This window comes from Semicossyphus pulcher, unplaced genomic scaffold (genome assembly GCF_022749685.1).
Source record: "Semicossyphus pulcher isolate SPU_LCO1_2020_fin unplaced genomic scaffold, fSemPul1.0.p SCAF_13, whole genome shotgun sequence".
NCBI lineage: Eukaryota > Metazoa > Chordata > Actinopteri > Labriformes > Labridae > Semicossyphus > Semicossyphus pulcher.
Window position 1 is genome coordinate 14,581,750 of NW_027211637.1, and position 136,722 is coordinate 14,718,471.

General features: G+C 43.8%; 3 protein-coding genes across 6 annotated transcripts; 1 reads left to right on the forward strand and 2 right to left on the reverse strand.

Moving 5' to 3' along the window:
• Window positions 1-6,704: 6,704 nt before the first annotated feature.
• On the reverse strand, window positions 6,705-22,212 carry klhl17 (kelch-like family member 17). 2 transcript variants are annotated; one of them, XM_069660028.1, is made up of 12 exons: window positions 22,049-22,212; window positions 18,814-19,078; window positions 17,930-18,051; window positions 17,596-17,817; window positions 14,643-14,759; window positions 14,303-14,516; window positions 13,731-13,875; window positions 13,213-13,380; window positions 12,995-13,083; window positions 12,758-12,831; window positions 12,450-12,631; window positions 6,705-9,086 (listed from the first exon to the last, which is right to left on the reverse strand). In XM_069660028.1, the coding sequence occupies exons 2-12, from the start codon at window positions 19,025-19,027 to the stop codon at window positions 8,858-8,860; spliced, it is 1,776 nt and encodes a 591-aa protein (XP_069516129.1). In that variant the 5' UTR covers window positions 19,028-19,078; window positions 22,049-22,212; the 3' UTR covers window positions 6,705-8,857. The 2 variants fall into 2 exon arrangements, with proteins under 2 accessions (XP_069516129.1, XP_069516128.1); XM_069660027.1 differs by lacking the exon at window positions 22,049-22,212 and adding an exon at window positions 20,798-20,920.
• Window positions 22,213-22,548: 336 nt separating this feature from the next.
• noc2l (NOC2-like nucleolar associated transcriptional repressor) lies at window positions 22,549-38,556 on the forward strand. Its single transcript, XM_069660205.1, has 18 exons — window positions 22,549-22,574; window positions 22,951-23,085; window positions 23,201-23,384; window positions 23,465-23,699; window positions 23,909-23,999; window positions 24,105-24,183; window positions 24,444-24,554; window positions 24,659-24,772; window positions 24,940-25,128; window positions 25,965-26,104; window positions 27,074-27,185; window positions 29,722-29,835; window positions 31,547-31,648; window positions 31,924-32,067; window positions 34,601-34,714; window positions 34,964-35,099; window positions 36,838-36,939; window positions 38,216-38,556. Exons 1-18 carry the CDS (start codon window positions 22,555-22,557, stop codon window positions 38,341-38,343), a joined length of 2,250 nt encoding a protein of 749 aa, XP_069516306.1. The 5' UTR covers window positions 22,549-22,554; the 3' UTR covers window positions 38,344-38,556.
• Window positions 38,557-39,649: 1,093 nt separating this feature from the next.
• Window positions 39,650-99,049, reverse strand: samd11 (sterile alpha motif domain containing 11). 3 transcript variants are annotated; one of them, XM_069660499.1, is made up of 13 exons: window positions 99,022-99,049; window positions 84,862-84,953; window positions 74,603-74,778; window positions 66,936-67,045; window positions 59,232-59,324; window positions 55,257-55,421; window positions 50,172-50,325; window positions 45,239-45,354; window positions 44,969-45,047; window positions 43,421-44,196; window positions 42,667-42,800; window positions 41,563-41,673; window positions 39,650-41,321 (listed from the first exon to the last, which is right to left on the reverse strand). In XM_069660499.1, the coding sequence occupies exons 2-13, from the start codon at window positions 84,931-84,933 to the stop codon at window positions 41,043-41,045; spliced, it is 2,265 nt and encodes a 754-aa protein (XP_069516600.1). In that variant the 5' UTR covers window positions 84,934-84,953; window positions 99,022-99,049; the 3' UTR covers window positions 39,650-41,042. The 3 variants fall into 3 exon arrangements, with proteins under 3 accessions (XP_069516600.1, XP_069516598.1, XP_069516599.1); XM_069660497.1 differs by lacking the exon at window positions 99,022-99,049 and adding an exon at window positions 86,008-86,725; XM_069660498.1 differs by lacking the exons at window positions 41,563-41,673; window positions 99,022-99,049 and adding an exon at window positions 86,008-86,725.
• Window positions 99,050-136,722: the final 37,673 nt, after the last annotated feature.

The following is a 136,722-nucleotide window of genomic DNA, read 5'->3' on the forward strand; positions in this document are numbered from 1 at the left end:
GATCATCTCGTGTTTGCTCGGAAATTAGGTCATTGTCTGTGGCGAGCTGCTGCACTGTAGTCTTACACAGAAACGTGCACAGCTCGCTGTCAGGTAATGGCAACCTGTTGAGCCGGATTATTCAGGATGCACCTGAGGCTGCAACAGTCATCAGCTTGTTCAAACCAACTGTGGAGTCGTTGTCACCTTGAAGCTGCTCTGATGCTCTATTGTTGTCCTGTTTGACGGGCCGGGGCTCATTACAAGTAATTTAATCAATGAAGAAAACTGATTGAACTGCATGTGATGTAAGTGAATATAAAACATCGTGGCTGACAAGATCTACACGTGACCAAGTCTTTTATCTCATCAAAATTAGGAAGGATAAAGTAGATCCACTGAGTTATTGTCTGCCACTCACATGATTGGCACTGATTGGGGTTTGGTCTTTAAAACACGTTAGATCAAAGGCATGGCCTCCAAAACACATGCTGACATTTAAAATCCATCCTATTTTAACGCAGCTTGTCTTATAAGGGCAAAATGTCTCTATTTTCATGATCCTCCCTTGATTGGCTGTGGCCTGAGGTCCTTTAAAGCCATACTAACTAATGTCAAAAACAGTCCAAAGTGGTTACCAAAACACGTGGTTTAAACAGTTCGCTTATCAGCTAATAACGTATAATATCACTGATATTCACCTTTTCTATTCGACTTTGGATGGCAGCTAAGTCATTTAACCTCAACAACAGCAACGATATAACTTTCAACCTTAGAATATATCCAGCATGATAGAATAGTAATAGAGAGTTAGTATTTGGGGATAACTTTTATTTTGGTTGAATGTTTCTTCTTCTCTCAGAGTATAGGTACAAAAATTCTGTTGTAGCATTTAAAAATGAGCACATTTCAATGTTTTTAATCGTTAATATGTTAGATAGAAAGTTAACCATCCCCATCTATATTGTTTTGCTGCAGAGGCTCATGGGTATTGTAGTATTCAGACCTGCATGCCGCTCCAAAAATGAAGGCCAATTTCGTCAGAAACAAAGTAGGAAAAAAAGCACCTTTCTTACCTGTTGAGGATGATCGTGGGAAATCAGGGAGATGAACTTGATGAAACACGCAGCCAGCATGGTGACTCACCTCTCTGATGCATTTTGCCTTTAATTTAAGGAAGACAGCCAAGTGGAAAATAAAATCAGGGATTTTTCACTCTGATGTCAGTCCAGTTTCAGTTTCAGGTACAGTCGTCATTCAGTCTTTACCAAGATTGCTATTGTGCCAGGTAGGTCGCAACTCTTTCCCAATAATTTATCCATTCATTACACAATCAAGTTTCAGTACATCAGGTACAAAACCTAAACAAGGTTTATACACCCTCCCCCTTAAATGATATAGTATTCGGGAACGTACTACCATAAACTCTAAGACCTTTTTATATATTTTTTTTACCTATGCTAGGGAAATATTTCACCAACCCATAAATGTACAATGACACTTCAGCTGTGTCTCAATTCAGGGGCTGCAGCCCTCCAAGGACACGGTGCGGTGGACGCCTGCATAGACCGCTAAGGCCGAACTGAAATGAGACAATCTGGTCTACGGATGATTTCCTGTTTGCGGCACCAGCTGCTCCCGCCCTTACCCTTGTGTCACCAAACGCCGCTCCTGACGCTTAGCCACAGGTAGCTAGCGGGCTAACTATCTAGCATAACTAATGTCAAGTAACCTAACATATTATTTTATAGATAATTTGTTTCAGGGGCCCTTTCATTTTTTAAACGTGTAACGCTAGCTATTCGCCTGAGTTGAAACCAAAAACTTTTACATTTAAAAGTTTTTTCGGCCTTCATATACAGCCTTCAGAGATGCCGCCTGTGAATTGGGACACAGCTTACAGTTATCATAATAACATAATGAACTTCATACCTGTTTGCTTTTAAATTTACTTAATGTTTACTCTTTGCTTGTTAACATAATTACTCTATCAGGTTGATTTTATAACTATTTGCTTGACCTGCTTAATGTTAGCATATTACCACAACTGTTTACTTGTTGTTCACATAATTATTTGCATATTTAAAATAACAGCTTGTTAAACAGAGCATGTTAACATCCTGACAGTGTTGGAGCTTGACAAACTGATAGTGCGTCTCAGGTTATGTTCATGTGAACTGTGTTTACTTTGGAAGTGACATTTTTTCCAAGAGCTCCATGGTGACAGGTAGTGACTTACACTGATAATAGTTTAATCATCTGCTACATATTTTAGATGGTAATAATTAAAATGAATTATATTATTTATCATGTAGAATTAAACCTAAACAACTTAATAATTAAGTACTAGTTTCTGAATATGACAGGTACAGCTATACAGTATGTGAATGCACTTTTACTTGTGTATCAACATCGTTCTTGCAATGTAAACAATTTGAACAGCAGACTGTATATTTGAATTCCCTTGGTGAAAATACATCATCATTCAGTTTGAAGACAGCTAATGTCTACTTTGTCACCATTCTTACTATTACCACTGTTGTTGCACTATAGAAAAGCACATTTTTCTTTTCATTTTTCAACCATCCACCATTTTGGTTCTGGTATGTAATGAGTGTTAAAGTCTCATTGGGTCAGTTGCTTCTCAATATTCTTGTTATTTTCTAAACCAACTATCCGACAAGCAAACCTTCAATATACTGCGTTTGGCTAAGTATGCGAGAGAGAAAGAAGACACTACTTTTCCATCACTTTTTGTGTGTTAACCAAGTGTCACATCATCAATGGTTTTGAGTTATTATCACGTATTGCCCTTCTCTATGATAAGGGTCTGTTCAGAAGAGCTTCAAACACTTCACTTGGGTGTGGTTGGGCCATGTAAAAGGAACTGTAGAAATGAACTTGTTCCAAGTTTCCTTTACAGGACTCTTTTGTCACCATAGACTTTTTTTCTAAATAGCCACAAATGTGCCTGTTGAAGGATAGCTAATTTTGTGGCCAAGTTAACAACACTGTATTGGGTCCAACATTTCTCAATGGCAAGGGAAATACCAGGTGCTTTGCCAAAAGCAACAGAATGATCTCTAAAGACAAACAGACCATTCATATTTCCCACTCCATGTCAGAGTGCTGCTTCCCAGCAACAGCTCACATACTGTAGTTTCCTATTGAAAATATTGGCTTTATTTCTTGGTTTATGACAGTTTTACAGTCTGTTCCCCCTAAATGTCTCTCAAAGCCCCTGTCTAAATCAGACCTTATGCAGTTGTTAGACGAATAAGGTAAATAACACTAAAATGGAGTTTTCCTCAAAGTTTAAACCAGCTGACTCGGTTCACTAGACGTGTTGCATGTGTTCAGAAAAAGAAAACTAAAGTACAACTTCATGTCATTCCCTCAGTGTGTGGTGGGCTGAACTTTGGCTCTCCCCGAGAAGTCACTCGCTTGTGTTTATCCAGACTCAGCGGGTGAGAGCAGCGGTGCTAAAGTCACACCTCAGGCCACAAAAACGGAGTCTGGATATGAGGCCCCCAACATACGGTGTCCGACAGAGAACCCGACGTGCCAAAGTTCTCACACAGGACGACCATAAAGGAATCTTAATTGGACCCCGGCCCTCCTTTGAAGGCAAGATCAGTCAAAGTCAGATTGACTCTATTTCTAAATTCAGTAGATCCTTGTTTTTGGCATTTACTTCAAGTGTTAGAGTAAACTTCTGAAATGACCAAACTCTTTTTATTTCAGTATGAGAAATACTGAAATAAAACCAAAACCAAACACAGTATGGAAGTTTTCGGTTGCACATCTATGGAAAACCATAGTGAAGAAAGTTGGAAATACTCCTAATAATAGGGTGTGTTGTGACGGCATGTTGGACTAGGTGCATGATTTCCTTGGAACTCATTTGACGTCTTAACTAATAAAAACCACAGAGAGAAACTGCTGAGGTATCGTTCTATAACGCCTTGGGCACAATCAAATCCACATCAAAATCAAACATCTACTTCAGGAATTGAACTAACCTTTTCCTTTATATAAAGGACTATATGAGATCTAACACTATTCAAACGCCACATAATTTGACTGAACAAATAGGAATACATAAAACCAGAATGATACAATAAATAAAACAAAAATGTCCAAATCACACTAACTTTTTATTGTATGCTGGGAACTGTTTGGGGAATGTCAAAGGTGTTGATTCAAATCAGGTCTCATTTTTGTACCAACTTTCTAGTTTTGCTATGTGTGGCTCTAAACCCAGAATCCTCAAACCTCAATAAAACTGACACACACTGCTAATTGTGTAGCTGCCTTTTGAATTGTGATCTGCAGTGGCTCATCCCACTTGTGCTGTAGAGTGTTTCTCTTATTTTGTAACAGTCATGTCATGTCATGTTCACCTCTCGTTCTTGTGTTTGCCTGATCATTAAAGCCTTTTACATTTCCTCTTCTCGGAACACACTGATGATCAACAAAGTTATAAATAGTTTTGATGGGTTTGACAGATTTTCCATGTCTGGTCTTATCTTAAGTGGCTGGTCAAAAATTATATAACCTCTCACAGTAGGTGTAGTGGTACAGTTGACACTTCCGAGAGGGTGACTGCATCTCTTCATGGCCTGATAAGGGCTGTGCAGAGGCTGACACCATGGGAAACAGGAGAGGCTCCAGGGGTAGGAATGCTGGAAAGACAGGGAGAAGGAAGTGACCGCACACTGGATCAGCTGTAGCCGCTCTCCAGAGTGAGCACATTGATCCAGACAGGTTGTAAACTCATTAACATCTTTATAGCTGCGGCGGTGATTCAACACTACAGTGAACAGACCCATGCGATCAAAGCAGTTTACACACACCTTGAAATGATTACAGACATACTTATATACACCTTAAAGTGATACTCCAAATACGCCGTTTTCCAGTTTCAATAACTCACCCCTTGTAAGGTTGACAGGTAAATATAGTCTACCCAAGATTCTTCCAACAAACCTCCTCCAGAGCTCCTAAACTCTGCCGGAGGCTTTAGATAAAAAGAAAAAAAAGCACTTTAAAAAAGCAAATTACCTTAAAGAAGCTTTAAGGAACCTTCATTTAGTTTATTGTGGCAGCCATCCACTTTATCTCTTTGCTGATCTAGTCCTGTTTATGCATGTTTGTTTCTGTCTAACATAAACAGATCCCTCTGCCTCCTAACTGGCTGACGCACTACGTACTGTGAAACTTTCCCTTGAAAAACGTAACAAAAGGCTCTCTGTCATCGTTTTGTAAGAAATCGACTCAGTCACAGCCATGACGGGCATTAAGAATAACCATATAGGAATAGTCTTCTTGCTTTTTAGTTCATATTGAGGCATCAGTATCAACCTGAGACTGCCTTAAAACTAGTTACAAATTCATCACAGTAGGTTTAACTTGCTAGTATACGTATATTCATACTATATTACTCTGTGATGTTGTTACAACTGACAGAAAAGGCAAGATGTTAAAGTGTAGTTTGACATTTTAGTAAATTGTTATTGGTTATATTGCTGAGTTGGATGAGAAGATAACCCTCTTCTCTTATCTTACCATTGAGTAAAGGTTACAGCCAAATACAAGTTAGCTCAAAGTAACTGTGAGTAATCTTCTTTGCGGATCCTGTCCTGTACATGCTTAAGGAGTACACTCAGACGAATAACGTCCCATCCTGCATCCTTTTAACTGTCTAACGTACTACTCACTGTAGATGTTTGCCATTGAAAATGTGAACAAAGGCTCTTTCAGGCCGCATACTGTAAATCAATATGTAAGGCAGTGTCCTGGTGGCAGCTGTGGCAGGCATTAAAACAACGTGGTAGAAATAGTCAATCTTCTTAAATATGGTCTGGTTTGGTTTTGCAGGTCTTATAGACACTTAAGTATGAAATGGATACTGATCCTTAGTGATTAAATATTCATCAATGTACATTTAACTAAGTATTACCTTGCAAGCTTTGGAGGTGGCTGGTTGTTACCCTCAGAAACTCTGGCTAGCCGACTGTTCATTTCTAGTGTTTTTGCTAATGCTACTGCTAAACTAAATGGCTGGTTGTTGTAGCTTCACATCATACAGAAATGAGAGTGAAGTCAATCTGTACATCTAACCCTCTGCAACCATGATACATGCTTTTTAATGCAGTCTAATGCCACAGTTCTAGCAGAGGCCCAAACACTCTTGCATCAATGTTGTTTCCCATTTTTCCTCAAAATACGCTGTTAAATCATTCCTATGGGCAAGAATTGTAAACTTTTCCGCCCATTGAGAGCTGTAGTTGTTTTGCTTTGTGTATATTTGGCCTGTATGTGTTTTGGTAGAGCGGGAGTTCATAGGTTTGAGTGTGAGCAGCGGCAGCCACAGGTGTGAATGCCATGAGACTGAGGTCAAGGAGGGTAAAGTGAGAGTGTTCAGCTGTCTGCTCGGATCACTATGAAAGAAGAGCATGTTAGGAAGGTACCAAGCAACAGTGTATAGTAAGCCTAGCAACATAACACTGTTAGCAACACAACTTGAAGTCTGTGTGTTTGTCTTTTTTTGCTAGGAATTTAGCTGCTTCTGTTAACCACATTGACATATAGTGAACACAGTGCGATGCCTCTGCAGATGAAGGGAAAGTAACTGCTAATTTTAAGTTACTGGTTATGTTTTAGATTTTTGTTCCACCCTGTTTGTGCATGTGTTCAAACTTGCCAGGACAGTTATCACATCTGAAAACATCTTTATTTTTTATTTTTTTTACAGTGTATTGCTCCATTTCGCAACAGTGCAAAATCCAATATTTTAAAGTTTCTCATAAATAAACATAGGACAAAAATAATCACGACATCGAAGACAAACAAAAAAGAAAGCTACAGTCACTTTGAAATTGCACAAATGGATTTAAGATAGCAATCTTTCTATTTACAGTTCAATCAGCAGAATGGAGGCCAAAGCTTCATGTGGTTGTGTTCCTCTCTCTTGAAGTCTTAAAAGATAAACAGCATCTCCATAAGACCATTACAGCCCCTATTCTACTGGGTCCACTCTAAGAAATGATAAATAAGGTACTTTTAGACAAACAGAATTGGATCAACAAAATCCTTTTAAAAAAAGGAAAAAAAAGGTAACTTCTCAGAAGTTTGGAATGATGTCACTGCGCTACACATGAACTGAACTGAACCCTGATATTAACAGAGTCAGAAAGACCCAAAGTGATCTCTTCTTTTAGATAATGCAAGTTCAGTGGTGACATTCCTAAATCACCCGCCACATTTTCTATAGCTCGTATATTTGAGGTGAATTATACAGTAGTTTAACTTTGTTGCAATAGAGTTGGATCCGTTTCAACAATGAGGTAATATAACAGACACCACACTTGATAGCGTGTGGAGGGGAATATGACAGCACCAAGTGTCGACAGCATTACTCATTAGTGTCAAGTGTTGGAATACAGTACGTAAACTAGTACTCGCTGCCTTACGGTCAGTATAAAGTGTCATTTACAGAGTTATTTCATATACTGGTCAATAGGTTTGCAAGAGACCTGCGTCTTTTGCAAATATGTAGCAGACTTTAGGTTCAGTCTCACGTGAGATCATGACTGTGGCAGTGAAGAAATGTTAAGAAATGCAAATTAAATGCTGCATATCAAAATGCAACAATCAGTCCTCTTAACTAGGAGAAACTCCCAGCGCGCACACAAACTGAACAACCATGTCTCTCACACTTCGACATTCTCTTTGTCATTTCCATTGACAATATACACATCACACACTTAAATAAATATATTAAAAAAACACTCTTAAATAGGCATAGGTCTGTTCTCTTTCCTTCTCTAAGCATCTTTAAAACAGAATATATTAGAATTAATACATTTTCATAAATACATATAGTATAACATATTAATTCTGTTTTTATATAAAAAAAGAAAGATTCAAACTCATTTACATTTCTGAGGGCCTAACTTCTCTATGTCGGTGTCCATGCTCTCCTGCACTGTGGGAAGGGTTTATAACATTGCCTGTAACTGCCACCTAGTGTGGCATAGCAGCACTACAACATTTTATCCTCCTGTTGGGAGTCAATGCCAAGATGTAAACATGCATGATATAACCAGTCAAAAGCGACATTCCAAAACAAAATCATTCAGTTTCTTTTTTTGTACATTATTGCAAAAAAACCCAAAAACATGACATCAAAAGAAAAACTCTTGCAGAGGACGACAACATTTACAATACACATGACAGGATTAAGTGTCCACCACGTTTCACGATGAGTGTGTCAAACACTGCAGTGGTTAAAAAAACTGTGGGGCTCGAGGAGGATCAGTCAGTGTTAAAACATCTTTATCTGGGAGTGGGAGCTGGTATCTGCATGGGGGAGCTGTACAGTGACGTTTCAGGCATCCTGGCCATACGCAGTACTGTCCAGAATTAATGGAAAACTTAATGAAGAGCAGCCATTTGGGTGTGAAAATGTATAAAAATATTGGTAGATCATTGATAAATTATTTGGCGTCTACTTAATATTCATAAAAACTAATGGTTTTGTGTGTAACATCTTCGTCTTCGTCTTTTGAGATTAAAGGGAACTGCACATTCAGATATTCTTTTCGTAGATTTTTTAATTAAAGTTCGTAACATAAATCATGGTCGGCCAGTCTTCGCCAAGATTGCCACAAATTCTCCAGAATACCGTATGATAACCAAGCCAGGAGCCTTCTACACACCTTCCCTCTTTCTTTTCTCCTCCCTCCATCCATTTACCTGTCCACTCCCGTCATCCTCCTCCTTCCCCGTCTCAAACCGAGCAGTTACGTCTCTTCCCAGAGCCAGTCTGGGCTGTAGCAGCAGAGGCTGAGGTCAGCCAAGCCGTGACCCCGTGTCAAAGGCTGGTTGAGGAAACCGAGAGGGTGGGCGAGGAGGGCGGTGGGAAGTTGAGCAGCTCCAGCACAGCCACGCCCACGCTGCTGCGCCGTGTGAACATGCAGGAGGCAGCGACCCATTTGTTGCTGCGCGGATTGTACTTCTCGATGGAGTTGAGACTGGAGCTGCCATCGTTACCTCCCACGGCGTATAACCAGCCATCCATAGCTACAAGGTCATGGGTGCTCCTGGAAGGAGAAAAAACAAGTTCAGTATCTAATTTCTATTTGTTTTGTTCAGCCATATTTTATAACGGCACAATAGGATAAATGTTTGTAGCATTTATTTTAAAGCCCCTGTGAGGAGTTTTTCACTGGTTATGAAACAGACTGAAATAAATTCTGATTACTCTATATGACCTACAAAAGCAAATCAGACCATAAGCTAGAAGATTGATTATTTCTATATGGTTATATTTAATGCCTGAAATCGCTGGCAAGGGACAGGTGTCAGGCGAAGCGATTAACTGCACGCTGCCTTTGTTTACATTTACCAGGGCAAACATTTAAAGTGAGTGTGTATGACTGTTTAAGAAAGCAGGATGAGATTTGTTGTCAAAAACCACCACTTAAGCATGTACAGCATAAAATCAGCAAAGAGATAAGAGGTACGACTTTGTCCACAGGGGGCGCCAAAATCAACAGAAACCCAAAGTTCCTCACAGGGGCTTAAAAGCAAGTTCGATCCAAAATTTTCTTTTTAATCTAACTCTAGATTAGTAGAATTAGTAGCCGTGGTAGTTTATTTCAGTCTGTGCTAACAAATTTCCCTCCAAACATTCACATAGAAATAACAATCAAATTACAAATTTAATTATAAGGAAAGCAAAAGAATACCGACCACAAAGTGTATTGTAGTTGTAGCTCATTATAGCTACCCTTTTTTACATGACATACACTTCTGGGCAATCCTTTCACTAATGGGTTTAAGCTACACAAGAACAAAATAGTTCAAAGTATATATTACAAAATATCCTAATGAAATGCAAGGACATATGGACAAGGACATATGTTGTTGTTGTAACAAGAACATATGTTGTTGTTGCTGCTCTCTTTGCCTGTCTCTATCCTGCATCTCCTTCTATCCCATTTTCGGCCCATCCATTTCTGCCTGTTAAAAGGTAAGTTTTTCCTTGCCAATGTGCCCAATATTGCTTAGTGATACTCATGGTGATTCATGTTGGGCCTCTCTTTAAATAACATAAAGAGTCGGTCTAGACTTGCTCTTTTTGTAAAGTGTCTCGAGATAACTCTGGTTATGATTTGGCGCTATACAAATAAAATTTGATTTGATTTGATTTGAATGCAATAATGGCTTTACCAGCTTATTTTAGAACATATTAATGTATAAAGTGGAAAACGCATAACTAATGCCGTGTCGCTATCCCAAAAGCCCATTTGACAGATATACATCTAAGATCATACTCTCTAATTTTAAACATTTCTAAATACAGGAAATAATTGTGTGCTTTGTACATTATTGGTGCAGTTTTAAGATCAACTAGATCACAGAATTTTAGAGCATGTAAATTAATAAATAGAGCCTTGGTTGGTTTTTAACAATCAGATCTAATCCAATACTAGCTCTCTTCTGTAGCATGGAACTCTGATCAGTATTTGTTCTGTGTCTGTTTCATGTCATACAATTTCATTTCCATACTGTATACCACTTTGTAATGTACAGAACAAAACAGCCAATATAGTTGCAATGGTTTTGTTTTTACATTATCTACGTGTGGTTTCTAACATTATTTCGTCCAATCATAATTTTTTCGTACACTTAATTTCAACATGATTCATCGTAAATTTAAATAGAAAATGAAAAATGTTTTTTAATCTAAATTCAATGATGTGTTAATATCCAACCATTTCTTTTATACTTTCCATTCACTTTCCTCTGTGTTCAGTGGGAAATAAAATACATCACATTTAATACAGTATAAACAGCTAAGGACCTAGCAGTGACCCTTGTGGAACCCCACTGGTAACCTTCAAACTTTACTACAAAACGCCACTAGAAGCCATCAACAGTGGATGCAGAGTGTGCTCTGCATTACATTTATAAATGTAAGCCCACTGCATGAACACTAAGATGCATATAGCAGATTGTGGGATGTAAGTGGCTGACTGAGGAGAAAATAATGATGGGAAAAAATACTGAAATATCACTTTTAATCACAGCAACTTATAATGAACACAACCTTTAGTTCCTCCTGTGTCGCACAGGGCGAGGGAACCTGGAAGTGCCAATAATACTTAAGTTAATTATTAATCATAGCAGAGGACCAGTGGAAAAGTAAATGGTCTCTTGGCAGAGACGCTCAAACAGAGACAACTGATCTTTCCCTGACATCAAACAGGATTGAGTCCAATAAATGTTTGAATAATTAATGCGCCCGAGACAAGTAATCTACAACATTATCACATCTTTATATGTGTTGGATTGTTTAGAAGAGTGATAGAGGAGATTAGATCAATACTCAACATGTGATGTTTTAGTTCTGTGTAAATGGACACTCTCAGCGACTGGATAAGAAAAGCACTCAAAGACAAACAGCTGAGTAGCACATGGGTTATTAATGGGGCTGCACAGTCAACTGTTGTCAGGTTCCCCTGCTCCTACACTATACTGACTCACACAAAACAAACTGTGTGTGTCTGCGTGCGTGTGTGCGTTTGTCTAGGGGCCTGGGGAACAAGTGAATCTACTGGTTTGTCCTCAAACCAAGACTGCTACATCAATATGTCTCCCTCCCTGATGCCGACCTTGTATCAATACAATGCTGTTAGTGTTTTATCTTGTAAGACATAAGAAAGAGCCGACTGTTTTGTAAAATAGGTCACTTCATGTTTATGCCGTAAGAAGGTTTAGGCCGTAAGAAGGCATCCAAATGCCCCAAATCTCTTGCCTAAAAGAGTAAAGATTTTCCACTGAGCAAAATAATCGTTGCAGGGGTGCCAGTTTGACAAGCTCCTTACACACAGCACTACAGTTGTGTTCTTTAGCTTTTATATTCTACATAAGTTAAGGAAAAACTGGAATTCGTTCTGTGGATGCCGCAGTGTTTCTCAAATACACACCAGTTGAGCTGCAGGAGGTCTCACATGTAAAGCTTGAACAAACTTAAAAGGGGTAAAGGTTGACAGACTTTACCAAAGGCTGAGACTGCAAATGAGGCTAATGCATTTTAGCATTTTGTAACAGTAACTTGAATCTGTGTGCTTTGGACAGTAGAATAGGTGTGTCTCATTTAATTAGATTCCCTGCAGCCATCCCAGGTCCTTTGTCATATGTCATCTTATCTTCCTTCTCCTCTTCCTCTTCCTTCTCCACTCTCTCTGTCACCCTCTCAACTGTGCTGTATTGGATCTACCATGTCAACATTTATCTCTGCAGAGCTATGCAGTATTGTTCTCACATTTAACATTAATTGACACTAACAAATTTTAAATTCAGTTGATAGAGCTGACTTCACTTCTTTGTCAAACTTTTGACAGTTTCAGAAGACACACTTTTTTTTCATTGAACTTGACCACTCTGTTTGTACTAACCTGCGTATGTTCATGGGGGCCACTCCCTCCCAGGTGTTGGTCTTGGGGTTGAAACGCTCCACAGAGTTCAGGCAGCTGGTGCCGTCATTGCCTCCAGCGACGTACAGCATGCCGTCCAGCACGGCCACCCCAGCACTGCTGCGCCGACTCAGCATGTTGGCGATGGCTGTCCACGTGTTGCTCTGTTTAATAAACCGAGAAACAGAGAATATATCACATGTTCATAGATTTGTCCGCAGTGTGTGATTTAGTTTATCCTGGCAGCAGACACGTTTCTTTGATGATGAATTTATCAGCACACAGTTTACCTGCGGGTCATATTTCTCAACCGTTGCGAGATGTGAGGAGCTGTCATAGCCTCCTACTGCATACAAGCTGCCATCTGGGTGGGAAAAGGGAGTAAACACTCAGAATGTAAATATTAGCTGTCCAATACCCAGCTGACAACTCCCTCTTGGTTTCAGACACTGAAATGTGGACTGTGAAAATGAAAACATACTGCAGAACAGCATGTTCATATTAATATGTTTATGGCAAGTTCCTACCTAGAGTTGCTACTCGCACATATCTCCTTCGGGTGCTCATAGCAGCGATCGAGGTCCATGTACTGGTCAGAGGGTCGTAACGCTCTGCACTGAAAGGGAAGAAATATGCTTACTTTTATGTAATATAATGATACTTAAGCCTGCCCTATTTAGATTAACTTTTACTAAGGCCCAGTCTACAAAACAATAACAAATAGCTGCAATGTGCAATTGTGTACCTATTGAGGCAGGAAGCTCCATCATAACCTCCAGCAGCGTACAGCAGGCCATGCAGGACTGCTACACCCAAACAGCTCCGCCGTGTTCCCATGGAAACCTCAGGTTGCCACGAGTTAGTGATGGGGTCGTAGGACTCAACTGTTGCGAGGTCAGAGGTGCCATCGTACCTGAGGGCATGAATTGGAAACTGATTTAGGATGATTGAGGTGGCTGTATGGTACCTTGAATTATCTCTGAATAGAAATGCAACCAATAGCAACTGAAAAAGGTTAAGTATAAAAGGCGTAAGGTGTTTTGCTTTAAGGATGAGGATAGAAAGCCCTCCAAGAATGTCCCAAATGCACATGGCTGAAGCCAGGAGCTTTTGCGTAAGTATTACTAAGGCTTATTTTACATTTAAATCATGAACCTGCCAAAGCTTCCACACTAAGTCAGGTTTGGTTCACATCATGCTGAAATGTTTCAGAAAGAGATTAAATGGTGGCTTAAGTTCAAAGGTCAACACTGTATCACTCACCCTCCAACGGCATAAAGTCTGTTCCCAATGGCCGCCACGCCCACTCGTGCCCGCCGAGTGGACATGGACGCCACCATGTGCCAGCGATCTGTCCTGGTGTCGTACGCCTCGCAGTCTCCATGGATGGCAAACAGACTGCCGCCACCTTCAAACAAACACAAACGCAATATGGTGAAAAGATGCTTTGAGGGCAAGCAGTAATTTCATTTAGAAATGTAACATTTTGATTAGTGATAAACAAGTACAATAGAATATTTTATGATCTCTAAATAAAGCTAATTATTAGTGGCATTCATTGTTCATTTCATTTAGCTTTAACGGTCAAACGAGTTCACACAAATATTTTTCTTCACAGCAATAAACCCATTTTAATCATTAAACCTATTATGTGACAGTACTATAAAAGTCCCAGACAATGTCTGGTCTCATATAATTAAATCAGTTATTTTTATCCACCAGCTGTAAAAATGCTAACGCTTGCACAATAATTACATCAGAAGCTACAGTTAATTAATGTGTGGCCTAAATATAGCTCAGTGTACCCTACTGGGTACCTTCAGGGGCACACTGACCGACGGCGAAGAGCACAGGGCTGGCGCCTTCACAGCGTCGCGGGCGTGTCCGGCTGTTGCTGAGAACTCCCCTCTGCTCGGGCATCAGGTGGTACTTGAGAGCCTCGATAAGCAGGTCCTTGCACTCAGAGTGGTGACGCACCAGCAGCTCTGTGTCCACGTTACTCATCAGGAAGTCTCGTCTCAGCAGCGGCAGCCGCACGCACTTCATCAGCTAACAAGGGCAGAGGGATGGTGGGTGTTAAGTTAGGGTAAGGAGGGGAATGAACGATGAAAGATGTTTTCCCTGAGGATAGTCGGAGTATATATTTTGCACTGAAAATCCTGAGACTTGTCTTACCCAAGGTACATGCTGCCTGCGTCCATCTATATCATGTTTCACCCAGCTCAACACTGCCCGGTACACTTCCTCTTCAGATGGCACGTTGAGATTATCACTGGAGATCAAATCCAGGACCTGGATTCAAAAGACAAGCAGAGAGATTTTATGTCATTATTAACAAGATCAACTTAATCAAATGCACAGTACCTATAATTCAACTTCAGAAAAACATTTGCAGAATCATTTGCTTTTGGGGGGAAAAAAATGTGACAGAAAAAGGTCACTGAGATCAAATGACAACACACAGGAAGTAGGTTGCATTGGCCACAGACAGTGTTATTTCCAGCACGTTGTGCCTGACGTTGTCTGCTAAACTGCTGCTTCTCTTCCTTCCTCCTCTATTCTCTTGCATTTGATCTGCTGTAATCTGTCCAGACTCATTTTTTTAAAGGGATGGCAGCGCTCTGTTTTGTCTTGGTTGTTTCAACATGACATCCTTCATAAATAGAACCAATCAGTTCAAGATGAGGTGAAACAGAATCCTGTCATGCAGCATATGAACTTATTCACAGAAATGCTTGTGTGTTATATTTTGATCTGCATGTGTGTAGTCGTGCTGGGATATACTTAAGTTACCAATACGTGTGCCTGTGTGTGTGTGTCTGTGGCACAATGAGTGCTGCAGTCTGAGTGGCTGGCTGGCACTGTTCCCAGATCAACCCAAAGCTGGCAGGGCTGGGTGGGGCCGGAGCAGCCAGCTGCTGCTGCTGCTGCTGCTGCTGCTGTCTTGCCTGGCCAGATCAGGGCAACAGTTAGCAGCCTCCCAGGAACAGCCTTCACTAATCCCGTCACACAGAGAAATACTGCTGCTGCTGCTGCTGCAGTCTCCCTCGCCTCTGTGTGTACACACTGCATCACATTAACTTAAGCACACATTTGTGTGTGTGTGGAGATGTAAAAGAAAATTGTTTATCACGAGTGTATTAACTGTCCTTGTACTGTGGCGGCAGGAGTGGGGGATGTATGAATAAGAGGGGGTTTGTACATCAGGATGCATAATATGTCTTTTTACGCAACACTAATTAGGGTGCATTCATCCTTTGTTGTCTTTATAATTTCATGCATGTGATGCTAAGTCAGTGAAGCAACACCAAAGCCGACTAGTCACAACCCTGCCATGCCTTGCCACTTCCTTCACAGAACATGCAGAGAAATATGGGGCATATTTCACAGCTCTCTGAGCTCAGAGTCCTTTAGAGCAGCCAGTACATAAATCCAGATCTGGTGCAGGTTTATGACAGACATAGGACAGCTGTAGACAGAACTGGGTGTTGAGCCAAAGGAACAAGAGAGACACGAGAATAGAAACCAAGAAAAGGAAATGGTCTGTTTTCTTATCTGCCTTTATGCAGCTTAACTTTCTCTGTTTTAATGGACTGTGCCCACACACTCCTATTGCAGATTCAGTCTCAGGGCTTTGAAGGCTACACAGAGCGAGAGAATGAAGCTTGGCATTTAACTCTCATGAAACACAATCTCTTTAGTGCTGTGGGGATTGTTCCTTAGAGAGAAGATAATGGGAAAGCGATGCTGGCAGCAGTTTGTTACTTCTTTTCACAGACTCTTTAATTCATTGTCACCGTGTAAGGCTCAACATGCCTTTGTGTGAAACAGGCGCCATTTTTATAGAAGACATGATGCAGTTTTCACTATTGAGATACAAACATGACATTTTTCTTCACCTGAGTGAAGGAATGCAGCATCAAGAGGGCTTTTACTTCTTGTTCAGTTTGTGAACCATGCACTTTTGCATTTTGTGTTTATAGGCAATTTTTCAGGACCATTTAGGAACAACGTCTGTTTTACTAATTTAACACGACTCCCTCAACATCAGGCTTGTAAATCCGTTTTGGAGTGACAGCGGGTCCTGATCCCACTTGTTGATCTTTGGAACTGGGATGTCCCTTTTGTTAAAGTTTGAATAATGTACCTACATTGTGTCTTTAACTTTTATTTACAAAGTTTGTCTCTTTGAGAACAACAGCCACTTTGCTCAACGCACATTCACACTTAAAAGCCGCCAGCACAACCACAGCCTGATTTGTGACAAACCAGCAGCCCCACTTGAGCAGTTGCTGCCAGGCACCTTGCTCAACTTCAGTGCAGCAGGTTATCCAGCTGGGCTGGGAATCTAACTAGCAATCTTCTTGCCACAGCAGCTTAGCTAGATGGCTTATACTGAATTAGCAAGCCTGAATTTAACCCCCAAACTTAAAAAAACCCTTATTATTAGCTCAGAGCAGTACAAAAAGCAGTTCTATAAACAGTGCAGCAGCTGTGAAAATGTCACTCGCTTTGCCTAATTACTGCTTCCAAGTCAGAAACTACACTGTTGCCACTGCCGTGCCCGGCTAAAGAATAAGTGATAGTTGGCGTGCCAGAGAAAGCAGTCCATGGCAGCACATTGGGATGATAAAACCACAAGAGACAGTGATTGACGTAGCCAGCTGAGGAAGAAGTGAGTCCTGATGAATGTCAAAACAAAACAGCACAGTTCTGCTCAAAGGAGACTCAGATAGAATAAAACACGAAGTTGTGCTTTTATTAGTGAGGGAAAGGTCATGGCTAATATACAGGTTTTAATTTAAGTGCTTCTTCTTAGTTTCACTGTGCGATCATCTTTGTGGGGTTTTGGCATGTTTCTAAACCCCCCGATGAATAACTAAAGGAGAGCCACTGAAGTATAGTAAGCAGCAACTTGTTTACTCTGAAGCCAATAATCTGTCATGAATTCATAATGAATAATACTATTGTAATAACAATATAATATGATTCCCACCAGTTGTCACAAAGTTCCCAATAGTGACAGACTATAACAACACTCCTAAATCACCACCATTTAATCTGCTTTCTTTAAAAGCACCAGCTGGCAGCATAAACAGCAGGAGAGAGAAAAAGCATCAGCCCCTACCTGTTTCAGTGGCAGCAGCATGAACTCCTCTGTCTTTGACACCTCCACAAAGTGCTGTAGGACATACTTGTGCGCTGACTTGAGCAGGTCGCTGCAGGAGTGCGTGTCAGCGAATCCTCGGATGCCCAGGCAGTTGGAGGGGTCCAGCTGGCTGAGGAGGAACTTACAGCAGGCGTCCCGCACCCCGTTTAGCTGCAGCAGGCTCGCTGCTGGGAGCAACGTCTAAGCAGAGGAGAGATTTCAGGTTGAAATGTGCTGGGAGTCAGTTATCTAATTAAATTTTAAAAATCTAATTTGACCATCTTGTCTGTTGATCTAAAATCTTCTACTCTACCTGCACGTTGCCCTCCCCGACCACAATCTCTGCCGTGTAGGCGTACTGGACCAGCTGCTCCAAAGCCTGAGGGTCGATGTCATGTAGGGTCACATGGGTCTGCCGACTCTCTGACATCTCATCTGCATGACCGCACAGAATGAGAGTGGTTTTATTTTCCAACAATTTATAACCAGTCAAACTCTGGCTGACACATTGCCTCCCTGTTCAGTCAGGCTGACACATGGAATATCCTAATATATACAGCACTCCTGCCAAACCTCAGCATAGGTCATTTGTTGCATCCATTTAATCAGGTGGTCTGTGTGGATATATTTGAAATTCCTGAATCCATGCACTCTTGCCCAACGTGGGTGTGCCTGCTATAATCTGTGTCAGGAGGTTCTACATGAACACTCAAATGTTTTATCTTCTTTTTATAGAAGGAATTACAAACGGTATCTGAAGGGGAGCTGGGATTTAGTTGTTTTGATGATCGTGAAGGATCAGCAGATACTGTAACATGGGCTAATTAGAGACTAGACAAAGGGAAGCCTCACAGCTGAGTCTCAAGGCCAGACATCTGACTGTCTGGAGCACATTGTACCCTAACAAAGGTCCAATGTCAGGAAGAAATCTGGGACTGATAGACTTCATCTGACCACCTGTGCCTCAGACAGGAAGACAGGGAAGGAAGCGATTATGCTGCAAGGACGAAGTTGTGTTTGCTGCACACATGAGTTGTTGTCTCATGAGCAACAGAGCAAAATGATGCGCAGCTTGTAATCAGAGCTTCAAATGTCTGAGGCATCAAACATGCCGGGTTTCATGGGTATCAGGGATAAAAGCACAAAGTGAAGTGAAAACAGGTGGCTAATAGGGAAGAAATTGTGGACTGGACTTACTGGTAAACATAGCGTGGAAGTAGGGACTGCAGGACGCCAGCACCACTTTGTGCGCCTTGATTTCTTTGTTGGATACATGGAGCACAATGTCACACAGCAAACCGCGCTGTCTCATCCTGTTCATGGACACGAACGAGTCGTGGTAGTGGCGCTTTGAGTTGTGCGAGATGCTGTGGCCATCACGGTTGAGCAGCTGCATGCCCCCCTCCATCATGGTGCCGGATGTGGCGGTCGCGGGCTCGTGCCTGGGCCGCACTCTGGGCAACTGAAACATGCAGAAAAACATTTTCATGTCAGTTAATACTAATGTCATTAAGGTATAAGAAGGTCTTATTAGTTCATCTACAAGGAAACAGGTGTTATGACAGGTGTCATGAGCAATCATTGTCATTGTATCTGTTGTTACTATAATAGGATCCATCCCGACAGCTATGACAGGAAGCCTACCAGCATGACAGAAATCTCAGTACAATTACAAAGAGTAGTAGGTTGGCTGGCCTGGTTATTTGACATTCACTGTCAAGACTGTTTAAATCGCATCATGACAATAGAGAAAACTTGAACATTATTCTATACACTAGAATACAATCAAAACTGGCTTTGAATCTGTTTGACTGTCTTGGTTTGTCCTATCACAATGACTCCTGACTAGCAAGTTTAATTGCTCCAGAATTAGCTGTGAACCCCCCCCACATCACCCCAGCTGCAGCCTCGGGTAGACCGGGTGGGAGGAGAGAAGGATGCAGCCTGAGTTAGCCTTTTCCTTTGTACTCTCATCCGCCCTGCTCTCGGATGGAGAACACTCTTCAGAATGTTGCATAACCGTCGTCACGCGGCATCTCAGAAGTTGTTGTCTGAATATTCAGAATGCTCTATGGAGAACTACAGAATGAGAGGAACCAGACTAAATTTAAATCATCACAGGCCTAAAATATGAATCGGGAAGAAAAGATTTTCTCTTGATACTGAATTTGATGCTGTGATACCTGAGACATGAGCAGGAACTGATTTAAAAGTGTAAAGCAGGGTACTGTTAACTCTTCTGATGTAGTTTCAACAAAGATAATGTGTTTAAAATACTCTTTACTTGGTGAATAAATATAATAACTCTAGTATTTCTTACCATGTAGTCTGCTTTGCTGAGCATTGAGTGAGCATCCTACCGTATGATGTGGAAAAAGCCCTTCAGTGATGCAGATTTTTAAATGTTATATTCATTATTCATGCTTAAATTCTTATTCATGAGAGGTTTTGTGACAATAACACAAGCGTGTTGAAACAAATAGGCAGCCACCACAACCTAATCAGGATTTGATCAATATGTCCAAGTAATGCAATCTTTAAGGCTGAAACACAACAACATACTATCAGTTCAGAGAGTTGAGTATCACGTGTGTCTCCAGTCAAATAGACCATACACACCAGTATCAGTATCAGTGGATAGTAATTATTGTCATCTCTTTCGCGGCACTCTTTCAACTAAATACCCTGCACTGTCCCACGCAGGACCACCTCAAATGTCACCACAGCTGCCTAGCGACTAGCTTTGAATCCCATTTTCCAAAACACAATAGACCACAAAAACAAACCGACCAAGTGCCTCTATGAGGGAACCATCTGCTCTCATGCCCAAGAGAATAGCATGCAAATTAAGACATCTGAGCTAAGGAGGTTGAGGCATTGTAAAGAACATAATTGTCACAGTTAAAACTAATGGAGTAAAGCACTTCTCGTGTACATCACAAGCTCGTCTCTTAAAAATCGCCTATCTGGCTAAAAAACCTTTGCTCGCATCCCCACCAGGGCTCCGTGGCTGCTTGACAAACATGCACAATCTTGTTGAATGAACACGTTTCCCTGTGATATGTCCTTTAGACAGAGTGATCTTTCTGCTCATATATGCCCCATTATCTGAAGGAACCCCCACCCCCACTCCATCTATTTTGAATTTCAGCAGAAAGAATGAATGTGTAATTGTCTTTACCGGCGGTTGTGTTGCGGTTATCCTTGCACACGGTGTCTTCCTCGTAGTGATGAGAGAAAAATCCGCAGCTGTCGCAGTTAGATCGGTTTAAAATTGCGACCAGTGTCTCTCTATCTTTCCATATTCAGCTCCTACCATACGAAATATGAAGAAAGCCTCTGTTTTGTGCTGTATGCGGTTGACGTCAATGCAAAAAACCTGCATGAAAGCTGACATCGGTTTGTTAAGGTGGAGCTGAAACAGCCGCAGGTGAAACCATCAACGGCTCCTGCTGTTGATAAATGATGCCACGTAACATAAGAGGCCGAAGTGAAATACACATGGACGTATTTATTACGCACAAATGTCGCACATTTACAATATAGGTTTGTTCATCATTTGACGTGCCACACACACGACCTTAAGAACCCCGTGTCGTCTGGTCGGAGTCCGGAAGTGCGTTTGGTTTTTTTTGGCTTTTCAAAACTTTATTGTAGAAAATTCACATTAACAAACTATAAGGCAAACATTCACTACTTTCAGAAAATTGCTTTCAAGTAGAATAAACAGTCATAAATGAGGTCGTTTTTAAGTAATTCATACATATTTGTCATGAAACTAAAGACAATTTCAAGGCACTCTCTTTAAACTATTAAAATGCCTTTATTATATTGGCATGCCAATATAATAATACTTTATTATACTTTAATGTTACTTTATTAATACTAAATTATAATATACTTTATTATATTGGCATGCTAATATAATAAAGGCATTATTTAATTGTTTAAGGAGAGTGCCTTGGAGTTTGCTTTTGTTTTTTGGCTACATGTTTTCCTATCCAAAGAGTACCTCAAGCTTATTCATTTTGAGTCCAGGAAGAGCTCCTTACCTGTTGGTTTTAGATCTTTGGCATATTTGGATTTCATCAATTTAAGGGATTTAGTATAAAGTTGAATTTTGTAGCATGCGCTCAAGTGCGTTTGTTAAATGTATCAGAGCAAGCGCGAAAGGCGGGGTTTAAGTAAGCGGCGCTGGGATTGGTGGGAACCCGAACCACCTTCGCCTCGGTCAACCCGCACAACAAAATCAAACAGCCAACAAGCCCTAAACCTAAATAACGTATTCTGTTCTTCCTTCAGTGGGAACTATGCTTTTCATGTCATTTTCCTGTTTAAATGAAATGAAATACATGGCCGTTTAAGTCAGTCGTCTGTGTTCGGTGTAACCAGATTAGACAACGTCTCCTTAGGCTTTAAAACCAGTACTCACCACCAGCCGTCGTCGGTGTCGATATGACTGCAATGATTTCTTCCTGTCTGTCAGCTTGCCCAGCTTTGTGGCTAAGAAACGTCACCGACTAAAGACTAATATAGGAAAATTCTTCCTCTCTAGGTTCTCCTCATCCGCCTGTATCTCGCGAATGCGGCTGATCATTAAATTGAATCTCACGTGCAGCATCAAAACACTGCTTGTTCTTGTACGAGCAGCTTTGACAGTGAAAATTTGAGGTTCTCGTGCTCGCCGAATATTTTCCAATTCGATTCGATTTAGTGTTTTAATAAATAATCTTGATGCTTGCAGTGTTGTTTATTTCTAAGTTGAAAGAAACATAGAGTGCTGGATCAAAAATAATTTCAATTATGCTTATTTTTGGTGATATTTGCGAACACAATTTGCTTATGGTTTGATGCCCTTGAAACACCAAACCAACTCCTTCGTGTTGCACCGGTGGATTGTGGGTATTGAGGTTGACTGTATCACGTTTTGGATCCAGCATGGCAGGCAAACAGAAGAGGTAGGTGCATATTTTCTTTACTTTACGCCCTGTTTTTAGATTTTTAACTGTAAATCTTCTTGTGTCCATACATTAATATGTTGTCTATCCAGTCGGTGAATTTCTGGGATTGTAACTCTCGTTTTACCCATATTTGGCACGGTTTGTGACAGTGTATTAGCCATCTATGCTATTCACGCTAGCTTGGGGGCTTTTAAAATAAACGTAAACTAATACATGCTTAGTCTTATGTTGTCGTTTAAAATTGACTTTAAACAAATGTTAAAGGTGACCTTTCCAAATGGTTAGCTTACTGACAAGGTGATATGCATTATTATAAAGTTCCACATGTTGGACCACTAGTTTCATCTGTTTAACCGAACTGCGTCTTTTGTAGGAAATTAGAAGACCTCAGTGTGGATGAGTTCCTACTGTCAGGTTTTGACTCTGGAGGTGAATCTGAAGAAGACACTCCTAAACAGAATGGACTTAATACAAAGACGAAAGATCAGAAGTCTGCAACCTCTCAGATGTAAGTTGTTTTGCTATGGAATAATATATGTTTTCATACATCCTGTTAATACCATCAAAACCTCTCAAAGGCAGATGAGTAACTGTTGATTTTGTGCGTCTTTTTTCCATTATAGTGATGGGAAGAAGAAAGGTAAAGCCTCTGAGCATAAGCAGCAGCTGTCCAGGTTAAAGAACAAAGATCCAGAGTTCTATAAATTCCTGCAACAGAACGACCAAACGCTACTGAACTTTGATGACACAGACAGCTCTGACGATGAGGATGAGAAAAAGTACCACAGATTGCCATCAGCACTGGAGGTAAGTCAGTTGTTGGTGTGTGAGTTGATGAGTTCTCCTGTGAAAACAAAGATTTTCATACTGGATTGTTTTGCATGTAGGAGGCCAGCTCAGGGGAAGAAGTTGATGATGATGATGATGAGGGTCAGAAATCCAAGAAGGAGAAGGAGACAATCAAAGTCACTGACAAAATGATTAAAGAATGGAAAGCAGCGATGAAGAAGGAACCCACACCTCGTCTCTTCAGAGAAGTCACCCAGGCTTTTAAGGCTGCTGTGGCTACAACCAAGGGAGAAGGAGGAGGCCAATGTCGATATAAAGTTGCTGACAGTTCAGGTAGGATGCCATGTTTGATTTGAAGTGCTAGTGTGTGTACACAAAATGTCGCATTTCAATTTTTATATATTTATATATATGGGCATAATTTGCCTTTTTTTTTTTACTAAGCATCCTTCAGAAACCTTCACTGAGTAATACAATATATATGTCAACATTTAACACTTTTGAAATATGCATAAATACCTCTTTCCCCCTACATCCCACAGTGTTCAACGCGTTGGTCCTGTTCTGTATCAGAGACATTTATGGGGCGCTGCAGAAGATGCTTAACCTGAAGGCAGAAAAAGACCAGAAAAAGTATGAAGTGAATGTCAAATCTGCTGTTCTGTCCTCCAGTTGATAGTTTTTATAAAGGTGAAAAATGATTCCTTTGTCACTGTATTTCCTCTGATTTGCTCTCAGGCTTGTGCTCCCATCGTCTAGTCACAAGTGGCAGAAGAATCTGATCGACGTCAAGATGTATCTCGGTGGAGTAGTTCAGGTGTGATTTGTTTTTCGCTGGCTTTTCTCATGTCTTCTTTTTGTCTGTCTCTGCCTCATGTATTTTTGTGAGGTTGACAGTATGAGCTACAGTATATAAAGTGTAGAGTAATGTCATTTATCTGTCTTTGACACTGAACAAATAACTTACACTAGAGATGTGCATGATATAGAAATATCTTCCTCTTCTCCTTTTCATACATCTCAGTGTGAAACTCCTTTATTTCGCTTACATAACTCTTGTCTCTCTCTCCACTGTAGCTGTTATCTTGTCTAACAGAGTCTACAGTCATCAGCGCTGTCCTGCGGCACGCCAACCAACTTGTACCTTATTACCTTTGTCTACCAAAACAGTGTCGTCACCTGGTAAAGGTAAGGCATAGGAAACCATAGGACAGCATCTATGTGATACTAGTTTGATCCCTGCAAAACCGTTTTTAATGTTGTTGTTTTTTCTCTCATGTGTTTGTGCTTAGCAACTGATGAAACAGTGGAGCACAGGAGAGGAGACGAGTCGCGTCCTCGCCTTCCTGGCCCTCAACAAAATCTGCAGACACAAGCAGGAAACATATCTTAACCCTATTCTCAAGGTGAGCTAAGTGCAGAGAGATACAGGAATAGAAGGTATATAGCAAACTAAGATGTAAGATTGGGAAGGATTTGAGTTTCTTCAAAGACTAATTAAATATTTATTCCATAGCTCGCCCATATAACAAGTTACTATTTTTGTCTAATGATTTTTTGTCCCTCTTTGCAGCAAATGTACATTTCCTATGTACAGAACTGTAAGTTCACGTCTCCCAATGCGCTGCCTATGATCAACTTCATGCAGCGAACCCTTACAGAGATGTACTCCCTGGACACGCAAGCCACTTACCAGCATGCCTTCATCTACATCCGACAGCTGGCCATCCACCTCCGAAACGCCATGACCATGAAAAAAAAGGTTGGTTCAATGCTCTCAGGGAGATGGCCTTCTTTCTCTGCTTTCCAGAGATACAGTATAGTATGTAGGCAGAGGAAGACGGAGCGGAGTTGTGTTGCACACTGAAAAGGTTATATTACATTTTTCTTGCTGATTTTTGTAGTATCAGTGTGTCGTGTTAAATTAATTTGTTGTAAAAGTGTTTAAGTTGATTCATATTTTTAATATCACTACAAGTTCATAATGTTAAAACCACTTAGAAACAGTACTTACTGCCTGTAAAGAGGAAAATACTGTTATACCAACCCCTTTAAGAAGAAAGCACTGCCCCTTTAAGGGAAGCTTAGGAAGAGATGTATGTGCAGGCTGAAAAGAAAATGTGCTTGTGAAGCTGTTGGCATTTATATAATAACAAAAATATAATAAAAGTAAAAAAACGTGAAGATGGGCTTGTTTTGGACAGTTCATTTCAGGGGTGCAACAGTTGCTTATCCAGACGACGATCTAAGTACAGAAATGTCTTTTTTGTCATTTTACGACGAGTGATTTAAGGAATATTCTCATGTTAATATTCCTTCATTCAAATTTAACTTATCATCTACAGTATTGATTTGAAACTGCAGTCACTTTTTATTTATATTCAGCACACCAGCCTGTTTTTACTTTTTTTGCCTGCTTGTTTTTTTTCCTAAGCAGAACTTATTGCAAAAAATATTGCACAACTGAAAGAACCCCCAGAGTTAACTGTTTATACCCCTTTTTCACTACTACTACTACTACTACTACTACTTATAATGATAATAATAATAATAACAGCATTAACAATAATACTGACTGTGCCTGTTTGTTTTCTGAAGGAAACTTACCAGTCAGTGTATAACTGGCAGTACATCCACTGTCTGTACCTTTGGTGTCGGGTCCTCAGCACCTTGCACCCCAGCGATGTTCTCCAGCCTCTCATATATCCACTCTGCCAAGTTATAATTGGTACAGTCAAGTGAGTATATGTACATGCAATTTTATTACAATTCTCTTTAAATGTTAGACAATATGCAAAAACGTGCAAAAAGCTACATTAACTCCGACATGAATAGTCCATTATAGAGTGTCTATGGTGAAGCAGTCAGCGTTTTGTTGAAGCTCAATCTGTATTTAATGTAGTTTCAGAGCCATTATTTATATGAATGTCAGTGAGTTTAAAAGGGTCTGGTAGAGTTTGATTTTTACTGAGTAGATGTTTAAAAACAAAAGTAGGGCTGTAGCTAAATATTACTCTGGTTAAACATTTGTTTGGTCTAAAAATGTCAGAAAAATAGTGAAAGAGGCACATCCCAGTTACTGAGAGGCAAAGGTGAACTCTTTAAATTGCTTACTTGGATATTTTGTTTGCTGTAACTTAAGGCAAACAAATCCTCACATTAGAGACGATGGAACAATTACTTTTGGCATTTTGCTTGAAATATTACTTAAAAATGATCGTCTGCTATTTTTGATGAACCGATACTGAAGGCCAACAGCTAATTGATGAATCAGCTCGTTTCAGTTCAAAACAAAGTCTCACTACCTGCCAGCATAGAAAATTACAGTCATTTTTTTATGTGACAGAATTTGCAATGTTTCCCCCAAAAATCTGATTATCCACTTCATCAACACTTTGACATTCTTAAACTGAGGAACACTTTTGGTTTGAACATCCCCTTAAAGAAAATGTCAGCTCACTGTGGATAATGAACAGAGCTCAGCTGAGAATAGAAGATCTCCTGCTGGTACGATACTGAAAACAATGTATGCATATGGTATATTAACAAAAAAAGAAGAATACTGCAGGTGATTTTTCTTCTCAGAATTTACTGGCATTTCTTTCACATAAAGAATAACAACATGCATACAACCAGCCTACCATATCAATGTACACTGTTCCAACAGCAGGGGGAGACATTGACCACTGTTTTCTCTCTCTGAACAGATTGGTGCCCACCTCCCGATATTACCCCCTGAGGATGCACTGCTGCAGAGCCCTCACCCTGTTGTCCAGCAGCACCAACACATTTGTCCCTGTTGTGCCTTTCCTCTTGGAGGTAAGACATCCTGTCATCTTAAGTAACCACCAATCACAGTGTATAAATGTGGATTTGAACAGGAGCAGTGCAGACGTGCAGATTTCAAGTTTCCCGCAGTCGTCAGGAGGGCTGAACGGTTTTGAAAAATATCTAATTGCGATTATTTTGACTTGTATTGCAATTTCGATATGGTTTGCGGAAATAAATTGAATGATGATTTTTACATCATTTTTCTAATTTTCATTGAAAAACATATTAAAATGATTATTGTGTGTTTTCTGCAGGGACCTGTACCAGACAAAGCTATTTAATACTTACGTCTGTTTATGTTGGGTATGCCAGAACATCTCTGCAGCACAGTATTTAAATGAAAATGGTATTTTGACACACATTTCACCTTTAACAAATATTGCATCTCCTGCGATTTGAAAACTGCAGCAGGCCATATTGCGATTTCGATTAAATTTCGATTACTTGTTCAGCCCTGGTCGACAGAAACACCAGCACACTGAAGTGAAAGTAGTTTTACATTATGCAGAATAAGCAGCAGTCAGTTGGTTGTCTTTGTCATAAGTGGAAACAATGATAAGGTAGATGTGACGAAATGTTCCGTCAGTGGTTTTCTGTGGAAAACATCAGTGGCGTATGAAATACATTTTGGTCTCAACGGCCACAACTAAAGCGGCTCAGGAGGAAACATATTGAAGTGTAGGACAGAGAGATACACCTTAGTTATCACACCAATCACAGGTCACCAACTGACAACATTCAGGCTCAGGTGTTAGCACGAGATTGTGTGGTGTGTCTTGTGTGTACATGTGTGCATGTGTTTATGCATGCCATGTGGGGGTGTTGTGGTGTGGCGGAGTAGAACGGTGCGCTGGCGACAGAAATGAGCTCCGCCCACTGCACGTGCACGACTGTTGTGTGAGTTTGTAAGTGTGTGCGTACATGCATGCAGCAGTTTGGCCAAAGTGATAAAAGCATGGTTGTGGTTTACACTCTGGTCCTAACATGCTGTGCAGACCACATCCTTTCTGCCGAGGGCCCACTCTCCACCTCACACACACACTCGGAGCCATCTCCCCTAACCCCCAACAGCAAAGCGTGTTTATTTATGACGCACAATATTTCCTGTGTTTTTTTTCCTCCTTTACTGTTCCCCTTGTTAAAGCACTGTTAAAGGCGGGCTGAGGTACGCTGCTACTGTTTTAATTAGAGCAGCAGAAGCAGCCCCTTCCTCCTGTGTGTCTGTGCCTGTGTGTGTTCTTGCATCTCCGAGGGGGGTGTACGATTTGGAGCTTCCTGCTTTAGTAGCTGTTAGTGTGTATATGTGTGCATGCACCAGGGTTGGCCCATGCCTTCCCACTTCCCCCTGGCTCCCCCGCAGACCGCCACCACATCCTATGTTTGTACAGACAGCACCGGCCAGGAGCGTTGCTGTGCTTCGCACACAGAGCACATTAACGACCACACACACACACACACACACACACACACACACACACACACACACACACACACACACACACACACACACACACACAGTAGCACAGAAATACACAGAGATATGGGGAGTCAAAAATAGCTTGATACACAAATACAAGGCAGAAATTCACTTGCACACTGTGGGCAGATGTGAAAGCTAAAGCTTGTAGACAAATAGCCCACACATTGGCCAGAATGTACCTTCATAGACTAAGATAGAAATGTGTCATCTCAGGAGCACTGCAGTATGTAAAATGAACTGTGCAGAATAATCAACTTAATCATTAAGCAACATAGAGCTAAATGTTAGCTTGTTTGTGGGCTCTGTATGCTGAACTTCGGAAAAGACAAAAAGAAAAATGCAGATTTATTAACACCCGGCTTTTTTGCTTAGTGGGAAAGGTTACAATCGGCATTCAGACCCGGGTCAAATGACTCTGCAGTAGACCCGGGTAATAGTAAAGTAGTAAAGTAGTAGACCCGCCTCTGCCCCGATTGGCATTGATGGGAACACAAAACCTCCCTCGACACGCTAATATCCACTCCCTCTCGCGCGATGCTACGCTCCGTCTGTAACTTCTACGACTCCATGTCATCTCATCTACAAATTCCGCCCGTCTCCCTCCAAGCAGCGCTCGAACATCGTTCTAAATTGTTATTGTAAATTGAGTTTGATAACCAGACTGAGTGGGTGATAGATACAATAAAGACCTAACCACTGTAGCATCTTCACTGTTTAATAACCCTGTTTCGGGCGCGTTTGTGACGTCAGACGGTGACGCAGCAGAAAAGAGACTGATGGGAGGATACTCCACTGGTAGTGGGAACAGAGACAATCGGCATCTATAAGCGGGTCTATAGATTGCTTCAGTATGCAATGTGTCTTGATTGGATAAACAGGACAAAGGGTCAGTGATGAGGAGTCGTCTTTTTTAGAATATAAATCCATGTACTATACTGTTCCCTCAAGAAAGTATACTTTGAATTATTGTACTAATGAAATGGAGCCTTTCTGAGCAGTCTGGACTGAGGTCAACATTTTCACTTTATATCTTTTGCTTTGCAGATCTTCCAACAAGTGGACTTCAACAAGAAACCAGGGCGAATGAGCAAGAAACCAATCAACTTTGCAGTCATCCTGAAGCTTAGCAAGGTCAACCTCATGGAGAAAGCTTACAAGGTAAGTACTACTTTTATCCGCCACTTGTAAGGGCAGGTGGTTGGACAGTTTATTTTCCCTACAGGTTAGAAAGAGCATTCAGCGTGACTCTGCTCTGTGCGAGTGCTCTGGTTGGTGCTCCTGCTTCTCATGCTTTTCACACCGAGAAGGAGCAGCAGCTGATCAGATGACTGCTTCAAGTCTTAGTTAATGTTATTTTCACGCTGCTCCCTGACACTGCGTTGGCCTGCGTGTGTACATAAGGGGATTGAGGGCACCACTGAGGGCTCAGGGCTCTAAAACTGGTCTTCAGTCACCACGCTCAGCGCTGCAGCAAAGAGGATTGCAGCACGGCCCTCTGGGATTATCCCTCGCACGCCGCTTGCTAGGGCTGTTTTAACTGCTGTCACCTGGGCAGATGATACGAACCCCTGCCCTGTAGACTCGCACCAGACCTCACCAAGCGAGCGCTGATCTGTCTGACCCTGAATACTTAAACTCCAAGGTGTTGTATTTGTATTTCCAAAAAGTGTCTAGCGCTACAGACCATGTGTCACTGAATCTGGCTTTCTAAATGACATGATTTAATATATAAATACAATATGTGCTGTAGCTACATAAAATACGTATATGGTCCATCCTTAATTTACAGGCCCACGTTTAAAGTTAAACTCCTGCAGAGGCTACATGAAGACAACATTGTCCCCTTTAACCAAACTCAGCTTAAGGATTAAATGATTTTATGGATTAAATGACAGCTGGGCTAAATGTAGCCTGACAATCAGACTGATTTACCTTTTCATTTAAAGCTCCTGTGAGGAGTTTTCGGCTGGTTATGAAATGGACTGAAATTATTACCGATGCCTCTATATGAGCTACAAAAGCAAACAAGACCATCAGCGACAAGATCGACTTTATCTTTAGTAGTTATATTTAATTCCTGAAACCGCAGCTGTGAGGGTAGGTGTCAGACGAGGCGGTTTACTTTGCGCTGCATAATCAGTCTTTATTCTGTCTTTGTCTGACACGTTTGAATGTTCTAAGAAAATGTTTTTGTTGAAAAACACTTCTTACTCACGAACAGGACAAAATCAGCAAAGAGATGAGAGGTACCACTTTGTCCACAGGGGTCGCCAAAATCAACACGAAACAACGCAACAAACCAAAAGTTGTCTGTTTGTCATGAATGTAACGAGGTAGCACTTTATAGTCAAATGTTTTCCCAGTCTTAATCAGTCCTATTTCGGATTAGAGAGGAAAGGCCTGAAACAGGCTATGCTAGGCTAAGTTGTCAATTGTGATTTTTAGTTAAATGCAACAAGATTAATTATATCCATTTAGTTGCTTTGTCAACGCTGCCACCAGGTCAGTGTCAGATGAGGCGATTAACAGCACACTGCCAAAACATCCTTTTACATTTTTTACGGCAAAGATTGATGGTGAGTGATGCGCATGACTGTTAAAAGAAGGCAAAATTAGATTTTTCATCAGAAAACACTTCATACCTACCTACAGGTCAAAATCAGTAAAGAAATGAGACGTTCCGCTTTGTCCACAGGGGTCACCAAGATGGACACAAAATGAAAGTTCCTCACAGGAGCTTTAAGATGCTAAACAAAGAAGTGAATGATAAACTGAAGATTTAAACATCCATCCATTATCTATACCGCTTATCCTGTTAAACATCTGTGTCAATATTTCATGTTAATCTTACTGCTCTGCTTCGTTGTAGGACGGGTTGATCGACCAGCTGTATGACCTCATACTGGACTACTTCCACACTCAGGCCAGCTCCATCGGCTTCCCTGAGCTCGCCCTGCCTACTGTCATGCAGGTAAACTTCAAACTGATCCTGGAAGGATCTCGATTCAGGAAATGAAATGATTTCATCTCCTTTGTATTTAAAAATGACACAACATACATGCAAGTTTAAGAAAATAGATTGCAGTAACACTAAAAATCATTTCCACCCTGATTTAATGATTCAGTATCTGCTCCCCTTAAGGGAAACAACCATAAGCCCTCTTTCTTACTGCACTGTATGGTCAGACTGGATGATCCTTTACACCGGTTCCTTCCCTCTCATACTTCCCCTCTATGTCCCTGCAGCTGAAAGCGTTCCTGAAGGAATGCAAAGTGGCCAATTACTGCAAGCCGGTGCGCCAGCTGCTGGAGAAGGTACAAGAGAACAGCAGCTTCATCACAGGACGGAGACAGAAGGCCGCATTCGGAGTGTCCGATGCCACTGCTGTGGTGAGTGTGTGTGTGTGTACGGAGCGAGGTCAGAGGAAGACTGTCTTATCCTGGTTTTACAGGCTGCCTTTCTAGAGTCTTTGTTCTACCTTTTCCCTCCGTGGTATTTCTTTTCACTTTGGCTTCCTGTTTCCTAACTTTATGTGAACCTCTGAAAAAGGCCTTTGAGAAATTAGAAAGTAAGTTGTTAAAGCAGGCAGGTGCTCTTCAAAACAAAACCATAAAGCTGAGCTTCAGATACTGAAAAGACATTACAATTGTGATAGAATAACTTACTAGGTGTAAAATATGGCAATTAAATGTGTTAGTGATAAAAAAAAAAATACAACACACACACACGATTTTGTGTCACTAAATACTTCTTAAGTTTTAACACAAAAAGTTAAAACATGTTGCACAGTCATCTTGATTTAAAAGCATCAAAATCAGGCCGTTTTTAACTATTTTAACTGACTCATAAAACCTGGATAGATTCATCAGTTTTGCAATTACAGAAGCCAAACAAGTATTGTTAGTACAGATTATTAAATGTTGAGCTGTGTATAATGAAGTGTATTTATAACATTGAAAAATACATTTTAGCCCTGATAAGTAATAAATATTGGCTCATGCACCATTGTCCTGTACGGTGTCAGACTTCCCTCTTATCATTCAACAAGATAAACCCCAAAAGTGAACTATCTGAAGATGCCGTTCAGAATGCCACAGACGTAAAAACATGCATCAAAAGCCTCGACTATGCTCCGTCCAGCAAAACGAGTTGTACACATTTTAAATGCACTTTAGACCATGCGCTCTGAATGGTTTAAATAGGGCTGTACGTGTGAGAAACCCTGATGACCCTGTGGTTATTGGAAGCTCTTATGGGCTCTTGAGCAGCTATCAGTGTGTTTTCTGTGTTGAGTTGCTCTCTGTATGCTACCTGTACACACACACGTTTATTTCTATGCGGCTCTGCTCCTGCAGAGAGTCTTGACATGTAGTGCTGACTAAGGCTGCACGATATTGGAAGAAACTGACATAGCGATAACTTTTTCTTCTGATATAAGAAAAAAAAGGGAACTATACCAGATAAATGCAGTGTACTTTAATGTACATATAAACGATTAACAATCATACATTTTCGGGACTTCTCTTTTCTTCTAACAAAACAAAACCCTCCTACTTTCACACTTCAGTTCAGTGACTCTGACAGTCTGAAAGAGTGCAGGTGGAGCGACATGTTTCCAAATTAGACTTGTGGGCTGCAGTTGCGTTAATTATACGGTATAGCATTAACCATTTGTAACGGTGTTCAAATGTATGTTTAATTAGCGCGATCAGCCCGGTGATGGTAACTTTTTGAAACGAAAGCTCATCATCTCCTACTTCCTGTCGACACACACATCCACACGCCCTGAGTGCGCTGCATGTGTAGCAGCCGCTCTGTTTATGTGGCCACAGCCGGGATGAGAGGTAGCTGATAACAGAAATAAACGCACTGAAAAGCCACTTCGCGTAACTGAGCGTCTGCCTCGATATTGCACTTGCTCACATCGCAATTGCAATGGTTAAACGATATATCATTCAGGCCAAAGGCTGTCTAATATTTAACAGTGTGTAAGGATGAAATTAAAAAGGATGGTCTTTGTGTAATTTAGCTGATGAGAAAAATGCATGCCTACACACATGAAGGTGTGTGTGTGTGTGTGTGGGGGAACCAAGTAGACAGACAGCAGCGGCAGCTCCTGTCGCCGCAGCTCTGTGCTCAGCGGAGGCTGTCGTCATAGCATCCACTCGTTGGCTCTGTCCAGTGGTAGAGGTGTCACCGCAGGCGAAGAAGAGCGGACAGCCGTACTGCTGCTGCTGTGGAAAAGGCCACGGCCCCCCTCCGGCCATCCCCCCCCTCCCCGCTGACATGTCACCCAAACTGAGAGCTAGCCTAATTAACGATGCCCTGCCTCTATCCAGGTCGCACTCGGATGTCTCTTGTCTCTGCTTGCTGTCTCGATGTGAAACTGTCTTGGTTGGATTAAGAAGTAGCTTTTCTCTTTCATTTTCTTCTCCTGTCTTGTTTTTTGGACGTACATGTCACACATCTTAATCGTCGCACAGCAAATTGTTGTAAATGTGTTAAGCTAACGGGCGCAGGAGGCCGCGATCTATTCACTCTATTGGATTTGTTGGTCAGATAATGTGATTTGGCCTAATCAATATCATCCACAAAGACCTTTAGGGGCCGGAGAAGATCCGCTGGTTTCCCCTTTTTCTGTCTGCTTTCTGCAGCCTCCGACTCTCATCACTGTCTCATCTGTCCATCTCTTTGTCCTGGTCCAGCCATGTGAAGTTGTTTTATAGAAAGTCACATGTTGTATGAGAATTTTAGATTTTGAATGAACTTGCTGAAAGGCTCCTATTACACTACATCCCTGAATATTTGTATTTAATTATTTACTTCAAGTGGCTGCACAGATGTTCTAAATTATACCCGCCCGTACCTGTATGTGATTACACTCTTCAATGAACATGTTTTAATCAGCATTTCCTCTGTCAGGCGGCCTGGGAGAAGCAGACACAGGAGGAGGGCACTCCCCTCAGCAGGTACTACAGCCAGTGGAAGAAGCTGAGGGAGAAGGAGATCCAGCTGGAGATCTCTGGAAAAGAAAGGGTAACTATCTAACCGAAAGACCCTCCAACATTCGCCTCATCCCACTCAGTCACCATGAATCACTTCTGGCTTTTCCTTTATGAATGTCACTGTTACCCACAAGAAAGGCTCTTTAACATACATCATAAAACAGTCATGCTGCATGGAAAAGAACTTTACTGGCAAACCAATATTTTCTGATCGTTATTAACCAACAAAAGCAGAGTGTATGTGTTTGTATTGACCCTGCTGTTTTTGTGTTGTGTACAGATGGAGGATCTGGACCTCCCTGAGATCAAACGTAGGAAGATTCAGGAGAAGAAGGTCGAGGACAAAAAGGAGTTCAAGGATCTATTTGAGTCTGACAGCGATTCAGATGAAGATGATGGAGGATTCAAAATCAGAGGCAAGCTCAATCCTACACACACTCCTCACTCTCACTCTTTGCCTGCTGAGAAGTTTTACTTGTGCATCAGCGGGCTAGGACATCTTGGCCTCTAGGGGGCTCTGTTTTCTTGCTACAGGGCAAAAGCAAAGTAAAACACAGGAAGACCGTTCAGTCAGATTCCTAGGTTTCCCTCTCTGTATCTGCAACAGACGGTATGTGTGCTCGGAGTTTTGACACATCCACAGAGGCCGTTTCAGAGCTACAATATAATCCAAAATTAAACTCAAGAGAAAATCGGTTTGGATCTAGGAGGAACCGTCGGCCTGATCTTTGTTTGACCCCAGTGTGTCGCGTCCTCGCTGGGTCGTCCACAGGTCACAGGCAGCTGCACCATCACTTTTACAGCTTTACACTCGGACATGCTCCAAGGAGAAAAAAAAAAAAGCCCTCCGCAAGGTCACAGAGGAAAGGAGTAGGCGGCTGGGGGATTTTTTTTTTATGCATCTGGACTTCATTGTAGGGAGAGTCCCTACAAACGGATGGGCAGCTGCCGGCAAGCGACGGGCCTCCGCCTCTTTCTCTCCATCCACCCCTCCCACACCTCGCACACACACGAACTGAAACCCCCCGACAGGAAGTACAGGCTTGGATCCCAGCGGGGGATCCTAATTCAAACCAGCCTAGTGGAACAGCCAGAGGTGGCCGCTCCCACTCCTCTCTCCCTCTCTTTTTCTTCTCTTTCATTCTAGCTCTCTCTTTCTGGCTCTGTAGGCTTCAACCAGCTGCCCGCACATGTCTTCACAACACGTGCACACACAAAGACACACACACACACACACACACATGTTGATGACAGCACACAAGCACACACCCAGCACCGTCTCGTCCAGTCTTGAAGAGCCAAAAGCTTTCGGGCAGCTCACCAAAGCTCTTTGTGGTCTCACACACTCCCGGAAAGAGGGGGAGTGCGAGAGGAGGGGGCTGATGATTTAGATTGATGTGTGTGTGTGTGGGTAATAAGTTTTCCAGGTCATTTGGGGGCAACTTCTAAGGTACCACTTAGGTCTACTAGCGGCACCAGAGAGTGAGATTATGTTTGTCATTTTTAAATTTAGATAGGAAGGAAAGTACCTGATGTTATAATAGTCTGTGTTTGTGTGCGCACTTAGTGTATGTATGTGTGTGTGTCGTTCACAGACAGAGGAAGTAGCTGTGTTTTGCTTCCCTCCTCCACACCCCCAGACTCTCGTCATACCTCAACTTCAAAGCCTGTGGACCTCAGTTGTCCCTTTGGCTAAACAACACACACACACAAACACACAGCACCCTGAGCAGAGCACAACACAAATTGAGACAAACTCCAAACTTCTCTCCAGTGCGCACACACACACACACACACACACACACACACACACACACGCATACGCACGCACACACTTTCCCATCATCATGGTTGCTGTGGAACCTGCCTGTTATCTCCATTTGCTATATTTAGGCCGTGAGCATAAGATGTCTGAAATTGCCGGTAGTAAACTGTCATGGGTGTTTGTGCAGCAGCAGCAGCGGCGTCTGTAATCGACTCTCAGTTCCATCTCTGGAGGAAATAGACACTTCCAGCTGCCTCTGATGCCTGGCCCACATATAGGTGTCTCCAAAGTCCTCAGACGTCAGCGATGCACCAACGGAAACTTGTCTGAAGAAAGTACCAATAGACAAAATTCAATGCGTTGTAACGTTGTCCTCTGTCTCCCCTCAGGTAAAAAGGGCGCCCGCAAGTCTGATGACGACGACGATGATGATGATCTTGAAGATATGTCAGACCTGAGTGATGATGAGGGGATGGAGGGTGGAGACTCAGGTTAGTACAACATCAAGTTCACAAAAAAGGGTACTTTGTATCATTCATCATTTTAAACATCTGCTGTGTGTAAAGTAAAGAAGAGACTAAAAAAATGTCACTGATAGTAGGGTATTACACAGGCTCATTCTTGTGGAGGCTGCACATGTTAGGAGTAAAACATTAGATCCTTTTTGTAGAGCTGCAGGGAGACGACGATTAGTCGATTGATATACATTTAATATTTTAACAATCAATTATGTTTCAGTCATTTTTAAAGTTGTAATTTTTTGGCGGCACCTATGGCGATAAACGTGATTGTGGGAGCCAGATATCCAGACGGTGTTGCACGTGTGACGTCCATGGTTGGCTCCGGTTGTAACTCTTGATTTTCCTGGATGACGGTCGCTTTTCTTTTTGCCTTCATCTGACTGTCGGATTTTCGATCATGTTGATCGTTTCTTTGTTTGTTCAGCCATAGTAGATTACTGTTGACTCGCAACACTTGCAGAGACCGGAAAAGCAGCCGCTTAGCTCCACCTACCAAGACCAACCACCAACCACTGCTGGGTGATAGAAAACATGTCACTAACTGGGCGCTGCTTGAGTCGCACCAGACACCCAGTCCATAATAATACTATATACTCCAAATGCAAAGGCTTTCATCAGTGGGCCATAGGCTCAATCACTATTGTGTTACCTCATTCGACGATAGATAGTGACTTCACAGACATTTATTCACATGAAAATCTTTGAGATTATCACTTTAAATTTAAAACTTTACAAAAAAAGCAAAAACTGCCCAATAATCTGATTCCAGCTCCTTCAATCTGAGGATTCACAGCTTAAAAGCCAACATTTCCTGACACCGTTGGTTGCAGCCCACTTTTTTTCATTTTGAAATGGGTCAATTGGAAAATTATACATTGACCATTTGTTGGGAGGAATTCCTACACTTACTATTCCTTTTTATAGATCTTGCAGTCATCTTTCAATCAATCCATGTTTATTGAAACGGTGCCAAATCACATCAGAAGTTATCTCATGACACTTCACATATAGAGCAGATCTAGACCATTACTTTTGTAATATTGCTACTTTAAAACCAACTCATTTTTAGCATTTAAAGTTAGAATTGTTGAAAATACTAAATACTCAAGTGACTCTTTAAAATATCTTTATAAAAAATTACTTAATGTGCACATAAATAATCAAAAAGTTCACCTCAGATACCTGCAGGCCTCACACTCCCATGTGGCTGAGTGTGAAGTTAACACTCTAACTATCTGTGTTCTAGATGATGAGGAGGAGGGGGATGAAAAGGCCTCCAAAGCTCCTCAGCCGCTGTCCTCCTCTGCTCTGATAAAGCTGGCAGAGGGAGGCGAGGATCTGGTGGAGGACCTGGAGCTGTCTGATGATGACTGAGGTTCACGGATGCACACACTCGAGCTCACCTGAGGGACTTTAATGTTCTCAACTTTACAGAACCATCTATACTTCTAATGATATTGGACTGCTTGTTATTTTCTCTGCCTTTGAATTTTGTATTACTTAGCCTGTACAGTACAAACATGTTCATGAATTAACTTTATGAAACATTGAAATTGTATAAAAAAAAAAGATGGGTTAAATAATCCGGATTGTTTTCCTTTATTTTTTTTGTAAGCTGCTAATTAATTGAAGCATGTGCGTGCATGTTGATGCACCTGAAACGAGTCATTTGTGTCTTCCGTACATGTGCACACCTGTAGGCACCCTCAGGCGTTGTGAGGACTGGCTATTTGGAGAGAGCTATGAGCCTCGGCGAGCCCGACTAGGCCGGCCAAGAGGAGGGGTACAGAGAGGCGGGTGTTGAGCCCTGAGGCAGCAGTGCCGTGCCAGGCTGGCAGGGTGGCGTCTGATGCTGTGCCAAGACTCTCTGCCCAGGTGGTAGAGCAGCAACACAGGCTGGTCTGTTTTTGTGCCAACTCCTCACCCACCCCCCACCCAGACCACTGTCTTCTGTGTGTGTGTGTGTGTGTGTGTGTGTGTGTGTGTGTGTGTGTGTGTGTGTGTGTGTACACACGCTCACACTCAGCTTTCCTACTGCAACGTATCCCCTTTTCTGTCTCGGCTTCACTGCATCTTTCCAGCATTCACCAGCACACTAAAGGTGATACTCTGTTGGGTGACCGTTTCATGCACGCATTCACGGGGGTACAATGCAGGGCAGAGTTGTTTGACATGGATTTAAGCGCCACAATGGAGATTTGATGAGACTCACTTTTGTGTCGTCACATTTCCTCTAGTCGTTTTCAGTGAATGCACACCTTCTGGTGCAGAGGCCCTGCCTAAAGCGAGGGGAAGTCCCTGTAGTGTGTGGAGTGTACTGCTTCAGTGCAAACTCTTTGAAGGAGGAAGGTAAGAGTGAGTGGGGGCTGTTCCTGGTTCTGCATTTGTGTAAGTGTGTGTGTGTGTGTGTGTGTGGGTGGGTGGATGTGGAGGTTCAGGTTTATCCCCACCGGCAAGGGAGGCCTTGGCCTGCGGCTGAACCTCACACTCTGACAGCTGGTGTTGACCTGAACTGTGCCCCCCATGGGTCACCTCCCCTTCACACACACACACACACACACATCAGGAGACCACATACTCCCTCCTGCACGTTTTTACAGAAGAACCACAAACACTTGAGGAGGGAAAGGCGTATATACGGGGACTGACACAGACATACAAACAGCAGAGAGAAAGCAGAGTTTCTTAAGGATTTATTTCACCTGTGTGGTGAATAGAAAAATAGGATGAAGACAAAACTTTTGAAGGGAAATCTAGAGACCATTTTTAATTCATTGCTTGCGTAGTTTAAAAAAAAAATTGAAAATATTTGCATTAAGAGCTTTGTGCCTTTCTTTTCCCTGCAACCAAGAGAAAACAAAGAAAGTATCTTTGGAATCCATTTTAAGGGCTAATTATAATACATATCATAATCTGCTTTATCTACTACATCAAAAGTCCTATAAATATTTTTTCCTCATTTATATGCTGAAGTAGCATTTAAGATTGGAGTATCTTTTAATATTACACTTTAAAAAATGGCAGAACAAAAAAGTATTAACAAAAGTACCACCAAAGTTCAGCATGTCACATTTTTCAGTAAAGAAAACCTTATTCGTGCAACTACATTTAACAAAAGTACCACGTATGTAACCTTCAGGATATTTTCATCTTAAGCATGATTCTGTACAATTTTGCATGGTTTTCCTACCTCCCACAGTAGTTAACACAAGCGTATAATGACGCAAGCCGTACACACCGTAGCCGCCATTGAGGCTTTGGTGTTTCGCCAACACTTTGAAGTCAGCAAAGGACACACTGCCTGTCACCTCAAGCACAGTTCGTCATGTGAGGCACTAGCCCAGCATGTCTCTGTTGGACCAGTCTTAATTAATGCAAAAAGAAGCAGACACATTGTGAAACACGGGTTCAATTCCACACATCCGGTCATCTTTGGTATCGGGACAGTGGAATGCATAGTTGCAGTGATAAGAGGGAGCTGGTCAGATCTGGTGCAGCTCAGCGTATGCTTTAACTCCAGCCTCTAAAAAGACAGCTCCACGCTGCTGTTTGGCCTCAGGAAGCAGGCGAGGGGGAAGGAGGGAGGGAGGAAAAGGGGGGGGAGATGTTCTTTTTAATTCCTGGGTTCTGCAGGGCTTGTGGTGAGAGACAAGAGAAAGAAAGTGAGTGAGCAGAGCTTCCTCCAGCCCAGGAAGGAAGGAAGAGTTTCCGCTAGCGTCTGACTGTCTGACTTGCAAGAATGTCGCATTTGTGGCAGAGCTTCGCTCCTTTTTTTGGCAGGCTGTCTGTGACCAGCTGTCTCCCTCTCCTCTTCCTCTGTTCCCCACGTGTATCTGTTCCAACCCAGTTTGTTTGGATCTGCACGGCTACAGCCGCTGCAGAGGAACTCAGAAGCTGATAGGTTTGTCAGATAAGGTCCATATCTTTACGTTGTCTTATTTCCAGTCCAATGTTGTCCCATTATTTCAGTGTAAAGTTCCCAAAGTGGGAGGAGTCTGGTAAATGAGTCAATTTCTCTGACTCTCCGGTTAGTTTGAGGCTGGTCTGCCCTCCTAACTCCTGTCTGTTCTCTCCTACGAAGGAGTCTTAGCCTCGTATCGTCCCATCACCGTGGAGCCGTTTTCCTGCTTAGGGGAGGAGCACCCTGGGGTGGGGCCGCTGTATGGAGAGGAGCTGCTGCTGGTGGAGGCGGGTCTGTGGGGCAGGGACAGAGAGAGTGGCAGGGGGGTGTCAGATGGCGTGGTCAGGGGGTCCCGATCCCGTTCTGGGGGGCGTAGCGCGGCAGAAGGAGGAAATGGGAACGCCAGCGGGAATCCAGTCATGTAGAAGAGCCTGCCAACACGCCGCGCCACCTGAGGAGACGAGAGATCACATGACTGTCAGTACGGCCTTCTGACTACTGAATAATGGACTTATGCTGTACTTTGAACAGAGAGAGAAGAGAGGCTGCGGTCTAAGGGGCTGGCTAGTTAAATGGACTTATCTATGCTACGCTAGCAGTTTGTCTTGGGCCTATGAACAGAAACACTCATTCAAACACACATGTCCATTTAATCACTCACAAACACACACGCAGGTCTGTGGGGTGTGTACCTGTGAGCGGATCTTGAGCGCAGGCCCCAGCTTTAGTCCCATGGTGCTGAGCAGGTGCTCCTCAGTGAGCAGCGGTAATGTCTCTCCATCAATGGCCTGCTCCCGAAACACCTGGCGGAGATACAGCCGCTTCAGCCACAGCCCCAACACACACAAATACACATTCAACACGCCTACACATTCATTCACACAACTACCAAACAGTGGCTCTATTCCAAAATGTTACATAGCCATTTTTACGAGGAAAAAAGCTGCAGATTAAGAGAGTGAACGTTCAGACACTGCGTCCTCTTTGATGAGTGTTATTGGTTACTGGAATCCTCCCTTCCTTACAGGCCGTGAAGTCACAGCGTGACTCCAATATGAGAGATGAGGTTCCAGTGCTGCTCCATGAAAAACGATTTCTGAAGTCCATCTGAAGCTAATAAGATGGAATTTTCTACTAAGAGAACAGTTTTTTAAGAAGAGACTTGATTTGGCTGACTCAGGCAGTTAAAACCTCATATTAGCTTCAGCTGAACTTTACTAATCAATTTTGCATAGAACAAGAATTGGATTTTGTGTCTCCCCTCGGATCTCTTACAATGGAGGCACGTTAGGAAGGACTCTTCACACCACAGCCTGAATGATTACAGCAACAAATAACTCTTTAAACATACGTGTGTGTGTTGTTTTATAATTAGGAAAACTCTCTTCCTTTGTCTTTAAAAAATATTTTGTTACAATATTTTTGGATAAAGTTAAGATGGGATCATTTCTGTGAAATGCTGAAATGGCTCGATTATAATTTAATTCTACACACATACAGATTTCATCCACACAACCTATAGCTGTACGCCAACATGCTAACTCGCCCCTCATTCACAACAAAGCTACAAATATGGCTGCAATTGTGAACATGACCATTCATGCATCCACACACATCCACAGTATCTTGGGGGAAAGAAAGCTAGATATAACAAGAGGCCCTTAAAAATACTACAGTAGTGCTGCATTATGGTTTCATCTATGTCACTGTTCTTCTATGTTAAGTAGTCAGCCCGCCCCAGGCCTCCATCCTCTCTCTCTTTCTCTCCCCCCTCCTTCCTCCCCCGTTGTCCTCACCTGTGTGTATTCAGCACATCCGGCCAGGCTGCTTATGAAGCCACACACGTCCTCCACACTCCACTTGCTGATGTCCTCCACAGGGTTTGCTGTGGCTGAGTCCTCCCCATCCATGAAAAGACCTCCCATAGAGCCTGAGAGAGCAGCAGTGGGTGAAAATGATGTGTCAATATAAACACTGGGTACAAAGTCGCCATTTAAAGTGAGGAGCTTGCTGTTCTTTAACCTTTTAAAGTATCTAAAACATTGGGCTACATTTTAGAGAAAAGCTGTGAATCCCTCTTTACTTCATGAATCACATTCTAATCAAAACAATTTCTTTATGATTTATTGACCAATCAAATAGTTTCAGCTGTACTGACAGGGTTTCAATCTTCTGTGTTGAAGCTGCTTGTGGTGGAGTTTTTTGTTAATATCATTAACTTGGTAAAATGGTAGATTGGTTGTTTTCACAAAGTTTAATCTATGTTCTGATTTTGTTGTAACACATATGGACCTGTGTCGTGTGTGTATGCGCAAAGTATGTATGTGAACAAACACCCCCCCCCTCCTCCCTCCTCCCTCCTCCCTGCCCACGTGGCGGTGCTGCTTTGTGGTGATTGTGAGGGTCACACCGGGGTCAGAGGCAGGGCCCCTAACAGGGAGAGGTCTCCACACTGGAGACACGCACACAGAGAATGACGCTAATGGGTTTCACATGTCAACTTGCGGCCTTGTGTGTGTGTATGTTTGTGTGTGTGTGCGAATCCCTCACCCGTGTGGAAGTAGGGGTTGCTGTAAGGGAATCCAAAGGGCAGCGACTGGGTGTGTAGAGCAGGCAGCGGCGGCATGAACCCAGGCGGCAGGTGGTACTTTACATCAGCTTTGCCCAGTCCAGCAGTGAAGAGGTGGCGACTGGGTGACTCTGTACCTGCTGAGCTGCAGGGGGCGCTCAGCCTTCCTGAGCTCTCTCCACTCTCCTTGGCACCGTCGCACACTCCCTTGCTGCCAGTTTCCTTACCCCTGTCTCTCTCCCTGTCCCTGGGTTTACTGCTGGACTTGGCATCCACTCGGTCGTGCCTCTCCTCACACATCTCTGCGTCACTGTCCGAGTCCCTCATGTCCTCATCCTGCATCTCCCTGTCCCCATCTCTTCCTCTTGTGTGGTCCCCAGCACGGAGCTGTGTCTGGGGGCCCCTGCGAGGGAGCTTCCTGGACTCAGCCTCTGGCCCAGAAGTGGAGCTCTGAGCCTGGGTGTCTTTGGGTGTGGAGGGTGCTCCTGGTTGCTGCTGCTGGTGGTTGAGGGTAAGTAAGGGTGTGGCAGCCCCATGGCGTAGCACTAGCATTGCATTTGAGCGGCGAGCCAGTTCCTCACGGAGCGGATGGCCTTCTGGGATGTCGTGGAGGCTTCGCAGAGCCGGATGGTCGGGGGGCAGGCCAGGAGGTAGAGCTCCCAGAGGGTCGCTGCCCATGAGGCGCTGCTGCTGCTGCTGCCGTTGGTGGAGACTTTCCAACTCTTTCTGTCTCAACAGCTCTGCCGACATCTCAAGTCTGAAGCAGCAGAACACACAGGGACTTTAACGTACAGGCCAAATGTTTCACATTTACAACACTACTTGTGTGGGTGTGGCTTATGACTAGCCATTTTCACATGAACTCTAGACAGTCTCCTGTCATTGTCCGGACTTGCCCTTTCACTCATGTTACACACAGCGGGAGATTGTCCATGTCATACTTGTTCTCAACCACTGGCTCCTTGTAAAAGCGTGAAGGAAAAGGAGGAGCAGGACTCCCCTGTAATGGTGACTGTTTTTGCATTGATATCAGTACAAATGGTATGAGGACAAATCTGCAGTACTGACGCAAGAGTAGAAAACAATAAGCAGGAAACTGAGCCCCGCAGAAAAGAGAACTAAACAGTGCAACTCCGTATACCATGTATGATGTCATCAACTTGTCCATCCCCTCAATGTGAAATGTCAGGACAATTACCAGCTGTGTTCACTGTTCACTCATCAGATCACTCTGATATTTAACAGACTTTGTACGAGGGATCTGTCAGTTCAAAGTGTGTTTAACGCCGGGTCCACCAGGATTGGGTTTGGACATTTACATTCACACATGCAGCCCCTCTGGGTGATATGTCCTAATATTTTTAAGAATGCAACATGTGGAAAAGGGACTTAAGTCTGTGTCTACAAGCTTGCCTTCTCCCAAAAAAAGCCCCACCTTGACTTTTACCCCTTTTAATTTGCTATTAAACACGGCAACATAATTTCCTGTATTACTACATACTGTAACATTACAACACACATACACACACCTGGCCAGATTCTGCTTTCTTAACATCTCCTGCTGGCGAGCAAAGATCTCAGCTTGAGCTGGCTGGAGGAAACCATAACCTGTGATTGAAACAAGAACAAACAAATAAGAAAACAAACCTTTACGTAAACAGCGGCGTGTTGGTGCCTAAATGCTTTAAACGTGAGGGAAAATCAAGTCTACATGCCTGCCTACAAGTCTGTTGACTGCATACAAATTGGTACTATGCATTAGTATTATATATTTAGCTTTAGCCTCATCGATGACTCACCAGGGGCCTGGCAAAGAGCTGAGGGCATGCCCAGGAAAGGAGGCCGCAGGTGGGGTCCTAAGGCGATATGCGGGGCAGTTGGAGGTGACAGTAGGGGTGGAGGGTGAGACAGTTCTCTGTGGACAAGAACATGAAAAAGACCACATTAAGTTTAATTTCGCTGAATTCCCTAAAATGATTATTTAATGACAAAAGCAGTGAGTGTGGAGTAATGTATAATGCACGATTCCCTCTGTTAAAAGAAGAGTTGTAATAACTGTTTTTCCTCTGCTCTGAAGTCTTTCTTCGTGTGTGTGCGCGTAGCGTCACTCCAATGAATGTGGTGTATTTTTATCAGTGGAGCTCCAGAGGCCCCTGTGTCGCCCCAGTGCCTCATCAGTCTTGTCACGCCGCAGCAAGCGCCGCTGGCCATTGCTGTACCCTGGACTGCAGCCTTTCCTTCCCCTGCTGCCTCCCTCTCTCTCTCTCTCTCACACACACTCTCACACACACACACACACACAACTCTAGATCCACGCACATAATGAGGGCTGAATGCACAATGCCAGTGTGTCATGCTCCGACAGCTGGGGCGGCCCCTGCGTCTTGACCAGGGCCACGGGCTGAAGGACCTTCTAATTAACACTCATCCCTCCTCTCTTCTCTCCCTTTTTTACGCCCCTCTCCCTGTTTCCCTCCCTTTCTCCCTCTCACTCTCTCAGCTACATTGAAAGCAGTGAAAAGATGGAGCGTCCTGCAACCTCAGCTTCTGAAAAGGCCTCTCCATTATTGGCTTCGTCTTTTGTCCTCCTTGAGGGGGAGAGGCGCCTCTCACCTTTCTCCCCCTCTCCTCGTCTCAGGTTCTGTCTTACCCATCTTTTTTCTCTTTACTCCGCTCCTTCTACTTCTCTTTGACCTTTTATACCATCTTGTTCACTCCTTTCTGTTTCTCCACATTTCTTTCACCTCTCTGTGTATTTTTCTCTTCCCTCTTCATCACTCCATCTCATGCTGTCTCACTCCTCCATCCTTGTGTTCCCTCTTTGTATTTCTTTCAGATTCACTTTCTTTTTTCGCTGTTCTCTCTCTCTCTCTCATTCTGTACTTTTCTATGTGTTTCTCGCTGTTTCGTGCACATCTTCATGGGCACAGGGACATGATTTTGAAGGAGCAGATAAAAAGCTGTCAGAGGAGCGAGTCGTCTGCTCTTTGACCCTTTAAAGGTGTCAGGGTGTGCAGTGGATAATGTCGCTCTTTGCCCGCTGTGTGTTTCAAATCCCAACTTTTTCAGGGTCTTTCCCTCTCTCATTCTCCAGCTTCTTACCCACACCTTTCCTCTTCCCTCTCTCATTTCTCTCCTCCTGAGCTGCTGCTATCACACCAATCAGAGCTCAGCTGTGTGTGACTGCCGCTGCATACATGGGAAACAGGCTGAAGAAAACAACAAAATCAAAACCAACACCGGGATGCATGTAACCGCAAATATTGTTTTGCAAACGTGTTCAAATTAGCCAGCGCCTGTGAGTCTCCTGCCTAACTAAATGGTGAGGGAAAAGGAGAGAGCTGAACCGAGAGAGAGAGAGAGCACACATTCAAGAGCTGGGAGATGAGATGGGGGGGTTGGAGCCCGTTCTGTGAGGGTGGTGGTGGGAGAGGGGATGAAAACCATTCATCGATCGCCTCCGCCGCTGAAATGTTAATGCTAATCGTATAACCGCTCTCTCCGGCGGTGCCTCGCACTCCAGTGGCAGCTCCAATTAATCTTGGGTGAGGGCTGCGGCGCGTGACCCCGGAGCCGCGAGCCAGGGCCCCGCTAGCCGCTGCTTATGTAATTACACCGCCCAGTGTGTAATCACCTGGCCTAATCCCTCGGGGCTAGCAATTAGCCCTGCGACGCGCAGTTCCACTAGGCTACGCTAAGGCGCCCGCAAAACTCCCATCCGCCCCCACCATGGCTCCCGCATGCCAAACTCTCATCACCCCCCACCCCCTTTCTGATATTCCCTCTCTTTCTTCCCTCTCATTGCACCGCCTACCCTTGCCTACCGTTAGCCCGCAGATGAATAACGGTCAATTAAAGCTGCATGACTGGGGCTGCCAGGCGTCTGCACCACCATAATTAGGCCTAATCACGGGGAGTGAGAGAGACAGAGAGAGAGAGAGAGAGACAGAGGGAAAGAGAAAAAGAGTGTGTCTGACACTCCCCTCCACTCCCTTCCTCCGTCTCTCCCTCTCTTCCTCCTTTTATAGGAGGCAATTTTAAGGGAGGAGTGGCAGACATTAGTCGTTTTGCTCTGGGGCTGTGTGTGTGTGTGTATGTGTGTGTGTGTGTGTGTGTGTGTGTGTGTGTGGGTGTACATGTCTGTGTGAATCAGTGTGTACATGTCTGTGTGAGTGGTTTCTTTTGCCCTATCTGTGCATTTTGTTGGCAAACCACTAACATGCTATAAAAAGATGAGGCAAAAACATTCACCTAGTTTTTGCACGAGACTCAGAATAGGCAGACTCACAAATGTAAGGTGGGCTCATAATCACACAAAACTATATCACTGCTCTCTCTCTCTCTCTCTCTCTCTCTCCGTTTGTCTCTCTCTCTCTGCCTGCAGTGGGGCCAGGGGCTCCTGGGGAATTCACTGGTGTGTGACGACCTGTCAGAGTGGCGACAGCGGTCCCGTCCCGCTGCAGCCAAGGCAGTGTGTGTGTGTGTGTGTGTGTGTGTGTGTGTGTGTGTGTGTGTGTGTGTGTGTATGTGTGCCTGTATAAGTGTGTGTGTCTGTGTGTGTGTGTGACAGGGCTGCCCTTAATGACGGGAGCGTGGGGGGATTAGGAGCGCCGCGCGGCCGCCCTCGGCTCCTTCTCCGCAGGAACACATTTACACAGGAAGCTCATTAAAATGGATGAGGCTCCCTCCACGCTCTCTCTCTCGCTCGCTCGCTCCCTCCCTCCCCTTATCTCACACTCTCTCGATCTCCTCACTCCCTATTTTGGTTCATCTCTCTCAGTCACTTCGTCCTTTCGCCATCTCCTCTCTTCTTCTCTTTTGCCTCTCTCTCTTCATCCCCATTTAAAGCTCCCATGTTTTCCTCTTCCCGTCTCTCTCTCTCTCTGCTTTTCTCCATCCCTCCTCTATTTGCCTTGCAGATGCTTGGTGAGCTTAGTGCCATTTAAGGCCAGACAAATGGAGCGCCAGGCTCTAAGCCCATCGAGCGGCCCTAATGATTTGTTTTTAACAATGGGCCCTAATGGGCCCCAGATAATCAATGATGAGGGGTCGATGGAAAGGTGAGCCATGGAGAGAGTTAGAGAGGGGGAGAGCTTCCGTCACTTATTCACATTCTCAGCGTCCGTGTTTTTTCTGCTTTTACTCACCAATTATCCTAATTTTAATTTCCTCTTCAATTTGCACTCTTCAATCTCAGCTCTATTGTACATTTTCAGATATTTTGTCAGTTTACTGTTTACTTTATTGGCGGATGGTACAGTCTGGCCCTTAGACGGTAGAAGATGTGGAAATTACAACCACACATTATTGCGCACGTTAGAAAGGGGATTATTGTTATTAAACACAAAGACGGAAGCACCTTTAATTGTCTAAAAACACATTTTCCGTGCTAACTTTCGCTTTACAAAGGGCCGAGCCAAAAACTGACCCAGAGCTCACAAAAGGATGTGGCCAACAGTGAATGTGTCCTGTGCTGTTTCCCAAAATCAAACAGGCTTTGCATTTTGCTTTGTCTTTTTCTCTTTCCCTTATTGTTATTTGGACACTGGCACAAGTGATGGACAGGGCTCTTTAACATATTTACCTTTCGAATTTTTTTTATTTTCACTGTAAAAGCCATATTGAGGAAAAAAGGGTTAAAGAGGAGGCAGGGGGAGGTAAAGGGGGACGGAGTGAGGGAGAGATGGAGGGAGGGTGAGGCCTAGTTAACTCTCCCCGGTCCTGTGTGGCTAATTACTCTGTGTGCTGTCGGAGAACAGCCGCGGCTCACTGACTACATTCACGCTGCACTACTGGCCTCTCACACACACGCACACACACAAATTAGCAGACATATTCACAAAAACAAACCCAAATTCAATCTGCATAGATGAGCATGCACGCAGACTGCCAGCTTGAAAAATGGAACAAACAATCACACGCGAACAATCAGCCCCCCCCCCTCACCTCGACACACACACACATAAATACACCCCCACAGCCTCCCAGAGCTGCACCACACAGCGCCTGGCCGCTCAGCTTCCTGCTTATATCCCCACCCCAACTCCTCACCACCCCCTTCTCTGTCTCCCGCACGCACACACACACACAAACACACACACCCTCCTCCCTGCTGCCGCACCGCCGGCCCATTATCGATCCCCCGCCTCTCTCCGCGCCACATAAATAATCGACAAGCAATTACCCGCCCACTCCCGCTGCCCCCGGCTTTGTTTGGGAGGCGCAGGGGCCAGCGCTGGGGGGGAGAGGAGGGAGGAGAAGCCGGGGATGCAGGCGTGCAGCTCCACAGTTGTAGCCAAGAGGTTATTGGATCCTTAGTTCAGCCATGTATGTGGAGATGCACATGCATTCACACACACAAATAAACGACAGCAGCCAAATATGAGATCAGATCTTGGAAAGAAAGATAAGAACTGGTAAAAATATGGAAAGAAAAGTGCAGTGATGTGGTGATGCAAACTGGCAGGTGATTAACTCCTTCCACTCTTTCACCCGCCGTCAGGCTTTTAAACAAACAATATGGTTCCATTGTGGTTTTCACATTTACATGTACTCGCATCAACGGAGGCCTCCTTATGCAGTATGCATGTATGTGTTTGGATAATGTGGGTGTTGGGCTTTATTAAGGATGCTGACTGCTGGTATTGCGAGGGCAGGTTGCAGTTGCAGCGAGCTACGGCTGGGGATGATGGTCGGTTTGAACTTGACCGTGTGTTTGCATATGATTCTTACCTGTCGGTGTAATGTGCGTCCCGGTGCTGCGGCAGACCCTGCTTCCGTCTCTGGCTGGAGGAAGATGAGCTGCCCGCAGAGGGAAGGTGAGCTTCTAAGACCGCTGGATTCCTCACTGCTGCGGCCAGTGCCTCCTGCCGAGCGCGCAGCATGTCTGAATAAAGAAGGAAGGGGCGGAAGAGGAGGGGGAGATGAGAAGATTGAGTTGACATGGCAAATATGATGAAGGATTAATTGTTGCGGCAGAAAAGAAAAAAGACCGACTCAGATGAAAAAAGCAGCGTTTGGAAGAATTGAGGAGAGGAGAGAAGGGAAAAGAACCAATCTAGTATCCAGTTGGTCTCGTCTTTGCTTAGATATTAGAGTGCAGCTTTTTATGGAACAGAGATCCGTCAGACTATACATTTCACCAGCTCATAGTTGATGGCTGTTGCACATTAGCTTTGAGTGTTAACATTACAAGTTTTCAGGCTAAACCCGACGTGAACCATACTTTACTAAGTTGTTGTTCATTGTCCTGCAGTGGTGAATGTAACTGCAAAGTATGCAGATAGCTCATAAAACTCAAATACTGAAAATGTTTGTCACGCACTTTCTAATCCCCATGCTACATCCTGCTACGCATAAAGGCACACACACTGAACGAGGATGAATAAAACACATTTTGGTAGAGGTTTATGAAATTAGCACGTAGCGCTAAAATCCATCTTTCATGCGTCATGACTGAGCTGACCAGATTCAGGCAAATGTGAATAAAGAGGTGGAAGCAGGAAGATGAGTAGGCACAAAGATGATGCTGTGTGATGATGTTATACGAGTGAGCAAAAAGCAACTTCACACACCGGGCTCAGGATGTTTTTACCCCCCCACAACACCTTCTCCTTCTATCTCTGCCGTGCCCTCTCTCTCCACCTTCTGCCCTCCACCACTCGCCTCGTCCCACTTCTCGGCTCTTCCCCCTCCCTCCCTCACTCTCCCAACAACCCTGGTTCTCTCGCCCTCGTAGGAGAAGAGGCCTCATCATTATCAGCCAGGCCAGGCCACACCAGGAGACATGGCTTCTAATGAGAGAAAAATCCATCCTGCTCTCTCTCCTCCCTCTCTCTCTGCCTCAATCTATCTATCCTCTCTCTGCGCTCTTCCCCGCTCGCCCTCCTCCCCCTCTTTTTTTAATTAGACAGATCCCGCGGGAGCTAGGGGCCATTTCCGCCGCCGGTACGGGTGTGACGTGTGTTTGTGTGCGTCTGTGTGATTTAGGTGCTTGTATGTGCGTGCCTCACTGTGTGTTTCTGTATGGTGTGTGTGTGTGTGTGTGTGTGTGTGTGTGTGTGTGTGTGTGTGTGTGTGTGTGTGTGCTGAAGCAGTTGAGCAGGCGCCGGGCTGGGGGTGTGTGGGGGGGTGAAGCGACAGATATTAATGCGGCCTAGCTCCGGTGTATCGATCTGTTTGCTGCGCCAGGCCGCAGGGGACTCGGCTGGCGGCAGACAAGGGTGTGTGTGTGTGTGTGTGTGTGTGTGTGTGTGTGTGCTAGTGGGTGGATGGGTGAGGCAGGGGATGGGGGGTAGTGAGAGATAAGGGAGGGATCAGAGGGAGCTGGAGCCCCAGAGCGCACACACATACAGACACACAGTCAGTTGTGCACTTGCATACATGTTGCAGGGGTGACAGGGTGGAGGAGTCGACCTCTGTGAGTTTCCTGTGGTCACTTTCACACCTCACCAATTATGTTGTATGACTGGGTCAGGTGAACGGGTACTCCAGCAATTTAATATCACTCTTTCATAAAGTTTGGGGACTTCCAAGCATCAGATTTGAAAACGAATGGTCAAAATCGATGCTGCAGACCCCGAGATATCCCCTCTGTACTGCAGCGGAAATATCAACAAGGGAGAGAGCCAGGCTGCAGACCTTAATGAGGGTCGAGCTCTCAAAACGCTGGAATCTACACGTCTCATAGTCCAACCAAGTCCAGTTGCCTTTTGGACTAAGCTTAGAACTACCATGACCTGTATGGCTGAGAACCTTCACAGACATACACTTCTCATAATGCAACTCAGTCGTGTCTTTCGCTTAACTCACACACCTGCACAATCAAGACTCGATACAAAAGACCCCATCCCCAGTCTGAGTAATACTTTGTTTATGTAGTTAATTGAGTTTGACCAGGGTCAAAGCCAAATTCCCCCAGCTGAACTCCACTGACCAAAACTACTCACCACACTTTTGTTTCAAAGATATTTAGTCTAAAAATATGAAAATCAGGTGTAAAAAAATACTCGCAATAAGATGCGAGTCCTCAGTAGTAGCTAGGGTCCTGACTTTGACACGTACCATCAGTGCCCCGGACAATACAAGTTTTATAAAACGTGCAACATTTATTTCATTAATTTGCCATTATTCCATTCTTTTTAACCAGTATATGTTTGTACAGCTTCACTCCAACATAGAATACCCCCCCTTTCTATTGCCAATTCTCTTTCATGTGAAATGAGAAGAGCAGGGTCACCTGGGGCTCTGCCCTTCAGAGTGTGTGTGTGTGTGTGTGTGTGTGTGTGTGTGTGTGTGTGTGTGTGTTCAGTAGGTACTCAGATGCAGGATTTCCCCCTCTACAACTCTTCGTGTTGCAGCTGCTCGAACACAAGGGGAGAGTCCCTCCAACTGCAAATTAGTAGCCTAATTGAGGACACACACACACTCGCACACACACACTTCTTCCTTTGCATGAGTTATTTCGGGAGGTCCCAGTTTACCACTCGGACCCATACCGCTTATCCCTCTATTGTGCCACCCCATTTTTCTCCCCGCCATCATTCCTGGAGTCGGGCCTAAATCCTCTCGGTTAAGCCGGGTTTTTCTCAGTACGAGAATGCAGAGGAGCGCTGCACTGATACAGCTTGGCCGGCCTCCTGATGGATTTGGTGGATTGGCAGGTACACAAAAGCCGACATCCATCCGCTAAAACGCACCATACACCAGAAAATTAAGTATCTTTTCAGGAAGCGGTATTCAGCCTGTATCACAGGCTTAGCCAGCAGTAAATATGTGGCGGGTTTGTCGCACTGACTGCGTTTAAGTGTCTGTACTTTGACCAATCGCATGCTGGAGTTTTCAGGCTCTTTGGGATGATGATCAGAAAGAGAGGTTGTGTACAGCTTCATGTTTCAATTCAGACAAAACTATAGAAGACAAAACAGAAGCACAACCCTTCATCAGCCCCTCCCTCCTCTTTCATCTGGATCTCTACCCCCTCCTCTCTTTCTCTTCTCTCTCTTCCTCACTCTGCTTTCATCATAAGAAGAGGGAGGGAAAGCCCTCCTGGCCATTTCTACAACCCCCCTCCCTCAACTATCCCCTTCCCTACTCTTCTCTTGCCCATCAGGTCCGGAGAGAGCCTCTCAAACAACACCTTGCACCTACACATTCATACACACATCCACACACAAGCACAGTGCGTTCCTCCTCACCCCTGCCTCTTTCACGCACACACTTTAATTTTCTGTGCCCTACACTTCAAACACATGAAAGGATGCTCTGCGGGGACCAAGGCTAAAGGGAAAGTTGGAGGTGGGGGTAAGGAAAAGGAGGCGGTGAGGAAGGTGAGGGGGGTAGAAAAGCAGTGCTTGAGATGGAGATGTATAGGAGAGATGGTGGGGGCAGCCCAAGGGGGAGGGAAGAGGGGGTCACAGGGGCCCCATCCGAGACCAGGTCAATGTCAAGGGGCTCTCGCTGAAGTGATTCACATCAGCCTTTCAGGAGACAAAAACAGCCGTCCCTCTGTCCCACCTACTGGACTGTTTGTGTCCGAGAGTGTCAGTTTCTTAACAAGCTCCAACTACTACATGGAGAAAGACGGGATGGATGTGAATGACGAGCTATTATAAGTTTAATACATAAACCTGAAGGAAGGGAGCGAGTGAGTCTGTATTGCGCCAGTGCGTCTGCCTCATACCAGCAAGACTTCTGGGAAGGGAAGCCAATGATCTGACTACACTCTGGGCCATAAAACCCCCCACAATGCACTGCCTCTTGATTCTAACTCCTCTAAGATACGGGGGAAAGGCAATTAAAGCATTTATAGGCTTCGCCCCCTAGATTTGCGGCCAGCAATTAAAAATCATTACTAATCAAATAAAATAAAAGTAGCTCAAACTACAATCTGGCCGGGGCATCGATTGGATTTATGCTACTGCAAAAGAGCACATAAAGACTTGTAGGACTAAATGTTACATTCTTTACAGAAATGTGAGAAAAAGGTGAACATTTAATGGCCGGCACAGTTCAATGAATGCAGAGCCAACTTATAAAACACAAACGAGGCAACTTCTTTCTCTTTCTCGCTATCAAACTGCAATTCTCTTAAGCTTAAAGCAGTGAGTTTTATGTGTCGGTAGAAATAGAGAAAAACTGGGACACACTGGTGGTTTCCAGGGTGTTTGGAGATTTAGAGGGTTGGCAGGCAGCCAATGAGAGCTCCCGGATCAATCGTGGCGTTGATGCATGCGACGGCTTGTGGGTGTTGTTAACAACGGCGAGCCAAGGTGGTCAGAAATCACCATGAGTGACACTTTGACACCGGGTGGGCAAGCACCACAAATAGAAATGTCAGCTGTCTCCATGGCTGGGCTTTTACGATGGCAGCAGTGTGGCACACCTTAACATGGAACCCTGAACACAGCGCTACACTCCGGGGTTACAAAGCAGCACTGCATCTCACTGACATGATGACAGGTGATGGAAGAGGTGACTTTTTTTTTTTTTTAACAGAAGCTGGTGAAGTTCTTCTAAAGGAAACGCTTTTAAGTTTAAAGTTAATCTCAAGTTTCTTCAGACTAACTTTAAAGTAACTTCAAAATAAATGGAAAAAAGGGAAAGTATCTCAAGATCTTTCATGAGTCGTTTCTTAACGATAGAGAAGGAAACCATTTCTCGAATTTAAAAATGTGCACTGACATATTGATGGAGGAACAAGGTAAATCTGAGACAACTGTGGATGTTTGAAAGCCAGTATGGTGATATTAAGGATTGATATCGACCACACACACACGCACGCACACACATCGACAGATACAGAGCATGTAGACTGACCGTGGCCCTGGAGACCCATGCTGCTTGCCAGCTGGTAGAGCCGTTGTTGCTGCTCCTCATAGGACCCTTGCTCACTGAGCGCTGACATCATGCGCCTGTAGTGCTCCTCGGGGCTCATGTGTCCGTGGCTGCCGCCTGCCTCCACCACCGGGCTTTGGGAGTTCTCTGAAGAGAGGAGGGAGATAAAAACAGTGGCGGTTAGCATCAAATGCATCAGGGGTGAATACTTAACTACCCATTTAACTTAATGGACCATACTGAACTCTCTTTTCTATGATTGTATTCATCCGCATTCACTTGAATTAAATATGCAGCGTCAAACAGCAGCAAGGGGTCAGACAAAATGTTTTATGTTGCATATTTTTGGTGGTTGGACTCTGATGAATGAGCTTCCTAAAATGTCAGCCAGAAAATACGCTCGTACACAGATCATTCATCATGAGGACATAGCTGATGGAGGGGACACCTTTTCGGTTGGAGCTGTACAAAGATAGCCATGCATTGAAAATGGTTTCAGACTGACCCTTGCATGACCTCACTCATCTCTGATAAAAAGCACAGCAGTGACATTGACATGGGGTGAAAGGTTAAAGGTGAGGTTTTAAGGTGTTTTTTTAAGGAGAAAAACTAAATTAAAAAATTAACAAAGGTTCAGCTTCTTCCACCATGTGTATGTGTGTTCTGTATGTGTGTACTGTATGTGTGTACTGTATGTGTGTACTGTATGTATGTGTGTCCTGTATGTGTGCGTAATGCTGCTGTGCTGTGTTTATGCTGTGTTAAGTGTTTTGAGGATGATGTGCTGTATGATATCCATCTAGCTGTCAGTCCCCACACTTAATCTCTCCCTCTGACCTCCCTCCTCCCTCTCTCTGTCAATAGTAACATGATCTAAGGTAAGGGCGGTGGGGGATAGGGGAAGGTGGTTGGGGAGTTAGTGGAGGGAGAAAGAGGATGAGGAGGAGGAGGAGGGAGAAGCAGAAGAAAGCAGGGGTTATTTTTACCACCCTCCTTCTCATTGAAACCTGAGCCTGGCCCCGGGCAGGCGAGCAGGAGTGGCGCTGAGGAGCGGAGGTGGTGCTGCTGGTGCTAGTGGGGGAGGAAGCAAGCATCTCTGTCTCCACCGCCAAGCTCCAGCTAATCCACCTAAGGTCCTCAAGTGTATATGTGTGTTTGTGTGTGTGTGAAACTAGTCTGTGCCTGTCGAAAGTTTTCTCACTCTCTAAACGCAGCGGGGGGTGCCGACTTTGCAACAGAAAGAAAAACAGACATCGTTTACACAGCAGCATCCAATCACTCCGGCTCCATCCGAATGCTACGCTCTCTTTCTCGCTCTCTCAATCTATTTCTCCACCTGCATTAGTCATTACAGCACAGTTGAAGAAAAGATGTGACACACATATAGAGACACACATACAGGTGCAGAGTCAGGGTTTTGGTCCGGCCTTAAGACACAGGATCAGCAGTGTTTAGAAAAGGCTTCAAACCAGACACAAAGTTTCTTCATCTGTCTCCCTCATGCGAATAAACAGTAAAGGACGAGTATAGGTATGTGTATATAGGGGATGTTTGCTTCAAAAGCCAAAAACCTAACCATATAGACACAAGAAAGTGAAATAGTAATGCACAAGCCCCATTTGCCTTAAAAGGAAACAAAGTGGTGGTACACAAACACTCACACAGATAAACACACACAAAAGCCCATGCATCTTTCAGGAGCTGGGTCGCGTCTCAGTAAGACTATAATGGCCAGAGATGAGTACAGAGGAAGAGGCTCCGGGCTGGGCTGCTTTTGGTCAAAGGTCACCCAGAGGGCAAAGGTCAACACCAGGCTCATGCTGAGCTCTACAATCAATCTGACATCATAATGCGCTCACACAAACACAAACACATCTATATTTGAACACAGACTTCAACCACCGTAAAAGATAACTTATTTCTATGATTAATAGTCATGTGTGTTTGTGTTTGCTGCAGATGTTGTTCGGCTCCCTGAGTGCATGTGTGTTTACGTGTATGCATGTTGTCCTGATGACTTCAGAGATGTGGTGAGCTGCCCTTGGTTTGGTGGTTTTTGCTGCTGTATAATGCATCAGTCAGGAAGTCTCTCTCAGGAGCCCAGAGGGACAGGCCCGGTAGCTGTGCCGGCTCCACGCAGGGCGCCCAGTTTCACGCCGAATGAAGTAGATATGAATAATAGAGGACGGCGACCGGATTCAAGCGCTACAGAGCCGCATTGTCTTGCCAAGGTTTACCTTCCCAAGGTCCATTATTTATGTTGTTCTCTTGACATATGGAGCAGATGAAAAGTTATCAATAAAGTGTGTGCAGTAAGAATCAGCTGCATTGTTATTCTCTCCAAAGGGGTCATTATATGATATACTATTGTATATATTATACTGCATATACAGTATTATGACTATATGTACACTGTATGTACTATAAGGCTGGGTATTATACATAACATAATATGAAACTCAAGTGTTTATAAAAGTCTTCTTATTGTGCCACTGAACTGTGTTTCCCACATAGACAATATGTGTGGTGTATGTGGGCAGGCAGATGAAGCATATTAAGGGCCGCTGAGGTAAATTTTCCAACCAATTCTGTCATGTTTCTTTTTTTTTATCTGTCCAAGATCGTCATCCACGACTGACTAATTACCGAACATCCTCCCCTCGCAGTGTGCCCCTCCCGTACCGGTAGCAAGCAGCATCTCCCCACATGCTCATCAGAGAAACACACACACAGAGAGAGGCGTATGTTGCTAAGTCCCTCCTGTAAATATACTGATTGAGGTGTGATGTCTCCTGTTAAATATGGACCTTCATATGGCGCTGTGCCCCAGCACAGTGCTGGTGTCATTCAGAACCAAGACGAGCCTCCTTTATAAAACGGGGTCGCAGGTGAAAAATGCAAAATGCCACTTGTGTGTTTTTTGGGCGACTTTGTAAAACGTAAATCATGATACTGGAAACAGAGCAGACACATATTGTGATCGAGAGAAAGAGGGACAAGCCGCTGTGTAACAGCGCCTCAGTTACAGCAGAGGTGTAGGTGTGTGGAGAAAAAGGGTTATCGCTGTGGTGTCTTGTTAGTGAGATTGTAAATTAGTATCTAAATTATTAGTTGCTGTTTTGGTTGCAAAACCGAAGTGCTCACATAAGGGCCTGTGTCCACGGACAGAATTTTTTTGCGCCAGCAGTGCCTGTTTTCTACACAAAACCAATGCAGTTCAGTGCTTTCAGCGCTCAGCGTCCTAAACGCAAAAACAGTAAGCACGACTGAGAAGCGCTCTGAAATTGAGCTTGGGCTGCTGCCAGCGCAAAAAACGCCATTAGTGGGCACAGGCCCTCAGTCTGCTTTTATGTTTTCCGCCATGCTCGCTTCTGAAGTAATGCCGGAAATGACGGCATGTAGAACGAAACAAGCCGACTAGCTTTACAGCGACATCTACATGAGAGGAGATAGCTGTGATCACAGTCATTTGAGGGAAATATAAGGGCGTTTCAAATCCTTTAAATCGATATGAGGGGCCGGAAAATCAAAAACAAATATTACGATAGATAGCTATATCGATATTAGTAAATCAGTCAGTCTACCCTTATTCCAGTGAGCCTTTAATGACTCCCCTACCTGTGTAACTGTACGTTTGTAAGAGGGAGGAATGGGTTAACAGAGAGATTGCAATGAAGAGTCTATATGAAAAAGTGAGACACTGTGTGTGTGTGTGTGTGTGTGTGTGTGTGTGTGTGTGTGTGTGTGTGTGTGTGTGTGTGAAAATGACCCTGACACACTGACCACCAGCTAAGCTGAACCAATAACCAGTTGTTTTTCTTCTATATCCGCAGCTCTCATTCTCTCTCTTTCAGTGAGACTCAGTCATCGTGTCTTCTTTCCTTCAATTTTCACCCTTTCCTCTCAGAAAATGATTACGATGATGTCACAACACACAAATACACTTTGAGGTCTTACCTTTGGGGGATACGCTGCGTGACTTCTTGCTGTCAGAGGGACACTCGCTGCTGCTGTTGGGAGAGAAGCTTCTTCTCTTGCCTAGAAGGTCATCTGTAAACACACAAGAAGAGGGACAGAGTCAGGAGGAGGCCGCAGCGAAAGATCGATATTGACGCTTTGCTCCACGTCTACCTGTATACATGGCGACTGCTTTAGAAATGCAGAGTAAGAAAAGAGAGAGAGTGAAAAGGAGCCAGAGAAAAAAAAAAGTGAGAGGTGAAGAGAAAGAGAGAAACAGAGCGAGTGAAGCAAGCCACTGGCGTCTGGAGATGTGCCTGTTCTGTCAGATATAAGAGGGGGCCTGCACCGCCGTGGATGACAGATCTGCCCAGCTCTTTCACGTGTGTGTGTGTGTGTGTGTGTGTGTGTTTGTCTATTTGAGGGAGGAAGGAGGGCTGTTTCTCTCTGCATCTCCTCAAACGTCTCTCTCCAACTGTCTCTCCTCAAGTGTTATCACTGTTCTTCCTCCCTCTCTTCTCTTCTTTCTTCTCGTCTTCCAGATGTTTAAACAAAAGCCTCTGAGTGAACTAAAGTGCACGAGAGCCTCTCAGCTGCTTGAGAAATCCCTCTCATCCTACATTACGTCTATATCACGTCTTTATTTTTAGTTTGTCTACCTACAGCAGCCACTCCCCTCTCTCTTGTTGCTGCCTTCCCCTCAAACACTGGTCTTTAAATCTAATTTCTCCATCTGCTTCTCTGTCCTTCTCTTTCTCCCCTCATCAAGGTGTGTTTATCAGTTCTCTCTCTCCTACCATTAACACCCTCCCTGCTTCCCCCTCCTCCTCTCCCCTGCCACCAAAGAGGAGCATCTAGTGTACAATTACTGCACCCCCTACTGCCTCTTCCTCCTCCTCTCCTCCCCTCTCATCCCTCTCTTCCTTCCCGCCCATTCGCCTCACCTCCAACCCCCCTCAAACACACCTCAAATCAATACGGGCCTAATCAGCGAGGGAGGGGATGCAGAGCACATTGCACGCAGCGCCGGCAGGAAGGAAAAAGCCGTTTGTCATTGCGCTCTCGCTCTTTCTTTCTCTATTTCTATCTCTGCACCTCTGCTTTTTCTCTGACTCGGTTTCTTCCTCCGCAGCCAAGCCACAGCAGCAACTGCTTCCCTTCTTTCTCTTCTTTCTCGCTTTGTCTCTCTCACTTCTTGGTGCGTATTTTTAGGGACGGGGGGTGTTTTTTTCCCTCCCTGAAGGAGAATGGTTCCTCTCTCTCTCTATTTCAACAAAGCAATTTTTCATCATTTGCACAGCATGTGTAAACAGTACGGAGAAATGATGAACAGAGGGTACAAAAAAACCCTGACGTAATTTCATAGCAGTACCCAAGCAAGCAACACTTCTGTCATGTCTCCTGATATTGTTGTTACCTTAGCAACAGACAGACAGTCATCAACAGCGGAGTGAAGCTGGAGTGGAGTCTGACCTTTAACCTTTAACCCATCACCCAAACTTATGTTCTTCCTTCTCCATAACAAGACACAGATAGACAGGGAGGGGAAAGAGACAGAGAGATGTAGACAGGACTCGGAGGACTTTGTTGGGCTGCTGCAGGAGCCCTGGTGTTTAGCGGTCGAGCGAGCAAAGGATGAAGGGAGAGAGAGGCAATAGTGAGGAGGTTCACTAGTGATCCAGTGTTTGATGTTGTCTCTCAGGTCCTGAGGAGATCCACTCCCAATACCATCCTAAAAGAGGCTGTAAGGGGAGGGGGAGGGGCACTAATGGACAAGTCTATGACCTACACACACTCACACACACACACACACACACACACACACACACCAAATGTATTTTACAATTTCTACTTTTTCCGTCATCTCCGTTATTACCTCTGTTTTTTTCTCATTTTCAAATTATGTTCAGAACATTTCTTTCACTGGTCCTTTCTAAAAAAAAAAAGGGTTCCATCTATCCTATTAGTGGAATATTAACAAAGAGAGAGAGCCTCCATTAGTTAAAGCCCCTCTCCTACAAACACACACACACACACACACACTTACACCCACACCCAGAGCCTCTCATGATCAAACACACACACTTGAGTCGTCTCTTGAGCCGACCTCACTCAAGACACTGCGTCTCCAGAGCGAGTGCCCGAGGGCCAGAGATTTGAGGGCGGAAAGCTTTTAAAGCCAATTAAATGGGGCTTCTTAGCGCACCGGCGCTCCCTTTTAATGCCCAACCCTGAGCTCGGCTAGCGTCTATGCTAACCCTTTTACTCCCACTAACACAGCTTACAGTGATGTTTGCTGCCCTGGGCAATTCCCTATCACCTGCTTGTTAATATGGCTGAAGAATTAGTGGTTATGGAGTCAAGAGTTTGATTTTAGGTTCAAGGCGATGTGATTTTTCCTGTTTAATTATTAGTGCAAATAGCATTAGCTGCTATGATAAAGCCCTCAGTTTACGTCTACAGGCTAACCTGTCTATGTTAACCTAAACACACAGTACTCTAGCCTCTGCCTCAGTTCCTCACTGCTAGTTAACCTCCTTCTTATCTGCTGTTCCTCCCACTGTGAGAAAAGAGGGATGAAAACAGAAGGACAGATAGAGAAAGAGGAAACAGCAGGACCTAAACCACTTCTCTTTCATGTGACACCACCAGGGCGAATCATCAGGCAGGGGAGCATTCCTCTTTTTTTCCCCTGCTCTCTGATTTCCTCTCCTCCCTCAAACTTTAGTCCTCTTCCTCTCCTCTCTCCATCCCATGGAGCGTGGTGACAGCTCAGACAGCCAGACTCCTTAATTCCTCTCTTACTCCGTTAATCTGTCATCTTTATCAGGCCGGGGAGGGGGGAGCTGTGAGAGGAAAAGGGGGGGGAGTGACAGGCGGGGACGTGGGGTGGGCCGCCAGCCGCAGCCCCCCGATCAATCTCCACATTACAGCTGACAGAATGGTGCTAATAACTTATTGATCCCCCCTCCGTGCGCCGGGGCCTCCGCCGGCCCTGAAAGCCCTGCCATTGATTGGCTTACAGGCCGATGCAGCTGGGAGAGGGAGGGGAGGAGAGGGGGGGGACTGATGGGGGGTGATGGAGGCGCTTCTGCTCACGCTAAGGGGAGGATGCGCCACTGCCAACACGTGCACATGTACACAAACAGCAACACTGCTGCTCTGTTTGTCATGTTCTATGTCTTTACAACAGGAAGAGAGAAATCAAGAGAGGTAGAGAGACACAAGGTAGAATGGAAAACATGGGAGGAGACTGAAATGTGTAGATGATTAAAAATGGCCTTAAAATAAAAACAGTGACATTATAATTTAAATTAAAGTTCATTTTGCATCTCATTATAATTATGTCACATTAAAAACCCCGACATGCTATTTTTGCTATATATAGACTTTTGTTTTGTCGTTCTTAACGCCCTCTGTGAGGTACAGCAAGTCCTTCCTGTTAAAATCACCTGGTGCAGCGTTTCTAATGAGCAGGAAGTGATGTTTCCAGCAGCAGTAACAGTGGTTTAGGGTTGTGACAGCCATGATACTGAAAGCTGCTTAAATAAAGGTCAATTACTGAATACTTTTTGTAATGAGATTAAATTATTCTCTGATAAAAGGTTTTGCCAAACAGAGCAATTTACTTTTGAATGAGTCAATCAATAAAGAAAGAAAATAAACCTGTAAAAGTGCATTAAAAAATGTTTCTCTCACAAGCAGGAGAGTCTTCATGATATTGAATAGTCTACAGTAGATGGCGGTCAGAAAGGTCTCTGTTTGATTGTGTCAGAAAAGCAGCAATGCCGTTCAAGGTGGAGACAAGAGGAGACTTTTAGGAACCAAAGTAAACAGAACAATTACTTCTTTAGATAAGACCGAAAGAGAGAGGGGGAACGCTTCTGTGGTTGTCTGCTTCATTAGCTCTACTTTTCCTGATGGTTGAGTACAGCTGTGCTTATCAGCGAGTGTCTATCTGGATTATTGTGCAGTAGTTTTTCCTCTTCAGAAAAATGAACAACATGCAGACATGTAGTTGTCACACTGTTTCGTGAGGAGTGTGTTTCTATAAGGTGAGCGGGATATTTATTTGTTCGAACAAGCCCTAAAAATGTAATTAATATCCGCTTTTATTGTCGAACCTTTTGTGTCCTTCAATGTTATTCTTCTGCTTACAAGTCAATATTCTTATCAACACAATGGTGAAGTCACATTTTATTAAAGGCTTTTATTAAAAGGCTACGTTTGTTGATTATGTATCCATAACAAGAGTAAGAACAGGACTGAAAATGTAACAACATTGTTATGTCACTTTGATGAAAGAGAAATCTGATTCTACAAAGCAATGTGTTTGGGCTTTTAACACCAGTCATGAACAGGAACAGCAGTTTGAGTTGGTTGAAGGTAAAAGACAGAAGTATAGAGAACTTCTCACAGAGCTTTGTGAGATATACTGCACAAATATAATACAATATAAATATATATAACTTTCTGAATTAACTTTTGTTTGGTTTCCATTAAGAGTTCAGAAGAGAGGAAAAAGTATTTTCATCATTTACTCAACATTTTATGTTTGTCATCCATAAATGTCCTCTGTTGACGGAAGCATTAGCTCGTTTTTACCAGTAACCCTGAGAAGCCATTTTGTTATGGCAGCACAATTACATTCCTATTAAGCCGTGGGATGCTTTAAAATATTTACAATCCTCACTTCCTTTTTGCTTCTGTGTGACGGAGCTAATGACATCAGAAATCCTGTAGTGTTTACTTGTGTTTAGAATTGCTTTTCTATGCTAATCACGGAATAACAAGCTGGTAATACTTTAAAAGCAATCCTCACTCACAATCAGGCTGAGAGAAGAAAGTCCTGCACAAACACGCTGGGCTGCAGATTCACACGCAAGCAAACATCTAAAACCAGGCATTTAAAACCACACACGGAAAGGTGCACATGCTGAAACACACACACAAATGTGCTCAAGCCCCAAACCACCGCTGCAACCCCCAACCACACACACACACACACACACACACACACACACACACACACACACACACCGACAGGCTGTAACTGCCTCTGGGAGTCTGAGTGCAGGGAGCAGAGGAGAGAGAGTGTGGCGGTCCAAAAACACCTTATCTGCCTGTTTGAGTCTCCGGTCTGACCGCAGAGCCACGGTTTACAGTCTCCACAGGCAGCCAGACTCTCAGCGTCGGCGCCCTTGCTCCCCCCCTCCCTCCCTCCTCTCCTCTTCCCTCCTCCCTCCTCTCACAGAGCCTCTGAATAGCCAGCGGCTGGGGAGTGAGAGAGCGAACGAGGGAGGGAGGGATGGAGAGAAGAAGAGAAGGAGGGAGGCAGCCCTCCTGTCTGTCCCTCAGATTTAATTAACGGCCCACTCCGGCGCAGAGACGACCCAGCAAGCCTGCTTCCCTTTCCTCATGACCCACACACACACACACACACACAGAGACACACATACACACACAGAGCCGTCCGCCGCCGTGGCTGCCGCCTGCCCTCCCCTGATACCACCGCACTCATTCATCTCTCTTTCCTCTGTCTCTCTATTTCCAAATGTTTCTCCCATCACTGCATCTCTGCCGCTTTCTCTCTCTTTTCCTTAATTTTTGTCCTGTCTCCCTCTCCTCAGATTCTCTCCCTCCACAGTTCACTGATAGACTCCTAAAACACGTAGGAGAAGTCAAATAGGAGAGCTGACTGACAGAACCGAGCAAACACAATATCATAGACAGCGAGTCGTGTTTACCGTCTCATCCATCTCAAATAATCCACTGCTCTAAAACTTCATACACCCACCTATGTATTTGGACGCAAATTTGAACCTGTGTTGATTTTGCGTGGGCACGCATCTGTATAACTACGTGTCATTTGTGTGTAATTGTGTGTTTGTGAGCGTGTGTGTGTCTAATTTCACTGGCAGACAGAATTAGAGCCAGTGGCTGATCGGATTGGACTTGTTTACAGACACAGAGCGAGCCGCTTAGGCAGCGCCTGTTAAATCTCCCTTTAATGGTCAAACGGACAGATTTTTAGGGTTTTGGACCCCCTCTGGTTTAGGCACACTGTGCTCACCCCCTCCTACCTCACCCACCTTCCTCTAGCCCCTTGTGTCTTCCTCCATTAAGATAACTACTCAGAGCTCTGATTTCTCCATTAAGTTTATCAGCTGATTAGGCCGCTATTTGGGTGGAAATCCGTTGCAACCCGGGGTTTAAGACACTGGCTGGGCTGGCTGTTGAGCAGTCTAATACCCTCCACCTTCCACCCACCCTGGCTGATATCACAGGGACCGTATGGAGAATTAATCTGGCAGACAGAAGAGATGAGCATACAGAGAGAGATGGTATGGAGGTGTTGGGTCTGGGCTGATTATGGCACTTGCTGTGTCTTTATCTAATGGTATAAGAAGGGAGAGGGTCAAACCCGGGTTAAAGGAGGAGCAAAGGTTTGTTCTTCGTTAATAACACGGCATGCATGCAGTAATTTGCTTTTGTGCGGATGGGGTGTACTCAATTCAACATGCTTTTATTTTGAAAATCCATAATTATGATTCACTTTTCCTGTTCGCAAAAGTCAGAAGAGATGTAATAAAGGTTATCTTAGTGAGAAAAGTGAAAAAAGAATGACAACCTTTATCCTGATTGAAAGCAGCAGATTATAAACTTCTAAAAAATTCAATTTGTGTGAAAGTTAACTGTCGTCCAAAAAATTCACATAGCCTAGTACTTTAAAACTGTTTCTAAATGGAAATATAAAATGTTTAAAATGTAATAATATGATCATGTGAAAACTTTGTTTGACTAGTGAAGCATGTTGCCCTCAAAAACCAGCTGTCGCTCAGTGGTCCAAAAATCTGAAGGTCAAAGGTTCAATCCGCATGTCGAAGGCCGCATGTTGAAGTGTCCTTAGGCGAGATACTGAACCTCATATTAGAGGTTAGATCCAAATAGGCAGGTGAGCAGCCTCTGTCATGAGTGCATGAATGTGTGTGTGGGTGAATGTGGCATGCAGTGTAAAGTGATTTGAGACGTAGAAAGGCGCTATATGAGTGTAGTGCATTTACCGTTTACCTCTCAACAATGTTGGCATACAGTAGGCTACACAAACGTGTCATGGGACAGATACGACTAAGAGGCAGAGTTATCCAGTAAAGAAGGTTGATTGCTACGGAGTGATTTCAACAGCGGCTGTCTTACAACCATATGTCTTTGATGGCTGCACTCTATCCTTATAAAAGCTACTTGACAAATAGCTGTGATTAAATGCTGTCTGTGTTCTGTCTGTAAGCTGGAAGAAAAGCTCTTAGCGCGCACACACACACACACACACAAAGGCATGGTTCCTCAGCTCACATGAAACTGGATTAATGGCAAACAAAGCTATTTATTCAGAGGTAATTTAAAACAGGGGGTTTAACAAAAATCCTGGAGTGCGGAAGAGAATGTGGAAAACCATTAAGTAATCAAATTGAGAGCGACCCCCAGGAATGAGTAATAAGCTTATGTTAAATTCCCCCAATCACACAAATTAGAGCAAATTAAATGGGTAATGGAAGGTTTACATATGTTACAGGAGATGTACAAGGGGATATATCAGCAGTCTGGATGCAGAGGAAGAAAGAGATGAACAAGGGAAGAGAAAGAAAACATCACTCTGACTAAACTTTAAGCACACACACACACACAGCTTCACAGGGGTCCTACCTGTGTGTCCAGTACTGGTGTTGTGGTCAGAGGCTGACTGGCCCTCGGGCATGCCGTGCTGTCTGGTGTGGTGCAAGTTCGAGATGATTGTAGAGAGGTCACTGTCACGACTGTAACACACACACACACACAGACACACAGGGAAGAGAGGATAAACACTTTTAAAAGCAGCCCCAAACAAACTTAATTCCACAACGCAATCCAAACCAGCATGTGATAAAGCAGCAGAGCATAAATTCCTACTATTTCACACTCTACTTACCGCACAAATCCTCCATCCAGAAAGCAGCGTCCCCTCTAAATTGCATACCTCCACACACAGACTCAGCAGCTACAAGTGGCTGTCCTGTCAGCTGCCTCTTAGCTCTGAGGTGTGTAATACACTCTGACAGACTACCGCATCCAGCACTTTTAGGTCTCATCCCTGCTCATCTTCCACGGTAAGATGTATTAACGAACATATTCACAACTCATAAGGAGTTTAGTAGCTTAAAACCTGATTATGGCTCTTTTTAAACTGAAAACAGCTGCTTCAGAGAAATACGGCAATTAAGCAACATGGAAAGACAGATGACAAATATTAAAGATAAAGCACATTAGAAAGTCTTAGTTACTCATTATGGATGTAATATTTAAATCAATATGTGATATACGGAAAATAAAATGTGTTTTCTTTTCTGTTGTCATGTCGACACTTCAACAGCAGATCCTTTGCAACAAAGCTGTCCAGAAGCCTCTCCCTGTCCCGTCCTTCGTCGCCCAAAGGAGGTGCAGCAGGAGGGTTTAGAGATTAGGCCCAGATCTGGTTGGAGCCACTCTGCCCTTCTACATAATCAAACAGTGGGCGCACACAACTGTGTCACTGAGGTATTTAATTTACAATCTGATTAACATCCTGATCACATTAAATGCCATAATGATGGGAAATCAGTGCTTAAGAGTTTGAGAGGAGTATAGCAGCTGAGCAGTACAAGGTGATGAAGTGATGGCTAACAGCTTGTGAGGTAGGAGAGGTGCAGGGTTGAATCCTTTTACCCTCAAGTCCCAATGTTATTTATTCATAAATGGCGGACGTGCTGTTCTTGCTGCATGGAGGAGTTTTTAAAAGCAGAAAAGAAGCAAAAAAAAATCCTGTATACTGTCATTTCATGTACAAAATAAGGCTGAAAACATGCATTATTTAGACATTTCAGTTTAATGTTTTCAGCATCCTCTCGTGTCAGCAGGAATCTTGTTTATAGGCTTAACTGGCAACTTTATTGAAAGCAGAATCGTCTATGAAGGGGGTCTGGTATGACACAGCAAGCACAGTTTATGGGACAGGAGCGGTGAACGGTTCTTAGCTGCCACCACTATGACGAGGCCACACTGTTTGCGGCTGCTGGATTTGGGTTTTTACAGTCCCATGATTACAGGCTGCTGCTGTAATGTCAGGCTGTCGGTCGCCAAGCTGTTTTCCACACGCTAACAGAAAAGATGAAGGAGAGCGTAGAGGTCCCTAATGCTGGCCGTGCTGCCTTCAGCAGTCATCTTTCACTCACAGAGAAGAAGTGAGTCAGAAAACGGTCTCAGACAAAACAGTCACGACCTGTTGCTTAGCGAGGAGACGCTTGATCGGACTGCTAACTTCTGGACTAATCATAGACTTCTTTTTTAAGGACCAACTGACTAAAATAAGTATCTATCTGTGTCAGAGAGCTCAACGGGCTTCTTCCAAAAGAAAATGAGTTGCAGTTAGGTTTTATAAATTGTGCTTAAAGTCATATAATAATGTATCTGCGTCACTCAGCGACTCCAACAAAACACACATCACACACTGCGCTGTGAGAAACTGCAGCAAAATCCATCCGTCTGCTGGCTGCGTTATAACACCACCCTCTGTCCATCATTTAAAGTGATCATGATAATGCCATCCTGAACTTCTCAGCGAGGTGATGGGGTTATTATCCCGTGGCGAAGTAGCCGCTCTAAGCCATGAACGGCAAGGACATTGTTAGTGGGGTAATTAGCGCACTTTTCCTGAGCTGTCCCGCCTCGGCTCGGGCTAATGAGGGCCTAGCCCTATCTCCACCTACCTCTGCCCTCCCTTCACTCCCTCCCCCTCTCTTTCTCCGGGTGGAGGCAAGGTCATACTCAAGCCCTGGAAGATGAAGGGGGGGGGTTGGGATGGTGTTTAAAACCCAGTCACCTGAGTCAGCGCTCCCTAAGGAGCTCCTGAGGCTCGGGGTTAGCTGGGAAGGACGGGGGCCTCAGAGAGGATGGAGGGGGGTTATATGGTGGCTGTTGGGCCCGATAGATAAGGACATGAGCTGCCTTATAATCACACAGGTGCACGCCGGAGACAATCATCTCATCCTCAGCTCATCCCCAAACTTGTCAATACCGCCCCTTCATCCCCGTCTACCAGTCAGACACACCGACCCAGACACCGGGGTAACTAATATGAGTTAATGCTCAAAGTATCTCATGGATGCCACTGATATCCAACATTACTGAGATGACAACAACAAGTCTGTGAATATATTATCTAAAGTAGGAAAGTTTTCAGGATTAAAGTCAGGAAATATTTGACAGGAACAGAAAGAACTGGAATTAAAGCAGAAGAATCTGGCCTGTGGATGCAATGTAGTTTTGCTGGGTTCTTTCAGTGCTTCTATTCTATGAATAATATCACTTATTATCGTCCCCACTGCTCAGTGTTATAATATGTAGAGAAAAACTTTTCTACAGTTTTGCAATAATCATTTTTTCTGTATTCCTGGATCACATGTCCTTTAAAAAGAATTTCAAAAAGTCCAGGGCTGAGCGGGGTTACAGTAGAAATAGACCAGTTGTTGGGCTTCCTTCTTTTGTTAAGGAAAGCTTGTGCTTCCTTCTAACATTACCATTCAAAATGGTCCTGACCACATAAAAGCCTTTCCTCCTGGCACAGGGAGGCGACTCAGTATAAATGCCCAGTAGTGGCCTGCTGTGGCATTGGCACGCGGAGCTGAGGTGGCGGGGCTGGAGGTCACAGTGTGAGCTGGCAGAAGCTGGCAGCCCAGGCACCCTGACGCCATGTCTCACACCACCACTGGGAAAGTGCTGACAGACAGACAGCAGGGATGTGAAGGTGGAGGAGTGGAGGAGGAGAGAGAGAGAGAGAGGAAGAGAGCGACAGACACAGGTCGCGAGCGCTGTGTAACATCTGGTGCTCGCAGGTTTACTGTGCACCCTTCCTCTGCTCTCAAAGCTACACACAGTCTGCTCCAACCTGCACAGGTGGCTCACAGCAACGCTCAAAATCTACCAGGCAACATGTAATATTTAACAGCCTCTGCATAGTGAGGTATAGACTGAGCTTATAATTTGGTACACATAACGCTTAAAGCAGGAATATGGATCTGATCCATGTACATTTCATGTTTTATCTGATTCCTTTGAGAAACGGGAACCCAATTGTCATGCTGCTCACAGTTGGATTGAAAGGAAAGCCGCAACTGGGAACCCTGCGAGCAGAGGGGCTAATGAATACATACAGAAATAGATACATAAATAAGTAAGAGTAGCCTGGCTTCACTTCTCCTTGTTGTTTCTCTGCTGTACAGGCTGACATGAGGTCGATAAGCCAGCCAAGGGAGGAAGGAAAATACAAGGGAAATAGAATATACAGTACGCCTGCCATGTTGCATGAACTTAGCCACACACATGCTTCTGGTTTTACTGATAACTTCTCTACTGGCTCACACACACTGCACTCTGTCCTTTTTTCTGGTTCTACTGTTTTTATCACTATTATCCTTCTAGCTTTTCCAATTCAGAGAGAAATTCTTCAAATGTTTTTAGGAGGATTTGTAAAGGGAAAGTATCTGTCACATTAACGGTGGACAGAAATGTTACGTGTTATGTACGTAGACACTGTTTGACAGGCCATCCTATTATTATCTTAGGCTGATGTCATCAAACAGGACGTGCCAAATAGTAAACAAAGTGTTATTTACACGTAGGAAAGGATAAATCACCAAATCTGTGTCTAAAATGCGGAAACACTGCTGACCATCTTTTCGCTGATCCTGTGTTGTGACCGGGAGTTTACAGACAAAACACTGCTCTATGTGAAAACAACAAATCTCTCGCTGCTAGCCAACACCCAATCAGCTACTAAGTTGCTGTGACTCTGTTGCCATGGCGAACGCAAGTAAACAATGCCAAAATTTCTTGTAGCGGAAAAGCTTCTCTAGAAAGCTATAAAACCTCTGTGAGCACTAATTAGTGCTTTAGGGGAGAGCCGTTTCCAGTAATTTCACACTGTCCGTGACCTCTTACTGGAATGAGGCAATGACACAGTTGTTCAATAAAGCCAGAGGACAAAATGTCAAATGACATACAGAAACAAACAGCATCAGCGTCTTCCTTTTCTCTTTAGTTATGATGAGAATTAAGTGAACTATCCCCACTAACACATTTGAGCCACTGTCGCTCCATGAGGAGATACACGGAGAGAAACTGAGAAAAACACTGAAATTAAGTTGCAAAATGTGATTTTTCTAAATGTTTATGATTGTGAGCATCCTCTGTTGTCTTCCAGTTGTACTAATCAGCCTCGTATCAGCGTGAACCTGCAGCAAACACTGTTGTTTTCTATCACAGCTCACACTACCTCAACCTTCACTGGGGTTAAAAACACAATTAAGCAGACGACCGTCCGAGGCTACAGTCAGGTGCATCCAAACTTCATACACAATGACTTTATCACCTTTATACTCAAGCTCAAAACCAATTAGATCAGATGTTATGTTCACTCCCTGCTGATTGGGTGAGCACAAAACAAGATGGCCCTGATATGAAGAAACCACATTACATATAAAAAGCACAGCTTGGTAAATCCTTCAGTCCGTCTGTGGCTCCCTCCTTTTACTTAATCCACTAAGTCTGCAATAATACATGCAGCAAATAAGTTTCTGCTCATTTGTAAAAGGTAGAATATGCATGTAAGATATCAAATAACGTACGGCCGCATGCACATATTAAAAACCGAGAAACTGCCTTTTTGGTTCATGTAAATAATTGCTATGGTGGTTTATTTTTCGCAGACTGAAAGGCACACGTCAGCGGGTGTAACTTATAAAAATCCATTGCGGTTGCCGGGTAATTACCCAGACTCTCAGTCAGCACTTTTCAATCAAAGCTTTGTTATCTACGGCCAACTGAAACAAACGCTAAGGTAGGCTTTGTTTTGCCCTTGAGTAAGATACTAAAATCCTAAGTTACCCCCCATCAAATATTTACTCCCTCAGATGAAACCCATAAATCAGCGTTAACGAATCCACGTCAGATAAAAATACCACCTGCGGAACCGAAACCGAGGTAAAATGTAGCACACTGTTCCTGCGTGTTTAACAGGAGCCACACACCATGTGCACCTTTTTGTCATAATCATTATAGAATTGGCTTTGTGTCTTTGCTGCACGATGGTCTCTGCTTATTCAGCGGGACAAACACGGGTCTATGCAGCACTAAGAAAGCTAATTGTCTGTAGAGCTATGAACATGAATCTGCTTAGAAGAATGTGGCAGCTTTATGAACTTACGAAGACGTCTGAAAAAGAATGATGAGCTATGACAGCAGACCTGTTGAAACTGAAACCAAGCGCTAACAAAACTAAAACGGAATTGTAGTTTTAAAAATAAATTGACACACACTGTTTGGATGTGTCACTGCAGACTAAAGTACAGTTACAGTAAGCAGGTTACAACAACCAAGTGGGTGTGACACGGTGGTGCCGCCAGCCTGATGATGTGTGGATGAGACAGCACAGATACACTCACACATGTATACAGAGGCCGCATATTTTTCACATCCATTGGCCAAATCCAATTTGTTAAGACCCTTCTACGACTCACTTACGAAGCTGCGGTCAATGGAAATCACATTTCCGTGATTGGACATCCCATTATCCCGTTCGTCCAGACCTGCACTGGGGGATAAAGCAGGCCTGAGACGGATGCCCGGGACAGACCGGAGCTGCGGCTCCAGCGAGTCCGTCGCCTTTCAAAGGGTAAAAGCCTGACATATTAGTCATAAGTGTTCTTTAAATTCATTATCATCTTAACACGCCAGCGGCACAAGTGTCAGGGGGAGGGGAAGCCCTCTTAAACGAGGTTAGTGGATCCATTTAAAGCTTCACAGTTGCCGTGCTGTCCGCCGTGTCACACGCAAATCTCAAGACATGAAAAACATCCCTTCCTGTAATGAGGTTGCGCAAGCTGCTTATAATGCAGCTGGGGACTTTCTGAGGTTAATCAATGAACAGCTTCTGCATTATATGCATCTATAACCCGTCTGATTTCTGAGTCATACCAGTCCGTACATACCAACTCATCAAGGATCCACATGATGTTTTTTACAGTTTATACCATTAATGCTGCAAAGTTCTGACAGTAGTAGAAAAAGCAGAGCGTATGTCCTCAGAGCCCATTCAGTTCTTAATGAGGTGACCGCACTGTAACCCTGCATGTGTGTGTTTGAATGCATGAAGATGTGAATATGAATGTTTACAGGCTTATAGTGAAAGCAGTCCACAAACCCAATCTAATGCGTCTAATTAATAATAATTTCCACTTTTGGGATTATGATTATTAGGTATTTTTCTTTCCTGTTGTATGAAGCATGATGATCCAAACTTTGGGTTTTCTTGTCTATAATGCAGCACATTCTTTCTAAGCTTGATCCAAAAGGCAGCTGGACTTGGTGGAAGTTCTTCAAGACGTCTTGAAGCCTCTGTAGGTCAACCTACTTTCGGGTGAGAGGTGAACCGTCTTCAAGAATTTCAACCAAGTCCGGCTGCCTTTTGGATTAATCTTAGAATTACCACGACCTGGATGACTGAGAACCTTCACAGACACCCTTCTTCTTCTTAGTTAGTGTCAGTCTGTTTTCGTTTTTCACTTGTAACCATTTCAAACATTTTTACAACTACGAAATAGTTGACAAGTACACGCAACAACTTATGGTTCATATTAACTGCTTAAAGATCAAACTGCTCCCAAGGCTTAGTACAGATGAGATGAAGCAGACAGTGGTGACTCAGGTGACTCAGTCTTTCAATATCAAGTCAAGACAGATACGCTCAGACTTGGCAGGAGCAACAAAACACAAACCGACAAAACCAATTAACACTTTGAGAGCTCAGCACACATCCTTCCATCAGGCGTCCCAAAGCAACAGCCATGAGGATATTTCTGAAACACTGTTCTTTGTCAGCTCCTCTCCTCGCGCCTTTAGTTATCCTAAAATCACTTTTGATGGAAATCCGACACATGCATCAGAGGTGCTGTTAAAAAAGTTATGTTGAAGAGAAAGAAGTGAGGGGATTGGAAGGCGAACAAAACAAAGGATTATTATTGTTAAATGTTTTCAACAGAAGTGACTCAGAGAGTAGCATGACATTTTCTTCTCATTGTGATTCACTCCACAACGTATATATTTTCAGGAACAACAAAAACCTTTGTCATCATGACATGTGCGTCACTGTCGATAAACTCACACAAAAAGGAAAGAAGTAAAATAAGCTTAAGGTTGTGGGTGTTGACTACAATCTGGTGTGAGCATAAGAGGGTGCAGGAGAGTCAAACATGCATCTTCCGTCCTTCTACATTTTAGCCGTGAACATAGAAGTCAATGCTCACCTCTTTCTCATGATACTGTAATGCAACTCGTCTTCCTGTTTGATGTGGGCATGATCCCCACTGGCTCGCTCGCTGCCTTCACTGTCGTCGCTGCTGAAGATGGAGGCCAGCTCCTTCTTGGGGACCCGGTTGGGGGGCAGGGGGATGGTGCGTTTCTCAGCCAAGCGCCCGCGGTTCTGCACGACGAGGCACAAAGGAAGAAGGAGACACTTTAGCAACAGGATTCATATACAGCATGTAAAGTTATTTCCTTGTTTTTATTTTCATTTGATCATTTGCATGTCTCTTGCTTTTACGTGGAGGTAATAGTACGTAGAAGATGAATCAAGGACTCTCACCCAGGCTGTCAGCGTTCGAGTGCAGTGTGAAACCAAAACTGAACCTTGAGTTATAATTTAAGCCCACACTATGTTTTTTTCCCCTTAACTTAACCATGTAGCTGTTTTGCCTGAAAACGCTCAAGCAGCCAGTTTCATGTAAACCTCATGTTCAGAGAGAACAAAAAGTCACAACCTTGTGCGTCTGTATGAGACGCAGAGGGCCCTGACAAAGCGTTGATATTTGACGGCCTGAGATCTGAGACCTTTCTGATCTTTACACTACTTTTCAAGATAAATTATGAATGAAAACTAGTAAGAAAGTGAACAGAGAAGTTAATGACAGGAATAATTAGCTTAACATAATGGATAAACAGTTACAATTCTTAGTTTAACATTGTTAAGCCTTCACCTAAACCTATCCCTGAGATAGAAGAACACATGTTTGTTAGGTACTAGTTAGATATTGTGCAGCTCAAATTCAAATGAATTACATAGTAACATGACGAGTGGTCTCAACAACAGCTACGTCACATGATCTCACAGGACACTGCGACAAAAAAGGTTTGTGAGGTTCCAACAAAAACTGGTTCAACAGCAAAGATAGAAACGTCAGTGTAGCTGGCATCCATGAGCTGCAGTGAAACCAAAACATCATCATCTGATGATTGACATCAGCCTCCAGCCAGGTATCACAAAGCCGTGTGTACTATGTCAATAAATTATAGCGTAATACTTCCAAAACTCCGCACTGGGTCTGTAATAGAGTAACAAACTGTCTCTGATTAAAAATTGAACTCAAGAAGAGAAAGTTGGTTGATTAATTCAAGTATTTATTTTGCTGCAAAGCTGCCAGCAGTAAGCAGAGAGAAGAAGGGATAAAGAGGAGAGAGTGGCCCTAGGGGTGTTAGGAAGTGAAGCTGGGCGACCTTTAATGTGACCTGAAGAGGTCACTGCAGATTAACATGGTCCTATCACAGAGAGAAGGGAGGAGGGGGAGAAAGAAAGGGAGGAGAGACAGGAGGGGAGAGACATGGCCAGAGCCGGAGAGATTGAGCTGGGGGAGGAAATTGGAGAAGAGCAGGGGAAGGGTAGGCTGAGGAGAAAAGTTAACAGGGATGAGGGAGAGTGCATGTGGGTCTGTAGAGGAGAGAGAAGAGAAGAGGTGAGAGAAAATACAGGAATGAAAGAGAATGTGGAGAGTAAGAACATGAGAGAGAGAGAGAGAGAGAGAGAGAGAGCGCCCGACAGTAAGGTCTGTCCAGTGTGGTGTGGACTTGGTTTGAAACTATATTCCCTCCTCTCTCTGTCTCTGTCTCTCTGCCTACATCTTTGCTCTTACTCCCGGACGCCTCCAAGCCCTCCAGCTATCCCTTCCACCACACGCAACCCCACTCTCCACCACTCCCTCCTTCCCTCGCTCCTTCCATCCCAGGAGGCGCGGCTGCGTGAGTGGCAGGCGGGGGCAGGAGGAGGGATTTGGGGGCTCCTAGCCAAGAGGCAAACAGGTGCAGCCCCTCTGGAGTCTCTCAAATGGCAGACATTAAAAAGAGTTTGGGAGGGGGGGGGGGGAGACAGAGGAAGATGAAAACATCCCCCAGGATGAGCAGGCCACAGAGTTCTGCACATTTCTCTCCTTCTCTTTTTTATCAAGCCATGCCAGAAAAGAGGTTTTTCCTCCTTTCTTCTTTCCTGTTGGAGCTTTCTCCAAGTTCTGCTCAAGCGTTTGAGGACAGTGGATCACTTTCTGGTACTTCTGCAGCTTCCTCTCGCGGCCTCGCTGTCGGACGTTAGAGCTGGAGCTCTAACGGGCCAGTACAGGAGGAAACAGGAGCAAAGCATCTCATTAAAACAACAGAACAGCAGTTTTCCATGGATGCTACCGCGGTCACATCTGTCAGACACACACATCTGTTTAATACTAAATCTCAGACACACAGTCTCTTCACTGCTGTTTTCACATTGTCAGGAAAACGCACAATTTCACATGCGTAACCCACTCACCACCTACACACGCACACTCTTACACACACACCTGCTCCTGTTCCTTAGAATTCCCCTCTAAAGCAGGGGATTTTACTCGGAGCACGCCAGAAATACAGTGTATACAGGAATAGTTTGTCGAAGACCAGTCGTGACTCTGGCTCCGCATGTGTGTGTATGCGAGCGAGACAACCACCCACATGGCCGTGACATACCCAGGCTGACAGCCCCCGTCAACCCCCCCTCTTCCTCCCTCCTCTCTCCTCCCGGAAAGCCCCGATCCTTTCTTTAGTGGCACTGACGCAGAACTGGGGGTGAGCTCCCACTGCTTCCGGCAACACTTCCGCAGCACGGGGGAGGGCTCTCCGAAACAAAACACGAAGCAAAACACACCCCTGGCAGCCCACGTAGGAGCGCTCAAAGGAAGGGCGCCTGAGCGCTCAGGCTCGTACGCGCACACACAAACACACACACACACACACACACACGTCTGCACAGAGCTGAGGCAACCTTACTGCGTGTGGTCAGCCTCCTTTCAGCCATGGAAAAAAGTCTCTCATAAAAGTCCCACTAAAAGCACCTCTATGAATATCGCCTCCCACGCTTTCTGTCTGACAGTCAGGCAGCCAAAAACTGTATCTGGGCTTCACATTTAGACACAAGAAGACACAAATACATCCAGATGCACACACACACACACACAGAGGGACACACTGACCAACTTATTACTCAATCTAGAAGGACAATTTAAATTTCAGTGCATGACAAACATTTACACTCACTTAATCATTATGGTTTTATAACACCTTAATAAGAGTGACACTAAAAGTTGAACTTGAACTTAAAACAATTCAAACTAATTATAGCAAGTTTGCTGCTGTGACTACAAAGTAGTGCAGGTGTTATAGTAACAATACATTGTATAAGTCAGATAACATTTTTACCATTACCCAAGATTTTCTTTGGTAAACTAAAGTGTACACAGTTAGCTTATCTCAGCTGACCTCACTCAACACTATTGACATCCATTAAAGCTCATTAACGCTGCTGTGAGGAGTTTTTCGCTATGAAACAGACTGAAATGAATTCTGATGACTCTATATGAGCTAGTTATTTTAAAGGCCTGAAACTGCTGGCGGGGGGGAGGTGTAGACGAAGCGATTAGCTGCACGCTGCTTTTGTTTACATTTTACATGGCAAACATTTTAAGTGAGTGATACATGACTGTTAAAGAAAGACAAGATTTTCTGGTAAAAACTACCACTTAAGCATGAACAGGACAAAATCAGCAAAGAGATAAGAGGTACGGCTTTGTCCACAGGGGGCGCCAAAATCAACACAAACAGAAAGTTCCTCACAGGAGCTTTAAACTGCCCGCAATGTGACATGCACATTTACAGATGAACTGTCCTGCTTTGTGAACCTATTTATCACATCATAACTTTTCTGATATTGAAAAAGGATTTTTTTTTTTAAATAACCACAGAATTTTACTGAAAATTGTCCTTATTTGTAGTAAGTTACATGATTTTGTAACAAGACAACAGAATATTATAGGCTGTATTATATAAAAGTATAATGATAGTAAAGTTAAAAAGCAGATGAGTCTTAATGTGGTTTGTTTGTGGTTGATAAATGGCGTCATTTTAGCTTATTTTCACTCCCTACTTAATTCCGATTCTCACCTGGACATCATCTGCATACAGTCTCATTTAATATGAAGATATGGCTCATAAAGCTTTAATGTGAAAAAGAAAAGCAATCTGTTGGATCTATACAGTGAGCAATGTGCTTATATTAACAGCCATGAAAGTTCCTGTAGCTGATTTAGATGGTGTCCTAAATTTATACATTTAAAGCACGGGTTGGTTTAAAGGCAACAAAATGCTCGTGTAGGGTTTAATCACAGCTCCTCGTTGGCAGACATAGGCGCTGAAATCTATGCAGAAATTATAAGCAATCGAATGTTTTCTCTACAAATTTAATTCAGACTTTTAAATGAGCTCTTGGTGGAAAAGAGAACCAATAACAGTGTGTTTTTTTCTTTCTCCTTGCGTTATTTCCTGAAAGGTGCAGTGCCCCGCCGCTGGCTCCAACCAGCATTAGTGAGCACACACCCACACGCTTATGCACACACACACACACACAGCGGTAGCCGCCCGTGACATTCCTGCAGCTGCGGCGCTCTCTCTCCCTTGCACGCGCCCCCCCAGCGATCTCCCTGGGGGACGAATGCCTAATGAGTCACGCGCCTGTCTGCCGTTACCTCGCAGCATGTGTGTGTATGCGTGTGTGTGTGTGTGGAGGCGGGATGGCGGGCCGACTTGGCGCGAGCACTAGGGGAAAGGGGGAGGGGGGTATGAGGAGACGACAGAAAAGGAGAGAGGGGGAAAAAACGAGCGTGAGGAGAGTGGGAGAGGGGGTTGAAGCGGTCATTACCGCGCTCTGAAACAAGGCTGGAACAAACTATGCGTCTGCTGTGTGTTTGTGTGAGCTTGAGATCAAATTCATCTTAAAAAACAAACTACTTAATCTTACTTTCTGAAGTCTCACCTCAATATGTCTGACTCACTCGCAGGGAGAGCCATGCTGACATTTTCACAGGTGCACCTACGACAGGTGATGAGCGACCAATTTGTCAGCTTTCATCCAATCGGGTTCAGGATGCAAACTTAACCCGATGACTGTGAATAAATCTGAAGTTTGTATGACGTGTTGGATAGTCAGGATGATGTTCCTGAGGACATTAAAGAAACTAGAGCGACTAATTTGGGCGTTTTTTTCCTTCCCCGGCAGCCATGATACTGTTTGTTTACAGAAACACCCATTTGCATCCACTGTACTCCATGACCTCTCTGGGGCATGTTCTGCATCAAACCAGTGAAAGGAATCAGACAAAGGCCCACTATACTGTGCAGGCCTCACATTATCTGAAGAGGCTTATATTTGTCTGATACGGCTATAATCAAATTATTGCGTGCATGTCAACAAACTTCTTCTGCAAGAAGAGCAGAGATCTGTTAACAAACTGCAGATATGTGCAGATATGTAGAAATGTGTTGAACCCCTGTGGCTATCAGACTATAACGCTCATATATGTATGTAAGTACAGAGTCAGCTATTGTCACTTTAAACCCTATTATCCCATTACTATACAAAATATTATATATATATATATATAACATATCCTATCAATAATGGTGTCATTATTTGCGATGACAGACGCACATGAGCATAAAACATTTCCTGTGACACCTTACTCAGTTAAAGCAGCAAGGTGTCACACTTTGTTCTGATGACCGTCTATGAATGATGTTTAAGAACCTTGCTGTTCTTGCTTTGTGTTAAAAAAGAAGAAAATAATTAATAATTAATTAATTTGTTGTGAGATCAGGCACAAACCACAACAAGACCATCTCCATATAAGTGTAAATGTACTTCATACTTTGCTAAATAAATCTGAGTCTTGATAACTGTGTGCTTGTGTGTGCATGTGTGTGTGTGTGTGTGTGTGTGTGGTTTATGTACAGACTTTAGGCAACACTTGGTTGTTCAAGGCCGTGTGAGAGAAAGAGAAAAAAAGTGAGAAAGCACCGTAGGGCGGACAGGCATGCGACCAAGTCGTCACCCCCCCCCCCACACACACACACACACACTCATGCTCTCCTGCACCCTCGGCCCCCACGCGCTGAGTCGAGCGGGCAGTTGCAGCCCAGTGGAGCGGCACAGGGCAAGGGGAGGGGGGTGGGGGGAGGGGGAGAGGTGCACAGAGGGCGAGAGGCGGCGAGGTGGTGGTGGTGGTGGGGGGGGCTGCTGGGGCGGCGCTGGGAGGTCAGTGGCGGTGCAGTCAAGCGTGCCAGCGCGCCTTTCGCTCTCCCCTCTGCCTCTAGTTTCTTTCTCTCCCTCCTCCTCCCTTATTCTCTCTCTCTCTCTCTCTGTGTTTGGATAGGCCCACCGAGGCTGCTGCAGGGGAGCTTTACGGACAGGTAACGAGCCTCCCTGTCCCCACACAAACACAGGGGAAGCGGAGGTGAGCGTGTACTATAGGCTGGTGAATTACCTGATGTTTCTCTTGTGTTGGAGCCAACAATAGTAAATTTGATCAGGACAATTAGGAGAAAAAGTGTAAAGTTCAACACACTCGAAATAGATGTGTTACATCAACTTGAACTACTTAGTAAACACATTGCAACACTTCTAAAACTACACCTCTTTAAGGTTTGACATTGACTTCGCTGAGGTTAAGACATATCACGCACTTTACTGTGACTGAGGACGAGCAAGACACTCAAGTGACCTCCTTATGCCTTTAAAAATAACTTTTTTCTTACACCTCTATAACTGATCATTTTACTTCCTTGTTATCCTGTGTGTGTATATTTAGTGTGTGCACATTTTTTTCTTTTTAATGGACGCTAAATAGTACAGCTGAGATAAGACAATGTTGTCTGCAAAGGCCTGATGTGACACAGCGAGAGGAAATCATGCGGCGAACAACAATCACGAACACACACACACACACACACACACTCACACTCACACTCACACTCACACTCACACTCACACACAGACACGTTGGGAGGGTTTTTTTAGAAATACCGCCATTGGCTTTGTCGTGATAAACCACATTTTGTTGATAGACAGATGCTCTGACTTATTTTAGCTGCCTGTTAACAGGGTCCACGCCTAAACACACATACATGCAGTCATATGGTGTGCAAATATGACGACACTTTATGCAGCTAACACAGCATGTGCACACACACACACACACAGTTAGCTCTCTAGCAGTCTCTACCATCGTGCTGATTTTCTAACTAAAAATGTCTATTTCCTCTGAATCGTTGAAAAGACGACAAAAGGCCTGGATGAGTTTTATTGTGAGGTCTATTGTTGCACTTCTACGTGTGACACACGTCTCTGTTTTGTATTGACCTCTACATCAGCTGAGTCTCACTTTATCTCCGAGTTGTCTGATAGAAAGACCCACACAAAGTACACAAATACACTCGACACGACCGCGATTTTGCACACTTCTGGGCCAATGACCAATAATGTTGTTACCATAGCAACATAGCCTAAGCAACTCACATGCACACTAACACACAAACAACAAAAGACGTGTACAGTAGGTGGTTGATCTATGAAGACGACTCCGCATCCCGGAACAGCTCAACTTCTATTATTTCACTCAATATGGTGCGTTTTAATTCTAATTATCTTTTCCCCATTAACTCTATTGGAAACGGCATTATGAAAATGTAATGAGAACACACTGTAAGTTATAGGACAAAAGTGTGTGTCTCTGTGTTTGTGTGTGAGAGTTTGTGTGTGTTTAATTCAACTTTGCAAGAGGAGCCCTTGATTGGAGGAGGTCTTTACGAGCCGGAGGAGGGGAGTGTAATTTCCTCCCGGCCTCCGCCAGTTCCGCTGAAATAACAGAGCAGAGGAAGCCCAGCTCTCCCGGGAGGAGACACACACACATGCACACACACACACGCACATTTACACACAGCGAGCAGGCGAGTCAAGCCAGCAAACGCGGGTGTACAAATAATCGCAGGGATGAACAGACAAAGACATAAACATGCAGAGCTTAGAATAAACTTCACCATGCAATCTAGTGTGTTACACTATACATGCTAGATAATTACATTTTGTTACACACACAAAGTAAGCGGCATCTATGAACGTCAAGGGGCAACCTGATTATAACAAGCTAAACAGAAAGCTGACGCACCTGCACAGCTAGCTAGCCAACACATTTCAATCATTACTGTTTAATTAAAGAGAGCAGCTCATCAACATTATCAGCACATTTAAATTCAAACTGTTAAGCGTATAACAGCTCAGTTTGTGCGGTGTTGTTGTGAACAGCTTGTGCCCGGGCCGACACAGCAAATTAACTTCCACGAGTTCTGAGCAGGCAGGTGAAAAGTCTTCCCACCAGCTGCTGCACTTTTTTATGATCGCTTGCCTCATGCCTATAGCGAAACAAGATCACTCAAAGTTCAGCCGTCAAACTTTCAAAATAAATGACTGCATGAGGTAATTTGTGTCAGTAGGCAGGCATATAGTGTGTGTGTGCGTGAGTGAGAGAGAGAGAGAGAGAGAGAGAGCTCATCAGTGAGGGAGTGCGGGCTGCCATGCCCTGAGGGGAGTCAGTGGGGAGAGAGGGAGACGCCAGTACAGGCCATACAAGTCCCGCTGCCTTCCCTCCTCCGCCTAACCCTCACCGCCTCGCATGGAACTGCCAACTTACTCAATGTGCATGTGTGGATGTGTGTGTGTGCGTGTGCACCGAGCGTCACGGTGGTATTCACTTGGTGGGGTAGACTTCAGGCTTCACCACCAGACAAGGAAAGGAAGAGAGGGCGAGTAGGCTACAACAACAACCTTAAGGCCTTCATATCCCTGCTTACGTCAATAACAAAGTTGTACTCCGTCACGGCTGTAATTGAAGTGGAACCGTACAGGCCCCGGCAAGCCAAAAGCCAATCACTCTGATATCTGTAATAAGCCTAAACATAACCAAACACGCTCATATTTTAAATCCTCCTGTAAAATATAACACACGAGCGTCTCTCCTGTGTGCTTCCCTGCCCCCTGCCTCCCTCAGGTAATTCGTTTTGGCTGAACCCTGCGTGTTAAGGTGCAGGTCTTCATTCTTGGCTGTGAAAAATGTCACCAGTTTACCTGTATCACTCAAACACCTCCGGCTTATCTAAACCGCCTTTGCCTTGCGTGCCTCGCACACAATAATCAGCAGTAGCCACGCTCAGTAGCTCGCTAAGCCTCTTACACCCTTCCCTCAAGATTAGTGCTTGGGAGCGACGACAGATGCGCTCCGTGGTGATAAAAACACACACACACATACACATGAAAAGACACACACACACTCACAGCCCGCCGCACCTGTGTGAACAGATTTGGCGACGATGAGCCGTCAGTGTGCTTGCTCAAAGCTGACACACACACACCCACACCCACACACACACACACACACACACACACACACACACACACACAGGGTGGTGATGCTGTAATCGTGACACACCTGCAAGGCCTTAAGGTTTGGCACGGTGCCCCCGGCCGAGCCCCGAGGGAAGCACCAGGCAAACAAAAGTTCAACAGCCAGGTGAGGAAACTGATTCAATGGGACAGAAGAGCCGGGCCAACGACACACAACGTCAAACAGCCACACCGGACAGCTCGATGCCTCCGAAGAAAAGGCTGCCTGATACTCTGTGTGTCAGTGAAAGGCTGAAAGTGGATTTGATATTCATGCTGAGAGAAATTAGCATCATAGTTGACACGTGTGCCTGTAGGGTCTACCCTGTCAAGGTTACAGAGAGAGACAATGCTCCTGAATACAGTCATACAATCTCACCCACTCGTTACTGTAGAGCTGAGACATAACAGACAGACCTCGATGAGCTCGACACAAGCTAAACTTCATCCTATATTGTCTATGATGAAAAAAACAACAACTAAACATCAGTAATAAGCTAATATAAATGTGTTGTAGGATGTATAAATGCTGTAGAAATTAAACTGACTTTGCCTGACAAGATAGCAAAGCAAGCAGAAGCATTCAGCATGAATTTAACTGAGGAAGTAACATTAAAACATTTGTATAAAGTTATAATTACTAAAATACAAAATTACACATTTAGTCTTTTAAAACAAAACATGTATTTTATAAATTAGTCCTAAACCTCTGTCTGTATTTATTTTGCTCTTTGACAAACTGCAACCAATGAGGTGAGTTCTTGATCATCACATCATCGATCATCTAACCCTTGTTATTCAACATACTGTGTTTTCACAGCACAGATGTTCTCAAACAAACAAAAACGATATGTTCATAGCTTCAACACTTTGACACATGGACTCTCCAAGTACAGAGAGACAGTGCAGCAGCAACAGCAGTATGACAGGAGATAAAAAGGTTCTTACCACTGGAGATGAAATTCGACAACCAGGACAGTCACAGATGGGAGGATGCACCTGTAAGATTCCTTTGGACATAAGAGTCTTGAGACTTTTCCCTGAAAAACAAACAAGAGAAACACGTTTAGTTAACACAACCAAACATACTCGTCAGTCAGCAAACTTATCGCCTCTCTAAACAAAGCAGGTGATAAAGTTTTACTTGCTTTAGATTGGGCCCTTTTCCTTCTCTCTCACATCGTCTCAAAGTTTTCAGACAAATATTGTAAATAAAAATCTCCAAATGAACTCAGTGTAATGTGAAGGAGTGAGTCCCTGCATACAAACTTATTCAAGTCTCTCATAACATATAACTGAAACTATGTCACAGTGTGATGAGCCAGAGAGACAGCAGCCTACTGTCATCTGTCCATAGGAATCCGTATATTAAACTATTAGGCTTCCATTTTTGACCTGGGGCGACACCCTCCCCCCACACATCTTAACGCGTGTCAGTTCTGCATGAGTAACCGTGCGTGTGTGTGTGTGCGCGTGTGGTGAGGGGGTGCACGCACCGTGCCTAATTATTGCGTAAAAATAATGTGCTAAAAATGTCAAAATAAAAAAATACCGTTATACCAACAACAATATAACACCAACAGAAGGCACGTATGGTTAAAGAAGCGAGAAAATTAATAGTCAACATTTCTGAATTGGTTGAAAAATGATTTGATCAGCACTTACTGCGACACTGAGTTGACTAAACACACTAATTTTCAGAAATCTCCCTCTAATCGAACATGCGATGCGTAAAAGTGTCAACACCCATGCACGAGTGCAGCACTAAGCGGGACCATTTGTCCCATAAAGAGGAGAAAAAAAGATATTTTAAGAGCCACACATTGAATTATCTAAGTCTAACTTTTCACCTCAGTCCCGGTGCAGCAAACTCCAGATGCCCCGGTTTGGCGTGTGATCGCAGCCCAAACTGTGTGTCAAAGCCTCGCAGGGTGTGTGGTGGATATGCGCCTTTTCTCATCTGTCTCCTTACGCACTGACTGCTGTAACCCTTTCACTCCAAAACTCAGCACCGAACCACGAGACTAAGTTTGTACCCAGAAAAAGCGGCGTCTAAAAGTGTTTGATGAGGAGGACAGCGCAGGTTGTTCTTACCTTTGTGTCTAATACTCCGTTTCCAATCTTTGGCAGTCTCTCGTCCGCTGACAAACTGGAACTCGTTGGGGGTGAGCCACTCGCCCCTGTATTTAATTGAGGGTCCCTTGCTTCCTTGACACAATTTATTGATATAAAGCAAAGCCTTGTTTTCCCCGCACTCCACCTCGATGCACGGCTCCCCGTTGTCGAAAAAGGGCTGAAAGTCGGGGATGGAGGAGAACCTCTCCAGCATTAAGTCGTCCGTGTGATGGTGGAGGTGCTGGTGATGCAGCGCCGATTCGTGGAGCCCCAAGTACGCGCGGTGATGGGCGAAAATGTGGTCGTAAGGCGGCGGATGCGGGGTCACCACGGGGATGGCGGTGGCATTTAAAGGGGCCAGGTATTCGGACTGGTTAAACGCAGTCAATGCCATGTCGTCTCCATCCAGCCTCTCCTTTTTGATGGCAGGCATGGTAGTGGGAGCCGCGCGCCGGTAACAAGTGAAAAGCTGCTCGCCCGATCCAACTTGAGCGTCCTCTCCGTCTGTGAGTTGGGCTGAGCCAGACTTGGAGACGCGCCGCTTGGTTTTACGCAGATCCCCCGTGTCGCCGTGAGACAGCGGTCTGCTGATGAAGTTGCCGGATAGATTCCCATTCAGTAGTTTCCAGCTCGCAGCGGCAGCAGCGCTCTCCGCCAGCCTCACAGCTCCTACCTCCCACATTTAATCACACGCGCTCTGTTAATACCTGACATGCTGGGAGCTCTGAGCCCCGGACATTATGTTACCTACGGTGATCATAACCAGCCTCTGCGCGCCGTGTCTCTTATTCGTAGCCTTTAGGGGAAGTTACAAGTACGAGATTTGTTTATTATTCACAAGCTAGAGTCAAAATTATGAATCAGCTGAGCTATTAAAAACGCATGTCGACTCAACAACGGGGACTATACATCTGGCCAAGATACTTTATCACAGCCAATGACGACATTTAAAAAGAAACTGATTTCCCTACATGTCTTCTGTCACTTAAACCAATCTGATATATGACATTAATCAGAAACATAAGCCAAACATATCAGGATTCTTACTCCTGACAAGTATTTTCGCAACATTAACACAGTTGAAAGTTTTGGAAAGAGTTGTTTTTAACCCCTGTGTATGTCGTTGAAGTCACGCTGAAGTTCACAGACCCAGACCAAACAAGATTTGCACTCTCCGCCGCTTCTCAACTTGGCCCATTTAAACAGCGGAGGCTCGGCGAGAGCCACGAGGGGAGGAGGGGGGGGGGACTCCGAGGGACGGCGCTTCAGTGCGCAAAATGAAGGAACCCTCATTTGTGAGCACGAGGAAGAGAGCATGAGCAACACCTGTGTCTTCATAAGGACATTTTTATAAAGAAAATACTTTTTTTTCAGGCTTTTACATTAAAAATAGTTTCAGCATGTTTTCTATCCCCTGCCCAAAAAGAAAATGTATTTCTGATAATTTAAAATACAAATCATAAGGCTGCCACCTTTAAGGCAAATAGTTTCTACATGTGTTCAATTCCAGCAAAAACAATAGTTGATCATTAAAGTAATTTAAAGCGACTAAAAGTAGTGGCCCAGACCTTCACATATGGACACACACAGATCAGTCAGGACACGGTTAGTTAAAGGCCGAGCAGATCTCCTCATGACATCAGCAGCAGGTCCACGCACTGGGTGTTTCATGTTCTCCTTGTGTGGCTACATTCAACAAACTATTTCTTATACTCCTCCTACAGCGACACCATCTTGCCCTCTCTCCCCCACCCGCTTCAGTGACACACCGCTTAAACTGTTCAACAGCGTGCACCGAGTTGTGGGTGTTCAACCCCTCCTCAAAATGTTTACATAAATATACACTTGCACGTCACAAAACTTTAGAAACTGTTATATAGCAGATGTTTTAAAGCCTTATTTTATAAGGCGAGGGCAAAAAAAAAAGCTGTTGAAAACCAAGTACGATCAGTGCAAACATCACAGAAAGGGAGACACTTTACTTTGAAATGGCGAAACGCTGGATCAACGGCGGTGGGGTTTATGACACTGTGAGGTGTGAGTTTTAGTCTTAATCTTACCAAAACCTAACCTTTGTCTGTTCTCTGACGTGTTTTGGATTCATTGTTGTGTAGATTCCAAAAGAACAGATCATAAGATGTGTGCACTGTTGCTCTGACTCGAGTAAAACCTCCTCAGCTACATTTTCGGAGACTTTCTCTCCGTGCTGTCTGCAGGGCATGTTCCCCTGAGCTCCTGGAGCTCGCGAGCAAGGCCACATCTGACCCCCATCAGTGGAGAACCACCCAGGTAGATCCACCACCAACACATGGGATAGCCATTCCAGCAGCAGAGGTGGGGTCCGGAGCGCTGTGTGTCGGGGGCCTATAAATCAGACCAAACTGCCTCTGACACACACAGGAAGGAGGCACGCCACACCGCAGGCGGAAGCGGTGCACGGGAAGGCCAGAGACCACAGCCCGGCCAGAGCTGGTATTATGCCTACAGCGAGGAGCAGGCGGGCAAGCACACGGCAGACATTTACACTAAACACACGCCAGCTACCTCACCAAAGACAATGACGGACCGGAGACTGACATTTCTCCTTTTGGAAGTGAGGAGCAGAGATGTCTGAGGGGAATGAAATGGAATAAGTGGGTTTGTGGATCAGACCAAAACAGGTTTTTACATTCACAAAAAAGGGAAGGAGGGCTGAGATCACTTTTCCAACAGCTGCCTTTACAGTCTGAAAAAAGGAAATCAAAGGGTAATATTTTCAACTAAACAATAATGTCACTTCCCACGTGTCACTCTGAGCAGCAGCACTGACATAAATCAAGGGCTGCTGACATTTACGGCTTATGTTTACAAAACCGTTTCCAGGAAGTGGAACACAACATTTCAGATCTCTCTCTCTTCACCAAACCGGTCCTCACCACAACCAAAATGTCTCGATGGAAACCTCGTCGACTTTTGCGTTGGTGCAGGAGGTTGCACCACGGGGAGAGCCCTGATGAAACCAGTCATAAAGGGGACACCCATGCCCACTCGTACGCCCACTCCTCGTCCCCGGTGGTGACTCACTCGCGGTGGATCATCACGGAGGGGTTCCCCAAACTGCTCTGGTGACGACTCTTTAACTTTCACATCTTCAAAATTGGTTTAGTGTTAACTGAGTAGATGTTTCCATCAGCCTTTGTGTCTCTTACAAGGGAAACCTCGTTTAACCTTCCGATCACATTTAACCTTTTCTTTTTTCATCCTCTTATTGTGACGCTCTGTGTGGCTAACAAGTGAAAAAAGAACCACAGAAAACACCTGCACTCACACCATGAATTTACAAGGAATTAGGAAATACCAATATCAGTACATGCATATGTTACGGTAAACTCATTTCTTTCATATTTCAGAGAAACAGTCACCTCATATGGCACAATTCATTCTAGTCCAAGACCGTCTCAGAGCAGAGAAGCAACACTGTCAGCACTGATAATAGCTGCAGCAGTCTCATTGTTTTGTAGCATCTTAAAAGATGTAACAATGTATTAGTTTTCATGAGAAAATGTGAGGTTTCAGATTTCATAGCAAACCTGATAAACCTAGAAACTGTGAGTCTGCTACTCATAACGCAAAAACATAAGCTGGTGTCTCCTCCTCCTCCTCTATTACAGAATGCTCAAGTGTGAATGTATGACAGAAAACAAAAGTGTTACTCTTCGACACCCAAATCTGAGAACAAATGTAGTTCAGGAAGAAGACTTGATAACAGAAAAATCCAGAGGAAGAATATAAATCTATCAAGGAACAATCTAAATTCATCCATTTAAAGTTTTTAAGCCTCTGAGTTTGAAATTTGGCGTAAAACAGTAAAAAAGTATATAATATCAAAGTTGAGAGTTAAAGAATATGAGTGAAAATAAACTTTTAGAAGTATGATAATAATAAAAAAAACATTTTTAGACCATTTCTCAAGCATGTGAGGACATTCAGATTTTGATTGACATCTCCCTGGCTCCGCTAACAATGGTGCATGAGACGATCAGCGTAGTGCCCTGAACAGTGTTTGAGTCGTCTGAGTCCAAAGCACAGGAAGCAGAATATATACTATACTGTCTGAATATATATATTTATATTCACTGGTCACTGAAAAGTGAGTTACAGAGTGCTTTGATATCCATAGTGAGCATACACATGCAACTTGAAATGCCCATATTTTTACCCAAAGCTATAAATGTGATGCTAAATGATGTATAGCGCTGTAGTGCTGTCTAGTTTTTTGGGCTTTTTTCCTTTGTTAGACAGGACAGCTGAAGAGAGACAGACAATGTGGGAAGTAGAGAGCGGGGGACGACGTGCACCAAGTCATCAGCAGACCGGGACTCAAGCCTGCGATCAGTGCGTCGAGGACTGTGGCCTCTGTACACGGCGCGCCCACTCTACCAACCGAGCCAAACCAGCACCCCTGTTGTCTAGTTCTATACCAACACTGAGATAAGTTCCCACCACCGACGCTCAACACCTGCCGCCCCAAAACAGATCAACGGCCTGATCGGCCCAAACTCCTGCAGCCAAAAATAGACCACCTTCGACACTTAACACATGCGGCCTTTAAACTCGGCCCAAGGAGGACGCCAACATGAGGTGTAAACGGCAGACAACTGCCTGGTGATTTCTGTCTTCATTGATTCACAGAACTAATTGCACAATTTTCATCATAAACACCCAAGTGAACCACACCCAATTTAAACCCATTAAAGTTTACACAAACATAAATGCAAATGTTTTGGTTTTTGATTTAAACTAATTTCTAATGCTTCTTAAATGCTCAGTATAGTGTACATACCTTAAATGACATGTTTACAAGGCCATGCTGGATTTCACAGGGTTTATGGTGGGGGAAATAATCAATACTGTTATTAATGCTCAGTTTATGTTATGTTAGTTGTCTAAAAAACTAATTGAAACTGGAAGATAGCCAAAGCAGCCCAAGAAAAAACGATTTCTTCCTGTTTATTGTATATAATTTTTTGGACATTCGGGAGTACACATACGGTTTACTGTAAGTTTAGCTTACATGTAGAGAATGTGGATGACTGCTTTGGAAGATAATGTAAATTGCATGTGTGGCGGTATCAGCTGCATGTCATTTCTTTGATTAATTATTTAGCCTATAAAATGTTGTGAAAGCCAAAAACGGCGTCATTATTTAGACCCACATGGTATTTACTTGCAGTGACATGCAATGAGCAAAGCAACAGAGGCTTGCAGTAGCCTATATAGGTACTCTTAAAATATAACACCAGTTCCCCCTGGTCTCAATCTACAAACTACAAATGATGTTTACTGAAAATGTCAAGGGCAATTACTTTGCAATGTAATGAGCATGAAATTCTGTCGGTCCTCAAAATGCATTTCACGTCCATTCCTTTCCCCTCATCGTCCGACGGGAACCCCCCTGACGCGGCCCCCGCCTCTGCGCCGTTGTTGGCAGCGGCCCCGGAGCCGCAGCGCTGCCGGCGGGGGAGAGAGGTAATAAATAACCCGGGGAGAGGAGCGGAGACCGCCGGGCGGTGCACAGTCTGACCTGACAAATACTCACTGGAAAACCATCAGAGAGCGAGAGCCCACCCCTAGCGCTTGGAGCCAGCCTTTCAGACATGAGCTGCAAAATATATAGGCCTGCCCCTACTGGAAAAAAGAAAGGAAGACAGACAGAAGCGCCCCCAACACCCCACCCACCAACCCATCCGCATCCAGACACCGCCGGAGACACGGCCAGAGTAATTAACTATTTACAGCAAAGTAAGAATTTGTTTACAAAGCCTTTGCAGTATATCTTGTCTGACTCTCCCCATGGAATATAGGAGATGAAAAACTAACTTGAGAAAGTTAAACAGGCTAAATGCAACTTTAGCTTCAAGTGTGAAACCAATAAGAGTAGGCTACATCTGACAGCCTAGCTCTACTAAGAGAACTTTTCAGGAGCATAAAAGCCAAACATGTTTTCTTTGGTCTACTCAATTTAAATCAATGCTAAAGACGCCAGTTCAAACTCATTAAATGAACAGATTTTCACAGCTCACCTGAGGTGAACAGGTGAGCATCATCAATAGCTTTGCTGATATAAATCACTTTGTTTTGGTCGGCTCAGAGATTTGTCCCTAATGACTTGTTTTATAACTTTCTTTACAAAGCTAATCGTTAACATCACAGTTCAAATACACTTCAGTATGTACTAAAGTTGTGGAACTCCTCACTGTTCATATGATAAGTGCTTAGACTGTCTACAGGTCAGTGGTGAACTCTGTTTGCTGCTAGCCAAGCTAGCTAGACTTAAAGTGATAATCTCGATGATGTTCATGTGAATAAATGTCTGTTAAGTCACTATCTATTGCTGAATGAGGTAACACAATGGTGATTGAGCTGGTGGCCCACTGATGAAAGCCTTTGCATTTGCAGTATATAGTAGAATTATGGACTGGCTGTCTGTGGCAACATTCGTGGGAAAAAAATCACAAGTTAGTGACACATTTTCCATCACCCAGCAGAGGTTGGTCTGCCAGAGAGGGTAGGCGGAGCTAAGTAAAAACATTTCCGGTCTCTGCAAGTGTTGCTGGTAAACAGTAATCTACTATGGCTGAACAAACAAAGAAAAGATGGATGACTACAGATACAACCTCAAAAATAAGTGAAAATCCAAAGAAAAAGAAACAAATTTGACGCTCAGATGAAGACAAGCAGTCTAAAAAGGAAAGCGACCGTCAAATGGGAGTGTTCTCCTGCAATTTCTGCACATCGCCATTAGGTGGCGCCCATCGAGAATGTCAGCTTAAAGCTGGCCCACACTAAAGATTTTTAACTCTTAACAGATGTTGAAAATGTGAGAGACTCCACACATGATGAAAATGATGATAGATTTACAGTTTTGTTCCAATATTGTGAAGAGCAAAAATATGACCTAAACAACACACCACACACTAACAGACTCTACTCACTAACAACAACCAGAGTCACGACTCTCAATACTGGAAATCTCACGAAATCTCTCACAGTCAAACACGACTTTAGAGTAAACAAACATGGCGGACGAAGAATTGGCGGTGACAGTTTCTGGACTACTTTTTACTAAATCTTCATGAAGAAAAAAAGAAAAACTATGGATGAAGGCGCGGAGACGGCGTGAACATGGGCTATACGTGTTCCTCCGGTCAGCTTGCTTCACAATTGGCTATTGTTTCGTTCCACGTGACAATCCACAGAGTGCGTGTTGGGCTGTCCTCGGAGTTCCCCTAACACAACAGGATATTGGATCATACTGAACGTGTTTACGATTTGAAATGTGCTGCAACAACGTTCTTCGGAGCAGATCGGAGGAAGTTAAATCACTCTTAACACAGCTCACACCACAGGAAAATCTGGCAAGATAATCTCAGAACCATCAAAGAATCGGGACTGCTTACTTTTGTAAGAACCGAGCCCAAAATCTGTTTGATGATCTTGCAGAGTGTACCCCGCATTAGAAAACTGCATATTAAAAATTCTATTCACTTCCATTATTTTTATGGGGTAGCAAAAAGTCTCAAAGTTGGAAATTTTAAAGCTTTAAAAAAGGAAACGGAAACTATTTTTATGGCCGGATATTAAAAAGGCAGTGATAGATAACGGTTCTCTGTCTCAGGTGGATTTAACCTTTAAATGAATAGATGCACAGTACTTGCTAGACTGCTGCCTTTTTCATGTCTTTCAACACAATGTGAACAGTAAAGGCAGGTCTTTGATGTTCTCCATCCAGACACGCTATAGCACCATCACCACCACAACCTCCACACCTGTACTTCCTCCTTCCTACGTAAAGGGCATATTCTTTCTAATGATGGCAAAGTGGACTTTATTCCTTTTTTAAAAAAGTAACTATATATATATCTGGGTTATGATGAAGATGTCACCATGCTAGCCTACACATTAACTTAGACATCACTTTGATCATTCATTCAGTTCCTCTGCTATGAAATTAAAGGGTGAAAGAAAACGACATAACACCTCTTTCTCCAGGTCAACCTTCTGCTGCTGTCATTAATAATCTTCAAGGCTATTTGCTCCTTTAAATTGTGCTTCCTTCTGCCGACTCATTCTCATTTTATCTGGACAGGAAGCTTCTCAGGGGTCCTGGAGGGAGTTTAGCGCTCCTAAATTGGAATTTGAGGAATGTAATATCAGAAAATGTTTCAGGGGATGCAGGCTTTACTATGTTAGCAGACATGGAGAAACATCATTTATTAGAAAGAGAAAAACGTGGATCAGAGTGCTGAATTTCTTTTAAAGGCACCGAATTTGGCATTTCAATACTCTCCATCTGGTGTGAGTGTTAAACATATCCTATTTAAAAACTTTGTATTCTCAGTCTGTGTCTCTAATTGCTCACCAGGCTGCGTTTTTGGCCACTGTTTGCAGTCTCTGAACAAGCAGCATCTGCACCAGCACCTTTTCAATAAGGTCGAAGTTAAATTTCCCCTTTGTTTTAGGTTTCAAAACATTTTTAACAGTGTGATGCCCTAAAAGCACAGAGCGACCGCGGTGCTATTTTTGTGGTGTAACTCAGGCCTAAAGCTAAATATCCGCAAAGACTCGTCCAAAATTTCCCCCAAAATCAGTTTTCAAGCTGAACTAGTGGGTCCAACACGGTCCTGCAGCTCCACAGCTTCAGAGTTGGCAAGCAGGCAGAGTAACATTAGACCCTGTGAGGGGGGGCGGAGGGGGTTTATGCTGTCGTGCCGGCGCCCTTGGCCTCCCCCTGTGGAACTGGGGGGTCAGGCGGCTGTCTGTGATCCCACACAGCGGCTCTTCCACATGGGATTTATTTTCTTGCTGGATGGGCAGGCAGGCGGCCCAGGAGGATTCTCATTTTAGACCAGCGTCTGTAGCTGTCAACGCCAGCCGACAGAGGCGAGCGGACACCCGACCCCGAGTATCCTCCCTCAACACTCCCCTTTGGACCCCCTCCCCTCCTCCTTCTATTCCCTGTTCACACACAAACACACAGCATGGAGACAACACGCACACACGCAGAGAAAATAATGACTCCATGGCCTCTCGTTCTGTCTCGATGAAACTTTTACTCCTCCTGTGATGAGGCTGGAAATCATGAAATTAAAAATTCTACAAGTGTTTGTTCAGTTTCATTTTCGGAGTCCTTATCTGTGATTATAAAGCTCTGTGGTGAACTCAAAGCTTCAGCGAGCAATGAGCCAGGTCTATCTAGCAAAAAATGCACGGCGTCTCCCTTTCCTCCCCAGCGCCGTTAATAATTTGTGCAGTAAAAGATAGCGTGCCTCTCAGAGTTTGTGGGAGTTATTGGCACAGTATTCCCCACCATATTTGTGCGAGGCAGTGATAGGAACATAAATTATTTCTTATCTCTTCCGCAATCCATTTTTCAAAGGGCTCACTCTGTGTTTGAAGGGTAGCAGCGCCAGCAGCCAAAGCCCAGATAGTCGGCTACATTAGCCTTCAAGTGATCCGACTTAATGATTTCAAACAATGCAATAAGAACAGAACTCATTGATATGGGCAGTGCCATATATGACCATAATTTCACACCAAATTAGGTCCCTGGAATCCAACAGAAGATCAAAACAATGGGCAGCATTACCAAGAGTACAAAGGCAGACACTGTTGTGAAGTTACTTAGTTAAATGCACAGCAATTGAGGATCTAAGAAGGAAAGACTTGGATGTTAAATAAAGTTTAAGAGTTCTATAAAATTTTGTTGACACAGTGTGAACAAGATTTAACTTTTTCAAAGAATTACTGCAGTTTTTTTCTCATAAAAACGGGCTGTTTAAAGAAGTACAAATACTCCTTCAAATATAAATATTAAATCAGCTCTGTCCACTGAACTGCAAAATAATCACAAAGTGTTTGTACCCACCGATCTACACTGAAATAAAGACTGTTTATAAGCACTCTGAAAACGGCAAAAGTACGCTAAGTCCTCTTTAATCACACTTTTCCATACCGAGGCCCCTGTGGTGTTCAGCAGAGGTCAGGAGTGTCTCTGTGCTGAAAACATGCAAAAAGAAACAGTTTTGAGGGAGGCTGAAAAAGTCTCCTAACGACTCGGCCAGCCCTGTGAACGCTTCTCTGGATCGGCACATTCAAACCACAGCGTTTTTTGGAAACTCTTCACAAGTGCTGTCAGCCATCACTCTGAGTAATGCGGATATATTCTACACATCAGGCTGATCTGGAGAGACAAAATGACAAATGATAAAATATCAGTCCCTCCTCTGCAAAGCATTAATGTCTGCTTGCAAAGAATAAACCCTAGCTCTCCCAGCTACTATTGATTTTTTTTCCCTGTGCGATGTGAAACCAGCAATCAGCACTGCGGTTCGAAATAGCCCTGAAACTGGAGCCGAGACGTCGATGAGTCGCCAACACATTTCAATTAGTGAGCCGCCCAGGCCGATCTCTCCCCCGGGGCACGGAGCACAGAGGGTCGGGCACACCCAGCCCAGGTCCACATATGGTCCTGTGTCGGTTCAAGTGAATCTGATAACACACTGCAGGCGGAAACATGCCACAGATGACGATTCTACTCCATTTCCAGATCTGGCCCATTGAGTGTACAACACAAACAAAGAGCCACAGTGAGCCAGTGGCTGCTCACATCACATGATATTGAGATGTTGAATATTCATTCATATTCAGAAAATAGTCTGTCTCTATTATAACATGGTTATGGCAATACTATCAACTGCCGAGAGAAGTCGCAGCTTTTCACAGCTTAATGTTACGTAATGAGCAGATTTCTGTGTCAGCTCATTTTAAAAGCTCAGTTTTGCTTTTCCTGAACTTTTATGAAGAAGTTTGTTATTATTTGAGTATTGAGATTTGCAAACTTCAGCTGTTTCTGAGTAAAAGAAGATGGTCAAATGGTCAGAACGACTACAGGGAAATGACTTTTGCGAGAAGTAAGAAAGATATTACTTTAGAGCCATATTTAATAAGTCAAAGTGTTTTTAGTTATCATTCTACTTCCTGTTAATATTCAAGTACTTGCCTTACTCAGCTGTATATAAATAACATTAAATAGAATTGTTATGGAAGGTATTCGGGGTGGGAATCGTCAGTCATCTCGCAATTTGATTGGATTACGATTCAGAGGTTCATGATCCGATTATTAGAATCGCCTGGGCGGGACGTTGTACCTCGGTTCACGGGTATGCTAGAGAAAACAAAAGTGAAGTAAGGACGCAGATCTTTAACAATAAAACTTGCGACAGCCTTTGTTAACTTTTTGGATCAGTCAGAGTTCGGTGCCAGCTTTGATACGAGTGTCTGTTCAATATTTTTCTGGACACAGTTTTTGTCCCTGCTAAAGTGAGCCCGGAGTGGAAACAGGCATTTTGATTTCTCATATTGATCGTGTTGCCTACGTACTTGATCTTTGCGTGACACGTCTTGCAAAGGGCATCAGCCTTGTCTAGCGCTTTTTTTTTTTACCATCGATTTCATGAAATCCAAAGTGTCCCCAAACATCAGCTTTTAAAAAAGCCGGCGGTGGTTGTATCTGTTTTCTCGCTTGCAGCTGCTCCGCCATTTTCTTGCGATCTTGAATGTAAACGCGGCGTACACATTCTACGTCACAGTAACTATAAACTCTGGAACTGGCAGTGCGTTGAAAATCATGTTTATAATCGATTATAGACTTTCCCACATTGATGCAGAATTGGTCAAGTATTCCCCCACCCCTAGAAAGTCACATCGTTGTCAGCTGTTATGAAACATCATTATTTAAAGATGCGTGTAACTACGTCTGGGTTTTTGATTTCAATAATTTTAGAGTACTTTTATGGTAAATTGACAAAATTCTGACAATGTTAGACTATTTCATGCAAGAAAACTTTGTACAGCCTCTTTGGTTCAGACAACACTAAAGAACTTTGCCGTCATTCGTTAAACAAAAGAGATTTTTTAAATGAAGAAATGACATCAGCGTTTTTATCGAAATAATCCAGTGATCGCAAGTCGTAAAAGTAACAAGATAACTGGATGAAAAGTGTTTCTGTGTGATCGTCTCTCTTTCTTTCGCTCCTGTTGTTTCACTCTCTGACAGCTCCCATCAACAACAGCAGCCTGGTGCTGGCGTTGTGTGTGCATGCATGCGTGTTTGGGTGTGTGTATGTGCTGTACATTCTCCACTGAGGGGCCAGGGGGTGACGGTGGAGCCACGGGGCCACAGCGACAACTCTCTGCCCCCCCTCTCTCAGCCCCCACCGCCCCTCCTCACCCCTCTGGCCCTTTGCTCCTCGCCTGGCTGGCAGCCCTGCATCAGGCAGACACACCACAGGCTCTGCTCCCCCGCTAACACAACCCCTCCCCACCATCCCCCTCCGCCCGCTCTGGGCCGATCGATACGGCTCTTCGCCTTTCATCTGACCAGAGCTTTGGAGGAGCCGCACTTCCTGAAGAAAACCCAATACAGCACTCGCTCTCGTGGTAGCTTATTTTCTGTGTGTGTGCATGTGTGTGCGTGCATGCACGGACGCTTTCCTACATGTTCATGTGTTTGTGAAGGAGAATGTGTGGGTGTGAGACACAGAAGTACAGGTTTCATGCGGGTTGGCAAATGCTGAGATAAATCAATTAAAAGAGAGAGACGGATAAAGTGTTTGCTTGACTCGGTATTTGTATGACAGACATGACCAGTTGCTGAAACATATACACAAGCATGACATGATGTAATTGAAGGAGGAATGGTTTTGTTTGATCGCTGCAACAAGAGATGCTTCGCTCATTTTGACCGGGACGTCCTGAATTAGAGAAAATCCTCCGCGCTTATTATATGGGTCAACTTTCCTCTGCCCTTAACGTTATCTTATTAAAAATACCTTAAAGTCTCAAAGGTGGAATAGGTTCAACCTGTGCGGACGCTGAAGACTGTGAGAGGAAAGTTCAGTCTTAGTGGAAGATCCTCATAAATACTTCAAAAGCAAGAGCGGCAACACTCACTTCTCTCGATTTCTCCTCTACTTTTCCGACAGCTTCCTGTGTTGTTTGAGGATCGGGAGTCTCGACTCTCTCTCTCCCTCTCCTCTCTGCTTATCCGAGAGATCTCTGTATTGTTTGTAGGCAGGGAATCCTAACTTCCTGTGTGGAAGAGGAGAGACTAAACCTCTTCACTCAGCACCCAGGTGCTAAACAAGAGAGGCAGCACAGGTCACGCAGAGGTCAGGTGAAAACGCTACCTCCCAGGAGGGAAACATACCACATGTGGAAAACTGTTTAGGAAGGCTGCTATTATTTTACAAAAAGAGGGAAAAAAGTTTATGAGCTTTTCATGGGTCCAAAAAAACCTGAGTAGGGACCTACGCTTATTCATGATGGATTGAGACAAATAAACCTTAAACAACCTGATTCAAAAGGGTTTTGGTGTCACTTCAGGTCAAAGAAAAAAGATTAGCACTCACCGCTCGCTGATGCACTGCCTCCGAAGTGTCTGTTCTCTTCTTTATTTTCATCTGCAAACAGTCGCTGGAACAAGCCCTGCATAAAAACAAACATGCGTTCACTATTTTTCAGAGTTTATTTCAAGAACTGTATCGCAAGAACTGCAACACATCTCTTCTTTGAAGAGTGGCATTTATGCTCTTTTGTGGCACTAGACAAAGACTTTACAATGTGTATAATAAGTACAGTGAACTTTATTGGAAATAGTTTTATACCAGTGATCGGTCTAAGACATGTCTATAAACTGTAGTTAAGTTTGTAAATGTATTTTTCGTACACAGAAACAGACAAATCAGCAAAAGCCCCTCTGATGAGGCAGTAGCAGGTTGGTTAGCAGTAGCAGAGCGCAGTAGATGAGCTGGGAGTATGGTTTAACCATGTCCTGGATGTAAGATGGGCCTGAGTTATTTTCAGCATGGTAGGAAAGTATCAGTGTCTTAAATCAGATTGGAGCGTCCGTCAGCAGCCAGAGCAGGGTGCGGAGGAGAGGTGTAGAGTGGGAGAACTTGGGTAGGTTTAAGAGCAGCCGGGCTGTTCAGATACATAATTTAGCGTGGTTTGATACACAAAATCAAAAACCTGCACAAACTTGTTTCATTCGTTTTTTAATTAAACACTTTTAAGCTTCAGGTCCAGGAAGTCAAATTAACTGTCCATAGCACATTTTAGACGGCATGAGCTGATCAAAATGCTTTGCAGACGGAGGTAAAAGAAATGACAGCAAAGACTCATTCATGTGCATGTGTTCCCTGGTGTGCTCCTTTGTCGTGTTGCGCACTGCTTCTTCGTGTTTCTTTCTCTGTTTCACTCTTCTGGATCCCATAGCCGTAAAATAGGATGAAGAAATTCAGGAACAATTTGCAATTACCAAACTTCCATGTATTAAAATTGATAGTGGAAAAAGTTGTACAGCATGGTCCGGGAGAACACTTGATTCAGATTGCCTGCAGGGTGCTAAATAACTAACTTACAGTGGACACCGTCTAAGTAGTTCCAGTTTAACTGTCTGTTCACTGATCTAAATTAATGCACTGATTACGTAACAGCCTTTATCTAAAATGAGAAACCATAGCAACAAGGAAGGAGTCAAATCCTCCGTTTACAATTATGCAACTCATTAACAAGCTAACATCTAATTACAACAATGAGGGACTTTGAAGGATGTGACAACTTTGATGACTGGGATGCAGCTGACGGGGGAGAAACTGAGAATAAAAGGGAGAAACTTTCGCCTTTTCCAACGCCAAGTGCAAAGTCCTCATCTCCTCCTCTGAACAGAACAAGATGGCGACTGTAGAAAAAGTGCACTGCCTCTCAGAGCTGACTGATACTGACACTACTCAAACGTTCATCTCACATCCTATTGGTTATTCAACTGGCCACTTCAGGGTGCAACCGACAGTAAAAAATGCCCACCATTTCTTTGTGAAGATCATAATGGGGATGTAGGACAAGGACATGGCTGATTAGCAAGCTAGTCATGTTGTTTGACATACTGTCAAATTATATTTACTTTATATCAACCGTACATGTTAGCTGTGACCCAATCCAGGGGCTTTTTGAAGGCCGATTGCGTCACAGAGGCACGTCGAATGCTATCCCAATTCGAAGACTCCTTCAGATGCAGCCAACAAATGCGTCCTTCTTTTCCCGAGCAACGAAGCATCCTTCACGTGCATCCTTCGCAGCCCAACTTATCTCAAGATTCATTGCGTGCCAATTCAAATAAGATGGCGGACTCTTAAGCGGCCGAAGAATACACCTTTAGATGTAAAAGTTTTTGGTTTCAACTCAATCGAATAGCTAGAGATACACGTTTAAGAAAACGAAAGGGCCCTCGAACAAATATCTTTAAAATAAGAGGTTAAGTTACGTGACATTAGTTAAGCTAGCTAGTTAGCTAGCTAGCTACCCGTTGCTAGGTGACATTTCATTTCAGTTCAGCTTTAGCGGTCTACGCAGGCTATGAATGCCGCATCCTCCGTAAAGGGCCTCCTTCGAAGGCTGCAGCCCCTGGACTGGGACACAGGTAATGTTATAGATTTTGAATCGTGCTAGCATACCATTTGCTTTCTTCTTATGGCTGGGCCGATGCATTATAGGAGCTGAAAGAACTAGAAATATCTCCCTTGCAAAGTTTATTCGGGATGCGGTTTATTTACTCGAACAGACAATTATATTTCTATCGCATTAGAACGTGATGGGATGGTAAGGCCTGTTTCAGGTATCAGTCAAAGCCTCAGGTGTCATCATGGAAACACGTTAGCTGAGTTACGGCTTGTTACTTTAGATTTTGATTGCAAAACGCGTTATGGTCTTATTTTTGTCTTTACCGGGTGACCATGGTATGTGCATGATAATGCAGCTTACGCACTCTACGCTAAAACATGACCTCCACGTCATCCTTAAATTCCTCATGATGGACGCCTTGTCGGGGAAGTTTCACTTGCATAATTGAATTTAAAGAGCCAAGTGAAATGATGGTTTTTTTTCATAATGGTGGTCTATAGGGGAAATATTTTTTGGTATGCAAGGAATTTTTTCGTTGCAGTAGCTTGTTAGTGTCAAATCCTGCATTTATCTCTGTTTTGATGCGACAATGTAACAGAGTTAATGAATTAATTATTTAGATATGATAATAAAGGCTTTTTCCCCTCTTTAACATTGCATAGTGCCTCAAACGTTTGGTGAATCTATTAACTTTCTTGTGGACAATTTATAATCGCAATCAAGCCTATTGTTCTGTAATATTACTGCAACAACTCAGACAGGAACATTTCCCATCCTCCCTAATTTGCTGACATGATGTGAATGTAATAAATAAAGCAATAAAAGCCCCTGATATTCTGGAGTTGGGAGTCATTTGCAGGTACGTGTAGTTGCACATGCACACCACCCACCCATCAGAGAAGTTCAAGTCAGGATGTTGTCCGAGCAGATGTTTAGTCTGCCCTGAGCCGCGCACTGCTCTCTGTTTTTATTGGCCCTCTGAATACACCGGCTTTCCACAGAGGCACTATTGCCTCGGTCACTACATCCCCCCCCCAAAACCTGACCCACGCAAACACACGCCAAGCCTTTGAGGTGGATCGTCAAAGGGTGAAGGAGCAGGGAAGAGGAAAGAGGTCTGAAGCAAGCGAGCAACTGCCAAATCCACGGGGCCGGATAAACAAGAGTGAGTGTGGCCATCGGGGATTGCTACATTGTCCCAGTGGAAACGTCTGGCCCTGGATGACTCAGCCTCCGGCACGGCACAGGACGAGTGGAGAGACACTGCTCTGTCCCAAACAGTTTCCAGACTTTCCAAAATAGGCCTGTTAATCCGGGCCTGATGGTAACCAAATGTCAAGCGAGGGATGAGAGTGTTTGTTGGGTGTGACGTAATTTCCCAGTCAAGAGAGAAAACTTCCAAACCTTCGTTCTGGGCAGCAACAAAAGGAAAACAGGCTGTAAAGATGTCTTTTGATTTATCTAGGTGTGTATCCTGCATGTGTCTTTTTTGGTATTATCATTTGTAAAGAATCTTTTCATGCACATATCCTTAAGACTATTTGCACATTACACATGATAAATGAGTGCCAATTAGATGCCCCAGCCCTGAGTTAAGTGCAGCCCTGCTCCTGCCCTGGTCTGTGTCAGGTACGAGTTAAGGACACCCACTGTTCCCTGCGGTCGGAGGGGAGGAGGACAGGAGTCGGGGAGGGAAGGAAGAGGGGAAGGGATCCAGGAATGCACAGCAGGGCCGCTGCCTTGGCAGGTAGATGAAGTGAGGATCACACGGGCCGGTGTGGGGGTGATTAATGCATGAGGGAACGCACGGGAAGGAAAACAAGGCCATAAATCAACCACTGGGCCTCCGTGCTAATTGTAATTGAAATGAATTTATCTGGCCCATAGTGCTGGGAATTGCAATTGCTATTGACCAATAGGGCCCAAGTGGTCTAAAGGAAATGAAACAGGGAGCGCGTTGTGTCCGTGCAAAGATCAATGCGTGACCCAGCGCTGGTATTTCTGTCCAGTAAATAAAGGTGGTTTACAGGACAAACGTGTAACAAGTGAGTTATTGTGTTGGCTCCTGTGGCAACTTTGGTCAATGAGATGATGGAGCTGTTTTTCCTTGAGTAGGGTTCTTTGACTTTTGGCCGCAATTTAGATGTGAGCTGGAATTGTATGAAAAATAGTGTGAAATATACAGAGGTAAGGCTACAGAGGGGAGTCACTCCTGAGATTGCTTTAGTCCAGCCCATGTTTTCTTTTTTCAAATGCCTAAAAAGAAAATGTGTGAAACATCGCCCTGTGAGGAGAATAAAAATTAAAGCAATGGTTGCTTCAAAGCCTCTGTGTAGCCTACTGTAGTCTCTGAGCACAGTGTTGCAAAACCTCAAGCATAAAAAAGAACGTACTTCCCCCCTGAGCAGGGACTTTTCAGGGGGTAAGTCAATTACCATGGAACTAAATTTAGACCCTGTTTCCTGCTGTTGAAACGCACCTTCTGTCATGGTTCTTACTCTATTTGCTTTCATCTGAGCGTCAAATTTGTTCTTTTTATTTTCACTTATTTTTAAAGTTGTATCTGTAGTCATTGATATTTTCTTTGTGTGTTCAGCCATAGTAGATTACTGTTTACTCGCAATGCTTACAGAAAACGGAAGTGCAGCCGCTTAGCTCCGCCTACCCTCTCTGGCAGACCAACCACTGCTTGGTCACTAACCGGGCGCTGCTTGTGATTTTTTCCGCAAATGTCGCCACAGACACCCAGCCCATAAAAATACGATATACTGCAAATGCAAAGGCTTTCATCACTTGGCCATAGGCTCAATCACCATTGTGTTAACTCATTCGGCGATAGATAGTGACTTAAATTCATTCACATTCGCTTGCTTATTGTGTCTTATAACATCACCCCTTTGCGAATGAAAATGTATAAAATCAGCTTGAATAGCAGCAGTTAACTCAGGACAATGTAAATAGTTAGCACTATGACACTCCAGTAGTTGGTAGTAATGCAATGATTATGGAATATAGAGAGGAAACGGATAAGTGGTTAACTCAATGTGAACAACTAATTACAGGAGCTGCCCACCTTGTTGTCTACACCGGCTAATTTGGTTGTAAAATTCAGCATTCTATAATGAAACTACTGACTGCGTGCACAGGAGGCAAATTATTATTTAATAACGTCATCAGCCCAAAATGGAGCGCAGCTGTTAGTGCTGAAATGGTGATAAAATGCTTGCCCGGACCAAAAATGTTTTTCTTACTATAGTTGAAAAAAGAGAATGCAGTAGCGTGGACACACCACTTACGTTGCTATTTTAAAATACAAACCTCTAAATGAACAACTTTACTCAAAGCTAAAAGAAACAGTCGCCTTTGATAACAGGCATCCATGTAGTGACGAGCACCCAGCAGAGTATCCCTCTGCTCTCCTCTCTCGGGGATTTGGTCTCCATGTTGTGATCCAGAAACGTTCCCCCATGAGACTGCGGATAGCATCCCTGCTGCAGGAAAATAACATCCCTTCCATCCACACACATACACAGAGGAATTGTGAGTTTCATAACATACCCTCATCAGGACACACTTTAATGACACATGCTACTCATTCACATTGTTTTTCAGTATGGAATATGCCAACATGCAGGAACTGTAGAGCAGTCAGTGCTGCCTTACATCTTTGAAATGACGTAGAAGATCTCACATGCTCCATGAAGAACTACACAACAAGCATTCAGCCACAAACTTGTGGGACTCTGAACCCAGTGGTGCAACAAACAAAAGAAAGAAAGCATTGTTTTTCAATTGTCTGTGACAGTGTGTGCTGCTCAACACTGAGGCCTTCGCCTCACTACTGCGGCTGTGTTTGCTAAACGAGCCAGAGCAACACCGCGGAGCCCACAAGGCTCCACGCTCTCTGATACGACCAGGGGCTTTTCTCTGCCTGCACACTCCCTCCACCACCTCCTTCCCCCCATCCTTCCCCTCCGTCAGGAATCTATATTTCATAAGCGAGCTGTGGAGCTCCAGTGCCCAATTATCAGCAGATAAGGCGCAGGAAGCCCTGGAGCGCCGGCACGGCTATTTAGACGGGGAGGGGGGAAGGAGCTGGAGAACGAAAGGCAGGCAGGCAGGCAGGGACCCAACCCCCCAGGGGCACTTCGCCCTCACCACGCTATTTTTTTCTTCCTTCTCTTTTTTCTTTTCTCTCCCTCGCTGACAGCTTCCCCCCCCTTACCTTAGCGGCAGGGTTCAATTAGTGCCGGCGGCAGCTAGCACCCGCAGCCCCGCTCAGCCCCGGAGCTGGAGCCTCAATCAGCACACACCAACAACACGCAAGGCTGAGTCCAACTAGTGAACTGACATCAAGGCAAGTTCAGTTGGTCACACACACACAGGCACACGCACATGATGCACACGTACGTATGCACACGCACGATCGAGAGGCTTTTATAAAACCGAGGTAAACTTTTCTGCTGCGTTCTTTTCCTGAAACCCCAAAATGGAGGAATAGATGATTCCACTGTGAGCTCTAAAACCACAACGTCTCCATGGAGACATGTCACTGATATTCATTGTTGTGGTTTAGAACCGTGTTGGACTAATCTCTCGGGAAACTATACTTTGACCAACTGTAAAAATCATCAGCAACCTCGCCAAGTATTTCCTGCTATTTCACCATGTCTCAGATGTGTTGTTGCTGCCTCCTCAGACTGGCACATTTAAGTCAGGACTTCTCACACTCTTCTGTGGCCCCAGACCTCTATTAGCGAGGGGGTAAAACTCGATGTGCCTCTCACATTTTCAGACCCCGACAAAAAAAAAAAACACACTCCAACCACCAATGCTGAGCAAGGTCGACCAGGGGTCAGGCACAGCTCACGGATACGAGACGGATATCGATTCGCTGGGACAGGCTGCGAGCACACATACACACACTTTCTTTCCCCTCCTCTTTTTCTCTCTTTCTCTACAGTCACAGGGCAGGCATCAGCCAATAGATCAGCCAGGGGCAGGAAACGGCCTGGGTCAGAGGGGACAGTGTGTGTGTGTGTGTGTGTGTGTGTATGTGTGTGATGATAAGACTAACAGCCTGCTGAAAGCAGCTCTAACCCAGAGCTATCCAGGACCTTCAGGCTGTGCCGATTCACCACCAAGCAGCTAAGAAAAAGAAAATAGCTCCAACCAAACATTGATGGAGTATTCATCATACTGCTGCTGACAGACATGCATCTACACGCAAGAGAGACACAAGTCATTGTTGTTTGTCCGTCTCTCTATGAGTTGGACGTTGATATTATAGAGCACTTGTCACCGCAGGAGTGTGTGTGTGTGTTTGTGTGTGCGTCGCCTAGTGGCCTGCTTTAAGGGATCTACCAATGGCAGAAAAACGGGGGAAAAGACTGGGGTAAGGCCGAAGCGAGGCTGCAGCAGCGCCGGGAAGACTGGAGGCTCAGCTGGAGCGTTGCACATAAAGCGTCAGCCGTGCATGGGTCGTCATGTGTGCGCACGTGCCATGCATGATTTCTGTGCATGAACGAATAAGTTAAATGCAGGTCTGACTGTGTGTGTGTGCACGTGTGCTTAAATGCGCATGTGTGTGTGTGTGTCTCGGTACTGTATATGTGAGAGAAAGTCATGGGGCAGTGAAGCGGAGGAGGGCAGGCAATGCTCCCAGGCATAGAAAGCAGGCCAACTCCATCTCCCACTATGGAGAGCTTCAAAGAGATGGGGCAGTAAAACGAGAGACGGAAGAGTACGACGGGTTTTATCAGTGAAGTTTTGTGAAATTAGATGTTTTATTGAAGCTAAACACAGATGCTTTAATACAATCGCATAGTTATATTTCCTCAGTAATGCTAATGGCTAATGTGGTTTCTATCATCTTTTCTCTGTATTTAGTTTCCATTTAGGAAGGTGTGCCCTTATTTATAAAACAAATGGGTGATTATTTACCCTTCCTCATTGCTATTTATATGAATCTCCTGTTGTTAATCTTTCCGCTGTCTAAACCTCAAACTACAGATAAATCAGGTAGTTTTGATGAAGAGAAGGAAGGAAACCAGCCAAAGACAAACGCTTCAGAGACACAGACAGAGAGAGAAGACGGCAGGACAGTCAGGGGGAAGTGAACTTCCCCCGCTGACGCTCTTGTTCCACGGTGAGAGTCCCCCAGCCAGTAGCCTCAGACATCTGGTTCCAGTTAGCTCTCAGCGCTTTGACGCGTTTCCTGTGCTGCTGCTTCACGCAGCCACGGCCACGACGCAGCCCTCCCAACGCCACGACAGCTACTAACACCACCAAGTACATACTCTATATAGAAACATACCAGAGGAGTTTGAGTTTGTGTTTCTTATATCTGTTCATGATGCACTGTAGTTTAGTGTGGTTAAAAAGCTTCTCAGAGGCCTCAGCAAAATGTGTGTGTTAGAGATTATTAAAACTTAATTTAATGTAGATTACACAGAGGAAGGCTGGCAGGATAAAAAAGAATCTAATATGTGAAAACTGAGAAGTGATTTTCTTTGTTAAATGGTACATTTTGGTAGAAGTTTGTATTCTACATACACCTTTTCACAGTAGATAGATTTCACAGTAGCAGGATAAGCAGGTGTAACTAATAACATTAACGATGGCTCAGTTTTATTATGTGTCTCGGCGAGCTGTGCCAGTGAGCCAACATGCAGAACATCAGGACGGTGAAACTGGGTCACCCAAATTGAATGCAGTCGTTATTAATATTGTCAATTACACCTGTGCTTCCACTGCTACTACATGTAAGCATGTCTTCTGTAAAAGCCCTTTTGATTAAACTGGAAAGTAGGGGTAACCCTTACCCTGTTGGACTAGTTTTTAAATTGGTTTATTAAAATCATTCTTGAGAGAAGTTAATGTCATGATTCAATCATGAGAGTCGGCATTTTAGCCTTTTAGATTTATGTGAAGCAATCTGTTCTCATAAGAAGTCCTATATTAAAGTGCTACTCTCAAAAGTTTAGTTCTCTTTGGCGGCAACTATGGCGATAAACGGTAATTGCAGGAGCACACTTCCTAGATATCCAGACAGTGTTGCATGTGTGACGTCCACGGTTGGCTCCGGTTGTAACTGCTGATTCTCCTCGCTGACGCTCGCTTTCCTTTTTAGACTGTTTGCCTTCATCTGAGCTTCGATTTGTTTGTTCAGCCATAGTAGATTATTGTTTACTTGCAACACTTGCAGAGACCAGAAAAGCAGCCGCTTAGCTCCGCCTAGCCTCTCTGGCAGACCAACCACTGCTGGGTGATAGAAAACGTGTTACTAACTGGCCGCTGCTTGTGATTTGTTTTCACAAAAGCCACATTAGACACCCAGTCTGTAATAATACTATACACTGCAAATGCAAAGGCTTTCATCAGTGGGCCATAGGCTCAATCACCATTGTGTTAAAGGTATAATAAGTAGCATTTGCATTTTGTCAACAACACATTGAAACTAGGCCACTCCCCCTGGGCTCTTCCTCACCAGAAGCTCAGTCTCACCGTCTTGTGTGAGAACACGCCCACCCCGCCGAGCTAACACCAACAGCATCATGGTTACCATTGCACTAGCATGCTAACCGCTGGTTCCCTTGATGCTAGCATGCTAACCGCCGGTTACCTTTGCGCTAGCATGCTAACAGCCTGTTAGCTTGTCCTACCGGGTTTGAGGCACCTACCTGTCCAACAAAAGAAGGCCAACTCTGCATCGCTCTTTCGCCATGTTCGCCAGTCTGAATGGGGCCCAGTTGCTAATTTGAACCACTCCCACACTCACCTATAGGCTGTGATTGGCTCAGGGAACCACAACAGCGCCCCCTCCTGAAAACATTCCGTGCAAAGCAAAACAACAGAATAGATGCAGAGGGAAGGGTCACTCACCAACACACATGTATAGAGGCCCATAAGTGATTTATAATATATTTGTAAAAGTCTATATTTTATTTTTCGAGGAAAACTCATTCGGCGATAGATAGTTAACAGACATTTATTTAAATGAAAATCTTTGAGATTATTACTTTAATGTTCAAATAGAGGTGTACATTTTTGTTACTTTTAGCATGTACACAGTAGTAACTGTGGAGACTGTTCCAGTATGTACAATAATTTACAAGAGCCTTAAATAGTGTTACCTCAAAGAGGAAAAAATAGATTAAGTTTATGAGAAAAAAAGGGTTGTCTTTTATTGTAGGATTCACAGGAACATAAGGCATTATACAATCCACTGTGGGAATCTGTTGGATTCTGATGTGTGTGTGACATTGGGTGGAAGATGTCTGCTGCTGTTGGCGTGTCATACCTGAGCTTCACTGAAGCAAATTCCTGCCATCTACGTTGATATGGCCATAAAGTACAGAAGCTGAGGCTGATGCACAGTAATGGGATGCTCTGAGGCACACGCTGTATTCTGACCTGTCAGTTTGGGGAACTAACAGCACGGCCCGTCATGTCACTCACAATGCGGAAGACTGCAGCGTTTCAGTGCAACCACCCACTAAATCAACCGCACCGCTTCTCAGTGCGGTGATTCCCTATATGGGGGAGTGGAGTGGAAAAGGGTGACCCCAGAATGGAGAAATACATGAGAGGCACCCAAAATAAAAAAAACATACACCCACGGAGCCCTGCTGCTCAGGAGGGGAACACGGTAACCTTGTGGGCCACGCCGGGGATTACGGGTAGTAAAAGTGAGAATGAGGGGGTGAGATGCAAAAGTGCAATGAAGAGGAGGTGCAGAAACAGGAAGGAGCTTCACAAAGGCTTTCCTGCGTTGGAGGGACTCCCTGCACCACGTAGATTCTCTATAAACACAGAACAAAGAGGATTCTCTGAAATCAGAGTGTGACTGGAAATTTACCAACCGCAAACTTCAATACCAAGGCCTGGTTAGATCACATCTTAATTTCCTGCTGGTACGCTGAAGACATTTAATATCTGTACAAATCTAGACTATTCAGCCTCCGCTTAGAGAATTAACAGCAATGTGTGAAAATATTCACTAAAGATTATTTTTCTTTGCATCTCACTCTACTTATAAGAAATAATGATGCATGAACAAATCTTCAAATTAGGGCTAAAAACATGTTTTTCAGACTCTTAAAGCCCCACCTTAATTGCTCACAATCGGGGTTGAGCGCGAGCAAACGAGAACAAATGAAAGTTTAAGGAGGCAGTATTGATTTGTGTGGAGGTCAGGGGTAGGTCACCCCTATCAGAGAATCAACAAACAGCCGCCAGCACCCTCCTCAGCTAAGCCAATCACCTTATGACCTGGTCCACCGTTACCATGGTAAATGACCCTGAACCGCACAGACTATATACTCAGCTCCTGACTGAGTGAAAGCAGCAGAGTGGAGCTCGGCAAGGACGGTGGAGCTACAACAAATCCTTAAATAAAGGCTGCTTATTCTGCTGTGCTGTCCTAAGTTTGTTACTTTTTAATTAATGACCTTTATCTCAAAACCTTTCCAGCAGGGCTCTGACATAATTCATTATGGTATGTTGACTTTTAGTCATATTAAACTCAGATTATTTGTTCATAATGTGTTATTTCTTTGAGGTAGTGTATGTTTTGTTTTATACATTTGAAGAAAATATTTGATGTAAAGCATTACAGTTGCCACTTTTCATGTAAATCATATTCTTCCTAATACTGGGCAACCTTACAGCTATTTCATCTGGAGGACAAAATCTCAGAGTCTTGCCCTCCCCAATCTTTCCATCTTTCCCTCCTACTCCTCCCTTCACCCCTCTCTCCCTCTTACACCCCTCCCTCCCTCCCTCGGAGGCAGGCAGGCTGTGGTGGTAACCAAGCCTCTGGCAGTGTGTTCCTATCCTGCAGGAGCCCTCAGGTTCCAACCTGTCAATATCCCAGGCAGCGTCTTGGCTCTGCTGGGGCTCAGTTAACCTCCTCACCCACTGCAACCACACAAGGGGGGCTCACGTCCCTCTGCCAGCCCAAAGACGAGCATGATCACCCCCCACCCTACCCCACTCCTACTCTTGCAATCCATCTCCCAAACCGCACACACCACACTCACATCCGTAAAGGGCAGCACCCTGGCAGCAACAGCGAGCAATATGGCAGCTGACGGCAGTTTTGTGCTCACTGACGTCTTCGTTGTTTTGGAAGATAGTCCCGTTGGAAGCACACAGAGGGTAAAGAGGGAGACGATATTGGAGAAAAGTCTGAAGGAAAGAAAAGCTCAGTGACTCTGCGACAAAGGTCCCGTCATCCCGTCATCTGTATCAATTACAGGGAGAGGGGGGATGAATGTGAAAATGAATCGATGTAATAAAACATGGCCGAAAGGAAATTTAAGAGTGATTTAGAGGACGTTATGTGTAAAGTCAAGGGGAGGTCTAAATGTCGGTGTGTGTGTGTGTTTGTAATCTACACACGCACATAGGCCTGATCCCAAGAGTGGAAACAAGCGTGTGGCAGCATGTCACCCGTCCCCTTGCACTCAAAACACACACATTTACACCCACACACCCACACACACTCCGTGCCTGACTGCGAGGCACCGCGGCTGTCTGCTGGGAGCTCAGGTTACGGCTGACCGGCGGGACAGACTTTATGGAAGCCTCTCTCCCACACCCACTCTCCCCCTCCGCAGGCTCCGGAGGAGGTATCGGGTTGCCGGTTCAGCGCCGGCCAGGCTTGGCGCTGGCGGCGGCTTGTGATCCTGGGTGCCTGTGTGTGTGTATGCGTGCGTTTTATCTCCCACTCTTTGAGGGTATCGGCACACAGCGCTGCTGTCTTCTCCAGGTATGTAGGTGTGATTTACAGTGTAGACACTTCACAGTCTTGCACACACACATGCAAATCTGACCTCGTCCTCTAATCCAAAGCAACTAGAATATTCTTACAGCGTAACACGGTCCTGAGTGTAATAAGGAGAGATGAGGAAGTTTGAAACCCAAATGAGAAAGACACGTGTTACTTCTACGTGCATGCAGCCATGAAGAAAGTTTACTTTTATTTGTATCTGAAGATATCGGTCTTGTAGATTTTGTTGCCAACCGAGCTCAAAAGAGGTAAATGAAATTTTTCTGCATTTCCAGGGACAATGTGTGGGTCAGTCTGGATAAATCACAGACCGTGCTGTCTGAGTCTGTACTGAAAACACATTCTTTATGTAAACTGTTGATTAAAGTGTCTGGTGGATTATCAGGGACATCGCTCAGGTGAGACACATGGAATTTTGTAACTGTAATTTTTCAATCCTGTGAGCGTGAACCTTCGCAAACATAACTTGAAATGAATTCATTGTGCTGAAGGCAACAGAACCAACAGACAGACCACCAAGAACTGGACCTTCAATTTCTCACAGTGCCTGTCAGCTCGGCAAAGCTCCTCAAGAGCCACAGAAGAAATTAAACAACTATTACACAGACTGTAGCACTCCATGCGACAAGTGCATTTACATGTAAAATCTTGACCCTTTAAATAACTATTCCTACTTTTCGTGACCTTTGTGGCCATATGTACTATACAGAAAACCATTACCACAACATCTACGTGGCTTCCAATCTTCATGATGCAACCTGAGAGAGCCGAGAGAGACTCTCCATGTCGAAGCTCGCTGTGGTCCATTTACAGGAAGGAGTCGCAGGGAAGGTGCACTCGCAGGTCAACGTGGAAGAGACCCTCTATAAGCAAGGACCTTGTGACTGTTCTGCCGCTGGCTCGCTTGCTAGCCCAGCATGGAACAGCACTCATGAATAATACATGGGGACATCTGCCACCCTTGAATTATAGATCTGTGGAGGCCCAGCATATGGGAACGGCCCAGCAAGTGCTAATGGCTAACTCCCCATGACAAAATATGGGTTAGAGACACGTGAATGATAGTCGGGTCACACAACCTTTCAGTCATGTGAGTGTGAGATGGATTGTAAATGTGATTATTTACATGCCTGCATGTGTTTACATGTCCGCATGTGTGTTTTTCTATTGGAATGAGGAAAGGCTCGAATGGATAAACTAGCAGCATTCTGATGATTCAACCATAAACAAGCATTCAAATCTGAAGAATGCATCTGTCTAGCTGATGTTGTACTTTTCCACAGAGGGAAAAAGTGATGAGAGGATTCCATAACACGATCTAAAAAACTCTGTGGCATTGCAACTTCCCATCATGCTATTTCTTAGCCACATTTAGCTAAAGCAGAGTGTGTTGCTTTCCAAACGCCTCAGAAACCCTCATCCGAACAAGCGATGGCTAATGTCTGTGAGCCTCTTATGTCAGCTTCCTCCTGGTGAAGTGCAGCCTGCTTGAATATTCTATACTCTCTGGTTGCAAGTCCTGCTCTTTAAAGAAGCACAGACAGGACGGGGGGTTGGAGGAGTGGGGGTGGATTTTTCGTCCAGCCCAGTAGAGCAGGAGGCTCGGTCTACCGGGGACCAGTTCGATCTCCGCCTTTCTCTCCAGGATTATCCTCTTATCAGCACCGCCAAAGCCAGGCTAAGAAGCGCCAGCAATTAGCCTATCTTTAATTAACGAGCACTTCGCTCCAAAACCACCCACGGTCCATGAAGGCTCCCGCTTGGAAGGCAGTCAGAGTGGCGTAAAGATGAGCAGACTTAATCTTGTTTTTGTCTAAGTAAAGAGAGAGTGAATGTGTAGAAAAGGCCAAAGTTCATCTTCAAGTAGTTTGGGAGTTGCGGCATGCAGAACGTCCCTCATGCATGCACCCTCGCAAACAAGCCTTTCTACACCGCAGGTTTCAAAGGGAATCCTACCACCCACCACTGTTCCACTTTGTTGTGCATGTGTGTCTGCGAGTTCATTTGAGTGTATAGTCTAGTGTGTGGACGGTTACAGCACTCAATTTATGCTACCACTCACACACTTAAATTTCCAAGCTTACTGAAGCTTCCTTCTAATCTATGATGGAAACATACGTAGGAGAGGACGAGGAACAGAAGTCACCAACTTGAACCTCAAGATTTGCAATCTCATACTGCACTGGAATCTTTTGGAGAAGCCTTCAGACTGCAGAGATTTTTTATATATACATTCAAATACTTGAAATAAAGTGACATGGTACATTATAACTCCAGCACCATTGGTCAACTGATCACTTTGTCAATAGAATCAGAGCGGACTGGGTCATCTGAAGGAGAGTGACAGCAAAATGATGGCCTGCAGATGAAAACAGAAAAGGAGAAACAGGGAGAGAGAACACCAACGGTGCCACGTCCGGGGCCCTGGCACCGCCAGGCGGGAGGGGCGGCGGCGGCAGCCTCTGCATGCATACATTAGCGGTGCTTAGGCGCACTAATTGCTTCTCACTTAGACAAATCTCCTGCAAATCACGGCTACGCCGCCAGCACTGCCCGAGCCCCCCGGGAGGGAGAGACGGCAGGCAGGCGGACGGAGCGAGAGGCAGAGGAGGAGGAGGAGGAGGAGGAGGAGGAGGGAGAGGAAGAGGAGGGGGATGGCGAATGGAGCGTGTGTACCAGAGGCGCCTCGGAGCAGGATGGAGGAGGAAGGAGAGATGGAGGAGGAGGAGGACGATGGGGGGGGGGGCTCCCATGAGAATGGAGAGACACGAAGAGAGAGAGAGAGAGAGAGAGTGAGAAAAAAGCCCCAACACTTCAAGAGTGTCTCTCTCTCTCCTTCTCTCCGCTCATCCATAGTCCAGGCTGAGTGCCCCCCCAACCTCTTACACCCCAACCCTCAGAAGCCCCACCGCTGCTCTGCTCCTCCAACGCTCCATCCCTCCCTCCCCCCTCTTCTACCAGCTCTCAGATCTCTACTCTGCCCCCTCGCTTGCCCCTCCTTTCTCTCTCGCACTCCCTCCCTCTCCATCGCTCTACAGAAAAGTGGAGGAAAGATGAAACTCTACAAAGAGGGAAAAAAATCAATAACACAGATGGATAGCTGGATAACAGGGTCCGGCATGCTTCGGCGGTGAGGCAATCCAGAGGGTGCCCACACAACTTCCACACAGGCGGAGAGACGGGCAAAAACAAGACGCCGGGATGAGGGTGGTAATCAGCCTCAGGAAGCCAACATCACCCACAACACACAAGTACACACTTGTTCTCACACACACACACAAACTGCAATGTATGGCTGCATGTATACACCAACAGCAAACATGCCAAATGTACATGCGGGCACACATATAAATGAAAACAAATACATTTGTTAATTTAAAAATAATAAGCACCCTCATCGAGAAGTACACTCTCCTGTCCTTAGCCCCACACGCCTAATTTGTGAAATACTACAGAACATATAGTTATCAGGTAACCTGAGGTGAAAGAAAATAGCTGTCTGTAACATAGATATCATACAAAAGATCAATACTATAGCAGGGTCTGCATTATTCTGCTGGTGTTATCTGAGATATTGGGTGGCTGAAGGCAACATCTGTCTTGTTAGCGGTGGTTTAAGGAACCACAAGGCCCCGTCAGGAAAATGTATAAAATGTGCTGCAAAAACATCGCTGCATTTTTGTATTCATTATCAAGATAGGAGAGCAAGGAGCTGAGGCTAATTCACATGAGTGTTTTTCACTGTTACTGTTTGTGTAGCTTTCCTACATTTTCGGCTCTGTTAGTGTGCAGTTATTGATGGCCGGACGCGGCAGAGCAGCAGTAGGCAGTTGATTTAGTTAGAACTAGAACTTGGTGAACAATTTGCGAGCCATGGCATTAAAGGTCAAGTGTGTAAGATGACGGTACATACTGGCAGAAATAAAACATGCTAATCATTATTATATCTTCATTTGTGTATAATCACTAGAAAATTTGGAAATATTTATGTTTTCGATACCTTACAATGAGCTCTGTATATCTACAGAAGGAAGGATCTTGACCACGAAGGCCGCTATGCAGCACCACGTTTCTACAGTAGCCCACAACAGACAAACGAAACACTGGCTCTAGAGCGAGGCTTTTACTTTTTCAGGGCCACTGACACTTCGACTATGAGTCTAAAGGGGGAGGATGAGGAGAGTGGTTGTGAGTTAGTTACAATCTGCAAACTTCCTGCTAAAATGAAAGTGTTCTTAACATTCTTTGTATATCTTTACATCAATTCACCAAATGAGCAAAGGAGACCCGAAGAGATGATCCAATAACATTTTTTTCTTTCAGCTGCTGATTCCAATACCTGAACTTTAATACTGGTTGATACAGAGTATCCCTCGGATACTCGCACAATCAAAAAATATATACATATTATTTTAATTAGAGTTGCATACTAATAACTCTGGCTCATTACACTGAAAGGAAGTCAACCTCAAACCAAGCTGAGCTCCTTGAAACAAGCTAAGCGAATAGACTTTTGACATGAAACCACTTTATTGTGTGTTTTTACCTTAAATTATCTTCACTTAATATTAAAAGAAACTACAGACTGATAATATGTAATCGACAGCACTGGTTGCTGACATGTTGCCCGCTTTAAGGCTGCTGTGAGGAACTTTCAGTTTGTGCCGATTTTGGCGACCCCTGAGGACAAAGTAGTTACTAACTACTAGTTAGTCATATTTTTTTGCTGATCTTCACTTGCGTGAGTGTTTTCTGATGAAATCCCACTTCCTGAAACTACACTCATCGCTCACTGTTAATCTTTTCTGTAGAAATAGAAAACCAAAGGCACTTCCAGTCTGCATGCTGTAAATCTCTTTGTCTGACACTGGCCAGGTGGAAGTGGTTACAGACATTAAAAATAACTATACACAAATAATAAATCTTTAGGCCATATAAAGGCATCAGTGTTCATAGCAGTCTTTCAGTTTCATAACCAGTTAAGAACTCCTCACATTAAGTAGAACTAACATTACGCTCCCTGCCAGAACAGCAATGTTGTTGTTTACTATTGTCACATGGTAATTTACCTGAAATCGGTTGTTATTTTGAGATTTATAACAGTACATGCTAGTAGCAGCCATATTATAATGTTATCACTGTATAGGCTTCTGTTTCAGAGAAGAAGAAAAAAGTCAGTTTTAACAAAGGCTAATTAATAACGGTATCTGATCGGTGCATTGACTGATGTACTCACTGATACATGATACCTACATTTTAGGCTGTATCAGATGCATTTGGATACTTGTAATGCTTTTGGAAACAGCTGTAGAGGCCTGCCTTATTGCCCAATCCTAACTTCATCCAAACTCGCCATTGTCAGCGTTCAGGTTGCTAGCCCAGAAGTTGCTGTTGTTGTTGTTGTTGTTTAACGTAACAACAGGGATTTTGAATAGTACCATGCAGATATTGGAAGGGCCGTAGAATTCAGTCTGAAATAGGTGGCTAATAGCATCTTTATACAATACACCCTGTATACATCCTGTGAATCTGACTAACTCAATTTTAAACCCTCAGTTCATGTGGGTTGTTATATTATACACCGCCTGAAGGGGCGCTGGCATAGTTTTGGTGTTAGTAGAAATGTCACGGGTAAAGCATGATTGCGTTAAAAGCTTGGTGAATATTTATACTCTTTACTACTCAGTGTTTTTACTCTTTATTAATGACTTGAAAAGCAATTTGGGACAGACAGATTTCTAAATGATCTTACTTAAGGATTAATATTAGTGGCACAACAACATCTTAGTTAGTAGGCAAAAAACATCTAAAATATTTTTTTAAATCCAGTCTAAAAGCAGGAAGTGATTGCCTTTGAGAAACACAAATCTACATGTCTGAACAACAAATATTTTGTAAGGCCTATTTAGACTCAACATGAATTGTTAGACGTAACATTAGTATAAAAATCTAGCGAACTGTACCTTATGACAGCCATCTTAAGTCTGCAGGATTGTGGTTGAGGTTTCAGGTCTTGTGTGATGTCCTTCCTCCCACTGGGATCAGTGCAGACTGGGTGTGATGCTTATAGCAACTGTAGGAGAGGTGAAAGGGCGAGGACCTCATTATAATGAATGTAAATAAGGATCCCCAACCCCCGTACACTCATCACATATAAACAGGTTAACACACACACACATTACACCCCAGTCCCCTCCTACAGTCCAAACTTAGTGGAAATTACTATAATCCTCTTTTCGGAAAGGTGGGGATACTTTCTGACTCGGCAAATGGCCTTCTGACTGTGAGCCATGTGGTGGTCATACTGAAACAGAAGCCTGCTGCAGTCTGCCTGAGATATAGGATTGTTTTAATACACAAACTATGATAAAACGCCTTAAAAGACCTTTTTATTTAATTAAAAGCGCTGAAGTGAATTGGTCTGCTTGAACTGAATCCCATCGATTCAATTGGGTGGGAGAGCTGACACTAGTTCAGTTCAGTACAGTTAAAACAGATAGTAAAAGCAGTCAAACTTATCAACAAGCCACCATCATAAATCCAGAAGCACACTAAGGAGGCTTTTATAAAAAATAAATTAAACTAAAACATTATAGGTAATTAACACCAACATGTGCTGTACTTGAATATCCACTTTGTTTAAAACTGAACCTTCAATCATGCTTCTTTTGCTCTTTTACAAGATGATAAATCACGAGCACAACCTGCTGTAAACTACAACCCTGGCTTCAGTCTGTCCTGGTTTTACTCACTGAAGTGTAACAAGCTCTATAACACATTAAACATATGTGGTAACAGCGCCATCTTGTGGAGAGGAACAGATGTCTCACTCCCCAGCTGTCACTTAAATAATAGGCAACTGCCTCACTATGATTTGCCCTGCTGCCTTATGCAACAGCTTATGATAGTCAAAGAAGTTACAGTAGATACATAAGATACAGTATACTCAAAAACATGTTTATTGATTAAGAATTAACGATTCAGAGTATAATGATATATAGAAGAGGGAAAACTATATACTATAATAAAAATGATATAAAAGCCTTAAATCATTGAGGGAGATTTCATTCGGAAAGCCATATTGATAATTAACTGACACTGGTTAGTTAATAATAAATATATTGTTAGTAAAGTTAAAAGGAGCTTTGTTTAAGACCCTAAACTTGATACATCAGGCAGAACTATAACATGAAATATGTCATCCTTTCTCTCAAAATCATTGGACTGATTTTATGAACAAAGCACTGGATGAACAATACAAGGCTGACACATTTCCCTTTGTTTTACAAAAAGGGTTTTTGGTATTCACACTGAGCAATAAGGATGGGTGGATAACAAAACCATTCTACCAATATTATCTATACATGCCTAGGAGCGGAGGTCAACCTTCTTCTGCCACTGGCTACGACGAGATTATTTTTCTTTGTCAAACTTTTACTTGAGTTACAGTTTTCGTACTGTCATACTGTATGCACAACTGGAATAAAAATAAGAATTTGCCCTGAAACTGGGCAGAAAAGCTGAAGGAGAGTTGGCATTATTAAATTATGTTAATTATTGGGCAGCCAACATCCATAAAATTAACAGCACTCCTACCACCCACATGACTGGGCTGTCTGATTTGTGCCACTGAGCAAGCATCTTTTTACATCCAAGCCAGTTGCCTGAGGTGCACTTCATTTTCATTTTTGTTGATGTAGTTTTTGTTCCCTACCTTTCTTATTTTCATCTATGTTATCTATCTACAGTATATCTCCGGATTTATGTTACCATCTATTTTATCATCTATATTTTAAAATTAGGAAAAATACCCATAGTGACAAGTGACTATGAGTTTAGTGACTATAGTGACATGATTTATCTTACCAAAAACTTTTACTAAAGTTACAGTTTTCAGTGAGTGTCATATTGTATGCACATCTGGAATAAAAATCTGCCCTGAAATGAGACACAAGGGCAGATAGGAAGATAAATAACATAAATCCCTGGCCAGTGGCCACTTACAATAATTTAATGCAACATAGCTTGTTACATGTCATAGAAACAGGCCTCTACACTACATACCTCCTTTTTGGATAAAATAAATATCCCTGGCCACTTACAATAACTTAATGTAACATAGCGTTACTTGGTTACTTGTCAAGTTGTCATAGAAACAGGCCTCTTTTTTCAGCTATGTGTTGACTGTAGTCAATCGCAGGACATCAGAAGCTGGATGAATTCAGCTAAACTTCACGTTAACTAAAGGAACACAGATTGAGGTCTACTATATTGATTTGGGCCTAAATATACCTTTTCAAGAATGTTGATTAAACTAGGTACAAGATAAAACCGCTGTGGTTGTGGTGAGGTTTTATAACATTGGCCTATCCAGTCCTATCAACACACCTGTGTTTAAAGCTACAGTGAGAAAAATTAAGCTAGCTTAGCTCATAATGATGTTGGTGAATTTAACGTGAGGATACGAAGTTAAACTAACTTTCACCTTTAGGTTACTTCTCTCCTTCATGTTCGGCAGTTTTATGAGACACATTTTCCAATAAGTGACATTTAATGGCGTTTCTTACCAGTTGTTGATAACCTGCTCTTCATTAACCGTTTAAATTGAACTGTCGTCGCACCTGTAGTGATTGGGTCTGCTGATGGACTACTTCCTGTCGGACAATTCTGCCTGTGTGAATGGATGGAGTACATCCGTTTAGTTTTCAATATAAAATATGTATTAGTTTTTTTTGTTTGTTTGATTTGGTTTTCATAATGCAAGTTACTGTATCACAAAATCTAGGCAAAGTTAGGAAATTACAGGCTTTTAATGTGGAGGCAAAAGCAACATTTTCCGTTCTCGTTCTGAAACTCCTTCAGAGTCCTATTACACAAAAATCTTTAAGCTTAAAATGTTTGAAGTATTTAAATCTTGTATGAATGTGAAAGAAGTAGGCTGATGTTTTATAAACAGTGTAAATGTGTAGCTTTTATGTGGGCCTAAAACTATTCTGTAAACATTCAATATAATAATGAATAATAAAAGCTGTTGTAAATTGCTCATCCATCTTCGTTAGATTCCACAAGTAAGAGGTTTCCAAAACAAACAACCAAACATCAAAATTTCATGCAAAAGAAATCACAAATTGGATAAAAGACTTGCTTGTTGCTGTCCCTGAGCTTATCGTTTCTCCTAATTATATATTCTGGAAGTGTGCATGTGTTAAGTTGTGCCTCACTTAAATCCTGTATAGATGGTGGATCAATAGATTTCAATCCTGTGTTTATAGTTCAGTATTGAGCACAAGCAAAGCAGCAAGACGCAGCAGAGAGTCTGGGATGGTGCTGTGGCGTCCTCTGCTGGCAGATCACAGACAACAGGCAACAATAACGGAAAATAGTAAGTGTGAAGGTCATGCCTTGTTGGAGAAGGATATTATGCGATATGTTATTTTTGATTTCTGTCTGTCTGTCTGTTCAGGTGTACTGAGAGGACTCATTCAAAAGAGATTTGAGATTTTCATGCATCAATAATTGTTTATCGGGTCTATGAGTAATGTACTGATCTTTTGAAATCTGTTCTCTCTAAAATCTTTTTGGATTGATGTGTAATTAAAGGTAAGCCTGATAATATGTATCTTTATTGTCAACAAATCCAACAAAAATACCAAAACGAGGAAAGATTTAATCCTATTTACTAAACTCCTGGTATGTCCATTGTCCAAAAGAACCTAATTTGCAGCTGAAAATAATCCCTCATAAATGTTGTTTCTCCTGTTTGATTGACTTTTGCTCTAAACAAATGGTAAATAGACTGTACTTACATAGCGCTTTTCTAGTCCTCCGACTACTCAAAGCGCTTAGACACATTCACCCTTTTACACACTGATGGCAAAGGCCTAAGTGCCGTCTCCTATCAGTATCTAGCACATTCATGCCCCATGGCTCTGCCTTCTTGCCCAAGGACACTGCAACATGTGGACTTTAACAGTCAGGGATCAAACCCCAAACCTTCCAAATGAGAGACGACCCACTGTACCACTGAGCCACAACCGCCCCAGTGCATAGTTGTTTTAAAGTGAAAGTAGATATTTGTGACATATCTTTAAAGATGAATGTCTGGGCATATGGTCCTGTTGTGTTGCAGTAGTTCCTGGGGAGGAAAAGTCACATGTTGAGGGAGCGAAAGCTAAGGAAAAAGAAGAGCCTCAACCTCGGGTTAGCTGTTAGCTGCGGCAAGGAAATAAATCTGAGCTCTGTTGGGCTAGCAATGCACATCGCCTCTTCCTCGTTTTTCCTCCAACGGTCTAACTACCCCGCAACTTCACAATATAAATTACTGTCAACCTTTAAGCTAAACTATAACTGTATACCTCGGTAGCAGTAGTAGTAGTCTTGAGGTGTAGTTATATATTTTTTTATAACACTTCAGTTCAATAAATGAACATGGTACAACCCAGGTGATGTCATGAGATATTTTCCATCACATGACCTCTCTCCTCTCAGCTGACCCTCATGTTGTTCCACAGTGAAGTTAAGGAGGCACACACACACACACACATACACACACAGGCGGAGCTGCTGGTTGGTTGGTGTTTGGTGTGGGGGCGAGTGGCTCACAGACAAACAGAGTGTGACGGGTTCGCTCAGCCAAGTCGGGACAGAAGGTCATGCTTATAGCAGAGCTGCAGACAAGGTCAGCCATGATGAGACTGACAAGCAACACTGGCTGAGATTACACATGATGAGCCTTTGTTCATCCTGTGGCCTCTTGCTTGGGCTCATTCTCTCTTCTTCCAGCCTTCATATCTCTCTCACACACAATGCCAAGTGTTTACTGTCTCATTTTGTTCCCCTGAAAGCCTTTTGGTGTGTTTAAACATTCTGCCTCCCTGCAGCGCAGCTAGTGCTAGAACATTTTCTTTCTTTAATGAGGCCAAGCCGGCATGCAAGAGACAGCTTTTACTACCTTCTTTTATTCATACACACCTACAGCAGCACACAAACACAGCACGAGCAGCTTCTTGATTTATAGAGCTTATACTGTACGCTCACGAGCACAGACAGTTAGCAAAGCGGCCACACTTGACTCCCACACAGTCACTGAGCTGTTGCTGTCTGCAGTGAGTGGGAGAACATGGCACTGCAGCGTGTTTGCTAACAGTTAGGGAAACACACACACCGTGCACAAACACAACACTATCACTGTTTGCACACACTGCCTGTTGAAGCTCATATATGCACAGAGCAACTGTGCAAATGGCAATAAAACTTACATCAGCCCGTGTGTGTCCATAACAGCTGGTAATTGGAGGAGGAACCAGGCTGCTTGGGCCGGTTATATGCAACAAAACGGATCTGTGCAATCTGTCACTTTGTTTTATGTACAGGAAAAACTGTATGCAAAGTTTCACATAGTACAATAATGTGAGGGAACCTTTCCTGCTTTGTGCTCTCTGCAAAAGCAAATCAATTCATTAGTTTACAGCTTATAATCTGATCATATTTGCAGTCAGAAGTGGAGCACTTTGCCAAATCAAATAAAACAGCTCCAGGCGGAAAATTCAAATTAGTTTTGTTCATCTGCCTGAAAAAAAATGGAACTTTATATTTTAATTCATTTGATGCACACGTCAGCCAGGTCAAAGCTGTGTTTGTTTGCATGTAGCATTAAAAATAGATGAACTTTTCCACAGAGCTATTTATGTGTGTGTACAGTGTTTCCACTAGAGGACTCTGTGCACCACTCTCAATCCAAACAGCATCACAGTGAAAGCAGACATGTTGGAGGATTACAGCTCTCCCTGAAGAGGGCGGCCTTGTCAAGTGCCTTTAAAGAACCTTTGAAACACCATCCTCCGCTCTCATTTCATGAATTAACAGCTCACACACCTACTGTACATCCTGGCACAGGGAAGAGAAAGTAACTGCTGCTGTGCAAACATGTGCCCCAATGACAAGGGACTACTTTCTTTGACTTCTTTTTGTGAACAGGGTGAAAACGATCAAACACGCTAATAATAGTAGATAAAAACGCAGAACATGGCATCAACAAAGAGTCAATCAAATAAAGTGAATGAACACAGGCTGTAAAAGGAGTTTAATGGTTGACTGCAGCCCCTGTGGCAGCTCAGGCAGTTGTAGCTTGTGTGGTGAGTTCGCTGCTCTTTGTTCTAACCAGAGCATATGCCACAAGCCCTCACTGCTTTTCCTCAACAGCTGCTAAGCCCATTAAATCTGCAGCCAGCCACCGGAGTGGAGGGGCTTACAGGGAGGGAGGAGGGCTCTACTAAACCATGCACTGTTCTACCATAACCCCGGGGGCTGCACCGGAGAAATGTTCAACATGAACATGGATAATCGGGATGAGCGGTGTGCATCCCGCTTCATGTGTCTGCTCTGTCTCTGCGAAAGCAAATGATTCTTCAAGCCGAATGTAAATCAGATTATTATAACATAACGTCTCTCTTATGTTTGCATCCCATGATGAGCTTATTATCTGGACGGTATAGTGATATAGTCTCAGTAAAATGCAGTCAGTCTATTCTACAAGGTGCCTTTAAAGGAGAATTTATGAGCAGCGTGGTGATTACCCAGCATCCATCCTGCATCGTTTAGTGAACCAACGCTCTGCCTGTTTGCTCTGCAGTGCTGCGCCTCAGGCTCTGCAGCTCAATGGCTCCCAGTGCTTCTATTTGCTGTGCTGCAGGATATCACAACACTATTCATTTCCAAGCTTCACATCACCTCATTAAACTGACCGGTCCCTCAGCACAGTATTAAAGCGCAGCTATATAAAGACCTTCCTCTACAGAAAAAAAAATACAGTATATACCTCTTTTATTTCGTCCCTGTTAATTTCCAGGCTCAGTGATTTGCCTGGATTTGCTTCACACCTCCATCTCGAGGGGGCTTCAGTTTGTCCACAACCCCACACCGCTCTCAGCTGGTGAAAAGCTCCACAGCCGAGGGATTAAACACAGGCTGTGATTAGCAGCCCACTGCTGCACCCCGAGGAGGATTTTACTTTACAAACACTGACTTCAAAACCCTACAAGGCTCATAGAGGCCATATTCATTTGTCTCATTAGAGAGATAACAACTACTTCCTGTCATCACAGTGTATAATATCTAATAACATAGCTTTGTAATGCAGATATAGTATGAATTTTAATTGTTAGAATAAAAAGCAGTTCTACTTATTTGGCCAATTTGCCGATTCAAGTTGAATCTGAAAAATAGCAGCACAGATATGTTCATTAGCTTTAAGCCTTTTAGCTCACAGCCTCATTATCTTGTGAAATGGAGCAGAAAACATGTGGTGAGGCAATAGGTGGAGATAAACCAGGCCTCAGTATAAATGTGTCTTGGCAGTGTTGTAAGAAAAGGACTATTACTGCTGAATCTTCCCAGAGCTGCTATTTTCAACCAAGATAAATTGTCCTCTGCAGCCGGGACAAATATTGTGCTCGTCGCCTCTTCTTTTGATAACCAAGGTGAGCGCGGAGGCCCGGAGCGGCATGCATTTAAACATCTTCTTTTGGGTGGTGCTGGTCCTCAAGGCCTTGAAAGCTGCCTCCGCTCGCCCGCCCGCCGGTGAGCAGCACATAGCGTCTCGTAGCATTCTCTTCTATGGACTCGCACTGAAGATTAATTACAGAGCGGAGGTGAGGGAGAAAACAAAGGCCGATCCATCTGCGTCAGGGCGAGTGGACAGCACCACGGTGCACTGACAACAGCATCTATCAGAGGGACGGCCATTACACAAACACAAGGTCAGGGTGCTTCCTGTCTCTCCTCGCCCCCAAGCCACAGCATCGTAACCCCAGTTACACCCCTAAGCCCCCGGTTAGCACCCCAGAACCCCCTTTCCTGTGCTGTCCTGGTCCTCAGGACAACAGGAGGTGATGCTAACCTGCTGCCACACTGCAGTAGACTCAAACACTGGGTTACTAGCATGCGACTGACAGCATGCTATCAGTCCTGCCCACAGACGGATGATCGCTGAGGAAATTGCTGAGGAGGAGAAGCCATTTACTGCCTGTGATTTATTTAGCGTCGGTGCTGTTGCTAGCCTGACACAGGCAGGCTTCGTAGAGCCACCACAGCAGCTCTGACAGGCCAGGGTCAAACCTGGTTATCTGCATGATGAGAGGCTGTGTGGAGCTGTTGACCTTAAGCGTATCAGGTCAGTCTGTTAATGACATCTAATCCCCAAACCACCTCTGTGGAGCACTGAAATTAATGGAATCTGAAGGGAAAAGACGACACACAGGAAAGGAAAATTAACAGAAAAGGAAACAGAAATTGGTTGAATTGCAAATAAAAGATTTCATCAGTCAACTAATGTAGAATAGATTTTACATTCGTATTAGTCCCAGACAGACCCAGAATTGTCTTATTGTTGTACAAAACCTGAGTGCAGCGTTTTTTCTCTCGCCGCACAAGTGCTTCATCCCAGCTCTCTCAAGCCGCCCTGCCTGGCTAGTGTTAGTTAATGCTTGTGAAGATTTGCTCGTTTGCTGGTATAATTTGCCATTTGGTTACGAAGCACAATGCCAGAGCCATGCAATGTATTTATGTTAGAGCTAGTTGGCTAACCTTAGCATGTTCGCTAATGTTATGACTGCCAAAATACTATCTGAGTGTATATGTCAGTTGTCTAGCTTGGCAAATAACCTCGCCAGCTAACATAATACTAACTTAAGTATTATGACAGTGTTGATTTTGGTCAACATGATGCCGGTCAATAAACACAAATCGTCAGTGAAAAGTAAACAGAGCCGGTGAGTTCTGAGATTGAGCATGCTAAAAATCGTACAAGAAGGTTGACTAAAGTTCACTCACAACCGACCGTGTCGCTAGGAATGAGTATCTTTTAAGTTACATATAGCTCCTTTAAGAAACACCGCCCCTACAAGCCCACTTTCTTCTGATTAGCCAGCTCTCCTAAGCCTGCTCAGGCTTCACTTTGTGATGTCACGAAGTGCAGCATGTAGAAAAAACAGTGTGAAACCTGACGTTCACAGCAGCCTGCAGACTGAGCTGAGAATCCTGGGGATTACTCCGACATACTTTTACCTACAGATTTGAAATTTCACCCACGTTTAGTCTGGACATCCCACATTATAATATTATATATATATGTCTTAAAATGTGACACAGCATAATACTCCCTCTTTAAAACAATTAATTGCGTCAGTAACTTATCAAGGAAAAATCCTGTAATTCAGGGTTCCAGGCTCTCATTAGATTTTTCACGTCTCTTTATACCACTCTTAATTGAAAATCTATGGGACTGTGTATTGGACAAAAAAGTACAGTGAAGATGTCGCTCTGGGCTCCGGGAATCTGGCATTTCTAATAGTCTTCAAAAATGAAGACTGAATGTTTAATCAATGAGGAAAATAATAGTCTTACAGCTAGAGAGAGAATAAGGAGTATGTTTGAAGATACGTTTCTGAGATCATCACAGATCAGCCCGGCAGAGACAATGACACACAATAATGTCAAAAATTAACTTTCCTTCAGAGAATCTGGTCTTCACCTGGTCTTCACCTCAGACCGCAAGGGACAACTGGTTTTGAGTAAGCACCTCCAATGGGTAGGACCGACACTGGCCATGTGGACAAACCTCAACAAGGCACATCCACAATGCAGTAAAGATGGGCCGATCTAAACACATAAATCCAATTCCTATTCAGCAACAAGCCAAGGCACTAAGATAGTTATGCATGTCGAATTTACCCTCAAGAATATAAAGGTTGGAGAATAAAATCCATCCATCTGTAATATATACCTTTTATCCTGTTAGGGGTTGCTGGGGGGGGCTGGAGTGGATCTCAGCTTTTATTGGGCGATCCTTCTTACTGCTAACCACCGTGCCACCATCAGTATACATGTTTATACAGCTGCAGAACAGGAGCTCACAAGTTTAGATGAGATAAATAATCTGGTTCTCTGAGAAGGGAATGTGACCATCTTTTGTTTGGGGAAAGCCATATTTTTAAAGTGTGAAATGATTGTAAGAGCAGGTTATACACAAGACGAGATGCACTGACTTATAGGCTGCTGCTTTTTGGACAAAACAAAAAACTTTTATCAATTTTCTACAAAAAGAAAATGATACAGATAACTGTATGTGGCAATAAAACCACAATACTGAGAAACTACCACTGACTTCTCACAAAACGTTTACCTGGAGCACAATCCATAATTTGTTTCTTTAATAATTTCTTTTACAGCCGCAGCACCACGAAGCTTTGTGGGACAATAGTGCCCATCAACACCAAACTGATACATAAAGTATGTCAATATGCACAACCACTCTTTGATGTTTAAATGCTGTAAACCCTGTGGGGGATCAGTTAAGCTTATCTTATCTTTAGTCATTTGAACAATGACAATGCTTACAAACGTACATTTAATTGAAGAATTAAAAACCCTGTTCGCTTACAAAACAGCAACAAAAACGGCTCCTGCCTACCTGAACGCCCTCATCCAGGTCTACACTCCCTCTCGCCCACCACACGCCGCCAATGAAAGGCTCTGCCTGGTACTCCCATCACAACAGGGCCCTTAGTCGCTAACTAGACTCTTCTCCTCTGTAGTCCCCGGTGGTGGAACGAGTTACCAAACGCCATTCGGTCCACAGAGTCCCTTTCACCTTTCAGAAGCAGCTCTTCCATGAACACCTCCGCACTAAATTATATTGATGCTATTGATGATGACAACATTGAGGATGTTGTTGATGTTGATTAGGATATTTATGATGATGATGTTGACTATATTGACTTTGTTGATGCTGCTGATTCGTTTAAAGCTGTTTGTTGGCACTTGCTGACTTTGTTCCCTCCTGTCTTGATCGTTGCTTGTGTTGCGTCTGCTAAATGAAATTGTAACAAATTTAATCTGTTATATTCAATTAAGCACAAGCAGCAGGCACTAGCTAGCCTAACATCCCTGTTGGAGCGACAGTGTTTAAAGCAGTGCAGCGCAGAAGAGTAGGGAAAGCGTGTGTTGAATATGTATTACAGGAAAAAGCATGTGCCAGGTGTGGTTGTAGAGGTGCAGTGCCAGTCGTGTGCCCAAACTAGCGGGTTAAATAAAGTTAATAAACCTGGTAGAAAGCATTGTTTGTGACGGGCTGACAACTTCAGCTTCCTGTTTCTGGAAGTGAGTTTTAGGAAACGTTTCTCCTTTAAATAACACAAGACCTTAAAAACAGAATAGTTATTATAACAAACGTGTACACAAATCATAATTCATTTCCTAAGTTTCTCAAGTTGTTGTTTGTGGCTTCAAAGGAAAAGTTGTTTCACATTAAAATGTTTGGATCAGATTTTTAGAAAGAAAAAAAAATAGTTCAAACAATGACTTAAAAATTAGTATTGTGGCTTTATTTTTGGCCTTTTTTATTTTGGGTCAGCCCTACATATGGGTCTGTATGTGACCGACTGACTGACTGACTGAGTGATGGTACTTTCAGAGCCAAATAATGTAAAAAAAAAAACAACAACAACAACAACGGCCCGGGAAACACTTAGCTAGCCTCCTATTTTTTACATTTTTGGCGCGAGATACGTGCATGTCATGCCAGCATTGTGAAGACTGTTTTCATGCATGCACACACCACGCATCCAGCGTTGCCCACAAAAGTGCACATTGATCTGATGCAGTCTGCCACATACTAGGTTTTCACCTAGTCTTATTAATAGTAGCCTGTTTTCTCTGCAGAACACCCAGATTGCATGTGTAAATATAGAGAACCAAACCTACCTGTCATGCAAAGCAGCTAGGGCTTGACTGATACAAATAATTAGTGTTGATCATAGATGACAATGTAATGACAGTATTCATTCAAAGACAAGCATCAATACTATTTACAACAAACGATAAAGAAAATGCTCTCAGATTTTCTTTTGATAGAAGCTAGTTGAAAAAGTAATAAGAAGCGACCACCTGCATGAAGACGGTGCAGACTGAGGTGCATCAGGAGGGAATAAGTGCTGGTTTGCATCATAAACCCTTTGTGTGTCTAACAGTTGGTTTGGGATTTATTACGAACTTTCTGGTTTAAGGATGGACAGAATTTGTTTGTAGATGTGAGAGTAAAACAAATCTGCTTCTGAGTTCTCAAAGGTTAACAAACCCTCATGTCTGCACATTAAAGGGGTCAGGGGGGGAGCCACATGGCCGAACGCAGGCTGCTTCTTAAATTGGGTCTGGGTTTCTTTTCCCTTCATGCAGAGGAGAAGTAAATCAGACGACAGCCTGAAGTCTTATTTTCATCTGAAAAATAAATTTGAGGGAGTGCACTGCCAGAAGAAGCAATATCCCTGCACTGTCCCAACATTTCGAGATGACAGAAGAGGACATTTCTGCAGACTGTAGCCTCAGCCGTCTCCTGATTTTGTCAGATTTTCCACTAGGTGAATGAGTTGAAAGGCTGTGCTGTGGAGAAGCTGAAATGTCAGGTCTGTGTGACTCTGACAGAGCACAGACGCTGCAGAGAGAAACATGGACGAGGACAGTTGGAAGGGCAAAAACCCAGCAGCACAGAGTCCCACTGAACGTTAAGTCTGTGCCAGCTGCATGTTTTATGACAACACATTAAAGAGGAGCCTGGAAGTCTAGCGTGTGAGCCGCGCTTTGTCTATCCTCTGCCAGCGAGGAACCGAACCTGGCACCGCTCTGCTGAACAAAGAGTTCCTGCGACTCTGGCTGCAGGCTGTTCCCCCTGAAATCAAACTCAAGACAATAGAAGCAGAAGGGAGAGGGAGTGTGTGTGAGGTTTGCGGTAGGTAGGCGTCAGCAAAGGCCTCCTGAGGGCCTGTGTGTGTGTGTGTGTGTGTGTGTTGGGAGTGGGTGAGGAATGCTCGAGCCGGGCCGCTGGCTGCACTGGGTTGATCCGCTGGTGCAGACAAGGGGGAATCCAGATCGGCTCTGACAGGAATGTGAGAGCAGGATATCATTAGAAGCATGAGAGCTGCAGCCAAGGCCTCAAACACACAGCAGGCTGCAACCAAAACAGATGCACAGAGATAAAATGATACACACACGCACATTGGAAAAGTCATTACACATGCACAGTTGCAGGAGTATAACATTAAGGTGGATCAAAATGGGAGCCAAGTCTTGGACATGAAACATTATGCTGTTGGTATGCAGAGCTTCAGGATCCTCCCCTCCTTCATGTATTTTTTACAGCCTCTACAGAACAAATTGAGAACTCAGCCTTGATCCTCAACTCCCAACTGGTGGTAATCAGTTCTTTTATTTAAATGGGAACAGCTTGTAATGAAGCTAAGCTAACTGTTGCTAGGCTAAACCTGGGCCATCTTTCTTTTCTGTTACTTTCTCGCACCTTATCCTCAGACTTTTATCCTCATTCTGATTCGACCCGTCCAGATCTTCGGTCCAGGTCTTTTGGTGGTTTGAGTGGCACCAGATGGGAGTACTGATGTGTCACTTCCTGTTGTGTTCCTCCAGTTCTGCTGAGGGAAAGAGCTTTGTATGTGTTCACAACAATGAAAAACTATGAGTAATGTCACTTGATGAGCAATCGTTGGTGCTAGAGAGAACACGTTTGAATATGGGTGTGTTGAGTCAGTAATGAGTTAGCTTATTAGATATCTGTAGCGTGCTAATCATCATTGATTGAGGCTAGCGACCTGAAGCTACATTAGTAGCATGTAGCATAAAACATTCAAACCTCCAACCAAACATTCAGTGGTTGCGTTGCATCATGGGTAGTGTAGTTTCACAAGGAAGAAGAATGCGCTCATTTGAATTAAAGAAGCAACACCACAGTAAAAGACAAGTCCTAGTACAAGTTAACATTTTCCTACACGATAGGCTAACAGGAAGTAAAAAAGATCAAAAGTGAATCAGACGTTATGGCTTACATTTCTGATTTGAAAGTTACCAAGTAAAGCTGGAAAAATACAATAATTCACACAAGTGAAGTAGAAGTATAAAGCAGTGTTTGATGATGCATCCAGAAATTATTTTGATGTAAAAGCAGCTAAACCATGAAAATCCTCGATTATAAACTCAAGTCCTGCATTCACAGTTTTACTTCAGTAAATGAGTTCTATGTGCTACAAAATATTCATAAAGTATCAGTAATACGAGCCCATTATGCAGAACAGTCTCTGTCATTATTATAATATCATACTATTAGTTTTAGTTATTGATTCAATTATATGTAAGTACATTAACTATGTAGTCGGTCATGGTAGGTCAACATAGTGTGTATAATCTGATCATGAATTGCATTACTAAAATCTGAATATGAAAAGTAATTTGTAACTGACTTGTAGCTGATTAAAAAATGTTAAAAGTACATTTTCTTCTGAAATCCGGAGTAAAAGTGAGGAGCCTAAAACTGTATTTCAGTAGCACTGAGTAAAAATTCATTGTGCCAATGCCAATTAAAAAAAAAGTTGTATTCTTATTGAAGAAAAATATCTACAAAAAACAGGATGACAGCAATTAAATTTTAAAAAAAACCTCACAGATTGGAATAAAAAAAGGTTAAAATACTTTGACTAATCCAGCAGCAGAATAAAATGGACAGGGACACAACAACCATTTGTTAAGGACAATTGCATAAAACTTGCCACAGAAGATCCCTAAACCATAGCATCAGTATGTCCTGCTGGATCACTCCATCTATTTCATGTGCAAAGCAAAAAGCCCAACATCCTCTCCGGTTTCCTTTGCTTTTTAAAACAGTTAACATCTGAACTCACAGTCCACACACCGGTGCACTCTCCTTACTAGCAAACTTGAAGAGGAAGCTCGGCCTCTGATGAAGCTGTGAGCGAGGTTTGAAGAGGAGGAAGAGGATCACATGAAGGAGAGGAGGAGAGAGTCACCGACATTAGACGGCCTGTGGGCTCAGTTATCTGTAAATATGAAGTGTCCTCTGTCCTCATGAAGCAGTAGGGTCGTTTCTGCTCTGCTTTGTGACAAATTCAGAGCCACGGTTTCTCGTTTGACCTTTGCTCTGTCTTTGCAGAAAAGTGCTTTAAAGCAGACTGCGACGTGACGAGTGTTTTACCGTACAGCGCAATTTAAATCCTCCAGGTGTAGTTTTCACTCCAGCGTTTTACCGCAGAGCCTCGCTCTAACCTTTCCTTGGAAAATGAAGGTTGTTTCATTGATATAAATATTCAGCTGTCTGAAATGCACGGACCAACCTTGTTTTAAATGTAATGCATGTTTGTGTATTTGAGATGGGCTCATTTGCATTTTAGATGGCTTTAATTATCTTTATTTGCATGCATCAAACTCCTGCAGCTGTGCTCGGTGTTTTCACACAACCACTGGTTGCTTCTTTTCTAAGTGACTGAGTGTCAGACCAGCTCCTTCACGTGATGATAACCAGCTATACAGATTATCGTTATGAGTAGATATGTGTGTGGCTCTTTAGATCTGAAAGCTGGTTTAAGATACATCTGGAATTGTTGTCGTAGCAACAAGTCCTTAAGCCCAAACCTGCATACATTCAGGCTCATTAACAGTGTTTATGGTAATGTTATGATCATTTGGATTTATGGGAACATGCAGGTTATTGATAAATCATTATGCATAATTGCATTAATAAAGACTTAAGTATACTTAAACACGCAGGTAACGAATGATTAAAGGTGTGTACGCTTTGAGAAAGTGTTTCTGACTGTAGCTAAAGCACAACATTAAATCTGACATTAAAATGGGAACTGATCGTTCGAAGACTAAAAATTACTGAATGATTATCTGCAGAACTCACTTTGATAAAATGCAATTAAAGCTGTTTTGTTAGAGATGGGGCTTAACTATCATTTTAAGAGCAGGCTCATAAATTCCACTTAAAAGTCTCTTGATCGTCCATTATGCACCCATCATGCATGCATCCACTGGCACTTCATTAGTCCCTCATTGGAGCAACTTGTTAGTGCTAGAGCAACAAAGATGGTAGCAGTACAAACAAAACAAAAGTAAAACAGATTAAAAATGAGTAGAGAGACTTTAAATTAGTGTTGAGATTATAATATATAAGAGGTGATTAAAGTGTGGAAACATTATGGGGCACAGTGTGGAGTTAAAGGAGACTAATTTTGGTGTCGAAATAGGAACAATAACCTTTGGAATCGGTCCAGTTGATGGCCTCCGCCATAGCTACAATACGGCCGCAACGACTGCAACATAATCCCCTGGAGCCGAGTGCACCAGCTGGTCGTACGCCTGGTCGTAACCTTACGTCCGACTTAGAGCTGAAAGTTATGACGGACTTTAAATTACGCCCTGTGCACCTGTTAGACTTAAGCCCTGTTTGTGTTGCACCCGGGTGTATCTTTTACGCCTAGGATGGAGCAGGCGTAAGTTTAGAAAGTCAGACTTGAATCCACAGTAAAACAAACGGTAAAAGTAACGGTCACCCTAAAAGAAAAACACAGTGGCAGCGCATCTTGTTGTTTTACAGGATGACTAATATGGTGTTAAAACGAGAGTGAGTTATCCGTGAACGGCCAGTAAGTTGATTGAAGGTTTCGTTCTTGTTTCTGTTTGAATAAATCAAAGAGCTCTCCCCTCAGCTGCAGCATGTGTCAGACAGAAACGCGGCGCTGTCCCCGCCCTGCAGGTGCTGACTAAGCTCAAATTTTGTGCCAGTAGGGCCTTTCAGAGCAGCTACGACCGGTGTTAGTTAGACTTGGTGCACTCGGTGTGAATTCCAATCAAGAAGTCGGTGGTAGCTAAGTCAGACGTAAGAGATAAGACCTATTTTTTTTTACGCCCAGCTGGTGCACTCGGCTCCTGGGGCAATTGCGCCTGATCAAAATACGGCCACTAAAAGTGTTTGTTTTTGCCACCGACGGGCTCCGATTGTTACCCCAGGTGTCCGACAACATTACAGAAATGATCCCTACAAAACAGATCATCCTTCTTTTAAAGAGTAAGATCCTTTTTGTGTAACCAGAAACAGAAGTCTGTTTCTGGTTACACAAAAAGCCATCTACTGAGCTGATTCCAAAAGTTTTTGTTCCTATGAGTCATTTCGACACCCAAATTTGTAAAAATAGGGCCCAGTCTAACAAATGCCGAACTACTCCTTTAAGTGACAGTCAGTCAGTATCAATGGAGGACTTATGTCCATAAATCTGTTGCCTGCCCCAGTGCATTCTGGGACAGTTCCCGGATCTAAACGAGGAATGAATCAAACATAAGTGAAATAAATAAATTGCTCCACCGAGCACATTAAACTTAATATCAAACATGTAATCAGGTACACGGTATTGCAGTCCGTAGGGACTTGGCTTGGAAACCAGAGGGTGGCTGGTACAAGTCCCGCTATGGACCAAGCATGGAATTGGGACTGGTAGCTGGAAAGATGTCAGTTCTTTTCCTGGGCTCCGTCAAGGTGTCCTTGAGCAAGGCACCGGACCCCCCCTCTGCTCAGGGCGCATGTCCATAGGGTTCAGTTTGTCCATGTGTGTGTAGTATGAAAATTGTATTTCTTGAATTGAATTGAATTTGGATTAATAAAGTATGTCGTCTTCTTCTTATATCATCTTGTATCATGTGCTCTGTGTGTTTAATTTGGGATGAGGAACCAAACCAGCAGCAGCTCTGCTTCTGTGTCATCGCAGCTCATTTTTAGATAAACAGGCTCCTGCTCGGCTTCAATGCAGCCGCGGAGCTACCCGCTGAAGGAACACGGCTACCTTCCGACTGAATGCACTAATAGCACGTAGGCTCCTCTCTGCCACTGAGCATCACACTCTGCAGCAGGCAGGCCCAGCGGAGCGAGAGAGAGAGAGAGAGGGAGACAGGAGGACGGAGGAGATGAGGAGGCTCTGTGTCCGAAACCTGCTGCAGCAGACACAATAACACTGAGAGAGATTGCTATTCAGACAGAAGGAGCTGATTCTTCTCAGACGATGTATCCCTGTGTGCACGCCTGAGGGGTACACACAGCATTATGAGAAGGATTTGAGTTGACACAAGTCACAGTCGCTCCATCGCCGGTGAGGAAGAGGAGGAGGGGAGATGAATTATTCAACCAGCCAGTGCTGCTCCACTCTGACGTCTTGTTGTGTCTTATGGGGAGGTGAGGCGAGCCGGCAACAACAAGCAGCACCTCCTCACAAGGCTGCCGTCACATGACAGCCCCGGGATAGAGCATCCAAGGAACCTCGATTTTCCCGAGGACAGGGCATCATTTCAGAGAGCGGCGGTGGAATAATAGCTCCCCCTCAAAATGACAGCCATCGCTGCGGCACAGCATCACAGATTGCTGGTCTATCACTCCCCACACACAGGATGAAATGACAGCCCGGCCCGGCTGATAGCGAGGCAGCTCAGCCTGAAGAAGTGTTCCTTCTGGCTTAGCCCGCCTTTGATGTTATTATACCATAGCGGTGCAATAT

Excerpts from the sequence above, each read along its gene's own strand:
- klhl17 (XM_069660028.1), bottom strand. The coding sequence starts at position 19,027 with ATGATGGAGGGGGGCATGCAGCTGCTCAACCGTGATGGCCACAGCATC. Across the intron at positions 18,052-18,813 it reads CTTCCACGCTATGTTTACCA|ATGAGATGTCAGAGAGTCGG; the intron begins GTAAGTCCAGTC and ends GCGGTCATGCAG. Across the intron at positions 17,818-17,929 it reads TCGGGGAGGGCAACGTGCAG|ACGTTGCTCCCAGCAGCGAG; the intron begins GTAGAGTAGAAG and ends TCCTCTGCTTAG.
- noc2l (XM_069660205.1), top strand. The coding sequence starts at position 22,555 with ATGGCAGGCAAACAGAAGAG. Across the intron at positions 34,715-34,963 it reads AGATCTCTGGAAAAGAAAGG|ATGGAGGATCTGGACCTCCC; the intron begins GTAACTATCTAA and ends TGTTGTGTACAG. Across the intron at positions 36,940-38,215 it reads GATGGAGGGTGGAGACTCAG|ATGATGAGGAGGAGGGGGAT; the intron begins GTTAGTACAACA and ends TCTGTGTTCTAG.
- samd11 (XM_069660497.1), bottom strand. The coding sequence starts at position 86,710 with ATGTGGGAGGTAGGAGCTGTGAGGCTGGCGGAGAGCGCTGCTGCCGCT. Across the intron at positions 41,674-42,666 it reads GATGTGCTGAATACACACAG|GTGTTTCGGGAGCAGGCCAT; the intron begins GTGAGGACAACG and ends TATCTCCGCCAG. Across the intron at positions 41,322-41,562 it reads CGCTCAAGATCCGCTCACAG|GTGGCGCGGCGTGTTGGCAG; the intron begins GTACACACCCCA and ends TCGTCTCCTCAG.